The sequence below is a fragment of the Cavia porcellus genome, unplaced genomic scaffold (assembly GCF_034190915.1).
Source record: "Cavia porcellus strain 051 isolate PalLab524CR breed Dunkin Hartley unplaced genomic scaffold, mCavPor4.1 scaffold_21, whole genome shotgun sequence".
Lineage (NCBI taxonomy): Eukaryota > Metazoa > Chordata > Mammalia > Rodentia > Caviidae > Cavia > Cavia porcellus.
Window position 1 is genome coordinate 897571 of NW_026947504.1, and position 144179 is coordinate 1041749.

The window sequence follows — 144179 nt, forward strand, 5'->3', positions numbered from 1 at the left end:
GAGAAAAACATCATGGGGTGGTGCGCATTGTATGGGTGTGTGTTACATTACATTCACTAGTAGGAATGAGAAAAACATCATGGGGTGGTGCGCATTGTATGGGTGTGTGTTACATTACATTCACTAGTAGGAGTGAGAAAAACATCACGGAGTGGTGCGCATTGTATGGGTTTGTGTTACATTACATTCACTAGTAGGAGTGAGAAAAACATCATGGGGTGGTGCGCACTGTATGGGTGTGTTTTACATTACATACACTAGGAGGAGTGAGAAAAACATCACGGGGTGGTGCGCATTGTATGGGTGTGTGTTACATTACATTCACTAGTAGGAGTGAGAAAAACATCACGGGGTGGTGCGCATTGTATGGGTGTGTGTTACATTACGTTCAGTACTAGGAGTGAGAAAAACATCACGGGGTGGGGCGCATTGTATGGGTGTGTGTTACATTACATTCACTAGTAGGAGTGAGAAAAACATCACGGGGTGGTGCGCATTGTATGGGTGTGTGTTACATTACATTCACTAGTAGGAGTGAGAAAAACATCACGGGTGGTGCGCATTGTATGGGTGTGTGTTACATTACATTCACTAGTAGGAGTGAGAAAAACATCACGGGGTGGTGCGCATTGTATGTGTGTGTGTTACATTACATTCACTAATAGGAGTGAGAAAAACATCACGGGGTGGTGCGCATTGTATGGGTGTGTGTTACATTACATTCACTAGTAGGAGTGAGAAAAACATCACGGGTGGTGCGCATTGTATGGGTGTGTGTTACATTACATTCACTAATAGGAGTGAGAAAAACATCACGGGGTGGTGCGCATTGTATGTGTGTGTGTTACATTACATTCACTAATAGGAGTGAGAAAAACATCACGTGGTGGTGCGCATTGTATGGGTGTGTGTTACATTACATACACTAGTAGGAGTGAGAAAAACATCACTGGGTGGTGCGCATTGTATGGGTGTGTGTTACATTACATTCACTAGTAGGAGTGAGAAAAACATCACGGGGTGGTGCGCATTGTATGGGTGTGTGTTACATTACATTCACTAGTAGGAGTGAGAAAAACATCAAGGGGTGGTGCGCATTGTATGGGTGTGTGTTACATTACATTCACTAGTAGGAGTGAGAAAAACATCACGGGGTGGTGCGCATTGTATGGGTGTGTGTTACATTACATTCACTAGTAGGAGTGAGAAAAACATCACGGGGTGGTGTGAATCGGAGGGTCTGAATTAGGATAGGCAGTGAGTGGCAATGTAGGATGGAGAAAAGCACCGCGGGGAGGTCAGCATGGGGAGGTCAGCTAACATGCAGTGGCAATGCAGGATAGGTTTCTGAAAAACATCGCGGGGTGGTGCGCATTGTATAGGTGTGTGTTGCATTAGATTCACTAGTAGGAGTGAGAAAAACATCACGGGTGGTGCGCATTGTATGGGTGTGTGTTACATTACATTCACTAGTAGGAGTGAGAAAAACATCACGGGGTGGTGCGCATTGTATGGGTGTGTGTTACATTACATTCACTAATAGGAGTGAGAAAAACATCACGGGGTGGTGCGCATTGTATGTGTGTGTGTTACATTACATTCACTAATAGGAGTGAGAAAAACATCACGGGGTGGTGCGCATTGTATGGGTGTGTGTTACATTACATACACTAGTAGGAGTGAGAAAAACATCACTGGGTGGTGCGCATTGTATGGGTGTGTGTTACATTACATTCACTAGTAGGAGTGAGAAAAACATCACGGGGTGGTGCGCATTGTATGGGTGTGTGTTACATTACATTCACTAGTAGGAGTGAGAAAAACATCACGGGGTGGTGCGCATTGTATGGGTTTGTGTTACATTACATTCACTAGTAGGAGTGAGAAACACATCACGGGGTGGTGCGCATTGTATGGGTGTGTGTTACATTACATACACTAGTGTGAGTGAGAAAAACATCACGGGGTGGTGCGCATTGTGTGGGTGTGTGTTACATTACATTCACTACTAGGAGTGAGAAAATCGTCACGGGGTGGTGCGCATTGTATGGGTGTGTGTTACATTACATTCACTAGTAGGAGTGAGAAAAACATCACGGGGTGGTGCGCATTGTATGGGTGTGTGTTACATTACATTCACTAGTAGGAGTGAGAAAAACATCACGGGGTGGTGCGCATTGTATGGGTATGTGTTACATTACATTCACTAGTAGGACTGAGAAAAACATCATGTGGTGGTGCGCATTGTGTGGGTGTGTGTTACATTACATTCACTAGTAGGTGTGAGAAAAACATCACGGGGTGGTGCGCATTGTGTGGGTGTGTTTTACATTACATTCACCAGTAGGAGTGAGAAATACATCACGGGGTGGTGCGCATTGTATGGGTTTGTGTTACATTACATTCACTAGTAGGAGTGAGAAAAACATCACGGGGTGGTGCGCATTGTATGGGTGTGTGTTACATTACATTCACTAGTAGGAGTGAGAAAAACAGCACTGGGTGGTGCGCATTGTATGGGTGTGTGTTACATTACATTCACTAGTAGGAGTGAGAAAAACATCACGGGGTGTTGCGCATTGTATGGGTGTGTGTTACATTACATTCACTAGTAGGAGTGAGAAAAACATCAGGGGTGGTGCGCATTGTATGGGTGTGTGTTACATTACATTCACTAGTAGGAGTGAGAAAAACATCACGGGGTGGTGTGAATCGGAGGGTCTGAATTAGAATAGGCAGTGAGTGGCAATGTAGGATGGAGAAAAGCACCGCGGGGTGGTCAGCATGGGGAGGTCAGGGAACATGCAGTGGCAATGAGGATAGGTTTCTGAAAAACATCGCGGGGTGGTGCGCATTGTATGGGTGTGTGTTACATTAGATTCACTAGTAGGAGTGAGAAAAACATCACGGGGTGGTGCGCATTGTATGGGTGTGTGTTACATTACATTCACTACTAGCAGTGAGAAAATCATCACGGGGTGGTGCGCATTGTATGGGTGTGTGTTACATTACATTCACTAGTAGGAGTGAGAAAAACATCACGGGGTGGTGCGCATTGTATGGGTGTGTGTTGCATTACATTCTCTAGTAGGAGTGAGAAAAACATCACGGGGTGGTGCGCATTGTATGGGTGTGTGTTACATTACATTCACTAATAGGAGTGAGAAAAACATCACGGGGTGGTGCGCATTGTATGGGTGTGTGTTACATTACATTCAGTACTAGGAGTGAGAAAAACATCACGGGGTGGTGCGCATTGTTTGGGTGTGTGTTACATTACATTCACTAGTAGGAGTGAGAAAAACATCACGGGGTGGTGCGCATTGTATGGGTGTGTGTTACATTACATTCACTAATAGGAGTGAGAAAAACATCACGGGGTGGTGCGCATTGTATGTGTGTGTGTTACATTACATTCACTAATAGGAGTGAGAAAAACATCACGGGCTGGTGCGCATTGTATGGGTGTGTGTTACATTACATTCACTAGTAGGAGTGAGAAAAACGTCACGGGCGGTGCGCATTGTATGGGTGTGTGTTACATTACATTCACTAGTAGGAGTGAGAAAAACATCACGGGGTGGTGCGCATTGTATGGGTGTGTGTTACATTACATTCACTAGTAGGAGTGAGAAAAACATCACGGGGTGGTGCGCATTGTATGTGTGTGTCTTACATTACATTCACTAGTAGGAGTGAGAAAAACATCACGGGGTGGTGCGCATTGTATGGGTGTGTGTTACATTACATTCACTAGTAGGAGTGAGAAAAACATCACGGGGTGGTGTGAATCGGAAGGTCTGAATTAGGATAGGCAGTGAGTGGCAATGTAGGATGGAGAAAAGCACCGCGGGGTGGTCAGAATGGGGAGGTCAGGGAACATGCAGTGGCAATGCAGGATAGGTTTCTGAAAAACATCGCAGGGTGGTGCGCATTGTATAGGTGTGTGTTACATTAGATTCACTAGTAGGAGTGGCAAAAACATCACGGGGTGGTGCGCATTGTATGGGTGTGTGTTACATTACATTCACTACTAGGAGTGAGAAAATCATCACGGGGTGGTGCGCATTGTATGGGTGTGTGTTACATTACATTCACTAGTAGGAGTGAGAAAAACATCACGGGGTGGTGCGCATTGTATGGGTGTGTGTTACATTACATTCACTAGTAGGAGTGCGAAAAACATCACGGGGTGGTGTGAATCGGAGGGTCTGAATTAGGATAGGCAGTGAGTGGCAATGTAGGATGGAGAAAAGCACCGCGGGGTGGTCAGCATGGGGAGGTCAGGGAACATGCAGTGGCAATGAGGATAGGTTTCTGAAAAACATCGCGGGGTGGTGCGCATTGTATGGGTGTGTGTTACATTAGATTCACTAGTAGGAGTGAGAAAAACATCACGGGCTGGTGCGCATTGTATGGGTGTGTGTTACATTACATTCACTACTAGCAGTGAGAAAATCATCACGGGGTGGTGCGCATTGTATGGGTGTGTGTTACATTACATTCACTAGTAGGAGTGAGAAAAACATCACGGGGTGGTGCGCATTGTATGGGTGTGTGTTACATTACATTCTCTAGTAGGAGTGAGAAAAACATCACGGGGTGGTGCGCATTGTATGTGTGTGTGTTACATTACATTCATTAATAGGAGTGAGAAAAACATCACGTGGTGGTGCGCATTGTATGGGTGTGTGTTACATTACTTTCAGTAGTAGGAGTGAGAAAAACATCACGTGGTGGTGCGCATTGTATGGGTGTGTGTTACATTACATTCACTAGTAGGAGTGAGAAAAACATCACGGAGTGGTGCGCATTGTATGGGTTTGTGTTACATTACATTCACTAGTAGGAGTGAGAAAAACATCACGGGGTGGTGCGCATTGTGTGGGTGTGTGTTACATTACATTCACTACTAGGAGTGAGAAAATCGTCACGGGGTGGTGCGCATTGTATGGGTGTGTGTTACATTACATTCACTAGTAGGAGTGAGAAAAACATCACGGGGTGGTGCGCATTGTATGGGTGTGTGTTACATTACATTCACTAGTAGGAGTGAGAAAAACATCACGGGGTGGTGCGCATTGTATGGGTGTGTGTTACATTACATTCACTAGTAGGACTGAGAAAAACATCATGTGGTGGTGCGCATTGTGTGGGTGTGTGTTACATTACATTCACTAGTAGGTGTGAGAAAAACATCACGGGGTGGTGCGCATTGTGTGGGTGTGTTTTACATTACATTCACCAGTAGGAGTGAGAAATACATCACGGGGTGGTGCGCATTGTATGGGTTTGTGTTACATTACATTCACTAGTAGGAGTGAGAAAAACATCACGGGGTGGTGCGCATTGTATGGGTGTGTGTTACATTACATTCACTAGTAGGAGTGAGAAAAACATCACTGGGTGGTGCGCATTGTATGGGTGTGTGTTACATTACATTCACTAGTAGGAGTGAGAAAAACATCACGGGGTGTTGCGCATTGTATGGGTGTGTGTTACATTACATTCACTAGTAGGAGTGAGAAAAACATCAGGGGTGGTGCGCATTGTATGGGTGTGTGTTACATTACATTCACTAGTAGGAGTGAGAAAAACATCACGGGGTGGTGTGAATCGGAGGGTCTGAATTAGAATAGGCAGTGAGTGGCAATGTAGGATGGAGAAAAGCACCGCGGGGTGGTCAGCATGGGGAGGTCAGGGAACATGCAGTGGCAATGAGGATAGGTTTCTGAAAAACATCGCGGGGTGGTGCGCATTGTATGGGTGTGTGTTACATTAGATTCACTAGTAGGAGTGAGAAAAACATCACGGGGTGGTGCGCATTGTATGGGTGTGTGTTACATTACATTCACTACTAGCAGTGAGAAAATCATCACGGGGTGGTGCGCATTGTATGGGTGTGTGTTACATTACATTCACTAGTAGGAGTGAGAAAAACATCACGGGGTGGTGCGCATTGTATGGGTGTGTGTTGCATTACATTCTCTAGTAGGAGTGAGAAAAACATCACGGGGTGGTGCGCATTGTATGGGTGTGTGTTACATTACATTCACTAATAGGAGTGAGAAAAACATCACGGGGTGGTGCGCATTGTATGGGTGTGTGTTACATTACATTCAGTACTAGGAGTGAGAAAAACATCACGGGGTGGTGCGCATTGTATGGGTGTGTGTTACATTACATTCACTAGTAGGAGTGAGAAAAACATCACGGGGTGGTGCGCATTGTATGGGTGTGTGTTACATTACATTCACTAATAGGAGTGAGAAAAACATCACGGGGTGGTGCGCATTGTATGTGTGTGTGTTACATTACATTCACTAATAGGAGTGAGAAAAACATCACGGGCTGGTGCGCATTGTATGGGTGTGTGTTACATTACATTCACTAGTAGGAGTGAGAAAAACGTCACGGGCGGTGCGCATTGTATGGGTGTGTGTTACATTACATTCACTAGTAGGAGTGAGAAAAACATCACGGGGTGGTGCGCATTGTATGGGTGTGTGTTACATTACATTCACTAGTAGGAGTGAGAAAAACATCACGGGGTGGTGCGCATTGTATGTGTGTGTCTTACATTACATTCACTAGTAGGAGTGAGAAAAACATCACGGGGTGGTGCGCATTGTATGGGTGTGTGTTACATTACATTCACTAGTAGGAGTGAGAAAAACATCACGGGGTGGTGTGAATCGGAAGGTCTGAATTAGGATAGGCAGTGAGTGGCAATGTAGGATGGAGAAAAGCACCGCGGGGTGGTCAGAATGGGGAGGTCAGGGAACATGCAGTGGCAATGCAGGATAGGTTTCTGAAAAACATCGCAGGGTGGTGCGCATTGTATAGGTGTGTGTTACATTAGATTCACTAGTAGGAGTGGCAAAAACATCACGGGGTGGTGCGCATTGTATGGGTGTGTGTTACATTACATTCACTACTAGGAGTGAGAAAATCATCACGGGGTGGTGCGCATTGTATGGGTGTGTGTTACATTACATTCACTAGTAGGAGTGAGAAAAACATCACGGGGTGGTGCGCATTGTATGGGTGTGTGTTACATTACATTCACTAGTAGGAGTGCGAAAAACATCACGGGGTGGTGTGAATCGGAGGGTCTGAATTAGGATAGGCAGTGAGTGGCAATGTAGGATGGAGAAAAGCACCGCGGGGTGGTCAGCATGGGGAGGTCAGGGAACATGCAGTGGCAATGAGGATAGGTTTCTGAAAAACATCGCGGGGTGGTGCGCATTGTATGGGTGTGTGTTACATTAGATTCACTAGTAGGAGTGAGAAAAACATCACGGGCTGGTGCGCATTGTATGGGTGTGTGTTACATTACATTCACTACTAGCAGTGAGAAAATCATCACGGGGTGGTGCGCATTGTATGGGTGTGTGTTACATTACATTCACTAGTAGGAGTGAGAAAAACATCACGGGGTGGTGCGCATTGTATGGGTGTGTGTTACATTACATTCTCTAGTAGGAGTGAGAAAAACATCACGGGGTGGTGCGCATTGTATGGGTGTGTGTTACATTACATTCACTAATAGGAGTGAGAAAAACATCACGGGGTGGTGCGCATTGTATGTGTGTGTGTTACATTACATTCATTAATAGGAGTGAGAAAAACATCACGTGGTGGTGCGCATTGTATGGGTGTGTGTTACATTACTTTCAGTAGTAGGAGTGAGAAAAACATCACGTGGTGGTGCGCATTGTATGGGTGTGTGTTACATTACATTCACTAGTAGGAGTGAGAAAAACATCACGGAGTGGTGCGCATTGTATGGGTTTGTGTTACATTACATTCACTAGTAGGAGTGAGAAAAACATCACGGGGTGGTGCGCATTGTATGGGTGTGTGTTACATTACATACACTAGTAGGAGTGAGAAAAACATCACGGGGTGGTGCGCATTGTATGGGTGTGTGTTACATTACATTCACTAGTAGGAGTGAGAAAAGCATCACGGGGTGGTGCGCATTGTATGGGTGTGTGTTACATTACATTCAGTACTAGGAGTGAGAAAAACATCACGGGGTGGTGCGCATTGTAAGGGTGTGTGTTACATTACATTCACTAGTAGGAGTGAGAAAAACATCACGGGGTGGTGCGCATCGTATGGGTGTGTGTTACATTACATTCACTAATAGGAGTGAGAAAAACATCACGGGGTGGTGCGCATTGTATGTGTGTGTGTTACATTACATTCACTAATAGGAGTGAGAAAAACATCACGGGGTGGTGCGCATTGTATGGGTGTGTGTTACATTACATTCACTAGTAGGAGTGAGAAAAGCATCACGGGGTGGTGCGCATTGTATGGGTGTGTGTTACATTACATTCAGTACTAGGAGTGAGAAAAACATCACGGGGTGGTGCGCATTGTAAGGGTGTGTGTTACATTACATTCACTAGTAGGAGTGAGAAAAACATCACGGGGTGGTGCGCATCGTATGGGTGTGTGTTACATTACATTCACTAATAGGAGTGAGAAAAACATCACGGGGTGGTGCGCATTGTATGTGTGTGTGTTACATTACATTCACTAATAGGAGTGAGAAAAACATCACGGGGTGGTGCGCATTGTATGGATGTGTGTTACATTACATTCACTAGTAGGAGTGAGAAAAACATCACGGGTGGTGCGCATTGTATGGGTGTGTGTTACATTACATTCACTAGTAGGAGTGAGAAAAACATCACGGGGTGGTGCGCATTGTATGGGTGTGTGTTACATTACATTCACTAATAGGAGTGAGAAAAACATCACGGGGTGGTGCGCATTGTATGTGTGTGTGTTACATTACATTCACTAGTAGGAGTGAGAAAAACATCACGGGGTGGTGCGCATTGTATGGGTGTGTGTTACATTACATACACTAGTAGGAGTGAGAAAAACATCACGGGGTGGTGCGCATTGTATGGGTGTGTGTTACATTACATTCACTAGTAGGAGTGAGAAAAACATCACGGGGTGGTGCGCATTGTATGGGTGTGTGTTACATTACATTCACTAGTAGGAGTGAGAAAAACGTCACGGGCGGTGCGCATTGTATGGGTGTGTGTTACATTACATTCACTAGTAGGAGTGAGAAAAAACATCACGGGGTGGTGCGCATTGTATGGGTGTGTGTTACATTACATTCACTAGTAGGAGTGAGAAAAACATCACGGGGTGGTGCGCATTGTATGTGTGTGTCTTACATTACATTCACTAGTAGGAGTGAGAAAAACATCACGGGGTGGTGCGCATTGTATGGGTGTGTGTTACATTACATTCACTAGTAGGAGTGAGAAAAACATCACGGGGTGGTGTGAATCGGAAGGTCTGAATTAGGATAGGCAGTGAGTGGCAATGTAGGATGGAGAAAAGCACCGCGGGGTGGTCAGAATGGGGAGGTCAGGGAACATGCAGTGGCAATGCAGGATAGGTTTCTGAAAAACATCGCAGGGTGGTGCGCATTGTATAGGTGTGTGTTACATTAGATTCACTAGTAGGAGTGGCAAAAACATCACGGGGTGGTGTGCATTGTATGGGTGTGTGTTACATTACATTCACTACTAGGAGTGAGAAAATCATCACGGGGTGGTGCGCATTGTATGGGTGTGTGTTACATTACATTCACTAGTAGGAGTGAGAAAAACATCACGGGGTGGTGCGCATTGTATGGGTGTGTGTTACATTACATTCACTAGTAGGAGTGCGAAAAACATCACGGGGTGGTGTGAATCGGAGGGTCTGAATTAGGATAGGCAGTGAGTGGCAATGTAGGATGGAGAAAAGCACCGCGGGGTGGTCAGCATGGGGAGGTCAGGGAACATGCAGTGGCAATGAGGATAGGTTTCTGAAAAACATCGCGGGGTGGTGCGCATTGTATGGGTGTGTGTTACATTAGATTCACTAGTAGGAGTGAGAAAAACATCACGGGCTGGTGCGCATTGTATGGGTGTGTGTTACATTACATTCACTACTAGCAGTGAGAAAATCATCACGGGGTGGTGCGCATTGTATGGGTGTGTGTTACATTACATTCACTAGTAGGAGTGAGAAAAACATCACGGGGTGGTGCGCATTGTATGGGTGTGTGTTACATTACATTCTCTAGTAGGAGTGAGAAAAACATCACGGGGTGGTGCGCATTGTATGGGTGTGTGTTACATTACATTCACTAATAGGAGTGAGAAAAACATCACGGGGTGGTGCGCATTGTATGTGTGTGTGTTACATTACATTCATTAATAGGATTGAGAAAAACATCACGGGGTGGTGCGCATTGTATGGGTGTGTGTTACATTACATTCACTAGTAGGAGTGAGAAAAACATCACGGAGTGGTGCGCATTGTATGGGTTTGTGTTACATTACATTCACTAGTAGGAGTGAGAAAAACATCACGGGGTGGTGCGCATTGTATGGGTGTGTGTTACATTACATACACTAGTAGGAGTGAGAAAAACATCACGGGGTGGTGCGCATTGTATGGGTGTGTGTTACATTACATTCACTAGTAGGAGTGAGAAAAGCATCACGGGGTGGTGCGCATTGTATGGGTGTGTGTTACATTACATTCAGTACTAGGAGTGAGAAAAACATCACGGGGTGGTGCGCATTGTAAGGGTGTGTGTTACATTACATTCACTAGTAGGAGTGAGAAAAACATCACGGGGTGGTGCGCATCGTATGGGTGTGTGTTACATTACATTCACTAATAGGAGTGAGAAAAACATCACGGGGTGGTGCGCATTGTATGTGTGTGTGTTACATTACATTCACTAATAGGAGTGAGAAAAACATCACGGGGTGGTGCGCATTGTATGGATGTGTGTTACATTACATTCACTAGTAGGAGTGAGAAAAACATCACGGGTGGTGCGCATTGTATGGGTGTGTGTTACATTACATTCACTAGTAGGAGTGAGAAAAACATCACGGGGTGGTGCGCATTGTATGGGTGTGTGTTACATTACATTCACTAATAGGAGTGAGAAAAACATCACGGGGTGGTGCGCATTGTATGTGTGTGTGTTACATTACATTCACTAGTAGGAGTGAGAAAAACATCACGGGGTGGTGCGCATTGTATGGGTGTGTGTTACATTACATACACTAGTAGGAGTGAGAAAAACATCACGGGGTGGTGCGCATTGTATGGGTGTGTGTTACATTACATTCACTAGTAGGAGTGAGAAAAACATCACGGGGTGGTGCGCATTGTATGGGTGTGTGTTACATTACATTCACTAGTAGGAGTGAGACAAACATCACGGGGTGGTGCGCATTGTATGGGTGTGTGTTACATTACATTTACTAGTAGGAGTGAGAAAAACATCACGGGGTGGTGCGCATTGTATGGGTGTGTGTTACATTACATTCACTAGTAGGAGTGAGAAAAACATCACGGGGTGGTGTGAATCGGGGGTCTGAATTAGGATAGGCAGTGAGTGGCAATGTAGGATGGAGAAAAGCACCGCGGGGTGGTCAGCATGGGGATGTCAGGGAACTTGCAGTGGCAATGCAGGATAGGTTTCTGAAAAACATCGCGCGGTGGTGCGCATTGTATAGGTGTGTGTTGCATTAGATTCACTAGTAGGAGTGAGAAAAACATCACGGGGTGGTGCGCATTGTATGGGTGTGTGTTACATTACATTCACTACTAGGAGTGAGAAAATCATCACGGGGTGGTGCGCATTGTATGGGTGTGTGTTACATTACATTCACTAGTAGGAGTGAGAAAAACATCACGGGGTGGTGCGCATTGTATGGGTGTGTGTTACATTACATTCACTAGTAGGAGTGAGAAAAAAATCACGGGGTGGTGCGCATTGTATGGGGGTGTGTTACATTACATTCACTAATAGGAGTGAGAAAAACATCACGGTGTGGTGCGCATTGTATGTGTGTGTGTTACATTACATTCACTAATAGGAGTGAGAAAAACATCACGGGGTGGTGCGCATTGTATGGGTGTGTGTTACATTACATTCACTAGTAGGTGTGAGAAAAACATCACGGGGTGGTGCGCATTGTATGGGTGTGTGTTACATTACATTCACTAGTAGGAGTGAGAAAAACATCACGGGGTGGTGCGCATTGTATGGGTGTGTGTTGCATTACATTCACTAGTAGGAATGAGAAAAACATCATGGGGTGGTGCGCATTGTATGGGTGTCTGTTACATTACGTTCACTAGTAGGAGTGAGAAACACATCACGGGGTGGTGCGCATTGTATGGGTTTGTGTTACATTACATTCACTAGTAGGAGTGAGAAACACATCACGGGGTGGTGCGCATTGTATGGGTGTGTGTTACATTACATACACTAGTAGGAGTGAGAAAAACATCACGGGGTGGTGCGCATTGTATGGGTGTGTGTTACATTACATTCACTACTAGGAGTGAGAAAATCTTCACGGGGTGGTGCGCATTGTATGGGTGTGTGTTACATTACATTCACTAGTAGGAGTGAGAAAAACATCACGGGGTGGTGCGCAATGTATGGGTGTGTGTTACATTACATTCACTAGTAGGAGTGAGAAAAACATCACGGGGTGGTGCGCATTGTATGGGTGTGTGTTACATTACATTCACTAATAGGAGTGAGAGAAACATCACGGGGTGGTGCGCATTGTATGTGTGTGTGTTACATTACATTCACTAGTAGGAGTGAGAAAAACATCACGGGGTGGTGCGCATTGTATGGGTGTGTGTTACATTACATTCACTAGTAGGAATGAGAAAAACATCACGGGGTGGTGCGCATTTTATGGGTGTGTGTTACATTACATTCACTAGTAGGAGTGAGAAAAACATCACGGGGTCGTGCGCATTGTATGGTTGTGTGTTACATTACATTCACTAGTAGGAGTGAGAAAAACATCACGGGGTGGTGCGCATTGTATGGGTGTGTGTTACATTACATACACTAGTAGGAGTGAGAAAAACATCACGGGGTGGTGCGCATTGTATGGGTGTGTGTTACATTACATTCACTAGTAGGAGTGAGAAAAACATCACGGGGTGGTGCGCATTGTATGGGTGTGTGTTACATTACATTCACTAGTAGGAGTGAGAAAAACATCACGGGGTGGTGCGCATTGTATGGGTGTGTGTTACATTACATTCACTAGTAGGAGTGAATAAAACATCACGGGGTGGTGTGAATCGGAGGGTCTGAATTAGGATAGGCAGTGAGTGGCAATGTAGGATGGAGAAAAGCACCGCGGGGTGGTCAGCATGGGGAGGTCAGGGAACATGCAGTGGCAATGCAGGATAGGATTCTGAAAAACATCGCGGGGTGGTGCGCATTGTATAGGTGTGTGTTACATTAGATTCACTAGTAGGAGTGAGAAAAACATCACGGGGTGGTGCGCATTGTATGGGTGTGTGTTACATTACATTCACTACTAGGAGTGAGAAAATCATCACGGGGTGGTGCGCATTGTATGGGTGTGTGTTACATTACATTCACTAGTAGGAGTGAGAAAAACATCACGGGGTGGTGCGCATTGTATGGGTGTGTGTTACATTACATTCACTAGTAGGAGTGAGAAAAACATCACGGGGTGGTGCGCATTGTATGGGTTTGTGTTACATTACATTCACTAATAGGAGTGAGAAAAACATCACGGGGTGGTGCGCATTGTATGGGTGTGTGTTACATTACATTCACTAGTAGGTGTGAGAAAAACATCACGGGGTGGTGCGCATTGTATGGGTGTGTGTTACATTACATTCACTAGTAGGAGTGAGAAAAACATCACGGGGTGGTGCGCATTGTATGGGTGTGTGTTGCATTACATTCACTAGTAGGAATGAGAAAAACATCATGGGGTGGTGCGCATTGTATGGGTGTGTGTTACATTACATTCACTAGTAGGAGTGAGAAACAAATCACGGGGTGGTGCGCATTGTATGGGTTTGTGTTACATTACATTCACTAGTAGGAGTGAGAAACACATCACGGGGTGGTGCGCATTGTATGGGTGTGTGTTACATTACATACAATAGTAGGAGTGAGAAAAACATCACGGGGTGGTGCGCATTGTATGGGTGTGTGTTACATTACATTCACTACTAGGAGTGAGAAAATCATCACGGGGTGGTGCGCATTGTATGGGTGTGTGTTACATTACATTCACTAGTAGGAGTGAGAAAAACATCACGGGGTGGTGCGCATTGTATGGGTGTGTGTTACATTACATTCACTAGTAGGAGTGAGAAAAACATCACGGGGTGGTGCGCATTGTATGGGTGTGTGTTACATTACATTCACTAATAGGAGTGAGAAAAACATCACGGGGTGGTGCGCATTGTATGTGTGTGTGTTACATTACATTCACTAGTAGGAGTGAGAAAAACATCACGGGGTGGTTCGCATTGTATTGGTGTGTGTTACATTACATTCACTAGTAGGAATGACAAAAACATCATGGGGTGGTGCGCATTGTTTGGGTGTGTGTTACATTACATTCACTAGTAGGAGTGAGAAAAACATCACGGGGTGGTGCGCATTGTATGGGTTTGTGTTACATTACATTCACTAGTAGGAGTGAGAAAAACATCACGGCGTGGTGCGCATTGTATGGGTGTGTGTTACATTACATACACTAGTAGGAGTGAGAAAAACATCACGGGGTGGTGCGCATTGTATGGGTGTGTGTTACATTACATTCACTAGTAGGAGTGAGAAAAACATCACGGGGTGGTGCGCATTGATTGGGTGTGTGTTACATTACATTCAGTACTAGGAGTGAGAAAAACATCACCGGGTGGTGCGCATTGTATGGGTGTGTGTTACATTACATTCACTAATAGGAGTGAGAAAAACCTCACGGGGTGGTGCGCATTGTATGTGTGTGTGTTACATTACATTCACTACAAGGAGTGAGAAAAACATCACGGGGTGGTGCGCATTGTATGGGTGTGTGTTACATTACATTCACTAGTAGGAGTGAGAAAAACATCACGGGTGATGCGCATTGTATGGGTGTGTGTTACATTACATTCACTAGTAGGAGTGAGAAAAACATCACGGGGTGGTGCGCATTGTATGGGTGTGTGTTACATTACATTCACTAGTAGGAGTGAGAAAAACATCACGGGGTGGTGCGCATTGTATGGGTGTGTCTTACATTACATTCACTAGTAGGAGTGAGAAAAACATCACGGGGTGGTGCGCATTGTATGGGTGTGTGTTACATTACATTCACTAGTAGGAGTGAGAAAAACATCACGGGGTGGTGTGAATCGGAGGGTCTGAATTAGGATAGGCAGTGAGTGGCAATGTAGGATGGAGAAAAGCACCGCGGTCTGGTCAGAATGGGGAGGTCAGGGAACGTGCAGTGGCAATGCAGGATAGGTTTCTGAAAAACATCCCGGGGTGGTGCGCATTGTATAGGTGTGTGTTACATTAGATTCACTAGTAGGAGTGAGAAAAACATCACGGGGTGGTGCGCATTGTATGGGTGTGTGTTACATTACATTCACTAGTAGGAGTGAGAAAATCATCACGGGGTGGTGCGCATTGTATGGGTGTGTGTTACATTACATTCACTAGTAGGAGTGAGAAAAACATCACGGGGTGGTGCGCATTGTATGGGTGTGTGTTACATTACATTCACTAGTAGGAGTGAGAAAAACAACACGGGGTGGTGCGCATTGTATGTGTGTGTGTTACATTACATTCACTAATAGGAGTGAGAAAAACATCACGGGGTGGTGCGCATTGTATGTGTGTGTGTTACATTGCATTCACTAATAGGAGTGAGAAAAACATCACGGGGTGGTGCGCATTGTATGGGTGTGTGTTACATTACATTCACTAGTAGGAGTGAGAAAAACATCACGGGGTGGTGCGCATTGTATGGGTGTGTGTTACATTACATTCACTAGTAGGAGTGAGAAAAACATCACGGGGTGGTGCGCATTGTATGGGTGTGTGTTACATTACATTCACTAGTAGGAGTGAGAAAAACATCACGGGGTGGTGCGCATTGTATGGGTGTGTGTTACATTACATTCACTAGTAGGAGTGAGAAAAACATCACGGGGTGGTGCGCATTGTATGGGTGTGTGTTACATTACATTCACTAGTAGGAGTGAGAAAAACATCACTGGGTGGTGTGAATCGGAGGGCCTGAATTAGGATAGGCAGTGAGTGGCAATGTAGGATGGAGAAAAGCACCGCGGGGTGGTCAGCATGGAGAGGTCAGGGAACATGCAGTGGCAATGCAGGATAGGTTTTTGAAAAACATCGCGGGGTGGTGCGCATTGTATAGCTGTGTGTTGCATTAGATTCACTAGTAGGAGTGAGAAAAACATCACGGGGTGGTGCGCATTGTATGGGTGTGTGTTACATTACATTGACTACTAGGAGTGAGAAAATCATCACGGGGTGGTGCGCATTGTATGGGTGTGTGTTACATTACATTCACTAGTAGGTGTCAGAAAAACATCACGGGGTGGTGCGCATTGTATGGGTGTGTGTTACATTACATTCACTAGTAGGAGTGAGAAAAACATCACGGGGTGGTGCGCATTGTATGGGTGTGTGTTGCATTACATTCACTAGTAGGAATGAGAAAAACATCATGGGGTGGTGCGCATTGTATGGGTGTGTGTTACATTACATTCACTAGTAGGAGTGAGAAAAACATCACGGGGTGGTGCGCATTGTATGGGTTTGTGTTACATTACATTCACTAGTAGGAGTGAGAAACACATCACGGTGTGGTGCGCATTGTATGGGTGTGTGTTACATTACATACACTAGTAGGAGTGAGAAAAACATCACGGGGTGGTGCGCATTGTGTGGGTGTGTGTTACATTACATTCACTACTAGGAGTGAGAAAATCGTCACGGGGTGGTGCGCATTGTATGGGTGTGTGTTACATTACATTCACTAGTAGGAGTGAGAAAAACATCACGGGGTGGTGCGCATTGTATGGGTGTGTGTTACATTACATTCACTAGTAGGAGTGAGAAAAACATCACGGGGTGGTGCGCATTGTATGGGTGTGTGTTACATTACATTCACTAGTAGGACTGAGAAAAACATCATGTGGTGGTGCGCATTGTGTGGGTGTGTGTTACATTATATTCACTAGTAGGTGTGAGAAAAACATCACGGGGTGGTGCGCATTGTGTGGGTGTGTTTTACATTACATTCACCAGTAGGAGTGAGAAATACATCACGGGGTGGTGCGCATTGTATGGGTTTGTGTTACATTACATTCACTAGTAGGAGTGAGAAAAACATCACGGGGTGGTGCGCATTGTATGGGTGTGTGTTACATTACATTCACTAGTAGGAGTGAGAAAAACATCACTGGGTGGTGGGCATTGTATGGGTGTGTGTTACATTACATTCACTAGTAGGAGTGAGAAAAACATCACGGGGTGTTGCGCATTGTATGGGTGTGTGTTACATTACATTCACTAGTAGGAGTGAGAAAAACATCAGGGGTGGTGCGCATTGTATGGGTGTGTGTTACATTACATTCACTAGTAGGAGTGAGAAAAACATCACGGGGTGGTGTGAATCGGAGGGTCTGAATTAGAATAGGCAGTGAGTGGCAATGTAGGATGGAGAAAAGCACCGCGGGGTGGTCAGCATGGGGAGGTCAGGGAACATGCAGTGGCAATGAGGATAGGTTTCTGAAAAACATCGCGGGGTGGTGCGCATTGTATGGGTGTGTGTTACATTAGATTCACTAGTAGGAGTCAGAAAAACATCACGGGGTGGTGCGCATTGTATGGGTGTGTGTTACATTACATTCACTACTAGCAGTGAGAAAATCATCACGGGGTGGTGCGCATTGTATGGGTGTGTGTTACATTACATTCACTAGTAGGAGTGAGAAAAACATCACGGGGTGGTGCGCATTGTATGGGTGTGTGTTGCATTACATTCTCTAGTAGGAGTGAGAAAAACATCACGGGGTGGTGCGCATTGTATGGGTGTGTGTTACATTACATTCACTAATAGGAGTGAGAAAAACATCACGGGGTGGTGCGCATTGTATGGGTGTGTGTTACATTACATTCAGTACTAGGAGTGAGAAAAACATCACGGGGTGGTGCGCATTGTATGGGTGTGTGTTACATTACATTCACTAGTAGGAGTGAGAAAAACATCACGGGGTGGTGCGCATTGTATGGGTGTGTGTTACATTACATTCACTAATAGGAGTGAGAAAAACATCACGGGGTGGTGCGCATTGTATGTGTGTGTGTTACATTACATTCACTAATAGGAGTGAGAAAAACATCACGGGCTGGTGCGCATTGTATGGGTGTGTGTTACATTACATTCACTAGTAGGAGTGAGAAAAACGTCACGGGCGGTGCGCATTGTATGGGTGTGTGTTACATTACATTCACTAGTAGGAGTGAGAAAAACATCACGGGGTGGTGCGCATTGTATGGGTGTGTGTTACATTACATTCACTAGTAGGAGTGAGAAAAACATCACGGGGTGGTGCGCATTGTATGTGTGTGTCTTACATTACATTCACTAGTAGGAGTGAGAAAAACATCACGGGGTGGTGCGCATTGTATGGGTGTGTGTTACATTACATTCACTAGTAGGAGTGAGAAAAACATCACGGGGTGGTGTGAATCGGAAGGTCTGAATTAGGATAGGCAGTGAGTGGCAATGTAGGATGGAGAAAAGCACCGCGGGGTGGTCAGAATGGGGAGGTCAGGGAACATGCAGTGGCAATGCAGGATAGGTTTCTGAAAAACATCGCAGGGTGGTGCGCATTGTATAGGTGTGTGTTACATTAGATTCACTAGTAGGAGTGGCAAAAACATCACGGGGTGGTGCGCATTGTATGGGTGTGTGTTACATTACATTCACTACTAGGAGTGAGAAAATCATCACGGGGTGGTGCGCATTGTATGGGTGTGTGTTACATTACATTCACTAGTAGGAGTGAGAAAAACATCACGGGGTGGTGCGCATTGTATGGGTGTGTGTTACATTACATTCACTAGTAGGAGTGCGAAAAACATCACGGGGTGGTGTGAATCGGAGGGTCTGAATTAGGATAGGCAGTGAGTGGCAATGTAGGATGGAGAAAAGCACCGCGGGGTGGTCAGCATGGGGAGGTCAGGGAACATGCAGTGGCAATGAGGATAGGTTTCTGAAAAACATCGCGGGGTGGTGCGCATTGTATGGGTGTGTGTTACATTAGATTCACTAGTAGGAGTGAGAAAAACATCACGGGCTGGTGCGCATTGTATGGGTGTGTGTTACATTACATTCACTACTAGCAGTGAGAAAATCATCACGGGGTGGTGCGCATTGTATGGGTGTGTGTTACATTACATTCACTAGTAGGAGTGAGAAAAACATCACGGGGTGGTGCGCATTGTATGGGTGTGTGTTACATTACATTCTCTAGTAGGAGTGAGAAAAACATCACGGGGTGGTGCGCATTGTATGGGTGTGTGTTACATTACATTCACTAATAGGAGTGAGAAAAACATCACGGGGTGGTGCGCATTGTATGTGTGTGTGTTACATTACATTCATTAATAGGAGTGAGAAAAACATCACGTGGTGGTGCGCATTGTATGGGTGTGTGTTACATTACTTTCAGTAGTAGGAGTGAGAAAAACATCACGTGGTGGTGCGCATTGTATGGGTGTGTGTTACATTACATTCACTAGTAGGAGTGAGAAAAACATCACGGGGTGGTGCGCATTGTATGGGTGTGTGTTACATTACATTCACTAGTAGGAGTGAGAAAATCATCACGGGGTGGTGCGCATTGTATGGGTGTGTGTTGCATTACATTCACTAGTAGGAATGAGAAAAACATCATGGGGTGGTGAGCATTGTATGGGTGTGTGTTACATTACATTCACTAGTAGGAGTGAGAAACAAATCACGGGGTGGTGCGCATTGTATGGGTTTGTGTTACATTACATTCACTAGTACGAGTGAGAAACACATCACGGGGTGGTGCGCATTGTATGGGTGTGTGTTACATTACATACAATAGTAGGAGTGAGAAAAACATCACGGGGTGGTGCGCATTGTATGGGTGTGTGTTACATTACATTCACTACTAGGAGTGAGAAAATCATCACGGGGTGGTGCGCATTGTATGGGTGTGTGTTACATTACATTCACTAGTAGGAGTGAGAAAAACATCACGGGGTGGTGCGCATTGTATGGGTGTGTGTTACATTACACTCACTAGTAGGTGTGAGAAACACATCACGGGGTGGTGCGCATTGTATGGGTGTGTGTTACATTACATACACTAGTAGGAGTGAGAAAAACATCACGGGGTGGTGCGCATTGTGTGGGTGTGTGTTACATTACATTCACTACTAGGAGTGAGAAAATCATCACGGGGTGGTGCGCATTGTATGGGTGTGTGTTACATTACATTCACTAGTAGGAGTGAGAAAAACATCACGGGGTGGTGCGCATTGTATGGGTGTGTGTTACATTACATTCACTAGTAGGAGTGAGAAAAACATCACGGGGTGGTGCGCATTGTATGGGTGTGTGTTACATTACATTCACTAGTAGGAGTGAGAAAAACATCATGTGGTGGTGCGCATTGTGTGGGTGTGTGTTACATTACATTCACTAGTAGGAGTGAGAAAAACATCACGGGGTGGTGCGCATTGTGTGGGTGTGTGTTACATTACATTCACCAGTAGGAGTGAGAAAAACATCACGGGGTGGTGCGCATTGTATGGGTTTGTGTTACATTACATTCACTAGTAGGAGTGAGAAAAACATCACGGGGTGGTGCGCATTGTATGGGTGTGTGTTACATTACATTCACTAGTAGGAGTGAGAAAAACATCACGGGGTGGTGCGCATTGTATGGGTGTGTGTTACATTACATTCACTAGTAGGAGTGAGAAAAACATCACGGGGTGGTGCGCATTGTATGGGTGTGTGTTACATTACATTCACAAGTAGGAGTGAGAAAAACATCAGGGGTGGTGCGCATTGTATGGGTGTGTGTTACATTACATTCACTAGTAGGAGTGAGAAAAACATCACGGGGTGGTGTGAATCGGAGGGTCTGAATTAGGATAGGCAGTGAGTGGCAATGTAGGATGGAGAAAAGCACCGCGGGGTGGTCAGCATGGGGAGGTCAGGGAACATGCAGTGGCAATGAGGATAGGTTTCTGAAAAACATCGCGGGGTGGTGCGCATTGTATGGGTGTGTGTGTTACATTAGATTCACTAGTAGGAGTGAGAAAAACATCACGGGGTGGTGCGCATTGTATGGGTGTGTGTTACATTACATTCACTACTAGCAGTGAGAAAATCATCACGGGGTGGTGCGCATTGTATGGGTGTGTGTTACATTACATTCACTAGTAGGAGTGAGAAAAACATCACGGGGTGGTGCGCATTGTATGGGTGTGTGTTGCATTACATTCTCTAGTAGGAGTGAGAAAAACATCACGGGGTGGTGCGCATTGTATGGGTGTGTGTTACATTACATTCACTAATAGGAGTGAGAAAAACATTACGGGGTGGTGCGCATTGTATGGGTGTGTGTTACATTACATTCAGTACTAGGAGTGAGAAAAACATCACGGGGTGGTGCGCATTGTATGGGTGTGTGTTACATTACATTCACTAGTAGGAGTGAGAAAAACATCACGGGGTGGTGCGCATTGTATGGGTGTGTGTTACATTACATTCACTAATAGGAGTGAGAAAAACATCACGGGGTGGTGCGCATTGTATGTGTGTGTGTTACATTACATTCACTAATAGGAGTGAGAAAAACATCACGCGGTGGTGCGCATTGTATGGGTGTGTGTTACATTACATTCACTAGTAGGAGTGAGAATAACATCACGGGGTGGTGCGCATTGTATGGGTGTGTGTTACATTACATTCTCTAGTAGGAGTGAGAAAAACATCACGGGGTGGTGCGCATTGTATGGGTGTGTGTTACATTACATTCACTAATAGGAGTGGGAAAAACATCACGGGGTGGTGCGCATTGTATGTGTGTGTGTTACATTACATTCATTAATAGGAGTGAGAAAAACATCACGGGGTGATGCGCATTGTATGGGTGTGTGTTACATTACTTTCAGTAGTAGGAGTGAGAAAAACATCACGTGGTGGTGCGCATTGTATGGGTGTGTGTTACATTACATTCACTAGTAGGAGTGAGAAAAACATCACGGGGTGGTGCGCATTGTATGGGTGTGTGTTACATTACATTCACTAGTAGGAGTGAGAAAAACATCACGGGGTGGTGCGCATTGTATGGGTGTGTGTTACATTACATTCACTAGTAGGAGTGAGAAAAACATCACGGGGTGGTGCGCATTGTATGGGTTTGTGTTACATTACATTCACTAGTAGGAGTGAGAAAAACATCACGGGGTGGTGCGCATTGTATGGGTGTGTGTTACATTACATTCACTAGTAGGAGTGAGAAAAACATCACGGGGTGGTGCGCATTGTATGGGTGTGTGTTACATTACATTCACTAGTAGGAGTGAGAAAAACATCACGGGGTGTTGCGCATTGTATGGGTGTGTGTTGCATTACATTCACTAGTAGGAATGAGAAAAACATCATGGGGTGGTGAGCATTGTATGGGTGTGTGTTACATTACATTCACTAGTAGGAGTGAGAAACAAATCACGGGGTGGTGCGCATTGTATGGGTTTGTGTTACATTACATTCACTAGTAGGAGTGAGAAACACATCACGGTGTGGTGCGCATTGTATGGGTGTGTGTTACATTACATACAATAGTAGGAGTGAGAAAAACATCACGGGGTGGTGCGCATTGTATGGGTGTGTGTTACATTACATTCACTACTAGGAGTGAGAAAATCATCACGGGGTGGTGCGCATTGTATGGGTGTGTGTTACATTACATTCACTAGTAGGAGTGAGAAAAACATCACGGGGTGGTGCGCATTGTATGGGTGTGTGTTACATTACATTCACTAGTAGGAGTGAGAAAAACATCACGGGGTGGTGCGCATTGTATGGGTGTGTGTTACATTACATTCACTAATAGGAGTGAGAAAAACATCACGGGGTGGTGCGCATTGTATGTGTGTGTGTTACATTACATTCACTAATAGGAGTGAGAAAAACATCACGGGGTGGTGCGCATTGTATTGGTGTGTGTTACATTACATTCACTAGTAGGAATGACAAAAACATCATGGGGTGGTGCGCATTGTATGGGTGTGTGTTACATTACATTCACTAGTAGGAGTGAGAAAAACATCACGGGGTGGTGCGCATTGTATGGGTTTGTATTACATTACATTCACTAGTAGGAGTGAGAAAAACATCACGGGGTGGTGCGCATTGTATGGGTGTGTGTTACATTACATACACTAGTAGGAGTGAGAAAAACATCACGGGGTGGTGCGCATTGTATGGGTGTGTGTTACATTACATTCACTAGTAGGAGTGAGAAAAACATCACGGGGTGGTGCGCATTGTATGGGTGTGTGTTACATTACATTCAGTACTAGGAGTGAGAAAAACATCACGGGGTGGTGCGCATTGTATGGGTGTGTGTTACATTACATTCACTAGTAGGAGTGAGAAAAACATCACGGGGTGGTGCGCATTGTATGGGTGTGTGTTACATTACATTCACTAATAGGAGTGAGAAAAACGTCACGGGGTGGTGCGCATTGTATGTGTGTGTGTTACATTACATTCACTAATAGGAGTGAGAAAAACATCACGGGGTGGTGCGCATTGTATGGGTGTGTGTTACATTACATTCACTAGTAGGAGTGAGAAAAACATCACGGGTGATGCGCATTGTATGGGTGTGTGTTACATTACATTCACTAGTAGGAGTGAGAAAAACATCACGGGGTGGTGCGCATTGTATGGGTGTGTGTTACATTACATTCACTAGTAGGAGTGAGAAAAACATCACGGGGTGGTGCGCATTGTATGGGTGTGTCTTACATTACATTCACTAGTAGGAGTGAGAAAAACATCACGGGGTGGTGCGCATTGTATGGGTGTGTGTTACATTACATTCACTAGTAGGAGTGAGAAAAACATCACGGGGTGGTGTGAATCGGAGGGTCTGAATTAGGATAGGCAGTGAGTGGCAATGTAGGATGGAGAAAAGCACCGAGGGGTGGTCAGAATGGGGAGGTCAGGGAACGTGCAGTGGCAATGCAGGATAGGTTTCTGAAAAACATCCCGGGGTGGTGCGCATTGTATAGGTGTGTGTTACATTAGATTCACTAGTAGGAGTGAGAAAAACATCACGGGGTGGTGCTTATTGTATGGGTGTGTGTTACATTACATTCACTACTAGGAGTGAGAAAATCATCACGGGGTGGTGCGCATTGTATGGGTGTGTGTTACATTACATTCACTAGTAGGAGTGAGAAAAACATCACGGGGTGGTGCGCATTGTATGGGTGTGTGTTGCATTACATTCACTAGTAGGAGTGAGAAAAACATCACGGGGTGGTGCGCATTGTATGGGTGTGTGTTGCATTACATTCACTAGTAGGAGTGAGAAAAACATCACGGGGTGGTGCGCATTGTATGGGTGTGTGTTACATTACATTCACTAGTAGAAGTGAGAAAAACATCACGGGGTGGTGCGCATTGTATGGGTGTGTGTTACATTACATTCACTAGTAGGAGTGAGAAAAACATCACGGGGTGGTGTGAATCGGAGGGTCTGAATTAGGATAGGCAGTGAGTGGCAATGTAGGATGGAGAAAAGCACCGCGGGGTGGTCAGCATGGGGAGGTCAGGGAACATGCAGTGGCAATGCAGGATAGGTTTCTGAAAAACATCGCGGGGTGGTGCGCATTGTATAGCTGTGTGTTGCATTAGATTCACTAGTAGGAGTGAGAAAAACATCACGGGGTGGTGCGCATTGTATGGGTGTGTGTTACATTACATTCACTAATAGGAGTGAGAAAATCATCATGGGGTGGTGCGCATTGTATGGGTGTGTGTTACATTACATTCACTAGTAGGAGTGAGAAAAACATCACGGGGTGGTGCGCATTGTATGGGTGTGTGTTACATTACATTCACTAGTAGGTGTGAGAAAAACATCACGGGGTGGTGCGCATTGTATGGGTGTGTGTTACATTACATACACTAGTAGGAGTGAGAAAAACATCACGGGGTGGTGCGCATTGTGTGGGTGTGTGTTACATTACATTCACTACTAGGAGTGAGAAAATCATCACGGGGTGGTGGGCATTGTATGGGTGTGTGTTACATTACATTCACCAGTAGGAGTGAGAAAAACCTCACGGGGTGGTGCGCATTGTATGGGTGTGTGCTACATTACATTCACTAGTAGGAGTGAGAAAAACATCACGGGGTGGTGCGCATTGTAAGGGTGTGTGTTACATTACATTCACTAGTAGGAGTGAGAAAAACATCACGGGGTGGTGTGAATCGGAGGGTCTGAATTAGGATAGGCAGTGAGTGGCAATGTAGGATGGAGAAAAGCACCGCGGGGTGGTCAGCATGGGGAAGTCAATGAACATGCAGTGGCAATGCAGGATATGTTTCTGAAAAACATCGCGGGGTGGTGCGCATTGTATGGGTGTGTGTTACATTAGAATCACTACTAGGAGTGAGAAAATCATCACGGGGTGGTGCGCATTGTATGGGTGTGTGTTACATTACATTCACTAGTAGGAGTGAGAAAAACATCACGGGGTGGTGCGCATTGTATGGGTGTGTGTTACATTACATTCACTAGTAGGAGTGAGAAAAACATCACGGGGTGGTGCGCATTGTATGGGTGTGTGTTGCATTACATTCACTAGTAGGAATGAGAAAAACATCATGGGGTGGTGCGCATTGTACGGGTGTGTGTTACATTACATTCACTAGTAGGAGTGAGAAAAACATCACGGGGTGGTGCGCATTGTATGGGTGTGTGTTACATTACATTCACTAATAGGAGTGAGAAAAACATCACGGGCTGGTGCGCATTGTATGGGTGTGTGTTACATTACATTCACTAGTAGGAGTGAGAAAAACATCACGGGTGCTGCGCATTGTATGGGTGTGTGTTACATTACATTCACTAGTAGGAGTGAGAAAAACATCACGGGGTGGTGCGCATTGTATGGGTGTGTGTTACATGACATTCACTAGTAGGAGTGAGAAAAACATCACGGGGTGGTGCGCATTGTATGGGTGTGTGTTACATTACATTCACCAGTAGGAGTGAGAAAAACATCACGGGGTGGTGCGCATTGTATGGGTGTGTGTTACATTACATTCACTAGTAGGAGTGAGAAAAACATCACGGGGTGGTGCGCATTGTATGGGTGTGTGTTACATTACATTCACTAGTAGGAGTGAGAAAAACATCACGGGGTGGTGCGCATTGTATGGGTGTGTGTTACATTACATTCACTAGTAGGAGTGAGAAAAACATCACGGGGTGGTGCGCATTGTATGGGTGTGTGTTACATTACATTCACTAGTAGGAGTGAGAAAAACATCACGGGGTGGTGCGCATTGTATGGGTGTGTGCTACATTACATTCACTAGTAGGAGTGAGAAAAACATCACGGGGTGGTGCGCATTGTAAGGGTGTGTGTTACATTACATTCACTAGTAGGAGTGAGAAAAACATCACGGGGTGGTGTGAATCGGAGGGTCTGAATTAGGATAGGCAGTGAGTGGCAATGTAGGATGGAGAAAAGCACCGCAGGGTGGTCAGCATGGGGAGGTCAATGAACATGCAGTGGCAATGCAGGATATGTTTCTGAAAAACATCGCGGGGTGGTGCGCATTGTATGGGTGTGTGTTACATTAGAATCACTACTAGGAGTGAGAAAATCATCACGGGGTGGTGCGCATTGTATGGGTGTGTGTTACATTACATTCACTAGTAGGAGTGAGAAAAACATCACGGGGTGGTGCGCATTGTATGGGTGTGTGTTACATTACATTCACTAGTAGGAGTGAGAAAAACATCACGGGGTGGTGCGCATTGTATGGGTGTGTGTTACATTACATTCACTAGTAGGAGTGAGAAAAACATCACGGGGTGGTGCGCATTGTATGGGTGTGTTTTACATTGCATTCACTAGCAGGAGTGAGAAAAACATCACAGGGTGGTGCGCATTGTATGGGTGTGTGTTACATTACATTCACTAGTAGGAGTGAGAAAAACATCATGGGTGGTGCGCATTGTATGGGTGTGTGTTACATTACATTCACTAGTAGGAGTGAGAAAAACATCACGGGGTGGTGCGCATTGTATGGGTGTGTGCTACATTACATTCACTAGTAGGAGTGAGAAAAACATCACGGGGTGGTGCGCATTGTAAGGGTGTGTGTTACATTACATTCACTAGTAGGAGTGAGAAAAACATCACGGGGTGGTGTGAATCGGAGGGTCTGAATTAGGATAGGCAGTGAGTGGCAATGTAGGATGGAGAAAAGCACCGCGGGGTGGTCAGCATGGGGAGGTCAGGGAACATGCAGTGGCAATGCAGGATAGGTTTCTGAAAAACATCGCGGGGTGGTGCGCATTGTATGGCTGTGTGTTACATTAGAATCACTACTAGGAGTGAGAAAATCATCACGGGGTGGTGCGCATTGTATGGGTGTGTGTTACATTACATTCACTAGTAGGAGTGAGAAAAACATCACGGGGTGGTGCGCATTGTATGGGTGTGTGTTACATTACATTAACTAGTAGGAGTGAGAAAAACATCACGGGGTGGTGCGCATTGTATGGGTGTGTGTTACATTACATTCACTAGTAGGAGTGAGAAAAACATCACGGGGTGGTGCGCATTGTATGTGTGTGTGTTACATTACATTCACTAATAGGAGTGAGAAAAACATCACGGGGTGGTGCGCATTGTATGGGTGTGTGTTACATTGCATTCACTAGCAGGAGTGAGAAAAACATCACAGGGTGGTGCGCATTGTATGGGTGTGTGTTACATTACATTCACTAGTAGGAGTGAGAAAAACATCATGGGTGGTGCGCATTGTATGGGTGTGTGTTACATTACATTCACTAGTAGGAGTGAGAAAAACATCACGGGGTGGTGTGAATCGGAGGGTCTGAATTAGGATAGGCAGTGAGTGGCAATGTAGGATGGAGAAAAGCACCGCGGGGTGGTCATCATGGGGAGGTCAGGGAACATGCAGTGGCAATGCAGGATAGGTTTCTGAAAAACATCGCGGGGTGGTGCGCATTGTATGGGTGTGTGTTACATTACATTCAGTACTAGGAGTGAGAAAAACATCACGGGGTGGTGCGCATTGTATGGGTGTGTGTTACATTACATTCACTAGTAGGAGTGAGAAAAACATCACGGGGTGGTGCGCATTGTATGGGTGTGTGTTACATTACATTCACTAATAGGAGTGAGAAAAACATCACGGGGTGGTGCGCATTGTATGTGTGTGTGTTACATTACATTCACTAATAGGAGTGAGAAAAACATCACGGGCTGGTGCGCATTGTATGGGTGTGTGTTACATTACATTCACTAGTAGGAGTGAGAAAAACATCACGGGTGCTGCGCATTGTATGGGTGTGTGTTACATTACATTCACTAGTAGGAGTGAGAAAAACATCACGGGGTGGTGCGCATTGTATGGGTGTGTGTTACATGACATTCACTAGTAGGAGTGAGAAAAACATCACGGGGTGGTGCGCATTGTATGGGTGTGTGTTACATTACATTCACCAGTAGGAGTGAGAAAAACATCACGGGGTGGTGCGCATTGTATGGGTGTGTGTTACATTACATTCACTAGTAGGAGTGAGAAAAACATCACGGGGTGGTGCGCATTGTATGGGTGTGTGTTACATTACATTCACTAGTAGGAGTGAGAAAAACATCACGGTGTGGTGCGCATTGTATGGGTGTGTGTTACATTACATTCACTAGTAGGAGTGAGAAAAACATCACGGGGTGGTGCGCATTGTATGGGTGTGTGTTACATTACATTCACTAGTAGGAGTGAGAAAAACATCTCGGGGTGGTGCGCATTGTATGGGTGTGTGCTACATTACATTCACTAGTAGGAGTGAGAAAAACATCACGGGGTGGTGCGCATTGTAAGGGTGTGTGTTACATTACATTCACTAGTAGGAGTGAGAAAAACATCACGGGGTGGTGTGAATCGGAGGGTCTGAATTAGGATAGGCAGTGAGTGGCAATGTAGGATGGAGAAAAGCACCGCGGGGTGGTCAGCATGGGGAGGTCAATGAACATGCAGTGGCAATGCAGGATATGTTTCTGAAAAACATCGCGGGGTGGTGCGCATTGTATGGGTGTGTGTTACATTAGAATCACTACTAGGAGTGAGAAAATCATCACGGGGTGGTGCGCATTGTATGGGTGTGTGTTACATTACATTCACTAGTAGGAGTGAGAAAAACATCACGGGGTGGTGCGCATTGTATGGGTGTGTGTTACATTACATTCAGTAGTAGGAGTGAGAAAAACATCACGGGGTGGTGCGCATTGTATGGGTGTGTGTTACATTACATTCACTAGTAGGAGTGAGAAAAACATCACGGGGTGGTGCGCATTGTATGGGTGTGTTTTACATTGCATTCACTAGCAGGAGTGAGAAAAACATCACAGGGTGGTGCGCATTGTATGGGTGTGTGTTACATTACATTCACTAGTAGGAGTGAGAAAAACATCATGGGTGGTGCGCATTGTATGGGTGTGTGTTACATTACATTCACTAGTAGGAGTGAGAAAAACATCACGGGGTGGTGCGCATTGTATGGGTGTGTGCTACATTACATTCACTAGTAGGAGTGAGAAAAACATCACGGGGTGGTGCGCATTGTAAGGGTGTGTGTTACATTACATTCACTAGTAGGAGTGAGAAAAACATCACGGGGTGGTGTGAATCGGAGGGTCTGAATTAGGATAGGCAGTGAGTGGCAATGTAGGATGGAGAAAAGCACCGCGGGGTGGTCAGCATGGGGAGGTCAGGGAACATGCAGTGGCAATGCAGGATAGGTTTCTGAAAAACATCGCGGGGTGGTGCGCATTGTATGGGTGTGTGTTACATTAGAATCACTACTAGGAGTGAGAAAATCATCACGGGGTGGTGCGCATTGTATGGGTGTGTGTTACATTACATTCACTAGTAGGAGTGAGAAAAACATCACGGGGTGGTGCGCATTGTATGGGTGTGTGTTACATTACATTAACTAGTAGGAGTGAGAAAAACATCACGGGGTGGTGCGCATTGTATGGGTGTGTGTTACATTACATTCACTAGTAGGAGTGAGAAAAACATCACGGGGTGGTGCGCATTGTATGTGTGTGTGTTACATTACATTCACTAATAGGAGTGAGAAAAACATCACGGGGTGGTGCGCATTGTATGGGTGTGTGTTACATTGCATTCACTAGCAGGAGTGAGAAAAACATCACAGGGTGGTGCGCATTGTATGGGTGTGTGTTACATTACATTCACTAGTAGGAGTGAGAAAAACATCATGGGTGGTGCGCATTGTATGGGTGTGTGTTACATTACATTCACTAGTAGGAGTGAGAAAAACATCACGGGGTGGTGTGAATCGGAGGGTCTGAATTAGGATAGGCAGTGAGTGGCAATGTAGGATGGAGAAAAGCACCGCGGGGTGGTCATCATGGGGAGGTCAGGGAACATGCAGTGGCAATGCAGGATAGGTTTCTGAAAAACATCGCGGGGTGGTGCGCATTGTATGGGTGTGTGTTACATTAGATTCACTAGTAGGAGTGAGAAAAACATCACGGGGTGGTGCGCATTGTATGGGTGTGTGTTACATTACATTCACTACTAGGAGTGAGAAAATCATCACGGGGTGGTGCGCATTGTATGGGTGTGTGTTACATTACATTCACTAGAAGGAGTGAGAAAAACATCACGGGGTGGTGCGCATTGTATGGCTGTGTGTTACATTACATTCACTACTAGGAGTGAGAAAAACATCACGGGGTGGTGCGCATTGTATGGGTGTGTGTTACATTACATTCACTACTAGGAGTGAGAAAAACATCACGGGGTGGTGCGCATTGTATGGGTGTGTGTTACATTACATTCACTAGTAGGAGTGAGAAAAACATCACGGGCTGGTGCGCATTGTATGGGTGTGTGTTACATTACATTCACTAGTAGGAGTGAGAAAAACATCACGGGGTGGTGCGCATTGTATGGGTGTGTGTTACATTACATTCACTAATAGGAGTGAGAAAAACATCACGGGGTGGTGCGCATTGTATGTGTGTGTGTTACATTACATTCACTAATAGGAGTGAGAAAAACATCACGGGCTGGTGCGCATTGTATGGGTGTGTGTTACATTACATTCACTAGTAGGAGTGAGAAAAACATCACGGGTGCTGCGCATTGTATGGGTGTGTGTTACATTACATTCACTAGTAGGAGTGAGAAAAACATCACGGGGTGGTGCGCATTGTATGGGTGTGTGTTACATGACATTCACTAGTAGGAGTGAGAAAAACATCACGGGGTGGTGCGCATTGTATGGGTGTGTGTTACATTACATTCACCAGTAGGAGTGAGAAAAACATCACGGGGTGGTGCGCATTGTATGGGTGTGTGTTACATTACATTCACTAGTAGGAGTGAGAAAAACATCACGGGGTGGTGCGCATTGTATGGGTGTGTGTTACATTACATTCACTAGTAGGAGTGAGAAAAACATCACGGGGTGGTGCGCATTGTATGGGTGTGTGTTACATTACATTCACTAGTAGGAGTGAGAAAAACATCACGGGGTGGTGCGCATTGTATGGGTGTGTGTTACATTACATTCACTAGTAGGAGTGAGAAAAACATCACGGGGTGGTGCGCATTGTATGGGTGTGTGCTACATTACATTCACTAGTAGGAGTGAGAAAAACATCACGGGGTGGTGCGCATTGTAAGGGTGTGTGTTACATTACATTCACTAGTAGGAGTGAGAAAAACATCACGGGGTGGTGTGAATCGGAGGGTCTGAATTAGGATAGGCAGTGAGTGGCAATGTAGGATGGAGAAAAGCACCGCGGGGTGGTCAGCATGGGGAGGTCAATGAACATGCAGTGGCAATGCAGGATATGTTTCTGAAAAACATCGCGGGGTGGTGCGCATTGTATGGGTGTGTGTTACATTAGAATCACTACTAGGAGTGAGAAAATCATCACGGGGTGGTGCGCATTGTATGGGTGTGTGTTACATTACATTCACTAGTAGGAGTGAGAAAAACATCACGGGGTGCTGCGCATTGTATGGGTGTGTGTTACATTACATTCACTAGTAGGAATGAGAAAAACATCACGGGGTGGTGCGCATTGTATTGGTGTGTGTTACATTACATTCACTAGTAGGAGTGAGAAAAACATCACGGGGTGGTGCGCATTGTATGGGTGTGTTTTACATTGCATTCACTAGCAGGAGTGAGAAAAACATCACAGGGTGGTGCGCATTGTATGGGTGTGTGTTACATTACATTCACTAGTAGGAGTGAGAAAAACATCATGGGTGGTGCGCATTGTATGGGTGTGTGTTACATTACATTCACTAGTAGGAGTGAGAAAAACATCACGGGGTGGTGCGCATTGTATGGGTGTGTGCTACATTACATTCACTAGTAGGAGTGAGAAAAACATCACGGGGTGGTGCGCATTGTAAGGGTGTGTGTTACATTACATTCACTAGTAGGAGTGAGAAAAACATCACGGGGTGGTGTGAATCGGAGGGTCTGAATTAGGATAGGCAGTGAGTGGCAATGTAGGATGGAGAAAAGCACCGCGGGGTGGTCAGCATGGGGAGGTCAGGGAACATGCAGTGGCAATGCAGGATAGGTTTCTGAAAAACATCGCGGGGTGGTGCGCATTGTATGGGTGTGTGTTACATTAGAATCACTACTAGGAGTGAGAAAATCATCACGGGGTGGTGCGCATTGTATGGGTGTGTGTTACATTACATTCACTAGTAGGAGTGAGAAAAACATCACGGGGTGGTGCGCATTGTATGGGTGTGTGTTACATTACATTAACTAGTAGGAGTGAGAAAAACATCACGGGGTGGTGCGCATTGTATGGGTGTGTGTTACATTACATTCACTAGTAGGAGTGAGAAAAACATCACGGGGTGGTGCGCATTGTATGTGTGTGTGTTACATTACATTCACTAATAGGAGTGAGAAAAACATCACGGGGTGGTGCGCATTGTATGGGTGTGTGTTACATTGCATTCACTAGCAGGAGTGAGAAAAACATCACAGGGTGGTGCGCATTGTATGGGTGTGTGTTACATTACATTCACTAGTAGGAGTGAGAAAAACATCATGGGTGGTGCGCATTGTATGGGTGTGTGTTACATTACATTCACTAGTAGGAGTGAGAAAAACATCACGGGGTGGTGTGAATCGGAGGGTCTGAATTAGGATAGGCAGTGAGTGGCAATGTAGGATGGAGAAAAGCACCGTGGGGTGGTCATCATGGGGAGGTCAGGGAACATGCAGTGGCAATGCAGGATAGGTTTCTGAAAAACATCGCGGGGTGGTGCGCATTGTATGGGTGTGTGTTACATTAGATTCACTAGTAGGAGTGAGAAAAACATCACGGGGTGGTGCGCATTGTATGGGTGTGTGTTACATTACATTCACTACTAGGAGTGAGAAAATCATCACGGGGTGGTGCGCATTGTATGGGTGTGTGTTACATTACATTCACTAGAAGGAGTGAGAAAAACATCACGGGGTGGTGCGCATTGTATGGCTGTGTGTTACATTACATTCACTACTAGGAGTGAGAAAAACATCACGGGGTGGTGCGCATTGTATGGGTGTGTGTTACATTACATTCACTACTAGGAGTGAGAAAAACATCACGGGGTGGTGCGCATTGTATGGGTGTGTGTTACATTACATTCACTAGTAGGAGTGAGAAAAACATCACGGGCTGGTGCGCATTGTATGGGTGTGTGTTACATTACATTCACTAGTAGGAGTGAGAAAAACATCACGGGGTGGTGCGCATTGTATGGGTGTGTGTTACATTACATTCACTAGTAGGAGTGAGAAAAACATCACGGGGTGGTGTGAATCGGAAGGTCTGAATTTGGATAGGCAGTGAGTGGCAATGTAGGATGGAGAAAAGCACCGCGGGGTGGTCAGCATGGGGAGGTCAGGGAACATGCAGTGGCAATGCAGGATAGGTTTCTGAAAACATCGCGGGGTGGTGCGCATTGTATGGGTGTGTGTTACATTAGATTCACTAGTAGGAGTGAGAAAAATATCACGGGGTGGTGCGCATTGTATGGGTGTGTGTTACATTACATTCACTACTAGGAGTGAGAAAATCATCACGGGGTGGTGCGCATTGTATGGGTGTGTGTTACATTACATTCACTAGTAGGAGTGAGAAAAACATCACGGGGTGGTGCGCATTGTATGGGTGTGTGTTACATTAGATTCACTAGTAGGAGTGAGAAAAACATCACGGGGTGGTGCGCATTGTATGGGTGTGTGTTACATTACATTCACTAGTAGGAGTGAGAAAAACATCACGGTTGGTGCGCATTGAATGGGTGTGTGTAACATTACATTCATTAGTAGGAGTGAGAAAAACATCACGGGGTGGTGCGCATTGTATGGGTGTGTGTTACATTACATTCATTAATAGGAGTGAGAAAAAAATAACGGGGTGGTGCGCATTGTATGTGTGTGTGTTACATTACATTCACTAATAGGAGTGAGAAAAACATCACGGGGTGGTGCGCATTGTATGGGTGTGTGTTACATTACATTCACTAGTAGGAGTGAGAAAAACATCACGGGGTGGTGCGCATTGTATGGGTGTGTGTTACATTACATTCACTAGTAGGAGTGAGAAAAAAATCACGGGGTGGTGCGCATTGTATGGGTGTGTGTTACATTACATTCACTAGTAGGAGTGAGAAAAACATCACGGGGTGGTGCGCATTGTATGGGTGTGTGTTACATTACATTCGCTAGTAGGAGTGAGAAAAACATCACGGGGTGGTGCGCATTGTATGAGTGTGTTACATTACATTCACTAGTAGGAGTGAGAAAAACATCACGGGGTGGTGCGCATTGTATGGGTGTGTGTTACATTACGTTTCACAAGTAGGAGTGAGAAAAACATCACGGGGTGGTGCGCATTGTATGGGTGTGTATTACATTACATTCACTACTAGGAGTGAGAAAAACATCACGGGGTGGTGCGCATTGTATGGGTGTGTGTTACATTACATTCACTACCAGGAGTGAGAAAAACATCACGGGGTGGTGCGCATTGTATGGGTGTGTGTTACATTACATTCACTACCAGGAGTGAGAAAAACATCACGGGGTGGTGCGCATTATATGGGTGTGTGTTACATTACATTCACTAGTAGGAGTGAGAAAAACATCACGGGGTGGTGCACATTGTATGGGTGTGTGCTACATTACATTCACTAGTAGGAGTGAGAAAAACATCACGGGGTGGTGCGCATTGTAAGGGTGTGTGTTACATTACATTCACTAGTAGGAGTGAGAAAAACATCACGGGGTGGTGCGCATTGTATGGGTGTGTGTTACATTACATTCACTAGTAGGAGTGAGAAAAACATCACGGGGTGGTGCGCATTGTAAGGGTGTGTGTTACATTACATTCACTAGTAAGAGTGAGAAAAACATCATGGGGTGGTGCGCATTGTATGTGTGAGTGTTACATTACATTCACTAATAGGAGTGAGAAAAACATCACGGGGTGGTGCGCATTTTATGGGTGTGTGTTACATTACATTCACTAGTAGGAGTGAGAAAAACATCACAGGGTGGTGCGCATTGTATGGGTGTGTGTTACATTACATTCACTAGTAGGAGTGAGCAAAACATCACGGGGTGGTGTGCATTGTATTGGTGTGTGTTACATTACATTCACTAGTAGGAGTGAGCAAAACATCACGGGGTGGTGTGCATTGTATTGGTGTGTGTTACATTACATTCACTAGTAGGAGTGAGAAAAACATCATGGGGTGGTGTGAATCGGAGGGTCTGAATTAGGATAGGCAGTGAGTGGCAATGTAGGATGGAGAAAAGCACCGCGGGGTGGTCAGTATGGGGAGGTCAGGGAACATGCAGTGGCAATGCAGGATAGGTTTCTGAAAAACATCGCGGGGTGGTGCGCATTGTATGGGTGTGTGTTACATTAGAGTCACTAGTAGGAGTGAGAAAAACATCACGGGGTGGTGCGCATTGTATGGGTGTGTGTTACATTACATTCACTACTCGGAGTGAGAAAATCATCACGGGGTGGTGCGCATTGTACGGGTGTGTGTTACATTACATTCACAAGAAGGAGTGAGAAAAATCTCACGGGGTGGTGCGCATTGTATGGGTGTGTGTTACATTACATTCACTACTAGGAGTGAGAAAAACATCACGGGGTGGTGCGCATTGTATGGGTGTGTGTTACATTACATTCACTAGTAGGAGTGAGAAAAACATCACGGGGTGGTGCGCATTGTTTGGGTGTGTGTTACATTACATTCACTAATAGGAGTGAGAAAAACATCACGGGGTGGTGCGCATTGTATGTGTGTGTGTTACATTACATTCACTAATAGGAGTGAGAAAAACATCACGGGGTGGTGCGCATTGTATGGGTGTGTGTTACATTACATTCACTAGTAGGAGTGAGAAAAACATCACGGGGTGGTGTGCATTGTATGGGTGTGTGTTACATTATATTCACTAGTAGGAGTGAGAAAAACATCACGGGGTGGTGCGCATTGTATGGGTGTGTGTTACATTACATTCACTAGTAGGAGTGAGAAAAACATCACGGGGTGGTGCGCATTGTATGAGTGTGTTACATTACATTCACTAGAAGTAGTGAGAAAAACATCACGGGGTGGTGCGCATTGTATGGGTGTGTGTTACATTACATTCACTAGTAGGAGTGAGAAAAACATCACAGGGTGGTGCGCATTGTATGGGTGTGTGTTACATTACATTCACTAGTAGGAGTGAGCAAAACATCACGGGGTGGTGTGCATTGTATTGGTGTGTGTTACATTACATTCACTAGTAGGAGTGAGAAAAACATCACGGGGTGGTGTGAATCAGAGGGTCTGAATTAGGATAGGCAGTGAGTGGCAATGTAGCATGGAGAAAAGCACCGCGGGGTGGTCAGTATGGGGAGGTCAGGGAACATGCAGTGGCAATGCAGGATAGGTTTCTGAAAAACATCGCGGGGTGGTGCTTATTGTATGGGTGTGTGTTACATTAGATTCACTAGTAGGAGTGAGAAAAACATCACGGGGTGGTGCGCATTGTATGGGTGTGTGTTACATTACATTCACTACTCGGAGTGAGAAAATCATCACGGGGTGGTGTGCATTGTACGGGTGTGTGTTACATTACATTCACAAGAAGGAGTGAGAAAAATCTCACGGGGTGGTGCGCATTGTATGGGTGTGTGTTACTTTACATTCACTACTCGGACTGAGAAAAACATCACGGGGTGGTGCGCATTGTATGGGTGTGTGTTACATTACATTCACTAGTAGGAGTGAGAAAAACATCACGGGGTGGTGCGCATTGTTTGGGTGTGTGTTACATTACATTCACTAATAGGAGTGAGAAAAACATCACAGGGTGGTGCGCATTGTATGTGTGTGTGTTACATTACATTCACTAATAGGAGTGAGAAAAACATCACGGGGTGGTTCGCATTGTATAGGTGTGTGTTACATTACATTCACTACTAGGAGTGAGAAAAACATCACGGGCTGGTGCACATTGTATGGGTGTGTGTTACATTACATTCACTAGTAGGAGTGAGAAAAACATCACGGTGTGGTGCGCATTGTATGGGTGTGTGTTACATTATATTCACTAGTAGGAGTGAGAAAAACATCACGGGGTGGTGCGCATTGTATGGGTGTGTGTTACATTACATTCACTAGTAGGAGTGAGAAAAACATCACGGGGTGGTGCGCATTGTATGGGTGTGTGTTACATTACATTCACTAGTAGGAGTGAGAAAAACATCAAGGGGTGGAGCGCATTGTATGGGTGTGTGTTACATTACATTCGCTAGTAGGAGTGAGAAAAACATCACGGGGTGGTGCGCATTGTATGGGTGTGTGTTACATTACATTCACTAGTAGGAGTGAGAAAAACATCACGGGGTGGTGCGCATTGTATGGGTGTGTGTTACATTACGTTTCACAAGTAGGAGTGAGAAAAACATCACGGGGTGGTGCGCATTGTATGGGTGTGTATTACATTACATTCACTACTAGGAGTGAGAAAAACATCACGGGGTGGTGTGAATCGGAGGGTCTGAATTAGGATAGGCAGTGAGTGGCAATGTAGGATGGAGAAAAGCACCGCGGGGTGGTCATCATGGGGAGGTCAGGGAACATGCAGTGGCAATGCAGGATAGGTTTCTGAAAAACATCGCGGGGTGGTGCGCATTGTATGGGTGTGTGTTACATTAGAATCACTACTAGGAGTGAGAAAATCATCACGGGGTGGTGCGCATTGTATGGGTGTGTGTTACATTACATTCACTAATAGGATTGAGAAAAACATCACGGGGCGGTGCGCATTGTATGGGTGTGTGTTACATTAGATTCACTAGTAGGAGTGACAAAAACATCACGGGCTGGTGCGCATTGTATGGGTGTGTGTTACATTGCATTCACTAGTAGGAGTGAGAAAAACATCACAGGGTGGTGCGCATTGTATGGGTGTGTGTTACATTACATTCACTAGTAGGAGTGAGAAAAACATCACGGGGTGCTGCGCATTGTATGGGTGTGTGTTACATTACATTCACTAGTAGGATTGAGAAAAACATCACGGGGTGGTGCGCATTGTATGGGTGTTTGTTACATTACATTCACTAGTAGCAGTGAGAAAAACATCACGGGGTGGTGCGCATTGTATGGGTGTGTGTTACATTACATTCACTAGTAGGAGTGAGAAGAACATCACGGGGTGGTGTGAATCTGAGGGTCTGAATTAGGATAGGCAGTGATTGCCAATGTAGGACGGAGAAAAGCACCGTGGGGTGGTCAGCATGGGGAGGTCAGGGAACATGCAGTGGCAATGTACGATAGGTTTCGGAAAAACATTGCGGGGTGGTGCCCATTGTATGGGTGTGTGTTACATTAGATTCACTAGTAGGAGTGAGAAAAACATCACGGGGTGGTGCGCATTGTATAGGTGTGTGTTACATTACATTCACTACTAGGAGTGAGAAAAACATCACGGGCCGGTGCACATTGTATGGGTGTGTGTTACATTACATTCACTAGTAGGAGTGAGAAAAACATCACGGGGTGGTGCGCATTGTATGGGTGTGTGTTACATTATATTCACTAGTAGGAGTGAGAAAAACATCACGGGGTGGTGCGCATTGTATGGGTGTGTGTTACATTACATTCACTAGTAGGAGTGAGAAAAAAATCACGGGGTGGTGCGCATTGTATGGGTGTGTGTTACATTACATTCACTAGTAGGAGTGAGAAAAACATCACGGGGTGGTGCGCATTGTATGGGTGTGTGTTACATTACATTCGCTAGTAGGAGTGAGAAAAACATCACGGGGTGGTGCGCATTGTATGAGTGTGTTACATTACATTCACTAGTAGGAGTGAGAAAAACATCACGGGGTGGTGCGCATTGTATGGGTGTGTGTTACATTACGTTTCACAAGTAGGAGTGAGAAAAACATCACGGGGTGGTGCGCATTGTATGGGTGTGTATTACATTACATTCACTACTAGGAGTGAGAAAAACATCACGGGGTGGTGTGAATGGGAGGGTCTGAATTAGGATAGGCAGTGAGTGGCAATGTAGGATGGAGAAAAGCACCGCGGGGTGGTCATCATGGGGAGGTCAGGGAACATGCAGTGGCAATGCAGGATAGGTTTCTGAAAAACATCGCGGGGTGGTGCGCATTGTATGGGTGTGTGTTACACTACATTCCCTAGAAGGAGTGAGAAAAACATCACGGGGTGGTGCGCATTGTATGGGTGTGTGTTACATTACATTCACTACTAGGAGTGAGAAAAACATCACGGGGTGGTGCGCATTGTATGGGTGTGTGTTACATTACATTCACTACCAGGAGTGAGAAAAACATCACGGGGTGGTGCGCATTATATGGGTGTGTGTTACATTACATTCACTAGTAGGAGTGAGAAAAACATCACGGGGTGGTGCCCATTGTATGGGTGTGTGCTACATTACATTCACTAGTAGGAGTGAGAAAAACATCACGGGGTGGTGCGCATTGTAAGGGTGTGTGTTACATTACATTCACTAGTAGGAGTGAGAAAAACATCACGGGGTGGTGCGCATTGTATGGGTGTGTGTTACATTACATTCACTAGTAGGAGTGAGAAAAACATCACGGGGTGGTGCGCATTGTAAGGGTGTGTGTTACATTACATTCACTAGTAAGAGTGAGAAAAACATCATGGGGTGGTGCGCATTGTATGTGTGAGTGTTACATTACATTCACTAATAGGAGTGAGAAAAACATCACGGGGTGGTGCGCATTTTATGGGTGTGTGTTACATTACATTCACTAGTAGGAGTGAGAAAAACATCACAGGGTGGTGCGCATTGTATGGGTGTGTGTTACATTACATTCACTAGTAGGAGTGAGCAAAACATCACGGGGTGGTGTGCATTGTATTGGTGTGTGTTACATTACATTCACTAGTAGGAGTGAGCAAAACATCACGGGGTGGTGTGCATTGTATTGGTGTGTGTTACATTACATTCACTAGTAGGAGTGAGAAAAACATCATGGGGTGGTGTGAATCGGAGGGTCTGAATTAGGATAGGCAGTGAGTGGCAATGTAGGATGGAGAAAAGCACCGCGGGGTGGTCAGTATGGGGAGGTCAGGGAACATGCAGTGGCAATGCAGGATAGGTTTCTGAAAAACATCGCGGGGTGGTGCGCATTGTATGGGTGTGTGTTACATTAGAGTCACTAGTAGGAGTGAGAAAAACATCACGGGGTGGTGCGCATTGTATGGGTGTGTGTTACATTACATTCACTACTCGGAGTGAGAAAATCATCACGGGGTGGTGCGCATTGTACGGGTGTGTGTTACATTACATTCACAAGAAGGAGTGAGAAAAATCTCACGGGGTGGTGCGCATTGTATGGGTGTGTGTTACATTACATTCACTACTAGGAGTGAGAAAAACATCACGGGGTGGTGCGCATTGTATGGGTGTGTGTTACATTACATTCACTAGTAGGAGTGAGAAAAACATCACGGGGTGGTGCGCATTGTTTGGGTGTGTGTTACATTACATTCACTAATAGGAGTGAGAAAAACATCACGGGGTGGTGCGCATTGTATGTGTGTGTGTTACATTACATTCACTAATAGGAGTGAGAAAAACATCACGGGGTGGTGCGCATTGTATGGGTGTGTGTTACATTACATTCACTAGTAGGAGTGAGAAAAACATCACGGGGTGGTGTGCATTGTATGGGTGTGTGTTACATTATATTCACTAGTAGGAGTGAGAAAAACATCACGGGGTGGTGCGCATTGTATGGGTGTGTGTTACATTACATTCACTACTAGGAGTGAGAAAAACATCACGGGGTGGTGCGCATTGTATGAGTGTGTTACATTACATTCACTAGAAGTAGTGAGAAAAACATCACGGGGTGGTGCGCATTGTATGGGTGTGTGTTACATTACATTCACTAGTAGGAGTGAGAAAAACATCACAGGGTGGTGCGCATTGTATGGGTGTGTGTTACATTACATTCACTAGTAGGAGTGAGCAAAACATCACGGGGTGGTGTGCATTGTATTGGTGTGTGTTACATTACATTCACTAGTAGGAGTGAGAAAAACATCACGGGGTGGTGTGAATCAGAGGGTCTGAATTAGGATAGGCAGTGAGTGGCAATGTAGCATGGAGAAAAGCACCGCGGGGTGGTCAGTATGGGGAGGTCAGGGAACATGCAGTGGCAATGCAGGATAGGTTTCTGAAAAACATCGCGGGGTGGTGCTTATTGTATGGGTGTGTGTTACATTAGATTCACTAGTAGGAGTGAGAAAAACATCACGGGGTGGTGCGCATTGTATGGGTGTGTGTTACATTACATTCACTACTCGGAGTGAGAAAATCATCACGGGGTGGTGTGCATTGTACGGGTGTGTGTTACATTACATTCACAAGAAGGAGTGAGAAAAATCTCACGGGGTGGTGCGCATTGTATGGGTGTGTGTTACTTTACATTCACTACTCGGACTGAAAAAAACATCACGGGGTGGTGCGCATTGTATGGGTGTGTGTTACATTACATTCACTAGTAGGAGTGAGAAAAACATCACGGGGTGGTGCGCATTGTTTGGGTGTGTGTTACATTACATTCACTAATAGGAGTGAGAAAAACATCACAGGGTGGTGCGCATTGTATGTGTGTGTGTTACATTACATTCACTAATAGGAGTGAGAAAAACATCACGGGGTGGTGCGCATTGTATAGGTGTGTGTTACATTACATTCACTACTAGGAGTGAGAAAAACATCACGGGCTGGTGCACATTGTATGGGTGTGTGTTACATTACATTCACTAGTAGGAGTGAGAAAAACATCACGGGGTGGTGCGCATTGTATGGGTGTGTGTTACATTATATTCACTAGTAGGAGTGAGAAAAACATCACGGGGTGGTGCGCATTGTATGGGTGTGTGTTACATTACATTCACTAGTAGGAGTGAGAAAAACATCACGGGGTGGTGCGCATTGTATGGGTGTGTGTTACATTACATTCACTAGTAGGAGTGAGAAAAACATCAAGGGGTGGTGCGCATTGTATGGGTGTGTGTTACATTACATTCGCTAGTAGGAGTGAGAAAAACATCACGGGGTGGTGCGCATTGTATGGGTGTGTGTTACATTACATTCACTAGTAGGAGTGAGAAAAACATCACGGGGTGGTGCGCATTGTATGGGTGTGTGTTACATTACGTTTCACAAGTAGGAGTGAGAAAAACATCACGGGGTGGTGCGCATTGTATGGGTGTGTATTACATTACATTCACTACTAGGAGTGAGAAAAACATCACGGGGTGGTGTGAATCGGAGGGTCTGAATTAGGATAGGCAGTGAGTGGCAATGTAGGATGGAGAAAAGCACCGCGGGGTGGTCATCATGGGGAGGTCAGGGAACATGCAGTGGCAATGCAGGATAGGTTTCTGAAAAACATCGCGGGGTGGTGCGCATTGTATGGGTGTGTGTTACACTACATTCCCTAGAAGGAGTGAGAAAAACATCACGGGGTGGTGCGCATTGTATGGGTGTGTGTTACATTACATTCACTACTAGGAGTGAGAAAAACATCACGGGGTGGTGCGCATTGTATGGGTGTGTGTTACATTACATTCACTACCAGGAGTGAGAAAAACATCACGGGGTGGTGCGCATTGTATGGGTGTGTGTTACATTACATTCACTAGTAGGAGTGAGAAAAACATCACGGGCTTGTGCGCATTGTATGGGTGTGTGTTACATTACATTCACTAGTAGGAGTGAGAAAAACATCACGGGGTGGTGCGCATTGTATGGGTGTGTGTTACATTACATTCACTAGTAGGAGTGAGAAAAACATCACGGGGTGGTGCGCATTGTATGGGTGTGTGTTACATTACATTCACTAGTAGGAGTGAGAAAAACATCACGGGGTGGTGCGCATTGTATGGGTCTGTGTTACATTACATTCACTAGTAGGAGTGAGAAAAACATCACGGGGTGGTGTGAATCGGAGGGTCTGAATTAGCATAGGCAGTGAGTGGCAATGTAGGATGGAGAAAAGCACCACGGGGTGGTCAGCATGGGGAGGTCAGGGAACATGCAGTGGCAATGCAGGATAGGTTTCTGAAAAACATCGCGGGGTGGTGCGCATTGTATGGGTGTGTGTTACATTAGATTCACTTGTAGGAGTGAGAAAAACATCACGGGGTGGTGCGCATTATATGGGTGTGTGTTACATTACATTCACTAGTAGGAGTGAGAAAAACATCACGGGGTGGTGCCCATTGTATGGGTGTGTGCTACATTACATTCACTAGTATGAGTGAGAAAAACATCACGGGGTGGTGCGCATTGTAAGGGTGTGTGTTACATTACATTCACTAGTAGGAGTGAGAAAAACATCACGGGGTGGTGCGCATTGTATGGGTGTGTGTTACATTACATTCACTAGTAGGAGTGAGAAAAACATCACGGGGTGGTGCGCATTGTAAGGGTGTGTGTTACATTACATTCACTAGTAAGAGTGAGAAAAACATCATGGGGTGGTGCGCATTGTATGTGTGAGTGTTACATTACATTCACTAATAGGAGTGAGAAAAACATCACGGGGTGGTGCGCATTTTATGGGTGTGTGTTACATTACATTCACTAGTAGGAGTGAGAAAAACATCACAGGGTGGTGCGCATTGTATGGGTGTGTGTTACATTACATTCACTAGTAGGAGTGAGCAAAACATCACGGGGTGGTGTGCATTGTATTGGTGTGTGTTACATTACATTCACTAGTAGGAGTGAGAAAAACATCATGGGGTGGTGTGAATCGGAGGGTCTGAATTAGGATAGGCAGTGAGTGGCAATGTAGGATGGAGAAAAGCACCGCGGGGTGGTCAGTATGGGGAGGTCAGGGAACATGCAGTGGCAATGCAGGATAGGTTTCTGAAAAACATCGCGGGGTGGTGCGCATTGTATGGGTGTGTGTTACATTAGAGTCACTAGTAGGAGTGAGAAAAACATCACGGGGTGGTGCGCATTGTATGGGTGTGTGTTACATTACATTCACTACTCGGAGTGAGAAAATCATCACGGGGTGGTGCGCATTGTACGGGTGTGTGTTACATTACATTCACAAGAAGGAGTGAGAAAAATCTCACGGGGTGGTGCGCATTGTATGGGTGTGTGTTACATTACATTCACTACTAGGAGTGAGAAAAACATCACGGGGTGGTGCGCATTGTATGGGTGTGTGTTACATTACATTCACTAGTAGGAGTGAGAAAAACATCACGGGGTGGTGCGCATTGTTTGGGTGTGTGTTACATTACATTCACTAATAGGAGTGAGAAAAACATCACGGGGTGGTGCGCATTGTATGTGTGTGTGTTACATTACATTCACTAATAGGAGTGAGAAAAACATCACGGGGTGGTGCGCATTGTATGGGTGTGTGTTACATTACATTCACTAGTAGGAGTGAGAAAAACATCACGGGGTGGTGCGCATTGTATGGGTGTGTGTTACATTACATTCACTAGTAGGAGTGAGAAAAACATCACGGGGTGGTGCGCATTGTATGGGTGTGTGTTACATTACATTCACTAGTAGGAGTGAGAAAAACATCACGGGGTGGTGCGCATTGTATGAGTGTGTTACATTACATTCACTAGAAGTAATGAGAAAAACATCACGGGGTGGTGCGCATTGTATGGGTGTGTGTTACATTACATTCACTAGTAGGAGTGAGAAAAACATCACAGGGTGGTGCGCATTGTATGGGTGTGTGTTACATTACATTCACTAGTAGGAGTGAGCAAAACATCACGGGGTGGTGTGCATTGTATTGGTGTGTGTTACATTACATTCACTAGTAGGAGTGAGAAAAACATCACGGGGTGGTGTGAATCAGAGGGTCTGAATTAGGATAGGCAGTGAGTGGCAATGTAGCATGGAGAAAAGCACCGCGGGGTGGTCAGTATGGGGAGGTCAGGGAACATGCAGTGGCAATGCAGGATAGGTTTCTGAAAAACATCGCGGGGTGGTGCTTATTGTATGGGTGTGTGTTACATTAGATTCACTAGTAGGAGTGAGAAAAACATCACGGGGTGGTGCGCATTGTATGGGTGTGTGTTACATTACATTCACTACTCGGAGTGAGAAAATCATCACGGGGTGGTGTGCATTGTACGGGTGTGTGTTACATTACATTCACAAGAAGGAGTGAGAAAAATCTCACGGGGTGGTGCGCATTGTATGGGTGTGTGTTACTTTACATTCACTACTCGGACTGAGAAAAACATCACGGGGTGGTGCGCATTGTATGGGTGTGTGTTACATTACATTCACTAGTAGGAGTGAGAAAAACATCACGGGGTGGTGCGCATTGTTTGGGTGTGTGTTACATTACATTCACTAATAGGAGTGAGAAAAACATCACAGGGTGGTGCGCATTGTATGTGTGTGTGTTACATTACATTCACTAATAGGAGTGAGAAAAACATCACGGGGTGGTGCGCATTGTATGGGTGTGTGTTACATTACATTCACTAGTAGGAGTGAGAAAAACATCACGGGGTGGTGCGCATTGTATGGGTGTGTGTTACATTACATTCACTAGTAGGAGTGAGAAAAACATCACGGGGTGGTGCGCATTGTATGGGTGTGTGTTACATTACATTCACTAGTAGGAGTGAGAAAAACATCACGGGGTGTTGCGCATTGTATGGGTGTGTGTTACATTACATTCACTAGTAGGAGTGAGAAAAACATCACGGGGTGGTGCGCATTGTATGGGTGTGTGTTACATTACATTCACTAGTAGGAGTGAGAAAAACATCACGGGGTGGTGCGCATTGTATGGGTGTGTGTTACATTACATTCACTAGTAGGAGTGAGAAAAACATCACGGGGTGGTGCGCATTGTATGGGTGTGTGTAAAATTACATTCACTAATAGGAGTGAGAAAAACATCACGGGGTGGTGGGCATTGTATGGGTGTGTGTTACATTACATTCACTAGTAGGAGTGAGAAAAACATCACGGGGTGGTGCGCATTGTATGGGTTTGTGTTATATTACATTCACTAGTAGGAGTGAGAAAAACATCACGGGTGGTGCGCATTGTATGGGTGTGTGTTACATTACATTCACTAGTAGGAGTGAGAAAAACATCACGGGGTGGTGCGCATTGTATGGGTGGTGTTACATTACATTCACTAGTAGGAGTGAGAAAAACATCACGGGGTGGTGCGCATTGTATGGGTGTGTGTTACATTACATTCACTAGTAGGAGTGAGAAAAACATCACGGGGTGGTGCGCATTGTATTGGTGGGTGTTACATTACATTCACTAGTAGGAGTGAGAAAAACATCACGGGGCGGTGCGCATTGTATGGGTGTGTGTTACATTAGATTCACTAGTAACAGTGACAAAAACATCACGGGGTGGTGCGCATTGTATGGGTGTGTGTTACATTACATTCACTAGTAGGAGTGAGAAAAACATCACGGGGTGGTGCGCATTGTATGGGTGTGTATTACATTTCATTCACTAGTAGGAGTGAGAAAAACATCACGGGGTGGTGTGAATCGGAGGGTCTGAATTAGGAGAGGCAGTGAGTGGCAATGTAGGATGGAGAAAAGCACCGCGGGGCGGTCAGCATGGGGAGGTCAGGGAACATGCAGTGGCATTGTAGGATAGGTTTCTGAAAAATATCGCGGGGTGGTGCGCATTGTATGGGTGTGTGTTACATTACATTCACTAGTAGGAGTGAGAAAAACATCACGGGGTGGTGCGCATTGTATGGGTGTGTGTTACATTACATTCACTAGTAGCAGTGAGAAAAACATCACGAGGTGGTGCGCCTTGTATGGGTGTGTGTTACATTACATTCACTAGTAGGAGTGAGAAAAACATCACGGGGTGGTGCGCATTGTATGGGTGTGTGCTACATTACATTCACTAGTAGGAGTGAGAAAAACATCACGCGGTGGTGCGCATTGTAAGGGTGTGTGTTACATTACATTCAGTAGTAGGAGTGAGAAAAACATCACGGGCTGGTGCGCATTGTATGGGTGTGTGTTACATTACATTCACTAATAGGATTGAGAAAAACATCACGGGGCGGTGTGCATTTTATGGGTGTGTGTTACATTAGATTCACAAGTAGGAGTGACAAAAACTTCAGGGACTGGTGCGCATTGTATGGGTGTGTGTTACATTACATTCACTAGTAGGAGTCAGAAAAACACCACAGGGTGGTGCGCATTGTATGGGTGTGTGTTACATTACATTCACTAGTAGGAGTGAGAAAAACATCACGGGGTGGTGTGAATCGGAGGGTCTGAATTAGGATAGGCAGTGAGTGGCAATGTAGGATGGAGAAAAGCACCGCGGGGTGGTCAGCATTGGGAGGTCAGGGAACATGCAGTGGCAATGCAGGATAGGTTTCTGAAAAACATCGCGGGGTGGTGCGCATTGTATGGGTGTGTGTTACATTAGAATCACTACTAGGAGTGAGAAAATCATCACGGGGTGGTGCGCATTGTATGGGTGTGTGTTACATTACATTCACTAGTAGGAGTGAGAAAAACATCACGGGGTGGTGCGCATTGTATGGGTGTGTATTACATTTCATTCACTAGTAGGAGTGAGAAAAACATCACGGGGTGGTGTGATTCGGAGGGTCTGAATTAGGAGAGGCAGTGAGTGGCAATGTAGGATGGAGAAAAGCACCGTCGGGTGGTCAGCATGGGGAGGTCAGGGAACATGCAGTGGCATTGTAGGATAGGTTTCTGAAAAATATCGCGGGGTGGTGCGCATTGTATGGGTGTGTGTTACATTAGATTCACTAGTAGCAGTGAGAAAAACATCACGGGGTGGTGGGCATTGTATGGGTGTGTGTTACATTACATTCACTAGTAGGAGTGAGAAAAACATCACGGGGTGGTGCGCATTGTATTGGTGTGTGTTACATTACATTCACTAGTAGGAGTGAGAAAAACATCACGGGGTGGTGCGCATTGTATGGGTGTGTGTTACATTACATTCACTAGTAGCAGTGAGAAAAACATCACGGGGTGGTGCGCATTGTATGGGTGTGTGTTACATTACATTCACTAGTAGGAGTGAGAAAAATATCACGGGGTGGTGCGCATTGTATGCGTGTGTGCTACATTACATTCACTAGTAGGAGTGAGAAAAACATCACGCGGTGGTGCGCATTGTAAGGGTGTGTGTTACATTACATTCAGTAGTAGGAGTGAGAAAAACATCACGGGCTGGTGCGCATTGTATGTGTGTGTGTTACATTACATTCACTAATAGGAGTGAGAAAAACATCACGGGGTGGTGCGCATTGTATGGGTGTGTGTTACATTACATTCACTAGTAGGAGTGAGAAAAACATCACGGGGTGGTGTGCATTGTATGGGTGTGTGTTACATTATATTCACTAGTAGGAGTGAGAAAAACATCACGGGGTGGTGCGCATTGTATGGGTGTGTGTTACATTACATTCACTACTAGGAGTGAGAAAAACATCACGGGGTGGTGCGCATTGTATGAGTGTGTTACATTACATTCACTAGAAGTAGTGAGAAAAACATCACGGGGTGGTGCGCATTGTATGGGTGTGTGTTACATTACATTCACTAGTAGGAGTGAGAAAAACATCACAGGGTGGTGCGCATTGTATGGGTGTGTGTTACATTACATTCACTAGTAGGAGTGAGCAAAACATCACGGGGTGGTGTGCATTGTATTGGTGTGTGTTACATTACATTCACTAGTAGGAGTGAGAAAAACATCACGGGGTGGTGTGAATCAGAGGGTCTGAATTAGGATAGGCAGTGAGTGGCAATGTAGCATGGAGAAAAGCACCGCGGGGTGGTCAGTATGGGGAGGTCAGGGAACATGCAGTGGCAATGCAGGATAGGTTTCTGAAAAACATCGCGGGGTGGTGCTTATTGTATGGGTGTGTGTTACATTAGATTCACTAGTAGGAGTGAGAAAAACATCACGGGGTGGTGCGCATTGTATGGGTGTGTGTTACATTACATTCACTACTCGGAGTGAGAAAATCATCACGGGGTGGTGTGCATTGTACGGGTGTGTGTTACATTACATTCACAAGAAGGAGTGAGAAAAATCTCACGGGGTGGTGCGCATTGTATGGGTGTGTGTTACTTTACATTCACTACTCGGACTGAAAAAAACATCACGGGGTGGTGCGCATTGTATGGGTGTGTGTTACATTACATTCACTAGTAGGAGTGAGAAAAACATCACGGGGTGGTGCGCATTGTTTGGGTGTGTGTTACATTACATTCACTAATAGGAGTGAGAAAAACATCACAGGGTGGTGCGCATTGTATGTGTGTGTGTTACATTACATTCACTAATAGGAGTGAGAAAAACATCACGGGGTGGTGCGCATTGTATAGGTGTGTGTTACATTACATTCACTACTAGGAGTGAGAAAAACATCACGGGCTGGTGCACATTGTATGGGTGTGTGTTACATTACATTCACTAGTAGGAGTGAGAAAAACATCACGGGGTGGTGCGCATTGTATGGGTGTGTGTTACATTATATTCACTAGTAGGAGTGAGAAAAACATCACGGGGTGGTGCGCATTGTATGGGTGTGTGTTACATTACATTCACTAGTAGGAGTGAGAAAAACATCACGGGGTGGTGCGCATTGTATGGGTGTGTGTTACATTACATTCACTAGTAGGAGTGAGAAAAACATCAAGGGGTGGTGCGCATTGTATGGGTGTGTGTTACATTACATTCGCTAGTAGGAGTGAGAAAAACATCACGGGGTGGTGCGCATTGTATGGGTGTGTGTTACATTACATTCACTAGTAGGAGTGAGAAAAACATCACGGGGTGGTGCGCATTGTATGGGTGTGTGTTACATTACGTTTCACAAGTAGGAGTGAGAAAAACATCACGGGGTGGTGCGCATTGTATGGGTGTGTATTACATTACATTCACTACTAGGAGTGAGAAAAACATCACGGGGTGGTGTGAATCGGAGGGTCTGAATTAGGATAGGCAGTGAGTGGCAATGTAGGATGGAGAAAAGCACCGCGGGGTGGTCATCATGGGGAGGTCAGGGAACATGCAGTGGCAATGCAGGATAGGTTTCTGAAAAACATCGCGGGGTGGTGCGCATTGTATGGGTGTGTGTTACACTACATTCCCTAGAAGGAGTGAGAAAAACATCACGGGGTGGTGCGCATTGTATGGGTGTGTGTTACATTACATTCACTACTAGGAGTGAGAAAAACATCACGGGGTGGTGCGCATTGTATGGGTGTGTGTTACATTACATTCACTACCAGGAGTGAGAAAAACATCACGGGGTGGTGCGCATTGTATGGGTGTGTGTTACATTACATTCACTAGTAGGAGTGAGAAAAACATCACGGGCTTGTGCGCATTGTATGGGTGTGTGTTACATTACATTCACTAGTAGGAGTGAGAAAAACATCACGGGGTGGTGCGCATTGTATGGGTGTGTGTTACATTACATTCACTAGTAGGAGTGAGAAAAACATCACGGGGTGGTGCGCATTGTATGGGTGTGTGTTACATTACATTCACTAGTAGGAGTGAGAAAAACATCACGGGGTGGTGCGCATTGTATGGGTCTGTGTTACATTACATTCACTAGTAGGAGTGAGAAAAACATCACGGGGTGGTGTGAATCGGAGGGTCTGAATTAGCATAGGCAGTGAGTGGCAATGTAGGATGGAGAAAAGCACCACGGGGTGGTCAGCATGGGGAGGTCAGGGAACATGCAGTGGCAATGCAGGATAGGTTTCTGAAAAACATCGCGGGGTGGTGCGCATTGTATGGGTGTGTGTTACATTAGATTCACTTGTAGGAGTGAGAAAAACATCACGGGGTGGTGCGCATTATATGGGTGTGTGTTACATTACATTCACTAGTAGGAGTGAGAAAAACATCACGGGGTGGTGCCCATTGTATGGGTGTGTGCTACATTACATTCACTAGTATGAGTGAGAAAAACATCACGGGGTGGTGCGCATTGTAAGGGTGTGTGTTACATTACATTCACTAGTAGGAGTGAGAAAAACATCACGGGGTGGTGCGCATTGTATGGGTGTGTGTTACATTACATTCACTAGTAGGAGTGAGAAAAACATCACGGGGTGGTGCGCATTGTAAGGGTGTGTGTTACATTACATTCACTAGTAAGAGTGAGAAAAACATCATGGGGTGGTGCGCATTGTATGTGTGAGTGTTACATTACATTCACTAATAGGAGTGAGAAAAACATCACGGGGTGGTGCGCATTTTATGGGTGTGTGTTACATTACATTCACTAGTAGGAGTGAGAAAAACATCACAGGGTGGTGCGCATTGTATGGGTGTGTGTTACATTACATTCACTAGTAGGAGTGAGCAAAACATCACGGGGTGGTGTGCATTGTATTGGTGTGTGTTACATTACATTCACTAGTAGGAGTGAGAAAAACATCATGGGGTGGTGTGAATCGGAGGGTCTGAATTAGGATAGGCAGTGAGTGGCAATGTAGGATGGAGAAAAGCACCGCGGGGTGGTCAGTATGGGGAGGTCAGGGAACATGCAGTGGCAATGCAGGATAGGTTTCTGAAAAACATCGCGGGGTGGTGCGCATTGTATGGGTGTGTGTTACATTAGAGTCACTAGTAGGAGTGAGAAAAACATCACGGGGTGGTGCGCATTGTATGGGTGTGTGTTACATTACATTCACTACTCGGAGTGAGAAAATCATCACGGGGTGGTGCGCATTGTACGGGTGTGTGTTACATTACATTCACAAGAAGGAGTGAGAAAAATCTCACGGGGTGGTGCGCATTGTATGGGTGTGTGTTACATTACATTCACTACTAGGAGTGAGAAAAACATCACGGGGTGGTGCGCATTGTATGGGTGTGTGTTACATTACATTCACTAGTAGGAGTGAGAAAAACATCACGGGGTGGTGCGCATTGTTTGGGTGTGTGTTACATTACATTCACTAATAGGAGTGAGAAAAACATCACGGGGTGGTGCGCATTGTATGTGTGTGTGTTACATTACATTCACTAATAGGAGTGAGAAAAACATCACGGGGTGGTGCGCATTGTATGGGTGTGTGTTACATTACATTCACTAGTAGGAGTGAGAAAAACATCACGGGGTGGTGCGCATTGTATGGGTGTGTGTTACATTACATTCACTAGTAGGAGTGAGAAAAACATCACGGGGTGGTGCGCATTGTATGGGTGTGTGTTACATTACATTCACTAGTAGGAGTGAGAAAAACATCACGGGGTGGTGCGCATTGTATGAGTGTGTTACATTACATTCACTAGAAGTAATGAGAAAAACATCACGGGGTGGTGCGCATTGTATGGGTGTGTGTTACATTACATTCACTAGTAGGAGTGAGAAAAACATCACAGGGTGGTGCGCATTGTATGGGTGTGTGTTACATTACATTCACTAGTAGGAGTGAGCAAAACATCACGGGGTGGTGTGCATTGTATTGGTGTGTGTTACATTACATTCACTAGTAGGAGTGAGAAAAACATCACGGGGTGGTGTGAATCAGAGGGTCTGAATTAGGATAGGCAGTGAGTGGCAATGTAGCATGGAGAAAAGCACCGCGGGGTGGTCAGTATGGGGAGGTCAGGGAACATGCAGTGGCAATGCAGGATAGGTTTCTGAAAAACATCGCGGGGTGGTGCTTATTGTATGGGTGTGTGTTACATTAGATTCACTAGTAGGAGTGAGAAAAACATCACGGGGTGGTGCGCATTGTATGGGTGTGTGTTACATTACATTCACTACTCGGAGTGAGAAAATCATCACGGGGTGGTGTGCATTGTACGGGTGTGTGTTACATTACATTCACAAGAAGGAGTGAGAAAAATCTCACGGGGTGGTGCGCATTGTATGGGTGTGTGTTACTTTACATTCACTACTCGGACTGAGAAAAACATCACGGGGTGGTGCGCATTGTATGGGTGTGTGTTACATTACATTCACTAGTAGGAGTGAGAAAAACATCACGGGGTGGTGCGCATTGTTTGGGTGTGTGTTACATTACATTCACTAATAGGAGTGAGAAAAACATCACAGGGTGGTGCGCATTGTATGTGTGTGTGTTACATTACATTCACTAATAGGAGTGAGAAAAACATCACGGGGTGGTGCGCATTGTATGGGTGTGTGTTACATTACATTCACTAGTAGGAGTGAGAAAAACATCACGGGGTGGTGCGCATTGTATGGGTGTGTGTTACATTACATTCACTAGTAGGAGTGAGAAAAACATCACGGGGTGGTGCGCATTGTATGGGTGTGTGTTACATTACATTCACTAGTAGGAGTGAGAAAAACATCACGGGGTGTTGCGCATTGTATGGGTGTGTGTTACATTACATTCACTAGTAGGAGTGAGAAAAACATCACGGGGTGGTGCGCATTGTATGGGTGTGTGTTACATTACATTCACTAGTAGGAGTGAGAAAAACATCACGGGGTGGTGCGCATTGTATGGGTGTGTGTTACATTACATTCACTAGTAGGAGTGAGAAAAACATCACGGGGTGGTGCGCATTGTATGGGTGTGTGTAAAATTACATTCACTAATAGGAGTGAGAAAAACATCACGGGGTGGTGGGCATTGTATGGGTGTGTGTTACATTACATTCACTAGTAGGAGTGAGAAAAACATCACGGGGTGGTGCGCATTGTATGGGTTTGTGTTATATTACATTCACTAGTAGGAGTGAGAAAAACATCACGGGTGGTGCGCATTGTATGGGTGTGTGTTACATTACATTCACTAGTAGGAGTGAGAAAAACATCACGGGGTGGTGCGCATTGTATGGGTGGTGTTACATTACATTCACTAGTAGGAGTGAGAAAAACATCACGGGGTGGTGCGCATTGTATGGGTGTGTGTTACATTACATTCACTAGTAGGAGTGAGAAAAACATCACGGGGTGGTGCGCATTGTATTGGTGGGTGTTACATTACATTCACTAGTAGGAGTGAGAAAAACATCACGGGGCGGTGCGCATTGTATGGGTGTGTGTTACATTAGATTCACTAGTAACAGTGACAAAAACATCACGGGGTGGTGCGCATTGTATGGGTGTGTGTTACATTACATTCACTAGTAGGAGTGAGAAAAACATCACGGGGTGGTGCGCATTGTATGGGTGTGTATTACATTTCATTCACTAGTAGGAGTGAGAAAAACATCACGGGGTGGTGTGAATCGGAGGGTCTGAATTAGGAGAGGCAGTGAGTGGCAATGTAGGATGGAGAAAAGCACCGCGGGGCGGTCAGCATGGGGAGGTCAGGGAACATGCAGTGGCATTGTAGGATAGGTTTCTGAAAAATATCGCGGGGTGGTGCGCATTGTATGGGTGTGTGTTACATTACATTCACTAGTAGGAGTGAGAAAAACATCACGGGGTGGTGCGCATTGTATGGGTGTGTGTTACATTACATTCACTAGTAGCAGTGAGAAAAACATCACGAGGTGGTGCGCCTTGTATGGGTGTGTGTTACATTACATTCACTAGTAGGAGTGAGAAAAACATCACGGGGTGGTGCGCATTGTATGGGTGTGTGCTACATTACATTCACTAGTAGGAGTGAGAAAAACATCACGCGGTGGTGCGCATTGTAAGGGTGTGTGTTACATTACATTCAGTAGTAGGAGTGAGAAAAACATCACGGGCTGGTGCGCATTGTATGGGTGTGTGTTACATTACATTCACTAATAGGATTGAGAAAAACATCACGGGGCGGTGTGCATTTTATGGGTGTGTGTTACATTAGATTCACAAGTAGGAGTGACAAAAACATCAGGGACTGGTGCGCATTGTATGGGTGTGTGTTACATTACATTCACTAGTAGGAGTCAGAAAAACACCACAGGGTGGTGCGCATTGTATGGGTGTGTGTTACATTACATTCACTAGTAGGAGTGAGAAAAACATCACGGGGTGGTGTGAATCGGAGGGTCTGAATTAGGATAGGCAGTGAGTGGCAATGTAGGATGGAGAAAAGCACCGCGGGGTGGTCAGCATTGGGAGGTCAGGGAACATGCAGTGGCAATGCAGGATAGGTTTCTGAAAAACATCGCGGGGTGGTGCGCATTGTATGGGTGTGTGTTACATTAGAATCACTACTAGGAGTGAGAAAATCATCACGGGGTGGTGCGCATTGTATGGGTGTGTGTTACATTACATTCACTAGTAGGAGTGAGAAAAACATCACGGGGTGGTGCGCATTGTATGGGTGTGTATTACATTTCATTCACTAGTAGGAGTGAGAAAAACATCACGGGGTGGTGTGATTCGGAGGGTCTGAATTAGGAGAGGCAGTGAGTGGCAATGTAGGATGGAGAAAAGCACCGTCGGGTGGTCAGCATGGGGAGGTCAGGGAACATGCAGTGGCATTGTAGGATAGGTTTCTGAAAAATATCGCGGGGTGGTGCGCATTGTATGGGTGTGTGTTACATTAGATTCACTAGTAGCAGTGAGAAAAACATCACGGGGTGGTGGGCATTGTATGGGTGTGTGTTACATTACATTCACTAGTAGGAGTGAGAAAAACATCACGGGGTGGTGCGCATTGTATTGGTGTGTGTTACATTACATTCACTAGTAGGAGTGAGAAAAACATCACGGGGTGGTGCGCATTGTATGGGTGTGTGTTACATTACATTCACTAGTAGCAGTGAGAAAAACATCACGGGGTGGTGCGCATTGTATGGGTGTGTGTTACATTACATTCACTAGTAGGAGTGAGAAAAATATCACGGGGTGGTGCGCATTGTATGCGTGTGTGCTACATTACATTCACTAGTAGGAGTGAGAAAAACATCACGCGGTGGTGCGCATTGTAAGGGTGTGTGTTACATTACATTCAGTAGTAGGAGTGAGAAAAACATCACGGGCTGGTGCGCATTGTATGGGTGTGTGTTACATTACATTCACTATTAGGAGTGAGAAAAACATCACGGGGTGGTGCGCATTGTATGGGTGTGTGTTACATTATATTCACTAGTAGGAGTGAGAAAAACATCACGGGGTGGTGCGCATTGTATGGGTGTGTGTTACATTATATTCACTAGTAGGAGTGAGAAAAACATCACGGGGTGGTGCGCATTGTATGGGTGTGTGTTACATTACATTCAACAGTAGGAGTGACAAAAACATCACGGGGTGGTGCGCATTGTATGGGTGTGTGTTACATTACATTCACTAGTAGAAGTGAGAAAAACATCACGGGGTGGTGCGCATTGTATGGGTGTGTGTTACATTACATTCACTAATGGGATTGAGAAAAACATCACGGGGCGGTGTGCATTGTATGGGTGTGTGTTACATTACATTCACAAGTAGGAGTGACAAAAACATCAGGGCCTGGTGCGCATTGTATGGGTGTGTGTTACATTACATTCACTAGTAGGAGTGAGAAAAACACCACAGGGTGGTGCGCATTGTATGGGTGTGTGTTACATTACATTCACTAGTAGGAGTGAGAAAAACATCACGGGGTGGTGTGAATCGGAGGGTCTGAATTAGGATAGGCAGTGAGTGGCAATGTAGGATGGAGAAAAGCACCGCGGGGTGGTCAGCATTGGGAGGTCAGGGAACATGCAGTGGCAATGCAGGATAGGTTTCAGAAAAACATCGCGGGGTGGTGCGCATTGTATGGGTGTGTGTTACATTAGAATCACTACTAGGAGTGAGAAAATCATCACGGGGTGGTGCGCATTGTATGGGTGTGTGTTACATTACATTCACTAGTAGGAGTGAGAAAAACATTACGGGGTGGTGCGCATTGTATGGGTTTGTGTTACATTACATTCACTAGTAGGAGTGAGAAAAACATCACGGGGTGGTGCGCATTGTATGGGTGTGTGTTACATTACATTCACTAATAGGATTGAGAAAAACATCACGGGGCGGTGCGCATTGTATGGGTGTGTGTTACATTAGATTCACTAGTAGGAGTGACAAAAACATCACGGGCTGGTGCGCATTGTATGGGTGTGTGTTACATTACATTCACTAGTAGGAGTGAGAAAAACATCACAGGGTGGTGCGCATTGTATGGGTGTGTGTTACATTACATTCACTAGTAGGAGTGAGAAAAACATCACGGGGTGCTGCGCATTGTATGGGTGTGTGTTACATTACATTCACTAGTAGGAGTGAGAAAAACATCACGGGGTGGTGCGCATTGTATGGGTGTTTGTTACATTACATTCACTAGTAGCAGTGAGAAAAACATCACGGGGTGGTGCGCATTGTATGGGTGTGTGTTACATTACATTCACTAGTAGGAGTGAGAAGAACATCACGGGGTGGTGTGAATCTGAGGGTCTGAATTAGGATAGGCAGTGATTGCCAATGTAGGACGGAGAAAAGCACCGTGGGGTGGTCAGCATGGGGAGGTCAGGGAACATGCAGTGGCAATGTACGATAGGTTTCGGAAAAACATTGCGGGGTGGTGCCCATTGTATGGGTGTGTGTTACATTAGATTCACTAGTAGGAGTGAGAAAAACATCACGGGGTGGTGCGCATTGTATAGGTGTGTGTTACATTACATTCACTACTAGGAGTGAGAAAAACATCACGGGCTGGTCCACATTGTATGGGTGTGTGTTACATTACATTCACTAGTAGGAGTGAGAAAAACATCACGGGGTGGTGCGCATTGTATGGGTGTGTGTTACATTATATTCACTAGTAGGAGTGAGAAAAACATCACGGGGTGGTGCGCATTGTATGGGTGTGTGTTACATTACATTCACTAGTAGGAGTGAGAAAAACATCACAGGGTGGTGCGCATTTTATGGGTGTGTGTTACATTACATTCGCTAGTAGGAGTGAGAAAAACATCACGGGGTGGTGCACATTGTATGGGTGTGTGTTACATTACATTCGCTAGTAGGAGTGAGAAAAACATCACGGGGTGGTGCGCATTGTATGAGTGTGTTACATTACATTCACTAGTAGGAGTGAGAAAAACATCACGGGGTGGTGCGCATTGTATGGGTGTGTGTTACATTACGTTTCACTAGTAGGAGTGAGAAAAACATCACGGGGTGGTGCGCATTGTATGGGTGTGTGTTACATTACATTCACTAGTAGGAGTGAGAAAAATATCACGGGGTGGTGCGCATTGTATGGGTGTGTGTTACATTACATTCCCTAGTAGGAGTGAGAAAAACATCACGGGTGGTGCGCATTGCATGGGTGTGTGTTACATTACATTCACTAGTAGGAGTGAGAAAAACATCACGGTGTGGTGCGCATTGTATGGGTGTGTGTTACATTACATTCACTAGTAGGAGTGAGAAAAACATCAGGGGGTGGTGCGCATTGTATGGGTGTGTGTTACATTACATTCACTAGTAGGAGTGAGAAAAACATCACGGGGTGGTGCGCATTGTATGGGTGTGTGTTACATTACATTCACTAGTAGGAGTGAGAAAAACATCACGGGGCGGTGCGCATGGTATGGGTGTGTGTTACATTAGATTCACTAGTAGGAGTGACAAAAACATCACGGGCTGGTGCGCATTGTATGGGTGTGTGTTACATTACATTCACTAGTAGGAGTGAGAAAAACATCACGGGGTGGTGCGCATTGTATGGGTGTGTATTACATTACATTCACTAGTAGGAGTGAGAAAAACATCACGGTGTGGTGTGAATCGGAGGGTCTGAATTAGGATAGGCAGTGAGTGGCAATGTAGGATGGAGAAAAGCACCGCGGGGTGGTCAGCATGGGGAGGTCAGGGAACATGCAGTGGCATTGTAGGATAGGTTTCTGAAAAATATCGCGGGGTGGTGCGCATTGTATGGGTGTGTGTTACATTAGATTCACTAGTAGCAGTGAGAAAAACATCACGGGGTGGTGCGCATTGTATGGGTGTGTGTTACATTACATTCACTAGTAGGAGTGAGAAAAACATCACGGGGTGGTGCGCATTGTATGGGTGTGTGTTACATTACATTCACTAGTAGGAGTGAGAAAAACATCACGGGGTGGTGTGCATTGTATGGGTGTGTGTTACATTACATTCACTAGTAGGAGTGAGAAAAACATCACGGGGTGGTGCGCATTGTATGGGTGTGGGTTACATTACATTCACTAGTAGCAGTGAGAAAAACATCACGGGGTGGTGCGCATTGTATGGGTGTGTGTTAGATTACATTCACTAGTAGGAGTGAGAAAAACATCACGGGGTGGTGCGCATTGTATGGGTGTGTGCTACATTACATTCACTATTAGGAGTGAGAAAAACATCACGCGGTGGTGCGGATTGTAAGGGTGTGTGTTACATTACATTCAGTAGTAGGAGTGAGAAAAACATCACGGGCTGGTGCGCATTGTATGGGTGTGTGTTACATTACATTCACTATTAGGAGTGAGAAAAACATCACGGGGTGGTGCGCATTGTATGGGTGTGTGTTACATTACATTCACTAGTAGAAGTGAGAAAAACATCACGGGGTGGTGCGCATTGTATGGGTGTGTGTTACATTACATTCACTAATAGGATTGAGAAAAACATCACGGGGCGGTGTGCATTTTATGGGTGTGTGTTACATTAGATTCACTAGTAGGAGTGACAAAAACATCAGGGACTGGTGCGCATTGTATGGGTGTGTGTTACATTACATTCACTAGTAGGAGTGAGAAAAACACCACAGGGTGGTGCGCATTGTATGGGTGTGTGTTACATTACATTCACTAGTAGGAGTGAGAAAAACATCACGGGGTGGTGTGAATCGGAGGGTCTGAATTAGGATAGGCAGTGAGTGGCAATGTAGGATGGAGAAAAGCACCGCGGGGTGGTCAGCATTGGGAGGTCAGGGAACATGCAGTGGCAATGCAGGATAGGTTTCTGAAAAACATCGCGGGGTGGTGCGCATTGTATGGGTGTGTGTTACATTAGAATCACTACTAGGAGTGAGAAAATCATCACGGGGTGGTGCGCATTGTATGGGTGGGTGTTACATTACATTCACTAGTAGGAGTGAGAAAAACATTACGGGGTGGTGCGCATTGTATGGGTTTGTGTTACATTACATTCACTAGTAGGAGTGAGAAAAACATCACGGGGTGGTGCGCATTGTATGGGTGTGTGTTACATTACATTCACTAATAGGATTGAGAAAAACATCACGGGGTGGTGCGCATTGTATGGGTGTGTGTTACATTAGATTCACTAGTAGGAGAGACAAAAACATCACGGGCTGGTGCGCATTGTATGGGTGTGTGTTACATTACATTCACTAGTAGGAGTGAGAAAAACATCACAGGGTGGTGCGCATTGTATGGGTGTGTGTTACATTACATTCACTAGTAGGAGTGAGAAAAACATCACGGGGTGCTGCGCATTGTATGGGTGTGTGTTACATTACATTCACTAGTAGGAGTGAGAAAAACATCACGGGGTGGTGCGCATTGTATGGGTGTTTGTTACATTACATTCACTAGTAGCAGTGAGAAAAACATCACGGGGTGGTGCGCATTGTATGGGTGTGTGTTACATTACATTCACTAGTAGGAGTGAGAAGAACATCACGGGGTGGTGTGAATCTGAGGGTCTGAATTAGGATAGGCAGTGATTGCCAATGTAGGACGGAGAAAAGCACCGTGGGGTGGTCAGCATGGGGAGGTCAGGGAACATGCAGTGGCAATGTACGATAGGTTTCGGAAAAACATTGCGGGGTGGTGCCCATTGTATGGGTGTGTGTTACATTAGATTCACTAGTAGGAGTGAGAAAAACATCACGGGGTGGTGCGCATTGTATAGGTGTGTGTTACATTACATTCACTACTAGGAGTGAGAAAAACATCACGGGCTGGTGCACATTGTATGGGTGTGTGTTACATTACATTCACTAGTAGGAGTGAGAAAAACATCACGGGGTGGTGCGCATTGTATGGGTGTGTGTTACATTATATTCACTAGTAGGAGTGAGAAAAACATCACGGGGTGGTGCGCATTGTATGGGTGTGTGTTACATTACATTCACTAGTAGGAGTGAGAAAAACATCACGGGGTGGTGCGCATTGTATGGGTGTGTGTTACATTACATTCGCTAGTAGGAGTGAGAAAAACATCACGGGGTGGTGCGCATTGTATGGGTGTGTGTTACATTACATTCGCTAGTAGGAGTGAGAAAAACATCACGGGGTGGTGCGCATTGTATGAGTGTGTTACATTACATTCACTAGTAGGAGTGAGAAAAACATCACGGGGTGGTGCGCATTGTATGGGTGTGTATTACATTACATTCACTAGTAGGAGTGAGAAAAACATCACGGTGTGGTGTGAATCGGAGGGTCTGAATTAGGATAGGCAGTGAGTGGCAATGTAGGATGGAGAAAAGCACCGCGGGGTGGTCAGCATGGGGAGGTCAGGGAACATGCAGTGGCATTGTAGGATAGGTTTCTGAAAAATATCGCGGGGTGGTGCGCATTGTATGGGTGTGTGTTACATTAGATTCACTAGTAGCAGTGAGAAAAACATCACGGGGTGGTGCGCATTGTATGGGTGTGTGTTACATTACATTCACTAGTAGGAGTGAGAAAAACATCACGGGGTGGTGCGCATTGTATGGGTGTGTGTTACATTACATTCACTAGTAGGAGTGAGAAAAACATCACGGGGTGGTGTGCATTGTATGGGTGTGTGTTACATTACATTCACTAGTAGGAGTGAGAAAAACATCACGGGGTGGTGCGCATTGTATGGGTGTGTGTTACATTACATTCACTAGTAGCAGTGAGAAAAACATCACGGGGTGGTGCGCATTGTATGGGTGTGTGTTAGATTACATTCACTAGTAGGAGTGAGAAAAACATCACGGGGTGGTGCGCATTGTATGGGTGTGTGCTACATTACATTCACTATTAGGAGTGAGAAAAACATCACGCGGTGGTGCGGATTGTAAGGGTGTGTGTTACATTACATTCAGTAGTAGGAGTGAGAAAAACATCACGGGCTGGTGCGCATTGTATGGGTGTGTGTTACATTACATTCACTATTAGGAGTGAGAAAAACATCACGGGGTGGTGCGCATTGTATGGGTGTGTGTTACATTACATTCACTAGTAGAAGTGAGAAAAACATCACGGGGTGGTGCGCATTGTATGGGTGTGTGTTACATTACATTCACTAATAGGATTGAGAAAAACATCACGGGGCGGTGTGCATTTTATGGGTGTGTGTTACATTAGATTCACTAGTAGGAGTGACAAAAACATCAGGGACTGGTGCGCATTGTATGGGTGTGTGTTACATTACATTCACTAGTAGGAGTGAGAAAAACACCCCAGGGTGGTGCGCATTGTATGGGTGTGTGTTACATTACATTCACTAGTAGGAGTGAGAAAAACATCACGGGGTGGTGTGAATCGGAGGGTCTGAATTAGGATAGGCAGTGAGTGGCAATGTAGGATGGAGAAAAGCACCGCGGGGTGGTCAGCATTGGGAGGTCAGGGAACATGCAGTGGCAATGCAGGATAGGTTTCTGAAAAACATCGCGGGGTGGTGCGCATTGTATGGGTGTGTGTTACATTAGAATCACTATTAGGAGTGAGAAAATCATCACGGGGTGGTGCGCATTGTATGGGTGTGTGTTACATTACATTCACTAGTAGGAGTGAGAAAAACATTACGGGGTGGTGCGCATTGTATGGGTTTGTGTTACATTACATTCACTAGTAGGAGTGAGAAAAACATCACGGGGTGGTGCGCATTGTATGGGTGTGTGTTACATTACATTCACTAATAGGATTGAGAAAAACATCACGGGGCGGTGCGCATTGTATGGGTGTGTGTTACATTAGATTCACTAGTAGGAGTGACAAAAATATCACGGGCTGGTGCGCATTGTATGGGTGTGTGTTACATTACATTCACTAGTAGGAGTGAGAAAAACATCACAGGGTGGTGCGCATTGTATGGGTGTGTGTTACATTACATTCACTAGTAGGAGTGAGAAAAACATCACGGGGTGGTGTGAATCGGAGGGTCTGAATTAGGATAGGCAGTGAGTGGCAATGTAGGATGGAGAAAAGCACCGCGGGGTGGTCAGCATTGGGAAGTCAGGGAACATGCAGTGGCAATGCAGGATAGGTTTCTGAAAAACATCGCGGGGTGGTGGGCATTGTATGGGTGTGTGTTACATTAGAATCACTACTAGGAGTGAAAAAATCATCACGGGGTGGTGCGCATTGTATGGGTGTGTGTTACATTACATTCACTAGTAGGAGTGAGAAAAACATCACGGGGTGGTGCGCATTGTATGGGTGTGTGTTACATTACATTCACTAGTAGGAGTGAGAAAAACATCACGGGCTGGTGCGCATTGTATGGGTGTGTGTTACATTACATTCACTAGTAGGAGGGAGAAAAACATCACGGGGTGGTGCGCATTGTATGGGTGTGTGTTACATTACATTCACTAGTACCAGTGAGAAAAACATCACGGGATGGTGCGCATTGTATGGGTGTTTGTTACATTACATTCACTAGTAGCAGTGAGAAAAACATCACGGGGTGGTGCGCATTGTATGGGTGTGTGTTACATTACATTCACTAATAGGAGTGAGAAGAACATCACGGGGTGGTGTGAATCGGAGGGTCTGAATTAGGATAGGCAGTGATTGCCAATGTAGGACGGAGAAAAGCACCGCGGGGTGGTCAGCATGGGGAGGTCAGGGAACATGCAGTGGCAATGTACGATAGGTTTCGGAAAAACATTGCGGGGTGGTGCGCATTGTATGGGTGTGTCTTACATTACATTCACTAGTAGGAGTGAGAAAAACATCACGGGGTGGTGCGCATTGTATGGGTGTGTGTTACATTACATTCACTAGTAGGAGTGAGAAAAACATCACGGGGTGGTGCGCATTGTATGGGTTTGTGTTACATTACATTCACTAGTAGGAGTGAGAAAAACATCACGGGTGGTGCGCATTGTATGGGTGTGTGTTACATTACATTCACTAGTAGGAGTGAGAAAAACATCACGGTGTGGTGCGCATTGTATGGGTGTGTGTTACATTACATTCACTAGTAAGAGTGAGAAAAACATCACGGGGTGGTGCGCATTGTATGGGTGTGTGTTACATTACATTCACTAGTAGGAGTGAGAAAAACATCACGGGGTGGTGCGCATTATATGGGTGTGTGTTACATTACATTCACTAGTAGGAGTGAGAAAAACATCACGGGGCGGTGCACATTGTATGGGTGAGTGTTACATTAGATTCACTAGTAGGAGTGACAAAAACATCACGGGGTGGTGCGCATTGTATGGGTGTGTGTTACATTACATTCACTAGTAGGAGTGAGAAAAACATCACGGGGTGGTGCGCATTGTATGGGTGTGTATTACATTACATTCACTAGTAGGAGTGAGAAAAACATCACGGTGTGGTGTGAATCGGAGTGTCTGAATTAGGATAGGCAGTGAGTGGCAATGTAGGATGGAGAAAAGCACCGCGGGGTGGTCAGCATGGGGAGGTCAGGGAACATGCAGTGGCATTGTAGGATAGGTTTCTGAAAAATATCGCGGGGTGGTGGGCATTGTATGGGTGTGTGTTACATTAGATTCACTAGTAGCAGTGAGAAAAACATCACGGGGTGGTGCGCATTGTATGGGTGTGTGTTACATTACATTCACTAGTAGGAGTGAGAAAAACATCACGGGGTGGTGCGCATTGTATGGGTGTGTGTTACATTACATTCACTAGTAGGAGTGAGAAGAACATCACGGGGTGGTGTGAATCGGAGGGTCTGAATTAGGATAGGCAGTGAGTGCCAATGTAGGACGGAGAAAAGCACCGCGGGGTGGTCAGCATGGGGAGGTCAGGGAACATGCAGTGGCAATGTACGATAGGTTTCGGAAAATCATTTCGGGGTGGTGCGCATTGTATGGGTGTGTGTTACATTAGATTCACTAGTAGGAGTGAGAAAAACATCACGGGGTGGTGCGCATTGTATAGGTGTGTGTTACATTACATTCACTACTGACGTGAAAAAAACATCACGGGCTGGTGCGCATTGTATGGGTGTGTGTTACATTACATTCACTAGTAGGAGTGAGAAAAACATCACAGGGTGGTGCGCATTGTATGGGTGTGTGATACATTACATTCACTAGTAGGAGTGAGAAAAACATCACGGGGTGGTGTGAATAGGAGGGTCTGAATTAGGATAGGCAGTGAGTGGCAATGTAGGATGGAGAAAAGCACCGCGGGGTGGTCAGCATTGGGAAGTCAGGGAACATGCAGTGGCAATGCAGGATAGGTTTCTGAAAAACATCGCGGGGTGGTGGGCATTGTATGGGTGTGTGTTACATTAGAATCACTACTAGGAGTGAAAAAATCATCACGGGGTGGTGCGCATTGTATGGGTGTGTGTTACATTACATTCACTAGTAGGAGTGAGAAAAACATCACGGGGTGGTGCGCATTGTATGGGTGTGTGTTACATTACATTCACTAGTACCAGTGAGAAAAACATCACGGGGTGGTGCGCATTGTATGGGTGTTTGTTACATTACATTCACTAGTAAGAGTGAGAAAAACATCACGGGGTGGTGCGCATTGTATGGGTGTGTGTTACATTACATTCACTAGTAGGAGTGAGAAGAACATCACGGGGTGGTGTGAATCGGAGGGTCTGAATTAGGATAGGCAGTGATTGCCAATGTAGGACGGAGAAAAGCACCGCGGGGTGGTCACCATGGGGAGGTCAGGGAACATGCAGTGGCAATGTACGATAGGTTTCGGAAAAACATTGCGGGGTGGTGCGCATTGTATGGGTGTGTGTTACATTAGATTCACTAGTAGGAGTGAGAAAAACATCACGGGGTGGTGCGCATTGTATAGGTGTGTGTTACATTACATTCACTACTAGGAGTGAGAAAAACATCACGGGCTGGTGCACATTGTATGGGTGTGTGTTACATTACATTCACTAGTAGGAGTGAGAAAAACTTCACGGGGTGGTGCGCATTGTATGGGTGTGTGTTACATTATATTCACTAGTAGGAGTGAGAAAAACATCACGGGGTGGTGCGCATTGTATGGGTGTGTGTTACATTACATTCACTAGTAGGAGTGAGAAAAACATCACGGGGTGGTGCGCATTGTATGGGTGTGTGTTACATTACATTCACTAGTAGGAATGAGAAAAACATCACAGGGTGGTGCGCATTGTATGGGTGTGTGTTACATTACATTCAGTAGTAGGAGTGAGAAAAACATCACGGGGTGGTGCGCATTGTATGAGTGTGTTACATTACATTCACTAGTAGGAGTGAGAAAAACATCACGGGGTGGTGCGCATTGTATGGGTGTGTGTTACATTACATTTCACTAGTAGGAGTGAGAAAAACATCACGGGGTGGTGCGCATTGTATGGGTGTGTGTTACATTACATTCACTAGTAGGAGTGAGAAAAACATCACGGGGTGGTGCGCATTGTATGGGTGTGTGTTACATTACATTCACTAGTAGGAGTGAGAAGAACATCACGGGGTGGTGTGAATCGGAGGGTCTGAATTAGGATAGGCAGTGAGTGCCAATGTAGGACGGAGAAAAGCACCGCGGGGTGGTCAGCATGGGGACGTCAGGGAACATGCAGTGGCAATGTACGATAGGTTTCGGAAAATCATTGCGGGGTGGTGCGCATTGTATGGGTGTGTGTTACATTAGATTCACTAGTAGGAGTGAGAAAAACATCACGGGGTGGTGCGCATTGTATAGGTGTGTGTTACATTACATTCACTACTAGGCGTGAAAAAAACATCACGGGCTGGTGCGCATTGTATGGGTGTGTGTTACATTACATTCACTAGTAGGAGTGGGAAAAACATCACAGGGTGGTGCGCATTGTATGGGTGTGTGATACATTACATTCACTAGTAGGAGTGAGAAAAACATCACGGGGTGGTGTGAATCGGAGGGTCTGAATTAGGATAGGCAGTGATTGGCAATGTAGGATGGAGAAAAGCAACGCGGGGTGGTCAGCATTGGGAAGTCAGGGAACATGCAGTGGCAATGCAGGATAGGTTTCTGAAAAACATCGCGGGGTGGTGGGCATTGTATGGGTGTGTGTTACATTAGAATCACTACTAGGAGTGAAAAAATCATCACGGGGTTGTGCGCATTGTATGGGTGTGTGTTACATTACATTCACTAGTAGGAGTGAGAAAAACATCACGGGGTGGTGCGCATTGTATGGGTGTGTGTTACATTACATTCACTAGTACCAGTGAGAAAAACATCACGGGGTGGTGCGCATTGTATGGGTGTTTGTTACATTACATTCACTAGTAGCAGTGAGAAAAACATCACGGGGTGGTGCGCATTGTATGGGTGTGTGTTACATTACATTCACTAGTAGGAATGAGAAAAACATCACAGGGTGGTGCGCATTGTATGGGTGTGTGTTACATTACATTCAGTAGTAGGAGTGAGAAAAACATCACGGGGTGGTGCGCATTGTATGAGTGTGTTACATTACATTCACTAGTAGGAGTGAGAAAAACATCACGGGGTGGTGCGCTTTGTATGGGTGTGTGTTACATTACGTTTCACTAGTAGGAGTGAGAAAAACATCACGGGGTGGTGCGCATTGTATGGGTGTGTGTTACATTACATTCACTAGTAGGAGTGAGAAAAACATCACGGGGTGGTGCGCATTGTATGGGTGTGTGTTACATTACATTCACTAGTAGGAGTGAGAAGAACATCACGGGGTGGTGTGAATCGGAGGGTCTGAATTAGGACAGGCAGTGAGTGCCAATGTAGGACGGAGAAAAGCACCGCGGGGTGGTCAGCATGGGGACGTCAGGGAACATGCAGTGGCAATGTACGATAGGTTTCGGAAAATCATTGCGGGGTGGTGCGCATTGTATGGGTGTGTGTTACATTAGATTCACTAGTAGGAGTGAGAAAAACATCACGGGGTGGTGCGCATTGTATAGGTGTGTGTTACATTACATTCACTACTAGGCGTGAAAAAAACATCACGGGCTGGTGCGCATTGTATGGGTGTGTGTTACATTACATTCACTAGTAGGAGTGGGAAAAACATCACAGGGTGGTGCGCATTGTATGGGTGTGTGATACATTACATTCACTAGTAGGAGTGAGAAAAACATCACGGGGTGGTGTGAATCGGAGGGTCTGAATTAGGATAGGCAGTGATTGGCAATGTAGGATGGAGAAAAGCACCGCGGGGTGGTCAGCATTGGGAAGTCAGGGAACATGCAGTGGCAATGCAGGATAGGTTTCTGAAAAACATCGCGGGGTGGTGGGCATTGTATGGGTGTGTGTTACATTAGAATCACTACTAGGAGTGAAAAAATCATCACGGGGTTGTGCGCATTGTATGGGTGTGTGTTACATTACATTCACTAGTAGGAGTGAGAAAAACATCACGGGGTGGTGCGCATTGTATGGGTGTGTGTTACATTACATTCACTAGTCCAGTGAGAAAAACATCACGGGGTGGTGCGCATTGTATGGGTGTTTGTTACATTACATTCACTAGTAGCAGTGAGAAAAACATCACGGGGTGGTGCGCATTGTATGGGTGTGTGTTACATTACATTCACTAGTAGGAGTGAGAAGAACATCACGGGGTGGTGTGAATCGGAGGGTCTGAATTAGGATAGGCAGTGATTGCCAATGTAGGACGGAGAAAAGCACCGCGGGGTGGTCAGCATGGGGAGGTCAGAGAACATGCAGTGGCAATGTACGATAGGTTTCGGAAAAACATTGCGGGGTGGTGCGCATTGTATGGGTGTGTGTTACATTAGATTCACTAGTAGGAGTGAGAAAAACATCACGGGGTGGTGCGCATTGTATAGGTGTGTGTTACATTACATTCCTACTAGGAGTGAGAAAAACATCACGGGCTGGTGCACATTGTATGGGTGTGTGTTACATTACATTCACTAGTAGGAGTGAGAAAAACTTCACGGGGTGGTGCGCATTGTATGGGTGTGTGTTACATTATATTCACTAGTAGGAGTGAGAAAAACATCACGGGGTGGTGCGCATTGTATGGGTGTGTGTTACATTACATTCACTAGTAGGAGTGAGAAAAACATCACGGGGTGGTGCGCATTGTATGGGTGTGTGTTACATTACATTCACTAGTAGGAATGAGAAAAACATCACGGGGTGGTGCGCATTGTATGAGTGTGTTACATTACATTCACTAGTAGGAGTGAGAAAAACATCACGGGGTGGTGCGCATTGTATGGGTGTGTGTTACATTACATTCAGTAGTAGGAGTGAGAAAAACATCACGGGGTGGTGCGCATTGTATGGGTGTGTGTTACATTACATTCAGTAGTAGGAGTGAGAAAAACATCACGGGGTGGTGCGCATTGTATGAGTGTGTTACATTACATTCACTAGTAGGAGTGAGAAAAACATCACGGGGTGGTGCGCATTGTATGGGTGTGTGTTACATTACGTTTCACTAGTAGGAGTGAGAAAAACATCACGGGGTGGTGCGCATTGTATGGGTGTGTGTTACATTACATTCACTAGTAGGAGTGAGAAAAACATCACGGGGTGGTGCGCATTGTATGGGTGTGTGTTACATTACATTCACTAGTAGGAGTGAGAAAAACATCACGGGTGGTGCGCATTGTATGGGTGTGTGTTACATTACATTCACTAGTAGGAGTGAGAAAAACATCACAGTGTGGTGCCCATTGTATGGGTGTGTGTTACATTACATTCACTAGTAGGAGTGAGAAAAACATCACGGGGTGGTGCGCATTGTATGGGTGTGTGTTACATTACATTCACTAGTAGGAGTGAGAAAAACATCACGGGGTGGTGCGCATTGTATGGGTGTGTATTACATTACATTCACTAGTAGGAGTGAGAAAAACATCACGGGGTGGTGTGAATCGGAGGGTCTGAATTAGGATAGGCAGTGAGTGGCAATGTAGGATGGAGAAAAGCACCGCGGGGTGGTTCGCATTGGGAAGTCAGGGAACATGCAGTGGCAATGCAGGATAGGTTTCTGAAAAACATCGCGGGGTGGTGGGCATTGTATGGGTGTGTGTTACATTAGAATCACTAGTAGGAGTGAGAAAAACATCACGTGGTGGTGCGCATTGTATGGGTGTGTGTTACATTACATTCACTAGTAGGAGTGAGAAAAACATCACGGGCTGGTGCGCATTGTATGGGTGTGTGTTACATTACATTCACTAGTAGGAGTGAGAAAAACATCACGGGGTGGTGCGCATTGTATGGGTGTGTGTTACATTACATTCACTAGTAGGAGTGAGAAAAACATCACGGGGTGGTGCGCATTGTATGGGTGTGTGTTACATTACATTCACTAGTAGCAGTGAGAAAAACATCACGGGGTGGTGCGCATTGTATGGGTGTGTGTTACATTACATTCACTAGTAGGAGTGAGAAGAACATCACGGGGTGGTGTGAATCGGAGGGTCTGAATTAGGATAGGCAGTGATTACCAATGTCGGACGGAGAAAAGCACCGCGGGGTGGTCAGCATGGGGAGGTCAGGGAACATGCAGTGGCAATGTACGATAGGTTTCGGAAATCATTGCGGGGTGGTGCGCATTGTATGGGTGTGTGTTACATTAGATTCACTAGTAGGAGTGAGAAAAACATCACGGGGCGGTGCGCATTGTATGGGTGTGTGTTACATTAGATTCACTAGTAGGAGTGACAAAAACATCACGGGGTGGTGCGCATTGTATGGGTGTGTGTTACATTACATTCACTAGTAGGAGTGAGAAAAACATCACGGGGTGGTGCGCATTGTATGGGTGTGTGTTACATTATATTCACTAGTAGGAGTGAGAAAAACATCACGGGGTGGTGCGCATTGTATGGGTGTGTGTTACATTACATTCACTAGTAGGAGTGAGAAAAACATCACGGGGTGGTGCGCATTGTATGGGTGTGTGTTACATTACATTCACTAGTAGGAGTGAGAGAAACATCACGGGGTGGTGCGCATTGTATGGGTGTGTGTTACATTACATTCACTAGTAGGAGTGAGAAAAACATCACGGGGTGGTGCGCATTGTATGAGTGTGTTACATTACATTCACTAGTAGGAGTGAGAAAAACATCACGGGGTGGTGTGCATTGTATGGGTGTGTGTTACATTACGTTTCACTAGTAGGAGTGAGAAAAACATCACGGGGTGGTGCACATTGTATGGGTGTGTGTTACATTACATTCACTAGTAGGAGTGAGAAAAACATCACGGGGTGGTGCGCATTGTATGGGTGTGTGTTACATTACATTCACTAGTAGGAGTGAGAAAAACATCACGGGTGGTGCGCATTGTATGGGTGTGTGTTACATTACATTCACTAGTAGGAGTGAGAAAAACATCACGGTGTGGTGCGCATTGTATGGGTGTGTGTTACATTACATTCACTAGTAGGAGTGAGAAAAACATCACGGGGTGGTGCGCATTGTATGGGTGTGTGTTACATTACATTCACTAGTAGGAGTGAGAAAAACATCACGGGGCGGTGCGCATTGTATGGGTGTGTGTTACATTACATTCACTAGTAGGAGTGAGAAAAACATCACGGGGCGGTGCGCATTGTATGGGTGTGTGTTACATTAGATTCACTAGTAGGAGTGACAAAAACATCACGGGGTGGTGCGCATTGTATGGGTGTGTGTTACATTACATTCACTAGTAGGAGTGAGAAAAACATCACGGGGTGGTGCGCATTTTATGGGTGTGTATTACATTACATTCACTAGTAGGAGTGAGAAAAACATCACGGTGTGGTGTGAATCGGAGGGTCTGAATTAGGATAGGCAGTGAGTGGCAATGTAGGATGGAGAAAAGCACCGCGGGGTGGTCAGCATGGGGAGGTCAGGGAACATGCAGTGGCATTGTAGGATAGGTTTCTGAAAAATATCACGGGGTGGTGCGCATTGTATGGGTGTGTGTTACATTAGATTCACTAGTAGCAGTGAGAAAAACATCACGGGGTGGTGCGCATTGTATGGGTGTGTGTTACATTACATTCACTAGTAGGAGTGAGAAAAACATCACGGGGTGGTGCGCATTGTATGGGTGTGTGTTACATTACATTCACTAGTAGGAGTGAGAAAAACATCATGGGGTGGTGCGCATTGTATGGGTGTGTGTTACATTACATTCACTAGTAGGAGTGAGAAAAACATCACGGGGTGGTGCGCATTGTATGGGTGTGTGTTACATTACATTCACTAGTAGCAGTGAGAAAAACATCACGGGGTGGTGCGCCTTGTATGGGTGTGTGTTACATTACATTCACTAGTAGGAGTGAGAAAAACATCACGGGGTGGTGCGCATTGTATGGGTGTGTGCTACATTACATTCACTAGTAGGAGTGAGAAAAACATCACGGGGTGGTGCACATTGTATGGGTGTGTCTTACATTACATTCACTAGTAGGAATGAGAAAAACATCACAGGGTGGTGCGCATTGTATGGGTGTGTGTTACATTACATTCAGTAGTAGGAGTGAGAAAAACATCACGGGGTGGTGCGCATTGTATGAGTGTGTTACATTACATTCACTAGTAGGAGTGAGAAAAACATCACGGGGTGGTGCGCATTGTATGGGTGTGTGTTACATTACGTTTCACTAGTAGGAGTGAGAAAAACATCACGGGGTGGTGCGCATTGTATGGGTGTGTGTTACATTACATTCACTAGTAGGAGTGAGAAAAACATCACGGGGTGGTGCGCATTGTATGGGTGTGTGTTACATTACATTCACTAGTAGGAGTGAGAAGAACATCACGGGGTGGTGTGAATCGGAGGGTCTGAATTAGGATAGGCAGTGAGTGCCAATGTAGGACGGAGAAAAGCACCGCGGGGTGGTCAGCATGGGGACGTCAGGGAACATCCAGTGGCAATGTACGATAGGTTTCGGAAAATCATTGCGGGGTGGTGCGCATTGTATGGGTGTGTGTTACATTAGATTCACTAGTAGGAGTGAGAAAAACATCACGGGGTGGTGCGCATTGTATAGGTGTGTGTTACATTACATTCACTACTAGGCGTGAAAAAAACATCACGGGCTGGTGCGCATTGTATGGGTGTGTGTTACATTACATTCACTAGTAGGAGTGGGAAAAACATCACAGGGTGGTGCGCATTGTATGGGTGTGTGATACATTACATTCACTAGTAGGAGTGAGAAAAACATCACGGGGTGGTGTGAATCGGAGGGTCTGAATTAGGATAGGCAGTGATTGGCAATGTAGGATGGAGAAAAGCACCGCGGGGTGGTCAGCATTGGGAAGTCAGGGAACATGCAGTGGCAATGCAGGATAGGTTTCTGAAAAACATCGCGGGGTGGTGGGCATTGTATGGGTGTGTGTTACATTAGAATCACTACTAGGAGTGAAAAAATCATCACGGGGTTGTGCGCATTGTATGGGTGTGTGTTACATTACATTCACTAGTAGGAGTGAGAAAAACATCACGGGGTGGTGCGCATTGTATGGGTGTGTGTTACATTACATTCACTAGTACCAGTGAGAAAAACATCACGGGGTGGTGCGCATTGTATGGGTGTTTGTTACATTACATTCACTAGTAGCAGTGAGAAAAACATCACGGGGTGGTGCGCATTGTATGGGTGTGTGTTACATTACATTCACTAGTAGGAATGAGAAAAACATCACAGGGTGGTGCGCATTGTATGGGTGTGTGTTACATTACATTCAGTAGTAGGAGTGAGAAAAACATCACGGGGTGGTGCGCATTGTATGAGTGTGTTACATTACATTCACTAGTAGGAGTGAGAAAAACATCACGGGGTGGTGCGCATTGTATGGGTGTGTGTTACATTACGTTTCACTAGTAGGAGTGAGAAAAACATCACGGGGTGGTGCGCATTGTATGGGTGTGTGTTACATTACATTCACTAGTAGGAGTGAGAAAAACATCACGGGGTGGTGCGCATTGTATGGGTGTGTGTTACATTACATTCACTAGTAGGAGTGAGAAGAACATCACGGGGTGGTGCGCATTGTATGGGTGTGTGTTACATTACATTCACTAGTAGGAGTGAGAAAAACATCACGGGGTGGTGCGCATTGTATGGGTGTGTGTTACATTACATTCACTAGTAGGAATGAGAAAAACATCACGGGGTGGTGCGCATTGTATGGGTGTGTGTTACATTACATTCAGTAGTAGGAGTGAGAAAAACATCACGGGGTGGTGCGCATTGTATGAGTGTGTTACATTACATTCACTAGTAGGAGTGAGAAAAACATCACGGGGTGGTGCGCATTGTATGGGTGTGTGTTACATTACGTTTCACTAGTAGGAGTGAGAAAAACATTACGGGGTGGTGCGCATTGTATGGGTGTGTGTTACATTACATTCACTAGTAGGAGTGAGAAAAACATCACGGGGTGGTGCGCATTGTATGGGTGTGTGTTACATTACATTCACTAGTAGGAGTGAGAAAAACATCACGGGTGGTGCGCATTGTATGGGTGTGTGTTACATTACATTCACTAGTAGGAGTGAGAAAAACATCACAGTGTGGTGCCCATTGTATGGGTGTGTGTTACATTACATTCACTAGTAGGAGTGAGAAAAACATCACGGGGTGGTGCGCATTGTATGGGTGTGTGTTACATTACATTCACTAGTAGGAGTGAGAAAAACATCACGGGGTGGTGCGCATTGTATGGGTGTGTATTACATTACATTCACTAGTAGGAGTGAGAAAAACATCACGGGGTGGTGTGAATCGGAGGGTCTGAATTAGGATAGGCAGTGAGTGGCAATGTAGGATGGAGAAAAGCACCGCGGGGTGGTTCGCATTGGGAAGTCAGGGAACATGCAGTGGCAATGCAGGATAGGTTTCTGAAAAACATCGCGGGGTGGTGGGCATTGTATCGGTGTGTGTTACATTAGAATCACTAGTAGGAGTGAGAAAAACATCACGTGGTGGTGCGCATTGTATGGGTGTGTGTTACATTACATTCACTAGTAGGAGTGAGAAAAACATCACGGGCTGGTGCGCATTGTATGGGTGTGTGTTACATTACATTCACTAGTAGGAGTGAGAAAAACATCACGGGGTGGTGCGCATTGTATGGGTGTGTGTTACATTACATTCACTAGTAGGAGTGAGAAAAACATCACGGGGTGGTGCGCATTGTATGGGTGTGTGTTACATTACATTCACTAGTAGCAGTGAGAAAAACATCACGGGGTGGTGCGCATTGTATGGGTGTGTGTTACATTACATTCACTAGTAGGAGTGAGAAGAACATCACGGGGTGGTGTGAATCGGAGGGTCTGAATTAGGATAGGCAGTGATTACCAATGTAGGACGGAGAAAAGCACCGCGGGGTGGTCAGCATGGGGAGGTCAGGGAACATGCAGTGGCAATGTACGATAGGTTTCGGAAATCATTGCGGGGTGGTGCGCATTGTATGGGTGTGTGTTACATTAGATTCACTAGTAGGAGTGAGAAAAACATCACGGCGTGGTGCTCATTGTATAGGTGTGTGTTACATTACATTCACTACTAGGAGTGAGAAAAACATCACGGGCTGGTGCACATTGTATGGGTGTGTGTTACATTACATTCACTAGTAGGAGTGAGAAAAACATCACGGGGTGGTGCGCATTGTATGGGTGTGTGTTACATTATATTCACTAGTAGGAGTGAGAAAAACATCACGGGGTGGTGCGCATTGTATGGGTGTGTGTTACATTACATTCACTAGTAGGAGTGAGAAAAACATCACGGGGTGGTGCGCATTGTATGGGTGTGTGTTACATTACATTCACTAGTAGGAGTGAGAGAAACATCACGGGGTGGTGCGCATTGTATGGGTGTGTGTTACATTACATTCACTAGTAGGAGTGAGAAAAACATCACGGGGTGGTGCGCATTGTATGAGTGTGTTACATTACATTCACTAGTAGGAGTGAGAAAAACATCACGGGGTGGTGTGCATTGTATGGGTGTGTGTTACATTACGTTTCACTAGTAGGAGTGAGAAAAACATCACGGGGTGGTGCACATTGTATGGGTGTGTGTTACATTACATTCACTAGTAGGAGTGAGAAAAACATCACGGGGTGGTGCGCATTGTATGGGTGTGTGTTACATTACATTCACTAGTAGGAGTGAGAAAAACATCACGGGTGGTGCGCATTGTATGGGTGTGTGTTACATTACATTCACTAGTAGGAGTGAGAAAAACATCACGGTGTGGTGCGCATTGTATGGGTGTGTGTTACATTACATTCACTAGTAGGAGTGAGAAAAACATCACGGGGTGGTGCGCATTGTATGGGTGTGTGTTACATTACATTCACTAGTAGGAGTGAGAAAAACATCACGGGGCGGTGCGCATTGTATGGGTGTGTGTTACATTACATTCACTAGTAGGAGTGAGAAAAACATCACGGGGCGGTGCGCATTGTATGGGTGTGTTTTACATTAGATTCACTAGTAGGAGTGACAAAAACATCACGGGGTGGTGCGCATTGTATGGGTGTGTGTTACATTACATTCACTAGTAGGAGTGAGAAAAACATCACGGGGTGGTGCGCATTGTATGGGTGTGTATTACATTACATTCACTAGTAGGAGTGAGAAAAACATCACGGTGTGGTGTGAATCGGAGGGTCTGAATTAGGATAGGCAGTGAGTGGCAATGTAGGATGGAGAAAAGCACCGCGGGGTGGTCAGCATGGGGAGGTCAGGGAACATGCAGTGGCATTGTAGGATAGGTTTCTGAAAAATATCACGGGGTGGTGCGCATTGTATGGGTGTGTGTTACATTAGATTCACTAGTAGCAGTGAGAAAAACATCACGGGGTGGTGCGCATTGTATGGGTGTGTGTTACATTACATTCACTAGTAGGAGTGAGAAAAACATCACGGGGTGGTGCGCATTGTATGGGTGTGTGTTACATTACATTCACTAGTAGGAGTGAGAAAAACATCATGGGGTGGTGCGCATTGTATGGGTGTGTGTTACATTACATTCACTAGTAGGAGTGAGAAAAACATCACGGGGTGGTGCGCATTGTATGGGTGTGTGTTACATTACATTCACTAGTAGCAGTGAGAAAAACATCACGGGGTGGTGCGCCTTGTATGGGTGTGTGTTACATTACATTCACTAGTAGGAGTGAGAAAAACATGACGTGGTGGTGCGCATTGTATGGGTGTGTGCTACATTACATTCACTAGTAGGAGTGAGAAAAACATCACGCGGTGGTGCGCATTGTAAGGGTGTGTGTTACATTACATTCAGTAGTAGGAGTGAGAAAAACATCACGGGCTGGTGCGCATTGTATGGGTGTGTTTTGCATTACATTCACTATTAGGAGTGAGAAAAACATCACGGGGTGGTGCGCATTGTATGGGTGTGTGTTACATTATATTCACTATTAGGAGTGAGAAAAACATCACGGGGTGGTGCACATTGTATGGGTGTGTGTTACATTACATTCACTAGTAGGAGTGAGAAAAACATCACGGGGTGGTGCGCATTGTATGGGTGTGTGTTACATTACATTCAACAGTAGGAGTGAGAAAAACATCACGGGGTGGTGCGCATTGTATGGGTGTGTGTTACATTACATTCACTAGTAGGAGTGAGAAAAACATCACGGGGTGGTGCGCATTGTATGGGTGTGTGTTACATTACATTCACTAATAGGATTGAGAAAAACATCACGGGGCGGTGCGCATTGTATGGGTGTGTGTTACATTAGATTCACTAGTCTGAGTGACAAAAACATCACGGGCTGGTGCGCATTGTATGGGTGTGTGTTACATTACATTCACTAGTAGGAGTGAGAAAAACATCACAGGGTGGTGCGCATTGTATGGGTGTGTGTTACATTACATTCACTAGTAGGAGTGAGAAAAACATCACGGGGTGGTGTGAATCGGAGGGTCTGAATTAGGATAGGCAGTGAGTGGCAATGTAGGATGGAGGAAAGCACCGCGGGCTGGTCAGCATTGGGAGGTCAGGGAACATGCAGTGGCAATGCAGGATAGGTTTCTGAAAAACATCGCGGGGTGGTGCGCATTGTATGGGTGTGTGTTACATTAGAATCACTACTAGGAGTGAGAAAATCATCACGGGGTAGTGCGCATTGTATGGGTGTGTGTTACATTACATTCACTAATAGGAGTGAGAAAAACATCACGGGGTGGTGCGCATTGTATGGGTGTGTGTTACATTACATTCACTAGTAGGAGTGAGAAAAACATCACGGGGTGGTGCGCATTGTATGGGTGTGTGTTACATTACATTCACTAATAGGAGTGAGAAAAACATCACGGGGTGGTGCGCATTGTATGGGTGTGTGTTACATTACATTCACTAATAGGAGTGAGAAAAACATCACGGGGTGGTGCGCATTGTATGGGTGTGTGTTACATTACATTCAATACTACGAGTGAGAAAAACATCACGGGGTGGTGCGCATTGTATGGGTATGTGTTACATTACATTCACTAGTAGGAGTGAGAAAAACATCACGGGGTGGTGCGCATTGTATGGGTGTTTGTTACATTACATTCACTAGTACCAGTGAGAAAAACGTCACTGGGTGGTGCGCATTGTATGGGTGTGTGTTACATTACATTCACTAGTAGGAGTGAGAAGAACATCACGGGGTGGTGTGAATCGGAGGGTCCGAATTAGGATAGGCAGTGAGTGCCAATGTAGGACGGAGAAAAGCACCGCGGGGTGGTCAGCATGGGGAGGTCAGGGAACATGCAGTGGCAATGTACGATAGGTTTCGGAAAATCATTGCGGGGTGGTGCGCATTGTATGGGTGTGTGTTACATTAGATTCACTAGTAGGAGTGAGAAAAACATCACGGGGTGGTGCGCATTGTATAGGTGTGTGTTACATTACATTCACTACTAGGCGTGAAAAAAACATCACGGTCTGGTGCGCATTGTATGGGTGTGTGTTACATTACATTCACTAGTAGGAGTGAGAAAAACATCACGGGGTGGTGCGCATTGAATGGGTGTGTGTTACATTATATTCACTAGTAGGAGTGAGAAAAACATCACGGGGTGGTGCGAATTGTATGGGTGTGTGTTACATTACATTCACTAATAGGAGTGAGAAAAACATCACGGGGTGGTGCGCATTGTATGGCTGTGTGTTACATTACATTCACTAGTAGGAGTGAGAAAAACATCACGGGGTGGTGCGCATTGTATGGGTGTGTGCTACATTACATTCACTAGTAGGAGTGAGAAAAACATGACGTGGTGGTGCGCATTGTATGGGTGTGTGTTACATTACATTCACTAGTAGGAGTGAGAAAAACATCAAGGGGTGGTGCGCATTGTATGGGTGTGTGTTACATTACATTCACTAGTAGGAGTGAGAAAAAATCACGGGGCGGTGCGAATTGTATGGGTGTGTGTTACATTACATTCTCTAGTAGGAGTGAGAAAAAAATCACGTGGTGTTGCGCATTGTATGGGTATGTGTTACATTACATTCACTAGTACCAGTGAGAAAAACATCACGGGGTGGTGCGCATTGTATGGGTGTTTGTTACATTACATTCACTACTAGCAGTGAGAAAAACATCACGGGGTGGTGCACATTGTATGGGTGTTTGTTCCATTACATTCACTACTAGCAGTGAGAAGAACATCAAGTGGTGGTGTGAATCGGAGCGTCTGAATTAGGATAGGCAGTGATTGCCAATGTAGGACGGAGAAAAGCACCGCGGGGTGGTCAGAATGGGGAGGTCAGGGAACATGCAGTGGCAATGTACGATAGGTTTCGGAAAAACATTGCGGGGTGGTGCGAATTGTATGGGTGTGTGTTACATTAGATTCACTAGTAGGAGTGAGAAAAACATCACGGGCTGGTGCACATTGTATGGGTGTGTGTTACATTACATTCACTAGTAGGAGTGAGAAAAACATCACGGGGTGGTGCGCATTGTATGGGTGTGTGTTACATTATATTCACTAGTAGGAGTGAGAAAATCATCACGGGGTGGTGCGCATTGTATGGGTGTGTGTTACATTACATTCACTAGTAGGAGTGAGAAAAACATCACGGGGTGGTGCGCATTGCATGGGTGTGTGTTACCTTACATTCACTAGTAGGAGTGAGAAAAACATCACGGGGTGGTGCGCATTGTATGGGTGTGTGTTACATTACATTCACTAGTAGGAGTGAGAAAAACATCACGGGGTGGTGCGCATTGTATGGGTGTGTATTACATTACATTCACTAGTAGGAGTGAGAAAAACATCACGGGGTGGTGTGAATCGGATGGTCTGAATTAGGATAGGCAGTGAGTGGCAATGTAGGATGGAGAAAAGCACCGCGGGGTGGTTCGCATTGGGAAGTCAGGGAACATGCAGTGGCAATGCAGGATAGGTTTCTGAAAAACATCGCGGGGTGGTGGGCATTGTATGGGTGTGTGTTACATTAGAATCACTAGTAGGAGTGAGAAAAACATCACGTGGTGGTGCGCATTGTATGGGTGTGTGTTACATTACATTCACTAGTAGGAGTGAGAAAAACATCACGGGCTGGTGCGCATTGTATGGGTGTGTGTTACATTACATTCACTAGTAGGAGTGAGAAAAACATCACGGGGTGGTGCGCATTGTATGGGTGTGTGTTACATTACATTCACTAGTAGGAGTGAGAAAAACATCACGGGGTGGTGCGCATTGTATGGGTGTGTGTTACATTACATTCACTAGTAGCAGTGAGAAAAACATCACGGGGTGGTGCGCATTGTATGGGTGTGTGTTACATTACATTCACTAGTAGGAGTGAGAAGAACATCACGGGGTGGTGTGAATCGGAGGGTCTGAATTAGGATAGGCAGTGATTACCAATGTAGGACGGAGAAAAGCACCGCGGGGTGGTCAGCATGGGGAGGTCAGGGAACATGCAGTGGCAATGTACGATAGGTTTCGGAAATCATTGCGGGGTGGTGCGCATTGTATGGGTGTGTGTTACATTAGATTCACTAGTAGGAGTGAGAAAAACATCACGGCGTGGTGCTCATTGTATAGGTGTGTGTTACATTACATTCACTACTAGGAGTGAGAAAAACATCACGGGCTGGTGCACATTGTATGGGTGTGTGTTACATTACATTCACTAGTAGGAGTGAGAAAAACATCACGGGGTGGTGCGCATTGTATGGGTGTGTGTTACATTATATTCACTAGTAGGAGTGAGAAAAACATCACGGGGTGGTGCGCATTGTATGGGTGTGTGTTACATTACATTCACTAGTAGGAGTGAGAAAAACATCACGGGGTGGTGCGCATTGTATGGGTGTGTGTTACATTACATTCACTAGTAGGAGTGAGAGAAACATCACGGGGTGGTGCGCATTGTATGGGTGTGTGTTACATTACATTCACTAGTAGGAGTGAGAAAAACATCACGGGGTGGTGCGCATTGTATGAGTGTGTTACATTACATTCACTAGTAGGAGTGAGAAAAACATCACGGGGTGGTGTGCATTGTATGGGTGTGTGTTACATTACGTTTCACTAGTAGGAGTGAGAAAAACATCACGGGGTGGTGTACATTGTATGGGTGTGTGTTACATTACATTCACTAGTAGGAGTGAGAAAAACATCACGGGGTGGTGCGCATTGTATGGGTGGGTGTTACATTACATTCACTAGTAGGAGTGAGAAAAACATCACGGGTGGTGCGCATTGTATGTGTGTGTGTTACATTACATTCACTAGTAGGAGTGAGAAAAACATCACGGTGTGGTGCGCATTGTATGGGTGTGTGTTACATTACATTCACTAGTAGGAGTGAGAAAAACATCACGGGGTGGTGCGCATTGTATGGGTGTGTGTTACATTACATTCACTAGTAGGAGTGAGAAAAACATCACGGGGCGGTGCGCATTGTATGGGTGTGTGTTACATTACATTCACTAGTAGGAGTGAGAAAAACATCACGGGGCGGTGCGCATTGTATGGGTGTGTGTTACATTAGATTCACTAGTAGGAGTGACAAAAACATCACGGGGTGGTGCGCATTGTATGGGTGTGTGTTACATTACATTCACTAGTAGGAGTGAGAAAAACATCACGGGGTGGTGCGCATTGTATGGGTGTGTATTACATTACATTCACTAGTAGGAGTGAGAAAAACATCACGGTGTGGTGTGAATCGGAGGGTCTGAATTAGGATAGGCAGTGAGTGGCAATGTAGGATGGAGAAAAGCACCGCGGGGTGGTCAGCATGGGGAGGTCAGGGAACATGCAGTGGCATTGTAGGATAGGTTTCTGAAAAATATCACGGGGTGGTGCGCATTGTATGGGTGTGTGTTACATTAGATTCACTAGTAGCAGTGAGAAAAACATCACGGGGTGGTGCGCATTGTATGGGTGTGTGTTACATTACATTCACTAGTAGGAGTGAGAAAAACATCACGGGGTGGTGCGCATTGTATGGGTGTGTGTTACATTACATTCACTAGTAGGAGTGAGAAAAACATCATGGGGTGGTGCGCATTGTATGGGTGTGTGTTACATTACATTCACTAGTAGGAGTGAGAAAAACATCACGGGGTGGTGCGCATTGTATGGGTGTGTGTTACATTACATTCACTAGTAGCAGTGAGAAAAACATCACGGGGTGGTGCGCCTTGTATGGGTGTGTGTTACATTACATTCACTAGTAGGAGTGAGAAAAACATCACGGGGTGGTGCGCATTGTATGGGTGTGTGCTACATTACATTCACTAGTAGGAGTGAGAAAAACATCACGCGGTGGTGCGCATTGTAAGGGTGTGTGTTACATTACATTCAGTAGTAGGAGTGAGAAAAACATCACGGGCTGGTGCGCATTGTATGGGTGTGTTTTGCATTACATTCACTATTAGGAGTGAGAAAAACATCACGGGGTGGTGCGCATTGTATGGGTGTGTGTTACATTATATTCACTATTAGGAGTGAGAAAAACATCACGGGGTGGTGCACATTGTATGGGTGTGTGTTACATTACATTCACTAGTAGGAGTGAGAAAAACATCACGGGGTGGTGCGCATTGTATGGGTGTGTGTTACATTACATTCAACAGTAGGAGTGAGAAAAACATCACGGGGTGGTGCGCATTGTATGGGTGTGTGTTACATTACATTCACTAGTAGGAGCGAGAAAAACATCACGGGGTGGTGCGCATTGTATGGGTGTGTGTTACATTACATTCACTAATAGGATTGAGAAAAACATCACGGGGCGGTGCGCATTGTATGGGTGTGTGTTACATTAGATTCACTAGTCTGAGTGACAAAAACATCACGGGCTGGTGCGCATTGTATGGGTGTGTGTTACATTACATTCACTAGTAGGAGTGAGAAAAACATCACAGGGTGGTGCGCATTGTATGGGTGTGTGTTACATTACATTCACTAGTAGGAGTGAGAAAAACATCACGGGGTGGTGTGAATCGGAGGGTCTGAATTAGGATAGGCAGTGAGTGGCAATGTAGGATGGAGGAAAGCACCGCGGGCTGGTCAGCATTGGGAGGTCAGGGAACATGCAGTGGCAATGCAGGATAGGTTTCTGAAAAACATCGCGGGGTGGTGCGCATTGTATGGGTGTGTGTTACATTAGAATCACTACTAGGAGTGAGAAAATCATCACGGGGTAGTGCGCATTGTATGGGTGTGTGTTACATTACATTCACTAATAGGAGTGAGAAAAACATCACGGGGTGGTGCGCATTGTATGGGTGTGTGTTACATTACATTCACTAGTAGGAGTGAGAAAAACATCACGGGGTGGTGCGCATTGTATGGGTGTGTGTTACATTACATTCACTAATAGGAGTGAGAAAAACATCACGGGGTGGTGCGCATTGTATGGGTGTGTGTTACATTACATTCACTAATAGGAGTGAGAAAAACATCACGGGGTGGTGCGCATTGTATGGGTGTGTGTTACATTACATTCAATACTACGAGTGAGAAAAACATCACGGGGTGGTGCGCATTGTATGGGTATGTGTTACATTACATTCACTAGTAGGAGTGAGAAAAACATCACGGGGTGGTGCGCATTGTATGGGTGTTTGTTACATTACATTCACTAGTACCAGTGAGAAAAACGTCACTGGGTGGTGCGCATTGTATGGGTGTGTGTTACATTACATTCACTAGTAGGAGTGAGAAGAACATCACGGGGTGGTGTGAATCGGAGGGTCCGAATTAGGATAGGCAGTGAGTGCCAATGTAGGACGGAGAAAAGCACCGCGGGGTGGTCAGCATGGGGAGGTCAGGGAACATGCAGTGGCAATGTACGATAGGTTTCGGAAAATCATTGCGGGGTGGTGCGCATTGTATGGGTGTGTGTTACATTAGATTCACTAGTAGGAGTGAGAAGAACATCACGGGGTGGTGCGCATTGTATAGGTGTGTGTTACATTACATTCACTACTAGGCGTGAAAAAAACATCACGGTCTGGTGCGCATTGTATGGGTGTGTGTTACATTACATTCACTAGTAGGAGTGAGAAAAACATCACGGGGTGGTGCGCATTGAATGGGTGTGTGTTACATTATATTCACTAGTAGGAGTGAGAAAAACATCACGGGGTGGTGCGAATTGTATGGGTGTGTGTTACATTACATTCACTAATAGGAGTGAGAAAAACATCACGGGGTGGTGCGCATTGTATGGCTGTGTGTTACATTACATTCACTAGTAGGAGTGAGAAAAACATCACGGGGTGGTGCGCATTGTATGGGTGTGTGCTACATTACATTCACTAGTAGGAGTGAGAAAAACATGACGGGGTGGTGCGCATTGTATGGGTGTGTGTTACATTACATTCACTAGTAGGAGTGAGAAAAACATCAAGGGGTGGTGCGCATTGTATGGGTGTGTGTTACATTACATTCACTAGTAGGAGTGAGAAAAAATCACGGGGCGGTGCGAATTGTATGGGTGTGTGTTACATTACATTCTCTAGTAGGAGTGAGAAAAAAATCACGTGGTGTTGCGCATTGTATGGGTATGTGTTACATTACATTCACTAGTACCAGTGAGAAAAACATCACGGGGTGGTGCGCATTGTATGGGTGTTTGTTACATTACATTCACTACTAGCAGTGAGAAAAACATCACGGGGTGGTGCACATTGTATGGGTGTTTGTTCCATTACATTCACTACTAGCAGTGAGAAGAACATCAAGTGGTGGTGTGAATCGGAGGGTCTGAATTAGGATAGGCAGTGATTGCCAATGTAGGACGGAGAAAAGCACCGCGGGGTGGTCAGAATGGGGAGGTCAGGGAACATGCAGTGGCAATGTACGATAGGTTTCGGAAAAACATTGCGGGGTGGTGCGCATTGTATGGGTGTGTGTTACATTAGATTCACTAGTAGGAGTGAGAAAAACATCACGGGGTGGTGCGCATTGTATGGGTGTGTGTTACATTACATTCACTAGTAGGAGTGAGAAAAACATCACGGGGTGGTGCGCATTGTATGGGTGTGTGTTACATTATATTCACTAGTAGGAGTGAGAAAATCATCACGGGGTGGTGCGCATTGTATGGGTGTGTGTTACATTACATTCACTAGTAGGAGTGAGAAAAACATCACGGGGTGGTGCGCATTGTATGGGTGTGTGTTACATTACATTCACTAGTAGGAGTGAGAAAAACATCACGGGGTGGTGCGCATTGTATGGGTGTGTGTTACATTACATTCACTAATAGGAGTGAGAAAAACATCACGGGCTGGTGCGCATTGTATGCGTGTGCGTTACATTACATTCACTAGTAGGAGTGAGAAAAACATCACGGGGTGGTGCGCATTGTATGAGTGTGTGTTACATTACATTCACTAGTAGGAGTGAGAAAAACATCACGGGGTGGTGCGCATTGTATGGGTGTGTGTTACATTAGATTCACTAGTAGGAGTGAGAAAAACATCACGGGGTGGTGCGCATTGAATTGGTGTGTGTTACATTACATTCCGTAGTCGGAGTTAGAAAAACATCACGGGGTGGTGCGCATTGTATGGGTGTGTGTTACATTACATTCACTAGTAGGAGTGAGAAAAACATCACGGGGTGGTGCGCATTGTATGGGTGTGTGCTACATTACATTCACTAGTAGGGGTGAGAAAAACATCACGGGGTGGTGCGCATTGTAAGGGTGTGTGTTACATCACATTCACTAGTAGGAGTGAGAAAAACATCACGGGCTGGTGCGCATTGTATGGGTGTGTGTTACATTACATTCAATACTACGAGTGAGAAAAACATCACGGGGTGGTGCGCATTGTATGGGTATGTGTTACATTACATTCACTAGTAGGAGTGAGAAAAACATCACGGGGTGGTGCGCATTGTATGGGTGTTTGTTACATTACATTCACTAGTACCAGTGAGAAAAACATCACTGGGTGGTGCGCATTGTATGGATGTGTGTTACATTACATTCACTAGTAGGAGTGAGAAGAACATCACGGGGTGGTGTGAATCGGAGGGTCCGAATTAGGATAGGCAGTGAGTGCCAATGTAGGACGGAGAAAAGCACCGCGGGGTGGTCAGCATGGGGAGGTCAGGGAACATGCAGTGGCAATGTACGATAGGTTTCGGAAAATCATTGCGGGGTGGTGCGCATTGTATGGGTGTGTGTTACATTAGATTCACTAGTAGGAGTGAGAAAAACATCACGGGGTGGTGCGCATTGTATAGGTGTGTGTTACATTACATTCACTACTAGGCGTGAAAAAAACATCACGGTCTGGTGCGCATTGTATGGGTGTGTGTTACATTACATTCACTAGTAGGAGTGAGAAAAACATCACGGGGTGGTGCGCATTGAATGGGTGTGTGTTACATTATATTCACTAGTAGGAGTGAGAAAAACATCACGGGGTGGTGCGAATTGTATGGGTGTGTGTTACATTACATTCACTAATAGGAGTGAGAAAAACATCACGGGGTGGTGCGCATTGTATGGCTGTGTGTTACATTACATTCACTAGTAGGAGTGAGAAAAACATCACGGGGTGGTGCGCATTGTATGGGTGTGTGCTACATTACATTCACTAGTAGGAGTGAGAAAAACATGACGGGGTGGTGCGCATTGTATGGGTGTGTGTTACATTACATTCACTAGTAGGAGTGAGAAAAACATCAAGGGGTGGTGCGCATTGTATGGGTGTGTGTTACATTACATTCACTAGTAGGAGTGAGAAAAAATCACGGGGCGGTGCGAATTGTATGGGTGTGTGTTACATTACATTCTCTAGTAGGAGTGAGAAAAAAATCACGTGGTGTTGCGCATTGTATGGGTATGTGTTACATTACATTCACTAGTACCAGTGAGAAAAACATCACGGGGTGGTGCGCATTGTATGGGTGTTTGTTACATTACATTCACTACTAGCAGTGAGAAAAACATCACGGGGTGGTGCACATTGTATGGGTGTTTGTTCCATTACATTCACTACTAGCAGTGAGAAGAACATCAAGTGGTGGTGTGAATCGGAGGGTCTGAATTAGGATAGGCAGTGATTGCCAATGTAGGACGGAGAAAAGCACCGCGGGGTGGTCAGCATGGGGAGGTCAGGGAACATGCAGTGGCAATGTACGATAGGTTTCGGAAAAACATTGCGGGGTGGTGCGCATTGTATGGGTGTGTGTTACATTAGATTCACTAGTAGGAGTGAGAAAAACATCACGGGCTGGTGCACATTGTATGGGTGTGTGTTACATTACATTCACTAGTAGGAGTGAGAAAAACATCACGGGGTGGTGCGCATTGTATGGGTGTGTGTTACATTATATTCACTAGTAGGAGTGAGAAAATCATCACGGGGTGGTGCGCATTGTATGGGTGTGTGTTACATTACATTCACTAGTAGGAGTGAGAAAAACATCACGGGGTGGTGCGCATTGTATGGGTGTGTGTTACATTACATTCACTAGTAGGAGTGAGAAAAACATCACGGGGTGGTGCGCATTGTATGGGTGTGTGTTACATTACATTCACTAATAGGAGTGAGAAAAACATCACGGGCTGGTGCGCATTGTATGCGTGTGCGTTACATTACATTCACTAGTAGGAGTGAGAAAAACATCACGGGGTGGTGCGCATTGTATGAGTGTGTGTTACATTACATTCACTAGTAGGAGTGAGAAAAACATCACGGGGTGGTGCGCATTGTATGGGTGTGTGTTACATTAGATTCACTAGTAGGAGTGAGAAAAACATCACGGGGTGGTGCGCATTGAATTGGTGTGTGTTACATTACATTCCGTAGTCGGAGTTAGAAAAACATCACGGGGTGGTGCGCATTGTATGGGTGTGTGTTACATTACATTCACTAGTAGGAGTGAGAAAAACATCACGGGGTGGTGCGCATTGTATGGGTGTGTGCTACATTACATTCACTAGTAGGAGTGAGAAAAACATCACGGGGTGGTGCGCATTGTAAGGGTGTGTGTTACATCACATTCACTAGTAGGAGTGAGAAAAACATCACGGGCTGGTGCGCATTGTATGGGTGTGTGTTACATTACATTCACTAGTAGGTGTGAGAAAAACATCACGGGGTGGTGCGCATTGTATGGGTGTTTGTTACATTATATTCACTAGTAGGAGTGAGAAAAACATCACGGTGTGGTGCGCATTGTATGGGTGTGTGTTACATTACATTCACTATTAGGAGTGAGAAAAACATCACGGGCTGGTGCGCATTGTATGCGTGTGTGTTACATTACATTCACTAGTAGGAGTGAGAAAAACATCACGGGGTGGTGCGCATTGTATGGGTGTGTGTTACATTACATTCACTAGTAGCAGTGAGAAAAACATCACGGGGTGGTGCGCATTGTATGGGTGTGTGTTACATTACATTCACTAGTAGGAGTGAGAAAAACATCACGGTGTGGTGCGCATTGTATTGGTGTGTGTTACATTACATTCACTACTAGCAGTGAGAAAATCATCACGGGGTGGTGCGCATTGTATGGGTGTGTGTTACATTACATTCACCAGTAGGAGTGAGAAAAACATCACGGGGTGGTGCGCATTGTATGGGTGTGTGTTACATTACATTCACTAATAGGAGTGAGAAAAACATCACGGGGTGGTTCGCATTGTATGTGTGTGTGTTATATTACATTCACTAATAGGAGTGAGAAAAACATCACGGGGTGGTGCGCATTGTATGGGTGTGTGCTACATTACATTCACTAGTAGGAGTGAGAAAAACATCACGGGGTGGTGTGAATCGGAGGGTCTGAATTAGGATAGGCAGTGAGTGGCAATGTAGGATGGAGAAAAGCACCGCGGGGTGGTCAGCATGGGGATGTCAGGGAACATGCAGTGGCAATGTAGGATAGGTTTCTGAAAAACATCGCGGGGTGGTGCGCATTGTATGGGTGTGTGTTACATTAGATTCACTAGTAGCAGTGCGAAAAACATCACGGGGTGGTGCGCATTGTATGGGTGTGTGTTACATTACATTCACTAGTAGGAGTGAGAAAAACATCACGGGGTGGTGCGCATTGTATGGGTGTGTGTTACATTACATTCACTAGTAGGAGTGAGAAAAACATCACGGGGTGGTGCGCATTGTATGGGTGTGTGTTACATTACATTCACTAGTAGGAGTGAGAAAAACATCACGGGGTGGTGCGCATTGTATGGGTGTGTGTTACATTACATTCACTAGTAGCAGTGAGAAAAACATCACGGGGTGGTGCGCATTTTATGGGTGTGTGTTACATTACATTCACTAGTAGGAGTGAGAAAAACATCACGGGGTGGTGCGCATTGTATGGTTGTGTGTTACATTACATTCACTAGTAGGAGTGAGAAAAACATCACGGGGTGGTGCGCATTGTATGGGTATGTGTTACATTACATTCACTAGTAGGAGTGAGAAAAACATCACGGGGTGGTGCGCATTGTATGGGTGTGTGTTACATTACATTCACTAGTAGGAGTGAGAAAAACATCACGGGGTGGTGCGCATTGTATGGGTGTGTGTTACATTACATTCACTAATAGGAGTGAGAAAAACATCACGGGCTGGTGCGCATTGTATGCGTGTGCGTGACGTTACATTCACTAGTAGGAGTGAGAAAAACATCACGGGCTGGTGCGCATTGTATGGGTGTGTGTTACATTACATTCACTAGTAGGAGTGAGAAAAACATCACGGGGTGGTGCGCATTGTATGGGTGTGTGCTACATTACATTCACTAGTAGGAGTGAGAAAAACATCACGGGGTGGTGCGCATTGTAAGGGTGTGTGTTACATTACATTCACTAGTAGGAGTGAGAAAAACATCACGGGCTGGTGCGCATTGTATGGGTGTGTGTTACATTACATTCACTAGTAGGTGTGAGAAAAACATCACGGGGTGGTGCGCATTGTATGGGTGTTTGTTACATTATATTCACTAGTAGGAGTGAGAAAAACATCACGGGCTGGTGCGCATTGTATGGGTGTGTGTTACATTACATTAACTAGTAGGAGTGAGAAAAACATCACGGGGTGGTGCGCATTGTATGGGTGTGTGCTACATTACATTCACTAGTAGGAGTGAGAAAAACATCACGGGGTGGTGCGCATTGTAAGGGTGTGTGTTACATTACATTCACTAGTAGGAGTGAGAAAAACATCACGGGCTGGTGCGCATTGTATGGGTGTGTGTTACATTACATTCACTAGTAGGTGTGAGAAAAACATCACGGGGTGGTGCGCATTGTATGGGTGTTTGTTACATTATATTCACTAGTAGGAGTGAGAAAAACATCACGGGGTGGTGCGCATTGTATGGGTGTGTGTTACATTACATTCACTAGTAGGAGTGAGAAAAACATCACGGGGTGGTGCGCATTGTATGGGTGTGTGTTACATTACATTCACAAGTAGGAGTGAGAAAAACATCACGGGCTGGTGCGCATTGTACGCGTGTGTGTTACATTACATTCACTAGTAGGAGTGAGAAAAACATCACGGGGTGGTGCGCATTGTATGGGTGTGTGTTACATTACATTCACTAGTAGGAGTGAGAAAAACATCACGGGGTGGTGCGCATTGTATGGGTGTGTGTTACATTACATTCACTAGTAGGAGTGAGAAAAACATCACGGGGTGGTGCGCATTGTATGGGTGTGTGTTACATTACATTCAGTAGTAGGAGTGAGAAAAACATCACGGGGTGGTGCGCATTGTATGGGTGTGTGTTACATTACATTCACTAGTAGGAGTGAGAAAAACATCACGGGGTGGTGCGCATTGTATGGGTGTGTGCTACATTACATTCAATAGTAGGAGTGAGAAAAACATCACGGGGTGCTGCGCATTGTAAGGGTGTGTGTTACATTACATTCACTAGTAGGAGTGAGAAAAACATCACAGGCTGGTGCGCATTGTATGGGTGTGTGTTACATTACATTCACTAGTAGGAGTGAGAAAAACATCACGGGGTGGTGCGCATTGTATGGGTGTGTGTTACATTACATTCACTAGTAGGAGTGAGAAAAACATCACGGGGTGGTGCGCATTGTATGGGTGTGTGTTACATTACATTCACTAGTAGGAGTGAGAAAAACATCACGGGGTGGTGCGCATTGTATGGGTGTGTGTTACATTACATTCACTATTAGCAGTGAGAAAAACATCACGGGGTGGTGCGCATTGTATGGGTGTGTGTTACATTACATTCACTAGTAGGAGTGAGAAAAACATCACGGGGTGGTGCGCATTGTATGGGTGTGTGTTACATTATATTCACTAGTAGGAGTGAGAAAAACATCACGGGGTGGTGCGCATTGTATGGGTGTGTGTTACATTACATTCACTAGTAGGAGTGAGAAAAACATCACGGGGTGGTGCGCATTGTATGGGTGTGTGTTACATTACATTCACTAGTAGGAGTGAGAAAAACATCACGGGGTGGTGCGCATTGTATGGGTGTGTGTTACATTACATTCACTAATAGGAGTGAGAAAAACATCACGGGGTGGTGCGCATTGTATGCATGTGCGTTACATTACATTCACTAGTAGGAGTGAGAAAAACATCACGGGGTGGTGCGCATTGTATGGGTGTGTGTTACGTTACATTCACTAGTAGGAGTGAGAAAAACATCACGGGGTGGTGCGCATTGTATGGGTGTGTGTTACATTAGATTCACTAGTAGGAGTGAGAAAAACATCACGGGGTGGTGCGCATTGAATTGGTGTGTGTTACATTACATTCCGTAGTCGGACTTAGAAAAACATCACGGGGTGGTGCGCATTGTATGGGTGTGTGTTACATTACATTCACTAGTAGGAGTGAGAAAAACATCACGGGGTGGTGCGCATTGTATGGGTGTGTGCTACATTACATTCACTAGTAGGAGTGAGAAAAACATCACGGGGTGGTGCGCATTGTAAGGGTGTGTGTTACATCACATTCACTAGTAGGAGTGAGAAAAACATCACGGGCTGGTGCGCATTGTATGGGTGTGTGTTACATTACATTCACTAGTAGGTGTGAGAAAAACATCACGGGGTGGTGCGCATTGTATGGGTGTTTGTTACATTATATTCACTAGTAGGAGTGAGAAAAACATCACGGTGTGGTGCGCATTGTATGGGTGTGTGTTACATTACATTCACTAGTAGAAGTGAGAAAAAAATCACGGGGTGGTGCGCATTGTATGGGTGTGTGTTACATTACATTCACTATTAGGAGTGAGAAAAACATCACGGGCTGGTGCGCATTGTATGCGTGTGTGTTACATTACATTCACTAGTAGGAGTGAGAAAAACATCACGGGGTGGTGCGCATTGTATGGGTGTGTCTTACATTACGTTCACTAGTAGGAGTGAGAAAAACATCACGGGGTGGTGCGCATTGTATGGGTGTGTGTTACATTACATTCACTAGTAGGAGTGAGAAAAACATCACGGTGTGGTGCGCATTGTATTGGTGTGTGTTACATTACATTCACTACTAGCAGTGAGAAAATCATCACGGGGTGGTGCGCATTGTATGGGTGTGTGTTACATTACATTCACCAGTAGGAGTGAGAAAAACATCACGGGGTGGTGCGCATTGTATGGGTGTGTGTTACATTACATTCACTAATAGGAGTGAGAAAAACATCACGGGGTGGTTCGCATTGTATGTGTGTGTGTTATATTACATTCACTAATAGGAGTGAGAAAAACATCACGGAGTGGTGCGCATTGTATGGGTGTGTGCTACATTACATTCACTAGTAGGAGTGAGAAAAACATCACGGGGTGGTGTGAATCGGAGGGTCTGAATTAGGATAGGCAGTGAGTGGCAATGTACGATGGAGAAAAGCACCGCGGGGTGGTCAGCATGGGGATGTCAGGGAACATGCAGTGGCAATGTAGGATAGGTTTCTGAAAAACATCGCGGGGTGGTGCGCATTGTATGGGTGTGTGTTACATTAGATTCACTAGTAGCAGTGCGAAAAACATCACGGGGTGGTGCGCATTGTATGGGTGTGTGTTACATTACATTCACTAGTAGGAGTGAGAAAAACATCACGGGGTGGTGCGCATTGTATGGGTGTGTGTTACATTACATTCACTAGTAGGAGTGAGAAAAACATCACGGGGTGGTGCGCATTGTATGGGTGTGTGTTACATTACATTCACTAGTAGGAGTGAGAAAAACATCACGGGGTGGTGCGCATTGTATGGGTGTGTGTTACATTACATTCACTAGTAGCAGTGAGAAAAACATCACGGGGTGGTGCGCATTTTATGGGTGTGTGTTACATTACATTCACTAGTAGGAGTGAGAAAAACATCACGGGGTGGTGCGCATTGTATGGTTGTGTGTTACATTACATTCACTAGTAGGAGTGAGAAAAACATCACGGGGTGGTGCGCATTGTATGGGTGTGTGTTACATTACATTCACTAGTAGGAGTGAGAAAAACATCACGGGGTGGTGCGCATTGTATGGGTGTGTGTTACATTACATTCACTAGTAGGAGTGAGAAAAACATCACGGGGTGGTGCGCATTGTATGGGTGTGTGTTACATTACATTCACTAGTAGGAGTGAGAAAAACATCACGGGGTGGTGCGCATTGTATGGGTGTGTGTTACATTACATTCACTAGTAGGAGTGAGAAAAACATCACGGGGTGGTGCGCATTGTATGGGTGTGTGTTACATTACATTCAGTAGTAGGAGTGAGAAAAACATCACGGGGTGGTGCGCATTGTATGGGTGTGTGTTACATTACATTCACTAGTAGGAGTGAGAAAAACATCACGGGGTGGTGCGCATTGTATGGGTGTGTGCTACATTACATTCACTAGTAGGAGTGAGAAAAACATCACGGGGTGCTGCGCATTGTAAGGGTGTGTGTTACATTACATTCACTAGTAGGAGTGAGAAAAACATCACGGGCTGGTGCGCATTGTATGGGTGTGTGTTACATTACATTCACTAGTAGGAGTGAGAAAAACATCACGGGGTGGTGCGCATTGTATGGGTGTGTGTTACATTACATTCACTAGTAGGAGTGAGAAAAACATCACGGGGTGGTGCGCATTGTATGGGTGTGTGTTACATTACATTCACTAGTAGGAGTGAGAAAAACATCACGGGGTGGTGCGCATTGTATGGGTGTGTGTTACATTACATTCACTAGTAGCAGTGAGAAAAACATCACGGGGTGGTGCGCATTGTATGGGTGTGTGTTACATTACATTCACTAGTAGGAGTGAGAAAAACATCACGGGGTGGTGCGCATTGTATGGGTGTGTGTTACATTATATTCACTAGTAGGAGTGAGAAAAACATCACGGGGTGGTGCGCATTGTATGGGTGTGTGTTACATTATATTCACTAGTAGGAGTGAGAAAAACATCACGGGGTGGTGCGCATTGTATGGGTGTGTGTTACATTACATTCACTAGTAGGAGTGAGAAAAACATCACGGTGTGGTGCGCATTGTATGGGTGTGTGTTACATTACATTCACTAATAGGAGTGAGAAAAACATCACGGGCTGGTGCGCATTGTATGCGTGTGCGTTACATTACATTCACTAGTAGGAGTGAGAAAAACATCACGGGGTGGTGCGCATTGTATGGGTGTTTGTTACATTATATTCACTAGTAGGAGTGAGAAAAACATCACTGGGTGGTGCGCATTGTATGGGTGTGTGTTACATTACATTCACTAATAGGAGTGAGAAAAACATCACGGGCTGGTGCGCATTGTATGGGTGTGTGTTACATTACATTCACTAGTAGGTGTGAGAAAAACATCACGGGGTGGTGCGCATTGTATGGGTGTTTGTTACATTATATTCACTAGTAGGAGTGAGAAAAACATCACGGGGTGGTGCGCATTGTATGGGTGTGTGTTACATTACATTCACTAGTAGGAGTGAGAAAAACATCACGGGCTGGTGCGCATTGTATGCGTGTGTGTTACATTACATTCACTAGTAGGAGTGAGAAAAACATCACGGGGTGGTGCGCATTGTATGGGTGTGTGTTACATTATATTCACTAGTAGGAGTGAGAAAAACATCACGGGGTGGTGCGCATTGTATGGGTGTGTGTTACATTACATTCACGAGTAGGAGTGAGAAAAACATCACGGGGTGGTGCGCATTGTATGGGTGTGTGTTACATTACATTCAGTAGTAGGAGTGAGAAAAACATCACGGGGTGGTGCGCATTGTATGGGTGTGTGTTACATTACATTCACTAGTAGGAGTGAGAAAAACATCACGGGGTGGTGCGCATTGTATGGGTGTGTGCTACATTACATTCACTAGTAGGAGTGAGAAAAACATCACGGGGTGCTGCGCATTGTACGGGTGTGTGTTACATTACATTCACTAGTAGGAGTGAGAAAAACATCACGGGCTGGTGCTCATTGTATGGGTGTGTGTTACATTACATTCACTAGTAGGAGTTAGAAAAACATCACGGGGTGGTGCGCATTGTATGGGTGTTTGTTACATTATATTCACTAGTAGGAGTGAGAAAAACATCACGGGGTGGTGCGTATAGTATGGGTGTGTGTTACATTACATTCACTAGTAGGAGTGAGAAAAACATCACGGGGTGGTGCGCATTGTATGGGTGTGTGTTACATTACATTCACTAGTAGGAGTGAGAAAAATATCACGGGGTGGTGCGCATTGTATGGGTGTGTGTTACATTACATTCACTAATAGGAGTGAGAAAAACATCATGGGCTGGTGCGCATTGTATGGGTGTGTGTTACATTACATTCACTAGTAGGAGTGAGAAAAACATCACGGGGTGGTGCGCATTGTATGGGTGTGTGTTACATTACATTCACTAGTAGGAGTGAGAAAAATATCACGGGGTGGTGCGCATTGTATGGGTGTGTGTTACATTACATTCACTAATAGGAGTGAGAAAAACATCATGGGCTGGTGCGCATTTTATGGGTGTGTGTTACATTACATTCACTAGTAGGAGTGAGAAAAACATCACGGGGTGGTGCGCATTGTATGGGTGTGTGTTACATTAGATTCACTAGTAGGAGTGAGAAAAACATCACGGGGTGGTGCGCATTGTATGGGTGTGTGTTACATTACATTCACTACTAGGAGTGAGAAAATCATCACGGGGTGGTGCGCATTGTATGGGTGTGTGTTACATTACATTCACTAGTAGGAGTGAGAAAAACATCACGGGGTGGTGCGCATTGTATGGGTGTGTGTTACATTACATTCACTAGTAGGAGTGAGAAAAACATCACGGGGTGGTGCGCATTGTATGGGTGTGTGTTACATTACATTCACTAGTAGGAGTGAGAAAAACATCACGGGGTGGTGCGCATTGTATGGGTGTGTGTTACATTACATTCACTAGTAGGAGTGAGAAAAACATCACGGGCTGGTGCGCATTGTATGCGTGTGTGTTACATTACATTCACTAGTAGGAGTGAGAAAAACATCACGGGGTGGTGCGCATTGTATCGGTGTGTGTTACATTATATTCACTAGTAGGAGTGAGAAAAACATCACGGGGTGGTGCGCATTGTATGGGTGTGTGTTACATTACATTCACGAGTAGGAGTGAGAAAAACATCACGGGGTGGTGCGCATTGTATGGGTGTGTGTTACATTACATTCAGTAGTAGGAGTGAGAAAAACATCACGGGGTGGTGCGCATTGTATGGGTGTGTGTTACATTACATTCACTAGTAGGAGTGAGAAAAACATCACGGGGTGGTGCGCATTGTATGGGTGTGTGCTACATTACATTCACTAGTAGGAGTGAGAAAAACATCACGGGGTGGTGCGCATTGTATGGGTGTGTGTTACATTACATTCACTAGTAGCAGTGAGAAAAACATCACGGGGTGGTGCGCATTGTATGGGTGTGTGTTACATTACATTCACTAGTAGGAGTGAGAAGAACATCACGGGGTGGTGTGAATCGGAGGGTCTGAATTAGGATAGGCAGTGATTACCAATGTAGGACGGAGAAAAGCACCGCGGGGTGGTCAGCATGGGGAGGTCAGGGAACATGCAGTGGCAATGTACGATAGGTTTCGGAAATCATTGCGGGGTGGTGCGCATTGTATGGGTGTGTGTTACATTAGATTCACTAGTAGGAGTGAGAAAAACATCACGGCGTGGTGCTCATTGTATAGGTGTGTGTTACATTACATTCACTACTAGGAGTGAGAAAAACATCACGGGCTGGTGCACATTGTATGGGTGTGTGTTACATTACATTCACTAGTAGGAGTGAGAAAAACATCACGGGGTGGTGCGCATTGTATGGGTGTGTGTTACATTATATTCACTAGTAGGAGTGAGAAAAACATCACGGGGTGGTGCGCATTGTATGGGTGTGTGTTACATTACATTCACTAGTAGGAGTGAGAAAAACATCACGGGGTGGTGCGCATTGTATGGGTGTGTGTTACATTACATTCACTAGTAGGAGTGAGAGAAACATCACGGGGTGGTGCGCATTGTATGGGTGTGTGTTACATTACATTCACTAGTAGGAGTGAGAAAAACATCACGGGGTGGTGCGCATTGTATGAGTGTGTTACATTACATTCACTAGTAGGAGTGAGAAAAACATCACGGGGTGGTGTGCATTGTATGGGTGTGTGTTACATTACGTTTCACTAGTAGGAGTGAGAAAAACATCACGGGGTGGTGCACATTGTATGGGTGTGTGTTACATTACATTCACTAGTAGGAGTGAGAAAAACATCACGGGGTGGTGCGCATTGTATGGGTGTGTGTTACATTACATTCACTAGTAGGAGTGAGAAAAACATCACGGGTGGTGCGCATTGTACGGGTGTGTGTTACATTACATTCACTAGTAGGAGTGAGAAAAACATCACGGTGTGGTGCGCATTGTATGGGTGTGTGTTACATTACATTCACTAGTAGGAGTGAGAAAAACATCACGGGGTGGTGCGCATTGTATGGGTGTGTGTTACATTACATTCACTAGTAGGAGTGAGAAAAACATCACGGGGCGGTGCGCATTGTATGGGTGTGTGTTACATTACATTCACTAGTAGGAGTGAGAAAAACATCACGGGGCGGTGCGCATTGTATGGGTGTGTGTTACATTAGATTCACTAGTAGGAGTGACAAAAACATCACGGGGTGGTGCGCATTGTATGGGTGTGTGTTACATTACATTCACTAGTAGGAGTGAGAAAAACATCACGGGGTGGTGCGCATTGTATGGGTGTGTATTACATTACATTCACTAGTAGGAGTGAGAAAAACATCACGGTGTGGTGTGAATCGGAGGGTCTGAATTAGGATAGGCAGTGAGTGGCAATGTAGGATGGAGAAAAGCACCGCGGGGTGGTCAGCATGGGGAGGTCAGGGAACATGCAGTGGCATTGTAGGATAGGTTTCTGAAAAATATCACGGGGTGGTGCGCATTGTATGGGTGTGTGTTACATTAGATTCACTAGTAGCAGTGAGAAAAACATCACGGGGTGGTGCGCATTGTATGGGTGTGTGTTACATTACATTCACTAGTAGGAGTGAGAAAAACATCACGGGGTGGTGCGCATTGTATGGGTGTGTGTTACATTACATTCACTAGTAGGAGTGAGAAAAACATCATGGGGTGGTGCGCATTGTATGGGTGTGTGTTACATTACATTCACTAGTAGGAGTGAGAAAAACATCACGGGGTGGTGCGCATTGTATGGGTGTGTGTTACATTACATTCACTAGTAGCAGTGAGAAAAACATCACGGGGTGGTGCGCCTTGTATGGGTGTGTGTTACATTACATTCACTAGTAGGAGTGAGAAAAACATCACGGGGTGGTGCGCATTGTATGGGTGTGTGCTACATTACATTCACTAGTAGGAGTGAGAAAAACATCACGCGGTGGTGCGCATTGTAAGGGTGTGTGTTACATTACATTCAGTAGTAGGAGTGAGAAAAACATCACGGGCTGGTGCGCATTGTATGGGTGTGTTTTGCATTACATTCACTATTAGGAGTGAGAAAAACATCACGGGGTGGTGCGCATTGTATGGGTGTGTGTTACATTATATTCACTATTAGGAGTGAGAAAAACATCACGGGGTGGTGCACATTGTATGGGTGTGTGTTACATTACATTCACTAGTAGGAGTGAGAAAAACATCACGGGGTGGTGCGCATTGTATGGGTGTGTGTTACATTACATTCAACAGTAGGAGTGAGAAAAACATCACGGGGTGGTGCGCATTGTATGGGTGTGTGTTACATTACATTCACTAGTAGGAGTGAGAAAAACATCACGGGGTGGTGCGCATTGTATGGGTGTGTGTTACATTACATTCACTAATAGGATTGAGAAAAACATCACGGGGCGGTGCGCATTGTATGGGTGTGTGTTACATTAGATTCACTAGTCTGAGTGACAAAAACATCACGGGCTGGTGCGCATTGTATGGGTGTGTGTTACATTACATTCACTAGTAGGAGTGAGAAAAACATCACAGGGTGGTGCGCATTGTATGGGTGTGTGTTACATTACATTCACTAGTAGGAGTGAGAAAAACATCACGGGGTGGTGTGAATCGGAGGGTCTGAATTAGGATAGGCAGTGAGTGGCAATGTAGGATGGAGGAAAGCACCGCGGGCTGGTCAGCATTGGGAGGTCAGGGAACATGCAGTGGCAATGCAGGATAGGTTTCTGAAAAACATCGCGGGGTGGTGCGCATTGTATGGGTGTGTGTTACATTAGAATCACTACTAGGAGTGAGAAAATCATCACGGGGTAGTGCGCATTGTATGGGTGTGTGTTACATTACATTCACTAATAGGAGTGAGAAAAACATCACGGGGTGGTGCGCATTGTATGGGTGTGTGTTACATTACATTCACTAGTAGGAGTGAGAAAAACATCACGGGGTGGTGCGCATTGTATGGGTGTGTGTTACATTACATTCACTAATAGGAGTGAGAAAAACATCACGGGGTGGTGCGCATTGTATGGGTGTGTGTTACATTACATTCACTAATAGGAGTGAGAAAAACATCACGGGGTGGTGCGCATTGTATGGGTGTGTGTTACATTACATTCAATACTACGAGTGAGAAAAACATCACGGGGTGGTGCGCATTGTATGGGTATGTGTTACATTACATTCACTAGTAGGAGTGAGAAAAACATCACGGGGTGGTGCGCATTGTATGGGTGTTTGTTACATTACATTCACTAGTACCAGTGAGAAAAACGTCACTGGGTGGTGCGCATTGTATGGGTGTGTGTTACATTACATTCACTAGTAGGAGTGAGAAGAACATCACGGGGTGGTGTGAATCGGAGGGTCCGAATTAGGATAGGCAGTGAGTGCCAATGTAGGACGGAGAAAAGCACCGCGGGGTGGTCAGCATGGGGAGGTCAGGGAACATGCAGTGGCAATGTACGATAGGTTTCGGAAAATCATTGCGGGGTGGTGCGCATTGTATGGGTGTGTGTTACATTAGATTCACTAGTAGGAGTGAGAAAAACATCACGGGGTGGTGCGCATTGTATAGGTGTGTGTTACATTACATTCACTACTAGGCGTGAAAAAAACATCACGGTCTGGTGCGCATTGTATGGGTGTGTGTTACATTACATTCACTAGTAGGAGTGAGAAAAACATCACGGGGTGGTGCGCATTGAATGGGTGTGTGTTACATTATATTCACTAGTAGGAGTGAGAAAAACATCACGGGGTGGTGCGAATTGTATGGGTGTGTGTTACATTACATTCACTAATAGGAGTGAGAAAAACATCACGGGGTGGTGCGCATTGTATGGCTGTGTGTTACATTACATTCACTAGTAGGAGTGAGAAAAACATCACGGGGTGGTGCGCATTGTATGGGTGTGTGCTACATTACATTCACTAGTAGGAGTGAGAAAAACATGACGTGGTGGTGCGCATTGTATGGGTGTGTGTTACATTACATTCACTAGTAGGAGTGAGAAAAACATCAAGGGGTGGTGCGCATTGTATGGGTGTGTGTTACATTACATTCACTAGTAGGAGTGAGAAAAAATCACGGGGCGGTGCGAATTGTATGGGTGTGTGTTACATTACATTCTCTAGTAGGAGTGAGAAAAAAATCACGTGGTGTTGCGCATTGTATGGGTATGTGTTACATTACATTCACTAGTACCAGTGAGAAAAACATCACGGGGTGGTGCGCATTGTATGGGTGTTTGTTACATTACATTCACTACTAGCAGTGAGAAAAACATCACGGGGTGGTGCACATTGTATGGGTGTTTGTTCCATTACATTCACTACTAGCAGTGAGAAGAACATCAAGTGGTGGTGTGAATCGGAGGGTCTGAATTAGGATAGGCAGTGATTGCCAATGTAGGACGGAGAAAAGCACCGCGGGGTGGTCAGAATGGGGAGGTCAGGGAACATGCAGTGGCAATGTACGATAGGTTTCGGAAAAACATTGCGGGGTGGTGCGAATTGTATGGGTGTGTGTTACATTAGATTCACTAGTAGGAGTGAGAAAAACATCACGGGCTGGTGCACATTGTATGGGTGTGTGTTACATTACATTCACTAGTAGGAGTGAGAAAAACATCACGGGGTGGTGCGCATTGTATGGGTGTGTGTTACATTATATTCACTAGTAGGAGTGAGAAAATCATCACGGGGTGGTGCGCATTGTATGGGTGTGTGTTACATTACATTCACTAGTAGGAGTGAGAAAAACATCACGGGGTGGTGCGCATTGCATGGGTGTGTGTTACATTACATTCACTAGTAGGAGTGAGAAAAACATCACGGGGTGGTGCGCATTGTATGGGTGTGTGTTACATTACATTCACTAGTAGGAGTGAGAAAAACATCACGGGGTGGTGCGCATTGTATGGGTGTGTATTACATTACATTCACTAGTAGGAGTGAGAAAAACATCACGGGGTGGTGTGAATCGGAGGGTCTGAATTAGGATAGGCAGTGAGTGGCAATGTAGGATGGAGAAAAGCACCGCGGGGTGGTTCGCATTGGGAAGTCAGGGAACATGCAGTGGCAATGCAGGATAGGTTTCTGAAAAACATCGCGGGGTGGTGGGCATTGTATGGGTGTGTGTTACATTAGAATCACTAGTAGGAGTGAGAAAAACATCACGTGGTGGTGCGCATTGTATGGGTGTGTGTTACATTACATTCACTAGTAGGAGTGAGAAAAACATCACGGGCTGGTGCGCATTGTATGGGTGTGTGTTACATTACATTCACTAGTAGGAGTGAGAAAAACATCACGGGGTGGTGCGCATTGTATGGGTGTGTGTTACATTACATTCACTAGTAGGAGTGAGAAAAACATCACGGGGTGGTGCGCATTGTATGGGTGTGTGTTACATTACATTCACTAGTAGCAGTGAGAAAAACATCACGGGGTGGTGCGCATTGTATGGGTGTGTGTTACATTACATTCACTAGTAGGAGTGAGAAGAACATCACGGGGTGGTGTGAATCGGAGGGTCTGAATTAGGATAGGCAGTGATTACCAATGTAGGACGGAGAAAAGCACCGCGGGGTGGTCAGCATGGGGAGGTCAGGGAACATGCAGTGGCAATGTACGATAGGTTTCGGAAATCATTGCGGGGTGGTGCGCATTGTATGGGTGTGTGTTACATTAGATTCACTAGTAGGAGTGAGAAAAACATCACGGCGTGGTGCTCATTGTATAGGTGTGTGTTACATTACATTCACTACTAGGAGTGAGAAAAACATCACGGGCTGGTGCACATTGTATGGGTGTGTGTTACATTACATTCACTAGTAGGAGTGAGAAAAACATCACGGGGTGGTGCGCATTGTATGGGTGTGTGTTACATTATATTCACTAGTAGGAGTGAGAAAAACATCACGGGGTGGTGCGCATTGTATGGGTGTGTGTTACATTACATTCACTAGTAGGAGTGAGAAAAACATCACGGGGTGGTGCGCATTGTATGGGTGTGTGTTACATTACATTCACTAGTAGGAGTGAGAGAAACATCACGGGGTGGTGCGCATTGTATGGGTGTGTGTTACATTACATTCACTAGTAGGAGTGAGAAAAACATCACGGGGTGGTGCGCATTGTATGAGTGTGTTACATTACATTCACTAGTAGGAGTGAGAAAAACATCACGGGGTGGTGTGCATTGTATGGGTGTGTGTTACATTACGTTTCACTAGTAGGAGTGAGAAAAACATCACGGGGTGGTGTACATTGTATGGGTGTGTGTTACATTACATTCACTAGTAGGAGTGAGAAAAACATCACGGGGTGGTGCGCATTGTATGGGTGGGTGTTACATTACATTCACTAGTAGGAGTGAGAAAAACATCACGGGTGGTGCGCATTGTATGTGTGTGTGTTACATTACATTCACTAGTAGGAGTGAGAAAAACATCACGGTGTGGTGCGCATTGTATGGGTGTGTGTTACATTACATTCACTAGTAGGAGTGAGAAAAACATCACGGGGTGGTGCGCATTGTATGGGTGTGTGTTACATTACATTCACTAGTAGGAGTGAGAAAAACATCACGGGGCGGTGCGCATTGTATGGGTGTGTGTTACATTACATTCACTAGTAGGAGTGAGAAAAACATCACGGGGCGGTGCGCATTGTATGGGTGTGTGTTACATTAGATTCACTAGTAGGAGTGACAAAAACATCACGGGGTGGTGCGCATTGTATGGGTGTGTGTTACATTACATTCACTAGTAGGAGTGAGAAAAACATCACGGGGTGGTGCGCATTGTATGGGTGTGTATTACATTACATTCACTAGTAGGAGTGAGAAAAACATCACGGTGTGGTGTGAATCGGAGGGTCTGAATTAGGATAGGCAGTGAGTGGCAATGTAGGATGGAGAAAAGCACCGCGGGGTGGTCAGCATGGGGAGGTCAGGGAACATGCAGTGGCATTGTAGGATAGGTTTCTGAAAAATATCACGGGGTGGTGCGCATTGTATGGGTGTGTGTTACATTAGATTCACTAGTAGCAGTGAGAAAAACATCACGGGGTGGTGCGCATTGTATGGGTGTGTGTTACATTACATTCACTAGTAGGAGTGAGAAAAACATCACGGGGTGGTGCGCATTGTATGGGTGTGTGTTACATTACATTCACTAGTAGGAGTGAGAAAAACATCATGGGGTGGTGCGCATTGTATGGGTGTGTGTTACATTACATTCACTAGTAGGAGTGAGAAAAACATCACGGGGTGGTGCGCATTGTATGGGTGTGTGTTACATTACATTCACTAGTAGCAGTGAGAAAAACATCACGGGGTGGTGCGCCTTGTATGGGTGTGTGTTACATTACATTCACTAGTAGGAGTGAGAAAAACATCACGGGGTGGTGCGCATTGTATGGGTGTGTGCTACATTACATTCACTAGTAGGAGTGAGAAAAACATCACGCGGTGGTGCGCATTGTAAGGGTGTGTGTTACATTACATTCAGTAGTAGGAGTGAGAAAAACATCACGGGCTGGTGCGCATTGTATGGGTGTGTTTTGCATTACATTCACTATTAGGAGTGAGAAAAACATCACGGGGTGGTGCGCATTGTATGGGTGTGTGTTACATTATATTCACTATTAGGAGTGAGAAAAACATCACGGGGTGGTGCACATTGTATGGGTGTGTGTTACATTACATTCACTAGTAGGAGTGAGAAAAACATCACGGGGTGGTGCGCATTGTATGGGTGTGTGTTACATTACATTCAACAGTAGGAGTGAGAAAAACATCACGGGGTGGTGCGCATTGTATGGGTGTGTGTTACATTACATTCACTAGTAGGAGCGAGAAAAACATCACGGGGTGGTGCGCATTGTATGGGTGTGTGTTACATTACATTCACTAATAGGATTGAGAAAAACATCACGGGGCGGTGCGCATTGTATGGGTGTGTGTTACATTAGATTCACTAGTCTGAGTGACAAAAACATCACGGGCTGGTGCGCATTGTATGGGTGTGTGTTACATTACATTCACTAGTAGGAGTGAGAAAAACATCACAGGGTGGTGCGCATTGTATGGGTGTGTGTTACATTACATTCACTAGTAGGAGTGAGAAAAACATCACGGGGTGGTGTGAATCGGAGGGTCTGAATTAGGATAGGCAGTGAGTGGCAATGTAGGATGGAGGAAAGCACCGCGGGCTGGTCAGCATTGGGAGGTCAGGGAACATGCAGTGGCAATGCAGGATAGGTTTCTGAAAAACATCGCGGGGTGGTGCGCATTGTATGGGTGTGTGTTACATTAGAATCACTACTAGGAGTGAGAAAATCATCACGGGGTAGTGCGCATTGTATGGGTGTGTGTTACATTACATTCACTAATAGGAGTGAGAAAAACATCACGGGGTGGTGCGCATTGTATGGGTGTGTGTTACATTACATTCACTAGTAGGAGTGAGAAAAACATCACGGGGTGGTGCGCATTGTATGGGTGTGTGTTACATTACATTCACTAATAGGAGTGAGAAAAACATCACGGGGTGGTGCGCATTGTATGGGTGTGTGTTACATTACATTCACTAATAGGAGTGAGAAAAACATCACGGGGTGGTGCGCATTGTATGGGTGTGTGTTACATTACATTCAATACTACGAGTGAGAAAAACATCACGGGGTGGTGCGCATTGTATGGGTATGTGTTACATTACATTCACTAGTAGGAGTGAGAAAAACATCACGGGGTGGTGCGCATTGTATGGGTGTTTGTTACATTACATTCACTAGTACCAGTGAGAAAAACGTCACTGGGTGGTGCGCATTGTATGGGTGTGTGTTACATTACATTCACTAGTAGGAGTGAGAAGAACATCACGGGGTGGTGTGAATCGGAGGGTCCGAATTAGGATAGGCAGTGAGTGCCAATGTAGGACGGAGAAAAGCACCGCGGGGTGGTCAGCATGGGGAGGTCAGGGAACATGCAGTGGCAATGTACGATAGGTTTCGGAAAATCATTGCGGGGTGGTGCGCATTGTATGGGTGTGTGTTACATTAGATTCACTAGTAGGAGTGAGAAAAACATCACGGGGTGGTGCGCATTGTATAGGTGTGTGTTACATTACATTCACTACTAGGCGTGAAAAAAACATCACGGTCTGGTGCGCATTGTATGGGTGTGTGTTACATTACATTCACTAGTAGGAGTGAGAAAAACATCACGGGGTGGTGCGCATTGAATGGGTGTGTGTTACATTATATTCACTAGTAGGAGTGAGAAAAACATCACGGGGTGGTGCGAATTGTATGGGTGTGTGTTACATTACATTCACTAATAGGAGTGAGAAAAACATCACGGGGTGGTGCGCATTGTATGGCTGTGTGTTACATTACATTCACTAGTAGGAGTGAGAAAAACATCACGGGGTGGTGCGCATTGTATGGGTGTGTGCTACATTACATTCACTAGTAGGAGTGAGAAAAACATGACGGGGTGGTGCGCATTGTATGGGTGTGTGTTACATTACATTCACTAGTAGGAGTGAGAAAAACATCAAGGGGTGGTGCGCATTGTATGGGTGTGTGTTACATTACATTCACTAGTAGGAGTGAGAAAAAATCACGGGGCGGTGCGAATTGTATGGGTGTGTGTTACATTACATTCTCTAGTAGGAGTGAGAAAAAAATCACGTGGTGTTGCGCATTGTATGGGTATGTGTTACATTACATTCACTAGTACCAGTGAGAAAAACATCACGGGGTGGTGCGCATTGTATGGGTGTTTGTTACATTACATTCACTACTAGCAGTGAGAAAAACATCACGGGGTGGTGCACATTGTATGGGTGTTTGTTCCATTACATTCACTACTAGCAGTGAGAAGAACATCAAGTGGTGGTGTGAATCGGAGGGTCTGAATTAGGATAGGCAGTGATTGCCAATGTAGGACGGAGAAAAGCACCGCGGGGTGGTCAGAATGGGGAGGTCAGGGAACATGCAGTGGCAATGTACGATAGGTTTCGGAAAAACATTGCGGGGTGGTGCGCATTGTATGGGTGTGTGTTACATTAGATTCACTAGTAGGAGTGAGAAAAACATCACGGGGTGGTGCGCATTGTATGGGTGTGTGTTACATTACATTCACTAGTAGGAGTGAGAAAAACATCACGGGGTGGTGCGCATTGTATGGGTGTGTGTTACATTATATTCACTAGTAGGAGTGAGAAAATCATCACGGGGTGGTGCGCATTGTATGGGTGTGTGTTACATTACATTCACTAGTAGGAGTGAGAAAAACATCACGGGGTGGTGCGCATTGTATGGGTGTGTGTTACATTACATTCACTAGTAGGAGTGAGAAAAACATCACGGGGTGGTGCGCATTGTATGGGTGTGTGTTACATTACATTCACTAATAGGAGTGAGAAAAACATCACGGGCTGGTGCGCATTGTATGCGTGTGCGTTACATTACATTCACTAGTAGGAGTGAGAAAAACATCACGGGGTGGTGCGCATTGTATGAGTGTGTGTTACATTACATTCACTAGTAGGAGTGAGAAAAACATCACGGGGTGGTGCGCATTGTATGGGTGTGTGTTACATTAGATTCACTAGTAGGAGTGAGAAAAACATCACGGGGTGGTGCGCATTGAATTGGTGTGTGTTACATTACATTCCGTAGTCGGAGTTAGAAAAACATCACGGGGTGGTGCGCATTGTATGGGTGTGTGTTACATTACATTCACTAGTAGGAGTGAGAAAAACATCACGGGGTGGTGCGCATTGTATGGGTGTGTGCTACATTACATTCACTAGTAGGGGTGAGAAAAACATCACGGGGTGGTGCGCATTGTAAGGGTGTGTGTTACATCACATTCACTAGTAGGAGTGAGAAAAACATCACGGGCTGGTGCGCATTGTATGGGTGTGTGTTACATTACATTCACTAGTAGGTGTGAGAAAAACATCACGGGGTGGTGCGCATTGTATGGGTGTTTGTTACATTATATTCACTAGTAGGAGTGAGAAAAACATCACGGGGTGGTGCGCATTGTATGGGTGTGTGTTACATTACATTCACTAATAGGAGTGAGAAAAACATCACGGGGTGGTGCGCATTGTATGGGTGTGTGTTACATTACATTCACTAGTAGGAGTGAGAAAAACATCACGGGGTGGTGCGCATTGTATGGGTGTGTGTTACATTACATTCACTAATAGGAGTGAGAAAAACATCACGGGGTGGTGCGCATTGTATGGGTGTGTGTTACATTACATTCACTAATAGGAGTGAGAAAAACATCACGGGGTGGTGCGCATTGTATGGGTGTGTGTTACATTACATTCAATACTACGAGTGAGAAAAACATCACGGGGTGGTGCGCATTGTATGGGTATGTGTTACATTACATTCACTAGTAGGAGTGAGAAAAACATCACGGGGTGGTGCGCATTGTATGGGTGTTTGTTACATTACATTCACTAGTACCAGTGAGAAAAACATCACTGGGTGGTGCGCATTGTATGGATGTGTGTTACATTACATTCACTAGTAGGAGTGAGAAGAACATCACGGGGTGGTGTGAATCGGAGGGTCCGAATTAGGATAGGCAGTGAGTGCCAATGTAGGACGGAGAAAAGCACCGCGGGGTGGTCAGCATGGGGAGGTCAGGGAACATGCAGTGGCAATGTACGATAGGTTTCGGAAAATCATTGCGGGGTGGTGCGCATTGTATGGGTGTGTGTTACATTAGATTCACTAGTAGGAGTGAGAAAAACATCACGGGGTGGTGCGCATTGTATAGGTGTGTGTTACATTACATTCACTACTAGGCGTGAAAAAAACATCACGGTCTGGTGCGCATTGTATGGGTGTGTGTTACATTACATTCACTAGTAGGAGTGAGAAAAACATCACGGGGTGGTGCGCATTGAATGGGTGTGTGTTACATTATATTCACTAGTAGGAGTGAGAAAAACATCACGGGGTGGTGCGAATTGTATGGGTGTGTGTTACATTACATTCACTAATAGGAGTGAGAAAAACATCACGGGGTGGTGCGCATTGTATGGCTGTGTGTTACATTACATTCACTAGTAGGAGTGAGAAAAACATCACGGGGTGGTGCGCATTGTATGGGTGTGTGCTACATTACATTCACTAGTAGGAGTGAGAAAAACATGACGGGGTGGTGCGCATTGTATGGGTGTGTGTTACATTACATTCACTAGTAGGAGTGAGAAAAACATCAAGGGGTGGTGCGCATTGTATGGGTGTGTGTTACATTACATTCACTAGTAGGAGTGAGAAAAAATCACGGGGCGGTGCGAATTGTATGGGTGTGTGTTACATTACATTCTCTAGTAGGAGTGAGAAAAAAATCACGTGGTGTTGCGCATTGTATGGGTATGTGTTACATTACATTCACTAGTACCAGTGAGAAAAACATCACGGGGTGGTGCGCATTGTATGGGTGTTTGTTACATTACATTCACTACTAGCAGTGAGAAAAACATCACGGGGTGGTGCACATTGTATGGGTGTTTGTTCCATTACATTCACTACTAGCAGTGAGAAGAACATCAAGTGGTGGTGTGAATCGGAGGGTCTGAATTAGGATAGGCAGTGATTGCCAATGTAGGACGGAGAAAAGCACCGCGGGGTGGTCAGCATGGGGAGGTCAGGGAACATGCAGTGGCAATGTACGATAGGTTTCGGAAAAACATTGCGGGGTGGTGCGCATTGTATGGGTGTGTGTTACATTAGATTCACTAGTAGGAGTGAGAAAAACATCACGGGCTGGTGCACATTGTATGGGTGTGTGTTACATTACATTCACTAGTAGGAGTGAGAAAAACATCACGGGGTGGTGCGCATTGTATGGGTGTGTGTTACATTATATTCACTAGTAGGAGTGAGAAAATCATCACGGGGTGGTGCGCATTGTATGGGTGTGTGTTACATTACATTCACTAGTAGGAGTGAGAAAAACATCACGGGGTGGTGCGCATTGTATGGGTGTGTGTTACATTACATTCACTAGTAGGAGTGAGAAAAACATCACGGGGTGGTGCGCATTGTATGGGTGTGTGTTACATTACATTCACTAATAGGAGTGAGAAAAACATCACGGGCTGGTGCGCATTGTATGCGTGTGCGTTACATTACATTCACTAGTAGGAGTGAGAAAAACATCACGGGGTGGTGCGCATTGTATGAGTGTGTGTTACATTACATTCACTAGTAGGAGTGAGAAAAACATCACGGGGTGGTGCGCATTGTATGGGTGTGTGTTACATTAGATTCACTAGTAGGAGTGAGAAAAACATCACGGGGTGGTGCGCATTGAATTGGTGTGTGTTACATTACATTCCGTAGTCGGAGTTAGAAAAACATCACGGGGTGGTGCGCATTGTATGGGTGTGTGTTACATTACATTCACTAGTAGGAGTGAGAAAAACATCACGGGGTGGTGCGCATTGTATGGGTGTGTGCTACATTACATTCACTAGTAGGAGTGAGAAAAACATCACGGGGTGGTGCGCATTGTAAGGGTGTGTGTTACATCACATTCACTAGTAGGAGTGAGAAAAACATCACGGGCTGGTGCGCATTGTATGGGTGTGTGTTACATTACATTCACTAGTAGGTGTGAGAAAAACATCACGGGGTGGTGCGCATTGTATGGGTGTTTGTTACATTATATTCACTAGTAGGAGTGAGAAAAACATCACGGTGTGGTGCGCATTGTATGGGTGTGTGTTACATTACATTCACTATTAGGAGTGAGAAAAACATCACGGGCTGGTGCGCATTGTATGCGTGTGTGTTACATTACATTCACTAGTAGGAGTGAGAAAAACATCACGGGGTGGTGCGCATTGTATGGGTGTGTGTTACATTACATTCACTAGTAGCAGTGAGAAAAACATCACGGGGTGGTGCGCATTGTATGGGTGTGTGTTACATTACATTCACTAGTAGGAGTGAGAAAAACATCACGGTGTGGTGCGCATTGTATTGGTGTGTGTTACATTACATTCACTACTAGCAGTGAGAAAATCATCACGGGGTGGTGCGCATTGTATGGGTGTGTGTTACATTACATTCACCAGTAGGAGTGAGAAAAACATCACGGGGTGGTGCGCATTGTATGGGTGTGTGTTACATTACATTCACTAATAGGAGTGAGAAAAACATCACGGGGTGGTTCGCATTGTATGTGTGTGTGTTATATTACATTCACTAATAGGAGTGAGAAAAACATCACGGGGTGGTGCGCATTGTATGGGTGTGTGCTACATTACATTCACTAGTAGGAGTGAGAAAAACATCACGGGGTGGTGTGAATCGGAGGGTCTGAATTAGGATAGGCAGTGAGTGGCAATGTAGGATGGAGAAAAGCACCGCGGGGTGGTCAGCATGGGGATGTCAGGGAACATGCAGTGGCAATGTAGGATAGGTTTCTGAAAAACATCGCGGGGTGGTGCGCATTGTATGGGTGTGTGTTACATTAGATTCACTAGTAGCAGTGCGAAAAACATCACGGGGTGGTGCGCATTGTATGGGTGTGTGTTACATTACATTCACTAGTAGGAGTGAGAAAAACATCACGGGGTGGTGCGCATTGTATGGGTGTGTGTTACATTACATTCACTAGTAGGAGTGAGAAAAACATCACGGGGTGGTGCGCATTGTATGGGTGTGTGTTACATTACATTCACTAGTAGGAGTGAGAAAAACATCACGGGGTGGTGCGCATTGTATGGGTGTGTGTTACATTACATTCACTAGTAGCAGTGAGAAAAACATCACGGGGTGGTGCGCATTTTATGGGTGTGTGTTACATTACATTCACTAGTAGGAGTGAGAAAAACATCACGGGGTGGTGCGCATTGTATGGTTGTGTGTTACATTACATTCACTAGTAGGAGTGAGAAAAACATCACGGGGTGGTGCGCATTGTATGGGTATGTGTTACATTACATTCACTAGTAGGAGTGAGAAAAACATCACGGGGTGGTGCGCATTGTATGGGTGTGTGTTACATTACATTCACTAGTAGGAGTGAGAAAAACATCACGGGGTGGTGCGCATTGTATGGGTGTGTGTTACATTACATTCACTAATAGGAGTGAGAAAAACATCACGGGCTGGTGCGCATTGTATGCGTGTGCGTGACGTTACATTCACTAGTAGGAGTGAGAAAAACATCACGGGCTGGTGCGCATTGTATGGGTGTGTGTTACATTACATTCACTAGTAGGAGTGAGAAAAACATCACGGGGTGGTGCGCATTGTATGGGTGTGTGCTACATTACATTCACTAGTAGGAGTGAGAAAAACATCACGGGGTGGTGCGCATTGTAAGGGTGTGTGTTACATTACATTCACTAGTAGGAGTGAGAAAAACATCACGGGCTGGTGCGCATTGTATGGGTGTGTGTTACATTACATTCACTAGTAGGTGTGAGAAAAACATCACGGGGTGGTGCGCATTGTATGGGTGTTTGTTACATTATATTCACTAGTAGGAGTGAGAAAAACATCACGGGGTGGTGCGCATTGTATGGGTGTGTGTTACATTACATTCACTAGTAGGAGTGAGAAAAACATCACGGGGTGGTGCGCATTGTATGGGTGTGTGTTACATTACATTCACAAGTAGGAGTGAGAAAAACATCACGGGCTGGTGCGCATTGTACGCGTGTGTGTTACATTACATTCACTAGTAGGAGTGAGAAAAACATCACGGGGTGGTGCGCATTGTATGGGTGTGTGTTACATTACATTCACTAGTAGGAGTGAGAAAAACATCACGGGGTGGTGCGCATTGTATGGGTGTGTGTTACATTACATTCACTAGTAGGAGTGAGAAAAACATCACGGGGTGGTGCGCATTGTATGGGTGTGTGTTACATTACATTCAGTAGTAGGAGTGAGAAAAACATCACGGGGTGGTGCGCATTGTATGGGTGTGTGTTACATTACATTCACTAGTAGGAGTGAGAAAAACATCACGGGGTGGTGCGCATTGTATGGGTGTGTGCTACATTACATTCACTAGTAGGAGTGAGAAAAACATCACGGGGTGCTGCGCATTGTAAGGGTGTGTGTTACATTACATTCACTAGTAGGAGTGAGAAAAACATCACGGGCTGGTGCGCATTGTATGGGTGTGTGTTACATTACATTCACTAGTAGGAGTGAGAAAAACATCACGGGGTGGTGCGCATTGTATGGGTGTGTGCTACATTACATTCACTAGTAGGAGTGAGAAAAACATCACGGGGTGGTGCGCATTGTAAGGGTGTGTGTTACATCACATTCACTAGTAGGAGTGAGAAAAACATCACGGGCTGGTGCGCATTGTATGGGTGTGTGTTACATTACATTCACTAGTAGGTGTGAGAAAAACATCACGGGGTGGTGCGCATTGTATGGGTGTTTGTTACATTATATTCACTAGTAGGAGTGAGAAAAACATCACGGTGTGGTGCGCATTGTATGGGTGTGTGTTACATTACATTCACTATTAGGAGTGAGAAAAACATCACGGGCTGGTGCGCATTGTATGCGTGTGTGTTACATTACATTCACTAGTAGGAGTGAGAAAAACATCACGGGGTGGTGCGCATTGTATGGGTGTGTCTTACATTACATTCACTAGTAGGAGTGAGAAAAACATCACGGGGTGGTGCGCATTGTATGGGTGTGTGTTACATTACATTCACTAGTAGGAGTGAGAAAAACATCACGGTGTGGTGCGCATTGTATTGGTGTGTGTTACATTACATTCACTACTAGCAGTGAGAAAATCATCACGGGGTGGTGCGCATTGTATGGGTGTGTGTTACATTACATTCACCAGTAGGAGTGAGAAAAACATCACGGGGTGGTGCGCATTGTATGGGTGTGTGTTACATTACATTCACTAATAGGAGTGAGAAAAACATCACGGGGTGGTTCGCATTGTATGTGTGTGTGTTATATTACATTCACTAATAGGAGTGAGAAAAACATCACGGGGTGGTGCGCATTGTATGGGTGTGTGCTACATTACATTCACTAGTAGGAGTGAGAAAAACATCACGGGGTGGTGTGAATCGGAGGGTCTGAATTAGGATAGGCAGTGAGTGGCAATGTAGGATGGAGAAAAGCACCGCGGGGTGGTCAGCATGGGGATGTCAGGGAACATGCAGTGGCAATGTAGGATAGGTTTCTGAAAAACATCGCGGGGTGGTGCGCATTGTATGGGTGTGTGTTACATTAGATTCACTAGTAGCAGTGCGAAAAACATCACGGGGTGGTGCGCATTGTATGGGTGTGTGTTACATTACATTCACTAGTAGGAGTGAGAAAAACATCACGGGGTGGTGCGCATTGTATGGGTGTGTGTTACATTACATTCACTAGTACGAGTGAGAAAAACATCACGGGGTGGTGCGCATTGTATGGGTGTGTGTTACATTACATTCACTAGTAGGAGTGAGAAAAACATCACGGGGTGGTGCGCATTGTATGGGTGTGTGTTACATTACATTCACTAGTAGCAGTGAGAAAAACATCACGGGGTGGTGCGCATTTTATGGGTGTGTGTTACATTACATTCACTAGTAGGAGTGAGAAAAACATCACGGGGTGGTGCGCATTGTATGGTTGTGTGTTACATTACATTCACTAGTAGGAGTGAGAAAAACATCACGGGGTGGTGCGCATTGTATGGGTATGTGTTACATTACATTCACTAGTAGGAGTGAGAAAAACATCACGGGGTGGTGCGCATTGTATGGGTGTGTGTTACATTACATTCACTAGTAGGAGTGAGAAAAACATCACGGGGTGGTGCGCATTGTATGGGTGTGTGTTACATTACATTCACTAATAGGAGTGAGAAAAACATCACGGGCTGGTGCGCATTGTATGCGTGTGCGTGACGTTACATTCACTAGTAGGAGTGAGAAAAACATCACGGGCTGGTGCGCATTGTATGGGTGTGTGTTACATTACATTAACTAGTAGGAGTGAGAAAAACATCACGGGGTGGTGCGCATTGTATGGGTGTGTGCTACATTACATTCACTAGTAGGAGTGAGAAAAACATCACGGGGTGGTGCGCATTGTAAGGGTGTGTGTTACATTACATTCACTAGTAGGAGTGAGAAAAACATCACGGGCTGGTGCGCATTGTATGGGTGTGTGTTACATTACATTCACTAGTAGGTGTGAGAAAAACATCACGGGGTGGTGCGCATTGTATGGGTGTTTGTTACATTATATTCACTAGTAGGAGTGAGAAAAACATCACGGGGTGGTGCGCATTGTATGGGTGTGTGTTACATTACATTCACTAGTAGGAGTGAGAAAAACATCACGGGGTGGTGCGCATTGTATGGGTGTGTGTTACATTACATTCACAAGTAGGAGTGAGAAAAACATCACGGGCTGGTGCGCATTGTACGCGTGTGTGTTACATTACATTCACTAGTAGGAGTGAGAAAAACATCACGGGGTGGTGCGCATTGTATGGGTGTGTGTTACATTACATTCACTAGTAGGAGTGAGAAAAACATCACGGGGTGGTGCGCATTGTATGGGTGTGTGTTACATTACATTCACTAGTAGGAGTGAGAAAAACATCACGGGGTGGTGCGCATTGTATGGGTGTGTGTTACATTACATTCAGTAGTAGGAGTGAGAAAAACATCACGGGGTGGTGCGCATTGTATGGGTGTGTGTTACATTACATTCACTAGTAGGAGTGAGAAAAACATCACGGGGTGGTGCGCATTGTATGGGTGTGTGCTACATTACATTCAATAGTAGGAGTGAGAAAAACATCACGGGGTGCTGCGCATTGTAAGGGTGTGTGTTACATTACATTCACTAGTAGGAGTGAGAAAAACATCACAGGCTGGTGCGCATTGTATGGGTGTGTGTTACATTACATTCACTAGTAGGAGTGAGAAAAACATCACGGGGTGGTGCGCATTGTATGGGTGTGTGTTACATTACATTCACTAGTAGGAGTGAGAAAAACATCACGGGGTGGTGCGCATTGTATGGGTGTGTGTTACATTACATTCACTAGTAGGAGTGAGAAAAACATCACGGGGTGGTGCGCATTGTATGGGTGTGTGTTACATTACATTCACTATTAGCAGTGAGAAAAACATCACGGGGTGGTGCGCATTGTATGGGTGTGTGTTACATTACATTCACTAGTAGGAGTGAGAAAAACATCACGGGGTGGTGCGCATTGTATGGGTGTGTGTTACATTATATTCACTAGTAGGAGTGAGAAAAACATCACGGGGTGGTGCGCATTGTATGGGTGTGTGTTACATTACATTCACTAGTAGGAGTGAGAAAAACATCACGGGGTGGTGCGCATTGTATGGGTGTGTGTTACATTACATTCACTAGTAGGAGTGAGAAAAACATCACGGGGTGGTGCGCATTGTATGGGTGTGTGTTACATTACATTCACTAATAGGAGTGAGAAAAACATCACGGGGTGGTGCGCATTGTATGCATGTGCGTTACATTACATTCACTAGTAGGAGTGAGAAAAACATCACGGGGTGGTGCGCATTGTATGGGTGTGTGTTACATTACATTCACTAGTAGGAGTGAGAAAAACATCACGGGGTGGTGCGCATTGTATGGGTGTGTGTTACATTAGATTCACTAGTAGGAGTGAGAAAAACATCACGGGGTGGTGCGCATTGAATTGGTGTGTGTTACATTACATTCCGTAGTCGGAGTTAGAAAAACATCACGGGGTGGTGCGCATTGTATGGGTGTGTGTTACATTACATTCACTAGTAGGAGTGAGAAAAACATCACGGGGTGGTGCGCATTGTATGGGTGTGTGCTACATTACATTCACTAGTAGGAGTGAGAAAAACATCACGGGGTGGTGCGCATTGTAAGGGTGTGTGTTACATCACATTCACTAGTAGGAGTGAGAAAAACATCACGGGCTGGTGCGCATTGTATGGGTGTGTGTTACATTACATTCACTAGTAGGTGTGAGAAAAACATCACGGGGTGGTGCGCATTGTATGGGTGTTTGTTACATTATATTCACTAGTAGGAGTGAGAAAAACATCACGGTGTGGTGCGCATTGTATGGGTGTGTGTTACATTACATTCACTAGTAGAAGTGAGAAAAAAATCACGGGGTGGTGCGCATTGTATGGGTGTGTGTTACATTACATTCACTATTAGGAGTGAGAAAAACATCACGGGCTGGTGCGCATTGTATGCGTGTGTGTTACATTACATTCACTAGTAGGAGTGAGAAAAACATCACGGGGTGGTGCGCATTGTATGGGTGTGTCTTACATTACATTCACTAGTAGGAGTGAGAAAAACATCACGGGGTGGTGCGCATTGTATGGGTGTGTGTTACATTACATTCACTAGTAGGAGTGAGAAAAACATCACGGTGTGGTGCGCATTGTATTGGTGTGTGTTACATTACATTCACTACTAGCAGTGAGAAAATCATCACGGGGTGGTGCGCATTGTATGGGTGTGTGTTACATTACATTCACCAGTAGGAGTGAGAAAAACATCACGGGGTGGTGCGCATTGTATGGGTGTGTGTTACATTACATTCACTAATAGGAGTGAGAAAAACATCACGGGGTGGTTCGCATTGTATGTGTGTGTGTTATATTACATTCACTAATAGGAGTGAGAAAAACATCACGGAGTGGTGCGCATTGTATGGGTGTGTGCTACATTACATTCACTAGTAGGAGTGAGAAAAACATCACGGGGTGGTGTGAATCGGAGGGTCTGAATTAGGATAGGCAGTGAGTGGCAATGTACGATGGAGAAAAGCACCGCGGGGTGGTCAGCATGGGGATGTCAGGGAACATGCAGTGGCAATGTAGGATAGGTTTCTGAAAAACATCGCGGGGTGGTGCGCATTGTATGGGTGTGTGTTACATTAGATTCACTAGTAGCAGTGCGAAAAACATCACGGGGTGGTGCGCATTGTATGGGTGTGTGTTACATTACATTCACTAGTAGGAGTGAGAAAAACATCACGGGGTGGTGCGCATTGTATGGGTGTGTGTTACATTACATTCACTAGTAGGAGTGAGAAAAACATCACGGGGTGGTGCGCATTGTATGGGTGTGTGTTACATTACATTCACTAGTAGGAGTGAGAAAAACATCACGGGGTGGTGCGCATTGTATGGGTGTGTGTTACATTACATTCACTAGTAGCAGTGAGAAAAACATCACGGGGTGGTGCGCATTTTATGGGTGTGTGTTACATTACGTTCACTAGTAGGAGTGAGAAAAACATCACGGGGTGGTGCGCATTGTATGGTTGTGTGTTACATTACATTCACTAGTAGGAGTGAGAAAAACATCACGGGGTGGTGCGCATTGTATGGGTGTGTGTTACATTACATTCACTAGTAGGAGTGAGAAAAACATCACGGGGTGGTGCGCATTGTATGGGTGTGTGTTACATTACATTCACTAGTAGGAGTGAGAAAAACATCACGGGGTGGTGCGCATTGTATGGGTGTGTGTTACATTACATTCACTAGTAGGAGTGAGAAAAACATCACGGGGTGGTGCGCATTGTATGGGTGTGTGTTACATTACATTCACTAGTAGGAGTGAGAAAAACATCACGGGGTGGTGCGCATTGTATGGGTGTGTGTTACATTACATTCAGTAGTAGGAGTGAGAAAAACATCACGGGGTGGTGCGCATTGTATGGGTGTGTGTTACATTACATTCACTAGTAGGAGTGAGAAAAACATCACGGGGTGGTGCGCATTGTATGGGTGTGTGCTACATTACATTCACTAGTAGGAGTGAGAAAAACATCACGGGGTGCTGCGCATTGTAAGGGTGTGTGTTACATTACATTCACTAGTAGGAGTGAGAAAAACATCACGGGCTGGTGCGCATTGTATGGGTGTGTGTTACATTACATTCACTAGTAGGAGTGAGAAAAACATCACGGGGTGGTGCGCATTGTATGGGTGTGTGTTACATTACATTCACTAGTAGGAGTGAGAAAAACATCACGGGGTGGTGCGCATTGTATGGGTGTGTGTTACATTACATTCACTAGTAGGAGTGAGAAAAACATCACGGGGTGGTGCGCATTGTATGGGTGTGTGTTACATTACATTCACTAGTAGCAGTGAGAAAAACATCACGGGGTGGTGCGCATTGTATGGGTGTGTGTTACATTACATTCACTAGTAGGAGTGAGAAAAACATCACGGGGTGGTGCGCATTGTATGGGTGTGTGTTACATTATATTCACTAGTAGGAGTGAGAAAAACATCACGGGGTGGTGCGCATTGTATGGGTGTGTGTTACATTATATTCACTAGTAGGAGTGAGAAAAACATCACGGGGTGGTGCGCATTGTATGGGTGTGTGTTACATTACATTCACTAGTAGGAGTGAGAAAAACATCACGGTGTGGTGTGCATTGTATGGGTGTGTGTTACATTACATTCACTAATAGGAGTGAGAAAAACATCACGGGCTGGTGCGCATTGTATGCGTGTGCGTTACATTACATTCACTAGTAGGAGTGAGAAAAACATCACGGGGTGGTGCGCATTGTATGGGTGTTTGTTACATTATATTCACTAGTAGGAGTGAGAAAAACATCACTGGGTGGTGCGCATTGTATGGGTGTGTGTTACATTACATTCACTAATAGGAGTGAGAAAAACATCACGGGCTGGTGCGCATTGTATGGGTGTGTGTTACATTACATTCACTAGTAGGTGTGAGAAAAACATCACGGGGTGGTGCGCATTGTATGGGTGTTTGTTACATTATATTCACTAGTAGGAGTGAGAAAAACATCACGGGGTGGTGCGCATTGTATGGGTGTGTGTTACATTACATTCACTAGTAGGAGTGAGAAAAACATCACGGGCTGGTGCGCATTGTATGCGTGTGTGTTACATTACATTCACTAGTAGGAGTGAGAAAAACATCACGGGGTGGTGCGCATTGTATGGGTGTGTGTTACATTATATTCACTAGTAGGAGTGAGAAAAACATCACGGGGTGGTGCGCATTGTATGGGTGTGTGTTACATTACATTCACGAGTAGGAGTGAGAAAAACATCACGGGGTGGTGCGCATTGTATGGGTGTGTGTTACATTACATTCAGTAGTAGGAGTGAGAAAAACATCACGGGGTGGTGCGCATTGTATGGGTGTGTGTTACATTACATTCACTAGTAGGAGTGAGAAAAACATCACGGGGTGGTGCGCATTGTATGGGTGTGTGCTACATTACATTCACTAGTAGGAGTGAGAAAAACATCACGGGGTGCTGCGCATTGTACGGGTGTGTGTTACATTACATTCACTAGTCGGAGTGAGAAAAACATCACGGGCTGGTGCTCATTGTATGGGTGTGTGTTACATTACATTCACTAGTAGGAGTGAGAAAAACATCACGGGGTGGTGCGCATTGTATGGGTGTTTGTTACATTATATTCACTAGTAGGAGTGAGAAAAACATCACGGGGTGGTGCGTATAGTATGGGTGTGTGTTACATTACATTCACTAGTAGGAGTGAGAAAAACATCACGGGGTGGTGCGCATTGTATGGGTGTGTGTTACATTACATTCACTAGTAGGAGTGAGAAAAATATCACGGGGTGGTGCGCATTGTATGGGTGTGTGTTACATTACATTCACTAATAGGAGTGAGAAAAACATCATGGGCTGGTGCGCATTGTATGGGTGTGTGTTACATTACATTCACTAGTAGGAGTGAGAAAAACATCACGGGGTGGTGCGCATTGTATGGGTGTGTGTTACATTACATTCACTAGTAGGAGTGAGAAAAATATCACGGGGTGGTGCGCATTGTATGGGTGTGTGTTACATTACATTCACTAATAGGAGTGAGAAAAACATCATGGGCTGGTGCGCATTTTATGGGTGTGTGTTACATTACATTCACTAGTAGGAGTGAGAAAAACATCACGGGGTGGTGCGCATTGTATGGGTGTGTGTTACATTAGATTCACTAGTAGGAGTGAGAAAAACATCACGGGGTGGTGCGCATTGTATGGGTGTGTGTTACATTACATTCACTACTAGGAGTGAGAAAATCATCACGGGGTGGTGCGCATTGTATGGGTGTGTGTTACATTACATTCACTAGTAGGAGTGAGAAAAACATCACGGGGTGGTGCGCATTGTATGGGTGTGTGTTACATTACATTCAGTAGTAGGAGTGAGAAAAACATCACGGGGTGGTGCGCATTGTATGGGTGTGTGTTACATTACATTCACTAGTAGGAGTGAGAAAAACATCACGGGGTGGTGCGCATTGTATGGGTGTGTGTTACATTACATTCACTAGTAGGAGTGAGAAAAACATCACGGGCTGGTGCGCATTGTATGCGTGTGTGTTACATTACATTCACTAGTAGGAGTGAGAAAAACATCACGGGGTGGTGCGCATTGTATCGGTGTGTGTTACATTATATTCACTAGTAGGAGTGAGAAAAACATCACGGGGTGGTGCGCATTGTATGGGTGTGTGTTACATTACATTCACGAGTAGGAGTGAGAAAAACATCACGGGGTGGTGCGCATTGTATGGGTGTGTGTTACATTACATTCAGTAGTAGGAGTGAGAAAAACATCACGGGGTGGTGCGCATTGTATGGGTGTGTGTTACATTACATTCACTAGTAGGAGTGAGAAAAACATCACGGGGTGGTGCGCATTGTATGGGTGTGTGCTACATTACATTCACTAGTAGGAGTGAGAAAAACATCACGGGGTGCTGCGCATTGTACGGGTGTGTGTTACATTACATTCACTAGTAGGAGTGAGAAAAACATCACGGGCTGGTGCGCATTGTATGGGTGTGTGTTACATTACATTCACTAGTAGGAGTGAGAAAAACATCACGGGGTGGTGCGCATTGTATGGGTGTTTGTTACATTATATTCACTAGTAGGAGTGAGAAAAACATCACGGGGTGGTGCGTATAGTATGGGTGTGTGTTACATTACATTCACTAGTAGGAGTGAGAAAAACATCACGGGGTGGTGCGCATTGTATGGGTGTGTGTTACATTACATTCACTAGTAGGAGTGAGAAAAATATCACGGGGTGGTGCGCATTGTATGGGTGTGTGTTACATTACATTCACTAATAGGAGTGAGAAAAACATCATGGGCTGGTGCGCATTGTATGGGTGTGTGTTACATTACATTCACTAGTAGGAGTGAGAAAAACATCACGGGGTGGTGCGCATTGTATGGGTGTGTGTTACATTACATTCACTAGTAGGAGTGAGAAAAATATCACGGGGTGGTGCGCATTGTATGGGTGTGTGTTACATTACATTCACTAATAGGAGTGAGAAAAACATCATGGGCTGGTGCGCATTTTATGGGTGTGTGTTACATTACATTCACTAGTAGGAGTGAGAAAAACATCACGGGGTGGTGCGCATTGTATGGGTGTGTGTTACATTAGATTCACTAGTAGGAGTGAGAAAAACATCACGGGGTGGTGCGCATTGTATGGGTGTGTGTTACATTACATTCACTACTAGGAGTGAGAAAATCATCACGGGGTGGTGCGCATTGTATGGGTGTGTGTTACATTACATTCACTAGTAGGAGTGAGAAAAACATCACGGGGTGGTGCGCATTGTATGGGTGTGTGCTACATTACATTCACTAGTAGGAGTGAGAAAAACATCATGGGGTGGTGTGAATCGGAGGGTCTGAATTAGGATAGGCAGTGAGTGGCAAAGTAGGATGGAGAAAAGCACCGCGGGGTGGTCAGCATGGGGATGTCAGGGAATATGCAGTGGCACTGTAGGATAGGTTTCTGAAAAACATCGCGGGGTGGTGCGCATTGTATGGGTGTGTGTTACATTACATTCACTAGTAGGAGTGAGAAAAACATCACGGGGTGGTGCGCATTGTATGGGTGTGTGTTACATTACATTGACTATTAGGAGTGAGAAAAACATCACGGGCTGGTGCGCATTGTATGGGTGTGTGTTACATTACATTCACTAGTAGGAGTGAGAAAAACATCACGGGGTGGTGCGCATTGTATGGGTGTTTGTTACATTATATTCACTAGTAGGAGTGAGAAAAACATCACGGGGTGGTGCGTATAGTATGGGTGTGTGTTACATTACATTCACTAGTAGGAGTGAGAAAAACATCACGGGGTGGTGCGCATTGTATGGGTGTGTGTTACATTACATTCACTAGTAGGAGTGAGAAAAATATCACGGGGTGGTGCGCATTGTATGGGAGTGTGTTACATTACATTCACTAATAGGAGTGAGAAAAACATCATGGGCTGGTGCGCATTGTATGGGTGTGTGTTACATTACATTCACTAGTAGGAGTGAGAAAAACATCACGGGGTGGTGCGCATTGTATGGGTGTGTGTTACATTACATTCACTAGTAGGAGTGAGAAAAATATCACGGGGTGGTGCGCATTGTATGGGTGTGTGTTACATTACATTCACTAATAGGAGTGAGAAAAACATCATGGGCTGGTGCGCATTTTATGGGTGTGTGTTACATTACATTCACTAGTAGGAGTGAGAAAAACATCACGGGGTGGTGCGCATTGTATGGGTGTGTGTTACATTAGATTCACTAGTAGGAGTGAGAAAAACATCACGGGGTGGTGCGCATTGTATGGGTGTGTGTTACATTACATTCACTACTAGGAGTGAGAAAATCATCACGGGGTGGTGCGCATTGTATGGGTGTGTGTTACATTACATTCACTAGTAGGAGTGAGAAAAACATCACGGGGTGGTGCGCATTGTATGGGTGTGTGTTACATTACATTCACTAGTAGGAGTAAGAAAAACATCACGGGGTGGTGCGCATTGTATGGGTGTGTGTTACATTACATTCACTAATAGGAGTGAGAAAAACATCACGGGGTGGTGCGCATTGTATGTGTGTGTGTTACATTACATTCACTAATAGGAGTGAGAAAAACATCACGGGGTGGTGCGCATTGTATGGGTGTGTGCTACATTACATTCACTAGTAGGAGTGAGAAAAACATCACGGGGTGGTGTGAATCGGAGGGTCTGAATTAGGATAGGCAGTGAGTGGCAAAGTAGGATGGAGAAAAGCACCGCGGGGTGGTCAGCATGGGGATGTCAGGGAATATGCAGTGGCAATGTAGGATAGGTTTCTGAAAAACATCGCGGGGTGGTGCGCATTGTATGGGTGTGTGTTACATTAGATTCACTAGTAGCAGTGAGAAAAACATCACGGGGTGGTGCGCATTGTATGGGTGTGTGTTACATTACATTCACTAGTAGGAGTGAGAAAAACATCACGGGGTGGTGCGCATTGTATGGGTGTGTGTTACATTACATTGACTATTAGGAGTGAGAAAAACATCACGGGGTGGTGCGCATTGTATGGGTGTGTGTTACATTACATTCACTAGTAGGAGTGAGAAAAACATCACGGGGTGGTGCGCATTGTATGGGTGTGTGTTACATTACATTCACTAGTAGGAGTGAGAAAAATATCACGGGGTGGTGCGCATTGTATGGGTGTGTGTTACATTACATTCACTAATAGGAGTGAGAAAAACATCATGGGCTGGTGCGCATTTTATGGGTGTGTGTTACATTACATTCACTAGTAGGAGTGAGAAAAACATCACGGGGTGGTGCGCATTGTATGGGTGTGTGTTACATTAGATTCACTAGTAGGAGTGAGAAAAACATCACGGGGTGGTGCGCATAGTATGGGTGTGTGTTACATTACATTCACTACTAGGAATGAGAAAATCATCACGGGGTGGTGCGCATTGTATGGGTGTGTGTTACATTACATTCACTAGTAGGAGTGAGAAAAACATCACGGGGTGGTGCGCATTGTATGGGTGTGTGCTACATTACATTCACTAGTAGGAGTGAGAAAAACATCACGGGGTGGTGTGAATCGGAGGGTCTGAATTAGGATAGGCAGTGAGTGGCAAAGTAGGATGGAGAAAAGCACCGCGGGGTGGTCAGCATGGGGATGTCAGGGAATATGCAGTGGCACTGTAGGATAGGTTTCTGAAAAACATCGCGGGGTGGTGCGCATTGTATGGGTGTGTGTTACATTAGATTCACTAGTAGCAGTGAGAAAAACATCACGGGGTGGTGCGCATTGTATGGGTGTGTGTTACATTACATTCACTAGTAGGAGTGAGAAAAACATCACGGGGTGGTGCGCATTGTATGGGTGTGTGTTACATTACATTGACTATTAGGAGTGAGAAAAACATCACGGGCTGGTGCGCATTGTATGGGTGTGTGTTACATTACATTCACTAGTAGGAGTGAGAAAAACATCACGGGGTGGTGCGCATTGTATGGGTGTTTGTTACATTATATTCACTAGTAGGAGTGAGAAAAACATCACGGGGTGGTGCGTATAGTATGGGTGTGTGTTACATTACATTCACTAGTAGGAGTGAGAAAAACATCACGGGGTGGTGCGCATTGTATGGGTGTGTGTTACATTACATTCACTAGTAGGAGTGAGAAAAATATCACGGGGTGGTGCGCATTGTATGGGTGTGTGTTACATTACATTCACTAATAGGAGTGAGAAAAACATCATGGGCTGGTGCGCATTGTATGGGTGTGTGTTACATTACATTCACTAGTAGGAGTGAGAAAAACATCACGGGGTGGTGCGCATTGTATGGGTGTGTGTTACATTACATTCACTAGTAGGAGTGAGAAAAATATCACGGGGTGGTGCGCATTGTATGGGTGTGTGTTACATTACATTCACTAATAGGAGTGAGAAAAACATCATGGGCTGGTGCGCATTTTATGGGTGTGTGTTACATTACATTCACTAGTAGGAGTGAGAAAAACATCACGGGGTGGTGCGCATTGTATGGGTGTGTGTTACATTAGATTCACTAGTAGGAGTGAGAAAAACATCACGGGGTGGTGCGCATTGTATGGGTGTGTGTTACATTACATTCACTACTAGGAGTGAGAAAATCATCACGGGGTGGTGCGCATTGTATGGGTGTGTGTTACATTACATTCACTAGTAGGAGTGAGAAAAACATCACGGGGTGGTGCGCATTGTATGGGTGTGTGTTACATTACATTCACTAGTAGGAGTAAGAAAAACATCACGGGGTGGTGTGCATTGTATGGGTGTGTGTTACATTACATTCACTAATAGGAGTGAGAAAAACATCACGGGGTGGTGCGCATTGTATGTGTGTGTGTTACATTACATTCACTAATAGGAGTGAGAAAAACATCACGGGGTGGTGCGCATTGTATGGGTGTGTGCTACATTACATTCACTAGTAGGAGTGAGAAAAACATCACGGGGTGGTGTGAATCGTAGGGTCTGAATTAGGATAGGCAGTGAGTGGCAAAGTAGGATGGAGAAAAGCACCGCGGGGTGGTCAGCATGGGGATGTCAGGGAATATGCAGTGGCAATGTAGGATAGGTTTCTGAAAAACATCGCGGGGTGGTGCGCATTGTATGGGTGTGTGTTACATTAGATTCACTAGTAGCAGTGAGAAAAACATCACGGGGTGGTGCGCATTGTATGGGTGTGTGTTACATTACATTCACTAGTAGGAGTGAGAAAAACATCACGGGGTGGTGCGCATTGTATGGGTGTGTGTTACATTACATTGACTATTAGGAGTGAGAAAAACATCACGGGGTGGTGCGCATTGTATGGGTGTGTGTTACATTACATTCACTAGTAGGAGTGAGAAAAACATCACGGGGTGGTGCGCATTGTATGGGTGTGTGTTACATTACATTCACTAGTAGCAGTGAGAAAAACATCACGGGGTGGTGCGCATTGTATGGGTGTGTGTTACATTACATTCACTAGTAGGAGTGAGAATAACATCACGGGGTGGTGCGCATTGTATGGGTGTGTGTTACATTATATTCACTAGTAGGAGTGAGAAAAACATCACGGGGTGGTGCGCATTGTATGGGTGTGTGTTACATTACATTCACTAGTAGGAGTGAGAAAAACATCACGGGGTGGTGCGCATTGTATGGGTGTGTGTTACATTACATTCACTAGTAGGAGTGAGAAAAACATCACGGGGTGGTGCGCATTGTATGGGTGTGTGTTACATTACATTCACTAGTAGGAGTGAGAAAAACATCACGGGGTGGTGCGCATTGTATTGGTGTGTGTTACATTACATTCAGTAGTAGGAGTGAGAAAAACATCACGGGCTGGTGCGCATTGTATGGGTGTGTGTTACATTACATTCACTAGTAGGAGTGAGAAAAACATCACGGGGTGGTGCCCATTGTATGGGTGTGTGCTACATTACATTCACTAGTAGGAGTGAGAAAAACATCACGGGGTGCTGCACATTGTAAGGGTGTGTGTTACATTACATTCACTAGTAGGAGTGAGAAAAACATCACGGGCTGGTGCGCATTGTATGGGTGTGTGTTACATTACATTCACTAGTAGGAGTGAGAAAAACATCACGGGGTGGTGCGCATTGTATGGGTGTTTGTTACATTATATTCACTAGTAGGAGTGAGAAAAACATCACGGGGTGGTGCGTATTGTATGGGTGTGTGTTACATTACATTCACTTGTAGGAGTGAGAAAAACATCACGGGGTGGTGCGCATTGTATGGGTGTGTGTTACATTACATTCACTAGTAGGAGTGAGAAAAATATCACGGGGTGGTGCGCATTGTATGGGTGTGTGTTACATTACATTCACTAATAGGAGTGAGAAAAACATCATGGGCTGGTGCGCATTGTATGGGTGTGTGTTACATTACATTCACTAGTAGGAGTGAGAAAAACATCACGGGGTGGTGCGCATTGTATGGGTGTGTGTTACATTACATTCACTAGTAGGAGTGAGAAAAACATCCCGGGGTGGTGTGAATCGGAGGGTCTGAATTAGGATAGGCAGTGAGTGGCAATGTAGGATGGAGAAAAGCACCGCGGGATGGTCAGCATGGGGAGGTCAGGGAACATGCAGTGGCAATGCAGGATAGGTTTCTAAAAAACATCACGGGGTGGTGCGCATTGTATGGGTGTGTGTTACATTAGATTCACTAGTAGGAATGAGAAAAACATCACGGGGTGGTGCGCATTGTATGGGTGTGTGTTACATTACATTCACTACTAGGAGTGAGAAAATCATCACGGGGTGGTGCGCATTGTATGGGTGTGTGTTACATTACATTCACTAGTAGGAGTGAGAAAAACATCACGGGGTGGTGCGCATTGTATGGGTGTGTGTTACATTACATTCACTAGTAAGAGTAAGAAAAACATCACGGGGTGGTGCGCATTGTATGGGTGTGTGTTACATTACATTCACTAATAGGAGTGAGAAAAACATCACGGGGTGGTGGGCATTGTATGTGTGTGTGTTACATTACATTCACTAATAGGAGTGAGAAAAACATCACGGGGTGGTGCGCATTGTATGGGTGTGTGCTACATTACATTCACTAGTAGGAGTGAGAAAAACATCACGGGGTGGTGTGAATCGGAGGGTCTGAATTAGGATAGGCAGTGAGTGGCAATGTAGGATGGAGAAAAGCACCGCGGGGTGGTCAGCATGGGGATGTCAGGGAACATGCAGTGGCAATGTAGGATAGGTTTCTGAAAAACATCGCGGGGTGGTGCGCATTGTATGGGTGTGTGTTACATTAGATTCACTAGTAGCAGTGAGAAAAACATCACGGGGTGGTGCCCATTGTATGGGTGTGTGTTACATTACATTCACTAATAGGAGTGAGAAAAACATCACGGGGTGGTGCGCATTGTATGGGTGTGTGTTACATTACATTCACTAGTAGGAGTGAGAAAAACATCACGGGGTGGTGCGCATAGTATGGGTGTGTGTTACATTACATTCACTCGTAGGAGTGAGAAAAACATCACGGGGTGGTGCGCATTGTATGGGTGTGTGTTACATTACATTCACTAGTAGCAGTGAGAAAAACATCACGGGGTGGTGCGCATTGTATGGGTGTGTGTTACATTACATTCACTAGTAGGAGTGAGAAAAACATCACGGGGTGGTGCGCATTGTATGCGTGTGTGTTACATTACATTCACTAGTAGGAGTGAGAAAAACATCACGGGGTGGTGCGCATTGTATGGGTGTGTGTTACATTACATTCACTAATAGGAGTGAGAAAAACATCACGGGCTGGTGCGCATTGTATGGGTGTGTGTTACATTACATTCACTAGTAGGAGTGAGAAAAACATCACGGGGTGGTGCGCATTGTATGGGTGTGTGTTACATTACATTCACTAGTAGGAGTGAGAAGAACATCACGGGGTGGTGTGAATCGGAGGGTCTGAATTAGGATAGGCAGTGAGTGCCAATGTAGGACGGAGAAAAGCACCGCGGGGTGGTCAGCATGGGGAGGTCAGGGAACATGCAGTGGCAATGTACGATAGGTTTCGGAAAATCATTGCGGGGTGGTGCGCATTGTATGGGTGTGTGTTACATTAGATTCACTAGTAGGAGTGAGAAAAACATCACGGGGTGGTGCGCATTGTATAGGTGTGTGTTACATTACATTCACTACTAGGAGTGAAAAACACATCACGGGCTGGTGCGCATTGTATGGGTGTGTGTTACATTACATTCACTAATAGGAGTGAGAAAAACATCACGGGGTGGTTCGCATTGTATGTGTGTGTGTTATATTACATTCACTAATAGGAGTGAGAAAAACATCACGGAGTGGTGCGCATTGTATGGGTGTGTGCTACATTACATTCACTAGTAGGAGTGAGAAAAACATCACGGGGTGGTGTGAATCGGAGGGTCTGAATTAGGATAGGCAGTGAGTGGCAATGTAGGATGGAGAAAAGCACCGCGGGGTGGTCAGCATGGGGATGTCAGGGAACATGCAGTGGCAATGTAGGATAGGTTTCTGAAAAACATCGCGGGGTGGTGCGCATTGTATGGGTGTGTGTTACATTAGATTCACTAGTAGCAGTGCGAAAAACATCACGGGGTGGTGCGCATTGTATGGGTGTGTGTTACATTACATTCACTAGTAGGAGTGAGAAAAACATCACGGGGTGGTGCGCATTGTATGGGTGTGTGTTACATTACATTCACTAGTAGGAGTGAGAAAAACATCACGGGGTGGTGCGCATTGTATGGGTGTGTGTTACATTACATTCACTAGTAGGAGTGAGAAAAACATCACGGGGTGGTGCGCATTGTATGGGTGTGTGTTACATTACATTCACTAGTAGCAGTGAGAAAAACATCACGGGGTGGTGCGCATTTTATGGGTGTGTGTTACATTACATTCACTAGTAGGAGTGAGAAAAACATCACGGGGTGGTGCGCATTGTATGGTTGTGTGTTACATTACATTCACTAGTAGGAGTGAGAAAAACATCACGGGGTGGTGCGCATTGTATGGGTGTGTGTTACATTACATTCACTAGTAGGAGTGAGAAAAACATCACGGGGTGGTGCGCATTGTATGGGTGTGTGTTACATTACATTCACTAGTAGGAGTGAGAAAAACATCACGGGGTGGTGCGCATTGTATGGGTGTGTGTTACATTACATTCACTAATAGGAGTGAGAAAAACATCACGGGCTGGTGCGCATTGTATGCGTGTGCGTTACGTTACATTCACTAGTAGGAGTGAGAAAAACATCACGGGCTGGTGCGCATTGTATGGGTGTGTGTTACATTACATTCACTAGTAGGAGTGAGAAAAACATCACGGGGTGGTGCGCATTGTATGGGTGTGTGCTACATTACATTCACTAGTAGGAGTGAGAAAAACATCACGGGGTGGTGCGCATTGTAAGGGTGTGTGTTACATTACATTCACTAGTAGGAGTGAGAAAAACATCACGGGCTGGTGCGCATTGTATGGGTGTGTGTTACATTACATTCACTAGTAGGTGTGAGAAAAACATCACGGGGTGGTGCGCATTGTATGGGTGTTTGTTACATTATATTCACTAGTAGGAGTGAGAAAAACATCACGGGGTGGTGCGCATTGTATGGGTGTGTGTTACATTACATTCACTAGTAGGAGTGAGAAAAACATCACGGGGTGGTGCGCATTGTATGGGTGTGTGTTACATTACATTCACTAGTAGGAGTGAGAAAAACATCACGGGCTGGTGCGCATTGTACGCGTGTGTGTTACATTACATTCACTAGTAGGAGTGAGAAAAACATCACGGGGTGGTGCGCATTGTATGGGTGTGTGTTACATTACATTCACTAGTAGGAGTGAGAAAAACATCACGGGGTGGTGCGCATTGTATGGGTGTGTGTTACATTACATTCACTAGTAGGAGTGAGAAAAACATCACGGGGTGGTGCGCATTGTATGGGTGTGTGTTACATTACATTCAGTAGTAGGAGTGAGAAAAACATCACGGGGTGGTGCGCATTGTATGGGTGTGTGTTACATTACATTCACTAGTAGGAGTGAGAAAAACATCACGGGGTGGTGCGCATTGTATGGGTGTGTGCTACATTACATTCACTAGTAGGAGTGAGAAAAACATCACGGGGTGCTGCGCATTGTAAGGGTGTGTGTTACATTACATTCACTAGTAGGAGTGAGAAAAACATCACGGGCTGGTGCGCATTGTATGGGTGTGTGTTACATTACATTCACTAGTAGGAGTGAGAAAAACATCACGGGGTGGTGCGCATTGTATGGGTGTGTGTTACATTACATTCACTAGTAGGAGTGAGAAAAACATCACGGGGTGGTGCGCATTGTATGGGTGTGTGTTACATTACATTCACTAGTAGGAGTGAGAAAAACATCACGGGGTGGTGCGCATTGTATGGGTGTGTGTTACATTACATTCACTAGTAGCAGTGAGAAAAACATCACGGGGTGGTGCGCATTGTATGGGTGTGTGTTACATTACATTCACTAGTAGGAGTGAGAAAAACATCACGGGGTGGTGCGCATTGTATGGGTGTGTGTTACATTATATTCACTAGTAGGAGTGAGAAAAACATCACGGGGTGGTGCGCATTGTATGGGTGTGTGTTACATTACATTCACTAGTAGGAGTGAGAAAAACATCACGGGGTGGTGCGCATTGTATGGGTGTGTGTTACATTACATTCACTAGTAGGAGTGAGAAAAACATCACGGTGTGGTGCGCATTGTATGGGTGTGTGTTACATTACATTCACTAATAGGAGTGAGAAAAACATCACGGGCTGGTGCGCATTGTATGCGTGTGCGTTACATTACATTCACTAGTAGGAGTGAGAAAAACATCACGGGGTGGTGCGCATTGTATGGGTGTTTGTTACATTATATTCACTAGTGGGAGTGAGAAAAACATCACCGGGTGGTGCGCATTGTATGGGTGTGTGTTACATTACATTCACTAATAGGAGTGAGAAAAACATCACGGGCTGGTGCGCATTGTATGGGTGTGTGTTACATTACATTCACTAGTAGGTGTGAGAAAAACATCACGGGGTGGTGCGCATTGTATGGGTGTTTGTTACATTATATTCACTAGTAGGAGTGAGAAAAACATCACGGGGTGGTGCGCATTGTATGGGTGTGTGTTACATTACATTCACTAGTAGGAGTGAGAAAAACATCACGGGGTGGTGCGCATTGTATGGGTGTGTGTTACATTACATTCACTAGTAGGAGTGAGAAAAACATCACGGGCTGGTGCGCATTGTATGCGTGTGTGTTACATTACATTCACTAGTAGGAGTGAGAAAAACATCACGGGGTGGTGCGCATTGTATGGGTGTGTGTTACATTATATTCACTAGTAGGAGTGAGAAAAACATCACGGGGTGGTGCGCATTGTATGGGTGTGTGTTACATTACATTCACGAGTAGGAGTGAGAAAAACATCACGGGGTGGTGCGCATTGTATGGGTGTGTGTTACATTACATTCAGTAGTAGGAGTGAGAAAAACATCACGGGGTGGTGCGCATTGTATGGGTGTGTGTTACATTACATTCACTAGTAGGAGTGAGAAAAACATCACGGGGTGGTGCGCATTGTATGGGTGTGTGCTACATTACATTCACTAGTAGGAGTGAGAAAAACATCACGGGGTGCTGCGCATTGTACGGGTGTGTGTTACATTACATTCACTAGTAGGAGTGAGAAAAACATCACGGGCTGGTGCGCATTGTATGGGTGTGTGTTATATTACATTCACTAGTAGGAGTGAGAAAAACATCACGGGGTGGTGCGCATTGTATGGGTGTTTGTTACATTATATTCACTAGTAGGAGTGAGAAAAACATCACGGGGTGGTGCGTATAGTATGGGTGTGTGTTACATTACATTCACTAGTAGGAGTGAGAAAAACATCACGGGGTGGTGCGCATTGTATGGGTGTGTGTTACATTACATTCACTAGTAGGAGTGAGAAAAATATCACGGGGTGGTGCGCATTGTATGGGTGTGTGTTACATTACATTCACTAATAGGAGTGAGAAAAACATCATGGGCTGGTGCGCATTGTATGGGTGTGTGTTACATTACATTCACTAGTAGGAGTGAGAAAAACATCACGGGGTGGTGCGCATTGTATGGGTGTGTGTTACATTACATTCACTAGTAGGAGTGAGAAAAATATCACGGGGTGGTGCGCATTGTATGGGTGTGTGTTACATTACATTCACTAATAGGAGTGAGAAAAACATCATGGGCTGGTGCGCATTTTATGGGTGTGTGTTACATTACATTCACTAGTAGGAGTGAGAAAAACATCACGGGGTGGTGCGCATTGTATGGGTGTGTGTTACATTAGATTCACTAGTAGGAGTGAGAAAAACATCACGGGGTGGTGCGCATTGTATGGGTGTGTGTTACATTACATTCACTACTAGGAGTGAGAAAATCATCACGGGGTGGTGCGCATTGTATGGGTGTGTGTTACATTACATTCACTAGTAGGAGTGAGAAAAACATCACGGGGTGGTGCGCATTGTATGGGTGTGTGTTACATTACATTCACTAGTAGGAGTAAGAAAAACATCACGGGGTGGTGCGCATTGTATGGGTGTGTGTTACATTACATTCACTAATAGGAGTGAGAAAAACTTCACGGGGTGGTGCGCATTGTATGTGTGTGTGTTACATTACATTCACTAATAGGAGTGAGAAAAACATCACGGGGTGGTGCGCATTGTATGGGTGTGTGCTACATTACATTCACTAGTAGGAGTGAGAAAAACATCACGGGGTGGTGTGAATCGGAGGGTCTGAATTAGGATAGGCAGTGAGTGGCAAAGTAGGATGGAGAAAAGCACCGCGGGGTGGTCAGCATGGGGATGTCAGGGAATATGCAGTGGCAATGTAGGATAGGTTTCTGAAAAACATCGCGGGGTGGTGCGCATTGTATGGGTGTGTGTTACATTAGATTCACTAGTAGCAGTGAGAAAAACATCACGGGGTGGTGCGCATTGTATGGGTGTGTGTTACATTACATTCACTAGTAGGAGTGAGAAAAACATCACGGGGTGGTGCGCATTGTATGGGTGTGTGTTACATTACATTGACTATTAGGAGTGAGAAAAACATCACGGGCTGGTGCGCATTGTATGGGTGTGTGTTACATTACATTCACTAGTAGGAGTGAGAAAAACATCACGGGGTGGTGCGTATAGTATGGGTGTGTGTTACATTACATTCACTAGTAGGAGTGAGAAAAACATCACGGGGTGGTGCGCATTGTATGGGTGTGTGTTACATTACATTCACTAGTAGGAGTGAGAAAAATATCACGGGGTGGTGCGCATTGTATGGGTGTGTGTTACATTACATTCACTAATAGGAGTGAGAAAAACATCATGGGCTGGTGCGCATTGTATGGGTGTGTGTTACATTACATTCACTAGTAGGAGTGAGAAAAACATCACGGGGTGGTGCGCATTGTATGGGTGTGTGTTACATTACATTCACTAGTAGGAGTGAGAAAAATATCACGGGGTGGTGCGCATTGTATGGTGTGTGTTACATTACATTCACTAATAGGAGTGAGAAAAACATCATGGGCTGGTGCGCATTTTATGGGTGTGTGTTACATTACATTCACTAGTAGGAGTGAGAAAAACATCACGGGGTGGTGCGCATTGTATGGGTGTGTGTTACATTAGATTCACTAGTAGGAGTGAGAAAAACATCACGGGGTGGTGCGCATTGTATGGGTGTGTGTTACATTACATTCACTACTAGGAGTGAGAAAATCATCACGGGGTGGTGCGCATTGTATGGGTGTGTGTTACATTACATTCACTAGTAGGAGTGAGAAAAACATCACGGGGTGGTGCGCATTGTATGGGTGTGTGTTACATTACATTCACTAGTAGGAGTAAGAAAAACATCACGGGGTGGTGCGCATTGTATGGGTGTGTGTTACATTACATTCACTAATAGGAGTGAGAAAAACATCACGGGGTGGTGCGCATTGTATGTGTGTGTGTTACATTACATTCACTAATAGGAGTGAGAAAAACATCACGGGGTGGTGCGCATTGTATGGGTGTGTGCTACATTACATTCACTAGTAGGAGTGAGAAAAACATCACGGGGTGGTGTGAATCGGAGGGTCTGAATTAGGATAGGCAGTGAGTGGCAAAGTAGGATGGAGAAAAGCACCGCGGGGTGGTCAGCATGGGGATGTCAGGGAATATGCAGTGGCAATGTAGGATAGGTTTCTGAAAAACATCGCGGGGTGGTGCGCATTGTATGGGTGTGTGTTACATTAGATTCACTAGTAGCAGTGAGAAAAACATCACGGGGTGGTGCGCATTGTATGGGTGTGTGTTACATTACATTCACTAGTAGGAGTGAGAAAAACATCACGGGGTGGTGCGCATTGTATGGGTGTGTGTTACATTACATTGACTATTAGGAGTGAGAAAAACATCACGGGGTGGTGCGCATTGTATGGGTGTGTGTTACATTACATTCACTAGTAGGAGTGAGAAAAACATCACGGGGTGGTGCGCATTGTATGGGTGTGTGTTACATTACATTCACTAGTAGCAGTGAGAAAAACATCACGGGGTGGTGCGCATTGTATGGGTGTGTGTTACATTACATTCACTAGTAGGAGTGAGAATAACATCACGGGGTGGTGCGCATTGTATGGGTGTGTGTTACATTATATTCACTAGTAGGAGTGAGAAAAACATCACGGGGTGGTGCGCATTGTATGGGTGTGTGTTACATTACATTCACTAGTAGGAGTGAGAAAAACATCACGGGGTGGTGCGCATTGTATGGGTGTGTGTTACATTACATTCACTAGTAGGAGTGAGAAAAACATCACGGGGTGGTGCGCATTGTATGGCTGTGTGTTACATTACATTCACTAGTAGGAGTGAGAAAAACATCACGGGGTGGTGCGCATTGTATTGGTGTGTGTTACATTACATTCAGTAGTAGGAGTGAGAAAAACATCACGGGCTGGTGCGCATTGTATGGGTGTGTGTTACATTACATTCACTAGTAGGAGTGAGAAAAACATCACGGGGTGGTGCCCATTGTATGGGTGTGTGCTACATTACATTCACTAGTAGGAGTGAGAAAAACATCACGGGGTGCTGCACATTGTAAGGGTGTGTGTTACATTACATTCACTAGTAGGAGTGAGAAAAACATCACGGGCTGGTGCGCATTGTATGGGTGTGTGTTACATTACATTCACTAGTAGGAGTGAGAAAAACATCACGGGGTGGTGCGCATTGTATGGGTGTGTGTTACATTACATTCACTAGTAGGAGTGAGAAAAACATCACGGGGTGGTGCGCATTGTATTGGTGTGTGTTACATTACATTCACTTGTAGGAGTGAGAAAAACATCACGGGGTGGTGCGCATTGTATGGGTGTGTGTTACATTACATTCACTAGTAGGAGTGAGAAAAATATCACGGGGTGGTGCGCATTGTATGGGTGTGTGTTACATTACATTCACTAATAGGAGTGAGAAAAACATCATGGGCTGGTGCGCATTGTATGGGTGTGTGTTACATTACATTCACTAGTAGGAGTGAGAAAAACATCACGGGGTGGTGCGCATTGTATGGGTGTGTGTTACATTACATTCACTAGTAGGAGTGAGAAAAACATCCCGGGGTGGTGTGAATCGGAGGGTCTGAATTAGGATAGGCAGTGAGTGGCAATGTAGGATGGAGAAAAGCACCGCGGGATGGTCAGCATGGGGAGGTCAGGGAACATGCAGTGGCAATGCAGGATAGGTTTCTAAAAAACATCACGGGGTGGTGCGCATTGTATGGGTGTGTGTTACATTAGATTCACTAGTAGGAATGAGAAAAACATCACGGGGTGGTGCGCATTGTATGGGTGTGTGTTACATTACATTCACTACTAGGAGTGAGAAAATCATCACGGGGTGGTGCGCATTGTATGGGTGTGTGTTACATTACATTCACTAGTAGGAGTGAGAAAAACATCACGGGGTGGTGCGCATTGTATGGGTGTGTGTTACATTACATTCACTAGTAAGAGTAAGAAAAACATCACGGGGTGGTGCGCATTGTATGGGTGTGTGTTACATTACATTCACTAATAGGAGTGAGAAAAACATCACGGGGTGGTGGGCATTGTATGTGTGTGTGTTACATTACATTCACTAATAGAAGTGAGAAAAACATCACGGGGTGGTGCGCATTGTATGGGTGTGTGCTACATTACATTCACTAGTAGGAGTGAGAAAAACATCACGGGGTGGTGTGAATCGGAGGGTCTGAATTAGGATAGGCAGTGAGTGGCAATGTAGGATGGAGAAAAGCACCGCGGGGTGGTCAGCATGGGGATGTCAGGGAACATGCAGTGGCAATGTAGGATAGGTTTCTGAAAAACATCGCGGGGTGGTGCGCATTGTATGGGTGTGTGTTACATTAGATTCACTAGTAGCAGTGAGAAAAACATCACGGGGTGGTGCCCATTGTATGGGTGTGTGTTACATTACATTCACTAATAGGAGTGAGAAAAACATCACGGGGTGGTGCGCATTGTATGGGTGTGTGTTACATTACATTCACTAGTAGGAGTGAGAAAAACATCACGGGGTGGTGCGCATAGTATGGGTGTGTGTTACATTACATTCACTCGTAGGAGTGAGAAAAACATCACGGGGTGGTGCGCATTGTATGGGTGTGTGTTACATTACATTCACTAGTAGCAGTGAGAAAAACATCACGGGGTGGTGCGCATTGTATGGGTGTGTGTTACATTACATTCACTAGTAGGAGTGAGAAAAACATCACGGGGTGGTGCGCATTGTATGGGTGTGTGTTACATTACATTCACTAGTAGGAGTGAGAAAAACATCACGGGGTGGTGCGCATTGTATGGGTGTGTGTTACATTACATTCACTAGTAGGAGTGAGAAAAACATCACGGTGTGGTGCGCATTGTATGGGTGTGTGTTACATTACATTCACTAATAGGAGTGAGAAAAACATCACGGGCTGGTGCGCATTGTATGCGTGTGCGTTACATTACATTCACTAGTAGGAGTGAGAAAAACATCACGGGGTGGTGCGCATTGTATGGGTGTTTGTTACATTATATTCACTAGTAGGAGTGAGAAACACATCACCGGGTGGTGCGCATTGTATGGGTGTGTGTTACATTACATTCACTAATAGGAGTGAGAAAAACATCACGGGCTGGTGCGCATTGTATGGGTGTGTGTTACATTACATTCACTAGTAGGTGTGAGAAAAACATCACGGGGTGGTGCGCATTGTATGGGTGTTTGTTACATTATATTCACTAGTAGGAGTGAGAAAAACATCACGGGGTGGTGCGCATTGTATGGGTGTGTGTTACATTACATTCACTAGTAGGAGTGAGAAAAACATCACGGGGTGGTGCGCATTGTATGGGTGTGTGTTACATTACATTCACTAGTAGGAGTGAGAAAAACATCACGGGGTGGTGCGCATTGTATGGGTGTGTGTTACATTACATTCAGTAGTAGGAGTGAGAAAAACATCACGGGGTGGTGCGCATTGTATGGGTGTGTGTTACATTACATTCACTAGTAGGAGTGAGAAAAACATCACGGGGTGGTGCGCATTGTATGGGTGTGTGCTACATTACATTCACTAGTAGGAGTGAGAAAAACATCACGGGGTGCTGCGCATTGTAAGGGTGTGTGTTACATTACATTCACTAGTAGGAGTGAGAAAAACATCACGGGCTGGTGCGCATTGTATGGGTGTGTGTTACATTACATTCACTAGTAGGAGTGAGAAAAACATCACGGGGTGGTGCGCATTGTATGGGTGTGTGTTACATTACATTCACTAGTAGGAGTGAGAAAAACATCACGGGGTGGTGCGCATTGTATGGGTGTGTGTTACATTACATTCACTAGTAGGAGTGAGAAAAACATCACGGGGTGGTGCGCATTGTATGGGTGTGTGTTACATTACATTCACTAGTAGCAGTGAGAAAAACATCACGGGGTGGTGCGCATTGTATGGGTGTGTGTTACATTACATTCACTAGTAGGAGTGAGAAAAACATCACGGGGTGGTGCGCATTGTATGGGTGTGTGTTACATTATATTCACTAGTAGGAGTGAGAAAAACATCACGGGGTGGTGCGCATTGTATGGGTGTGTGTTACATTACATTCACTAGTAGGAGTGAGAAAAACATCACGGGGTGGTGCGCATTGTATGGGTGTGTGTTACATTACATTCACTAGTAGGAGTGAGAAAAACATCACGGTGTGGTGCGCATTGTATGGGTGTGTGTTACATTACATTCACTAATAGGAGTGAGAAAAACATCACGGGCTGGTGCGCATTGTATGCGTGTGCGTTACATTACATTCACTAGTAGGAGTGAGAAAAACATCACGGGGTGGTGCGCATTGTATGGGTGTTTGTTACATTATATTCACTAGTGGGAGTGAGAAAAACATCACCGGGTGGTGCGCATTGTATGGGTGTGTGTTACATTACATTCACTAATAGGAGTGAGAAAAACATCACGGGCTGGTGCGCATTGTATGGGTGTGTGTTACATTACATTCACTAGTAGGTGTGAGAAAAACATCACGGGGTGGTGCGCATTGTATGGGTGTTTGTTACATTATATTCACTAGTAGGAGTGAGAAAAACATCACGGGGTGGTGCGCATTGTATGGGTGTGTGTTACATTACATTCACTAGTAGGAGTGAGAAAAACATCACGGGGTGGTGCGCATTGTATGGGTGTGTGTTACATTACATTCACTAGTAGGAGTGAGAAAAACATCACGGGCTGGTGCGCATTGTATGCGTGTGTGTTACATTACATTCACTAGTAGGAGTGAGAAAAACATCACGGGGTGGTGCGCATTGTATGGGTGTGTGTTACATTATATTCACTAGTAGGAGTGAGAAAAACATCACGGGGTGGTGCGCATTGTATGGGTGTGTGTTACATTACATTCACGAGTAGGAGTGAGAAAAACATCACGGGGTGGTGCGCATTGTATGGGTGTGTGTTACATTACATTCAGTAGTAGGAGTGAGAAAAACATCACGGGGTGGTGCGCATTGTATGGGTGTGTGTTACATTACATTCACTAGTAGGAGTGAGAAAAACATCACGGGGTGGTGCGCATTGTATGGGTGTGTGCTACATTACATTCACTAGTAGGAGTGAGAAAAACATCACGGGGTGCTGCGCATTGTACGGGTGTGTGTTACATTACATTCACTAGTAGGAGTGAGAAAAACATCACGGGCTGGTGCGCATTGTATGGGTGTGTGTTATATTACATTCACTAGTAGGAGTGAGAAAAACATCACGGGGTGGTGCGCATTGTATGGGTGTTTGTTACATTATATTCACTAGTAGGAGTGAGAAAAACATCACGGGGTGGTGCGTATAGTATGGGTGTGTGTTACATTACATTCACTAGTAGGAGTGAGAAAAACATCACGGGGTGGTGCGCATTGTATGGGTGTGTGTTACATTACATTCACTAGTAGGAGTGAGAAAAATATCACGGGGTGGTGCGCATTGTATGGGTGTGTGTTACATTACATTCACTAATAGGAGTGAGAAAAACATCATGGGCTGGTGCGCATTGTATGGGTGTGTGTTACATTACATTCACTAGTAGGAGTGAGAAAAACATCACGGGGTGGTGCGCATTGTATGGGTGTGTGTTACATTACATTCACTAGTAGGAGTGAGAAAAATATCACGGGGTGGTGCGCATTGTATGGGTGTGTGTTACATTACATTCACTAATAGGAGTGAGAAAAACATCATGGGCTGGTGCGCATTTTATGGGTGTGTGTTACATTACATTCACTAGTAGGAGTGAGAAAAACATCACGGGGTGGTGCGCATTGTATGGGTGTGTGTTACATTAGATTCACTAGTAGGAGTGAGAAAAACATCACGGGGTGGTGCGCATTGTATGGGTGTGTGTTACATTACATTCACTACTAGGAGTGAGAAAATCATCACGGGGTGGTGCGCATTGTATGGGTGTGTGTTACATTACATTCACTAGTAGGAGTGAGAAAAACATCACGGGGTGGTGCGCATTGTATGGGTGTGTGTTACATTACATTCACTAGTAGGAGTAAGAAAAACATCACGGGGTGGTGCGCATTGTATGGGTGTGTGTTACATTACATTCACTAATAGGAGTGAGAAAAACTTCACGGGGTGGTGCGCATTGTATGTGTGTGTGTTACATTACATTCACTAATAGGAGTGAGAAAAACATCACGGGGTGGTGCGCATTGTATGGGTGTGTGCTACATTACATTCACTAGTAGGAGTGAGAAAAACATCACGGGGTGGTGTGAATCGGAGGGTCTGAATTAGGATAGGCAGTGAGTGGCAAAGTAGGATGGAGAAAAGCACCGCGGGGTGGTCAGCATGGGGATGTCAGGGAATATGCAGTGGCAATGTAGGATAGGTTTCTGAAAAACATCGCGGGGTGGTGCGCATTGTATGGGTGTGTGTTACATTAGATTCACTAGTAGCAGTGAGAAAAACATCACGGGGTGGTGCGCATTGTATGGGTGTGTGTTACATTACATTCACTAGTAGGAGTGAGAAAAACATCACGGGGTGGTGCGCATTGTATGGGTGTGTGTTACATTACATTGACTATTAGGAGTGAGAAAAACATCACGGGGTGGTGCGCATTGTATGGGTGTGTGTTACATTACATTCACTAGTAGGAGTGAGAAAAATATCACGGGGTGGTGCGCATTGTATGGGTGTGTGTTACATTACATTCACTAATAGGAGTGAGAAAAACATCATGGGCTGGTGCGCATTGTATGGGTGTGTGTTACATTACATTCACTAGTAGGAGTGAGAAAAACATCACGGGGTGGTGCGCATTGTATGGGTGTGTGTTACATTACATTCACTAGTAGGAGTGAGAAAAATATCACGGGGTGGTGCGCATTGTATGGTGTGTGTTACATTACATTCACTAATAGGAGTGAGAAAAACATCATGGGCTGGTGCGCATTTTATGGGTGTGTGTTACATTACATTCACTAGTAGGAGTGAGAAAAACATCACGGGGTGGTGCGCATTGTATGGGTGTGTGTTACATTAGATTCACTAGTAGGAGTGAGAAAAACATCACGGGGTGGTGCGCATTGTATGGGTGTGTGTTACATTACATTCACTACTAGGAGTGAGAAA